The 144,179-nt window shown below is 38.3% G+C and overlaps 1 protein-coding gene across 1 annotated transcript; it reads left to right on the top strand.

Annotated features, from left to right (window-relative positions):
- The first annotated feature begins 45,816 nt into the window (after positions 1 to 45,816).
- NTF3 (neurotrophin 3) lies at positions 45,817 to 106,966 on the top strand. Its single transcript, XM_082751976.1, has 2 exons — positions 45,817 to 46,267; positions 103,194 to 106,966. The coding sequence occupies exons 1-2, from the start codon at positions 46,250 to 46,252 to the stop codon at positions 103,986 to 103,988; spliced, it is 813 nt and encodes a 270-aa protein (XP_082608102.1). The 5' UTR covers positions 45,817 to 46,249; the 3' UTR covers positions 103,989 to 106,966.
- The last annotated feature ends 37,213 nt before the right edge of the window (positions 106,967 to 144,179 follow it).

A 144,179-nucleotide genomic window follows, 5' to 3' on the forward strand; every position in this document is an offset into this window, starting at 1 on the left:
CAAGGGAAGCCTCAATATCTTGATTGATTAGATGGCAAGACACCATCATGAAATAATGGCAAATCTATACCACCAAATTTTGGTATTACATAAAGGAACAGAAACATTTAGGGTATCTATCTCGATTTGAAATGAAATGGGTGTGCTTATTTATTGGAAAGAAATCTGTCAGGTTGCCAGAAGAGGGTTTGATGACATTTTTTGTCCAGTTCTGGTTATAGCCATGTGTGCTGGCTTTACAAAGGTCTCTGGTCTTTTCTTTCTTAGCATTTTTACAGTGTACAGTCCCAAAACGCCCGAAAGGCCTGTTGTTTGGCAGGGTTTTCAGGAGGGCTCTGGTCTGATACTTAATGATAAATAATTTACAATGTGTGGATTTCCAAATTTTCCATGAAAAAAAGTGGTTTGCAACATACAGAAGCTGCCATGCAATGTAGAAGCCATCTTCTATGTTCTGTAAGGATTCTACTTTTTTTTTTTTTTTTTTTTTTTTTTTTTTTACTACTAAAATCACACATACTGGACTTCTTAAGCACTTAGTGTTCCACAGTGGGATGCAAAATTTACTTTTTTAAGTTTCTAATAAATTTAAGAAAGTTCCTTCAGTTTGTCAGGATAAAATTCTATAGCTTTAAAATACTACTGAATTTTTATATGTTTGCATCTTCAAACAGTTTTCAGATGCTGTAATGAGCCAGGAAGGCAGATCCCTAGAAATTTCAGGGAAAAAAATAAAAGAAAAAAGTTTACATTGTGCAGACTTTTCTGACTTAATGACTTATTAGACTGGAGATTATGTTTAATGAGTTCTCCTTCTCTTGGTGATGCAAGCTGTAATACTGTTTTAAACAACTATTTCATAAAATTACCTAGCACTAATGTGCTATGAATTATTAACAATCATTAACAATGTTGTTTGTAAGAAAACTTTTGACTTTCCCATGTTTTTCTCTAGTATATTTCCACCTTAATACAAGCCATAACTGTATCCTTAAGTAGAAATTCATTACCTTTAAGTTGAGTGGTCTTCAAACAGAGCATAACTTTCACATATGTTGTTAACTATTAATTTTCAAGAGGTCCTGACAACAAGGGCAAGACAGAAATAACCCTTTGACTCCTAGTGATTCAAAAAATGTGATATTAGTAGCATGTCCGTTCACACAGCTGGGGACAGAACCCAGATCTACAAGTATCTGTGTACATTATTCGGATATTGATTCTGCAGGTGACGTGATCCTGCCAGAAGCAAAGTCAGTAAAAAACATGGATCACTAACTTTTTAGACACTTCTCTATTGAAATGTGATCTCTGAAATGTGACCAACAGTGTAAGTAAATCTCTTTGACTGCACAGATGAGAAAAGTTTGAACAGAAGCATAACAAGAAAAGACAGGTGCGTGGCCTAGTGATTCACTGAATTACTGGTTCTGAGACGGCCACATTCATATTTTATTGATGCTTCTGAGGTGGCTACATTCATGTTTTATAGATGCTTGTGTTGCCAGCCATGAATAATGGCTATTCATCTATTGCACAAAAAAAAAAAATAAGCTATGTCTGTGAGCTTTTCATCGTAAACTGTGTCTGAGATCACCTGCTGAAGTCACAGCATCACATCTAGCTGCCTATGCATTTTGTCCTATACTGCCTGCCCAGTCTTCTGTTTGAATCATACTGTCCTTTCATTTTAACCTACCAACTGGATTGTAACAGAACACTGCTCTTCTATAAGCCTGGTAAAGGCTGAGTGCTCTCATTCTCAACCCTGGAGAATGTTCCTGAACAGTGAAGAAAAGAGATGGTGAGAGGAGAAATTAAATATGCAAATAATGAAATCTGTGGTGAGGCCACAATAATTCTATATTTCTGAAATGCTAGCATGTCTTAACAGAGAGCAAAGTATAACATAATAATTAGCTTAAAGCAAATTTTTGCTTTAAGGGGGAGATTTGCCACAATTTTCTAAGCATTTCTGAGATTTCAAAAATAAAGTGTGAAATAGAAGCAATTTTGTAGTTGGTTAGAAACAGATTATTTATTTTTCTAAACATAAAAAATCTCAAGGGAATAAAAGTTGAGAGAATGGCCAATGATGACTGTCAGTCAAATCTGATTGGTGACCGGTGGAAACTGGCATAAAGAAAAGGAAAAGAAAAAGAAGAACGAGTTATGGAGTTGTTTCCTACAAAACATTCCAAAGAAAATCAAACACTTTATTGCTATAAGATATAAGATAAATAAGTGCCTCAACAGGGTGTGTGCACTCAGAGGTTAGTTTAATACAAAGGCCTGATTTGCCTTAATCAAATGCATTTACAGAGAGGGAACATTTGTCACTTCTGAGAGAAAATGTTCTGGAATTGGTGTCTGATAGCAAACATTTCTTTAAGTTTTATAGCATCTTCCAGGTGTTCCTAGAAGAATCAGGCACATGATCCCAAACACAGTCTCTCCAAATACAGGTTGTGAGATTTTTTTTCATAACGTAAACAGGGAAAAAGGAGCACCAGGAACACCTGGTCTCAGTCTGCTAAGTGGGTCAACAGAGGAATAGGCTGTGTCAAGAAAAGCTTTACATACTAATACACAAATGCACACACAGTTAGAGTTAACTGAGACCTTTTCCAGTTGTTGATTCTGTTGAACTCTTGGATGGTGACTTGATCCCAGTGTGTGGTTCTACCTTCACCCTGGGTGCTCTGCTTTTATGCAGTATCACTTATCTAGTGGACAATGTTTTCCCCCAGTTGCTGCTACCTGGGGGGTGTTTCAGAAGGGTGTCAGCACAGATTGCTGATCTGATCAGTCCATGATGACACCTCTCCAGCAATTTCAGGTATTGTTCTTCTGTTACTTGCTGATCCAAGTCTCATCACTTTCAGTTTTTGTTCAGATTCTTCTGTCAGCTATGTTTGTTAGACACAGTTGCAAATCTTTTGATCAAAGCAAGGTCAAGATGCTCTCTTGACATGCAAAATTCTACATTACATTTTTGTTATGATGTGAAGAAAATATTTTATAGGCAAGCTAGAACACCATCTGTCAAGACCAGCAAGAGTACATGTAAACCTGATCCTGCTCCAGGACACAGGGAAAAATCTTAAAGATTTTTTGGAGCCTTATCCTTCCATTGTACATCAAGGCAATGTTGTCTAGGAAGATACAGAACAGGAATACATGAGGGTCCAGACAACTTGACTAAAATTAAATAAGTAAATGTACATGTATGGATGTCGCATAAGAAAGAGAACTTACCTTGGGAAAAAATCTAATACAGAGATATTTAATGGCTTTGTAAAAGTAAGTCTGAGGCTTCACCACTATGATTTATAAAATGATTTCAAAGTGGCTTCTCAAGGGTTTGTCTCTTCCCGCAGATTATATTGTTTACCCTCTGTTAGCAGGGTAAAGTTAAGTCAGATGAATACCAGTCAGCACAGTTGAAAGAATCAGTGTTGGCAAAAACAGAATAAGTAAAAGTTCAAGGATAGAACCAACCATAAAAACAAATAAACAAACAAGCAAAAATAAATTAATAGGGTGATTAAGTAGTGGAGATACTCACTCAAGGTAGTTTCATCACTAAAGGAGTGAAATTTATTGAAGCAGATAGACTAGATATAACAGAGATAACTTCTGCAGATTCTATTATAGTTTGTGTGAATTTATTGGAAGTAAAATTGGGTGAGAAAGGCCTTCATTACATCATTTTTTAATGTTTATTTTTTAATTTTTGATTCCCGTTAACATTTTTCTTCTAAGTTTTACTACAGAACAGGTACCACCTGTAATCCTAAAATGTTACTGCAGCTTCTCAGAGAAAATCTGATCAGTTGTTGAGAACGCAAGTGATACTGAAGTGCTTGTGGGGAAAAGAAAGCTGCTAAATCTTTCTTCTAGTATACAGCAGTATGAGGCAGATTCTGTATTACAGTCAGGGAGATGTCAACATTGTCCCCACTAAGTCTACGTCAAGGATGGTGCAGTGGTGCATAAATACATAAATACAAATGATCTGGTTGTAGATGGTGCTATAAATGAGAGTCTGAGATTTGGAAGGTGCTCACCCCTGTGGATTGGGAACACACCCTCTGCTAGCCACATAGGAGAGACAGAGGGACAGAGGGCTGAGCCTAGCCATGTACCAGAGCTACATCTGCTGTGAATTATGAAGGAGATCCAGCTAGATGAGCTACTGACTCATTCTGCTAAGCAGTTCTGAAATAAAAATGCTTGATTTTAGAAATATGGGCTTCAGACAGAGTAAGTCTCTGAACAAGAAAAAGAATACTGCAGATCCAGGGGTGAAGTGACTCCAAAAGTATTCCAGCTATTTTTGAGAATCTGTCAACATAAGTCTTGTAATCTTGGAAGAGAATATGACAGAAGGAATAATGCAGAAAACTCTTGGAGAAGCTATTTTACTGACCCTCCTAATTTTTTGCACAGTCCTGTTTAACAGGGAGCATGCCAGTCAGTTTAGTGGGTCTTTGGGGAATACCACACCAAGGCTCCATTTCATGTTACATATTTTTTGGATTGGAAAAGAATTTAGTATTGGTTCGTAAGTGTTCCATATCCTGCAGAAGAATGATGATAAGCTTTAGTGTAGACTGTGCAGTCAATCTCAAGCTTCGTAATAGCTAAACCCCTGTCTATCATAGCCATGTAATTGGGAACTATGTGTAAATGAAAACTAGATCATTTTTGCAGATTTTAAATCTTTGGAACCAGAACTCTCGGAATACCTATTTTAATCAACAAACATTGACTTCTGTGGTGCTTTAACACTGATAGGTAGCTCAACAGCGCCACACTGCTCTCCCAATCCCCCTCCTCAAAAGTGCAGAGAGAGAAAATACAATGGAAAAAAATCCTTGTGGGTTGAGATAAGAAGAGGGAAATTGCTCACTAATTGCCATTGTGGGCAAAATACTCAGCATAAGGGAGATTAATGTAATTCATTGCCTATAGATAACAGACTAGAGCAGTCAAAAGCCAATGCAAACTAAAAACACCTTCTTCCCATCGGCCCTCTTCCACCTCCTCTCGTCAAGCAGAACAGAGAAATGGGGGATGTGGTCAGTGGTTGTGTTCAGTCCTTAATGCTTCATCTCTGCTGCTTCTTCATGGTCACTCTCTTTCCTTGCTCTAGCATGGCATCCCTCCCATGGGATGCCATCCTTCTCAAACTGATCCTACATGGGCTTCCCGAAAACTTCAGTTCTTCAAGAACTGCTCCAAATATGGGTCTGTATCATGGGGCCCATCCTTCAGGAATTAATTGCTCTAGCATGGATTCCCTGCGGGCAGCTGCTCTCACTGGGTTACCTATTCAACTGTGGACTCCTCTCCACGGGCTGCAGTTCCGTCCCAGAGTTTACTCCAGTGGGGGCTCTCCATGAGCTGCAGCCTCCTCCAGGCCACAACCACCTGCTCCACTCTGAGTCCTGCACAGGCCAAAGGGGAACTTCTGCTCCAGTGCCTGGAGTACTTCCTACCCTCCTTCTTCACTAAACTAGGTGTCTATAGTGTTGTTTATCTCTACATTTTTTCACTCCTCTCTCTCAGCTGTTGCACTGCAGTTTTTTTCCTTTTATTCAGTGTTCCTTCTTGGCTACCTGGGCACACTGCTAGCTCATGTTCAGGTGAGCATCAACCAATACCCCCAGATCCTTTTCCTTTGCACAGCTTCCCAGCCTCTTTGCCCCAAGCCTGTAGCGTTACATGGGATTGTTGTGGCAAAAGTGCAGGAGCTGGAACTTAGCCACATTGAACCTCATCCCATTGGCGTCTGCCCACCTGTCCAGGTCCTTCTGCAGGGCCTTCCTACCCTCCGGCAGATTGACTCTTCCCCTCCAACTTGGTGTTGTCTGCAAAATTTGATAATGTAAGTAACATAAATTCTTTAAATACTTCATGAAAGGCCCCAAAGAAAATCAAGTTCTTTTTTTTTCTTTTTTTTTCTACCAAAAGAAATAAAAAAGAAAATTCATTTTTTATCTAAAATGGTTGGTTTTCTACAACCAAACACTGCTTTTTTACTCTATACTATTATTTAATGAAAGGAATATTTCAAATCTTTCTCCCTAAAAATCTTTTAAAACCTGTTTCCACATTTCAGATTTTTTTATGAAGACCTCAGTAATAAGATAATAATAATACCTCTCAAAAAAAAAAAAAAAAAGGATAAAAAGTATAAAGAAAATATTTCATTTGAAATATCTCTAAAATTTTCTTAAAATTTCAACAAAGAATGATCTACAACTCTCAAAATTTTTATTTGATGAGCACTATTCAACAAGATACATTTGTATTTTGTAACCTAGAGGACTGGTTGTCAGATTTATCTTTAACATTCAAACAGACTCTATACAATAAACTTCTTTCATATTGTTTTCTTGACTATGGTTTTGATTTTGAATTTTACAGATCATTCCCTTTTTGTCTTGTAAATATAATTAAGAAAAAATAATAATTGTATTTTGAAAGTAATTGAAAATATTCAGACAAATCTGTAGGATGGAATTAATTTTTTCCAAACTTAAATTTTCTCACTGATTGCTTTCTGTAGGCTAGGATAGACCTTGACACTTCAGTGTCATTACTCTTAATTTAAAACAGTGGGAAGAAAAAATCAGGTCTCTGTGTGTGACAACTCACCACAGGTATTGTAACGTGTTATCCCACAGACTACCTCTTAGATCAACAGGGTGGCTATTGCCTGAAGTTGAACAATAGACAAAGAGGTCCTTACTGAGTTACTAGTCATTGAATGGTTTTAAGAAAAAATATTATTCAATATTAAGGGAAGTTATATCAATATTCAATATTAATACATTGAATATTAATATTCAGTATATTGAATAACTTAAATATATTAATATTCAATATTAATATATTGAATATCTTGATAGCAGGAGAAATTAAAAAAAACCACATCAAAAGTCTCATTCATTTATTCTTTTATTTTTTATTATTATTAATAATAATAATATCTCCCTTGTTTAACTTATTATATAATTTTTTAATTTAAAGGCAACAAAAACCAAAGTAATGTGCTGCTGAAGGCTGCTGTGTTTATTAGCTAGGTTTAATCTGGAACTTTATATGAAAATTGTCATGAAACATAAATGTGTATTATTTAATGCTCTTCACAGATCACCATCTGCTCTCTTGGTGTTTCTGTAGTCAATGAGATTACTGTCTTGTCATATTAACTTGTGGTTTGAATATAATCTATTTCTACTATGAATATCCTGTGGCTTTGCCCTAAAGCAAATTTTGTTCACTGCCACAGACTGTAAGCCAGATTCTCCTTGATTCTTTTTCTCTAAAGAAAATTAGAGAAAAGTATAACCCTTTTATTCTGTGTAGTTTCTTATAAGAAACTCATTTGTTGTGGGGGAAAATTTTAGTTTAAAGCCTAGTGATGCAACTTTTGTAAATGTGAGTAGAGTAATACTCATGCAGAAATAGCCCTGTTCCATCTGAATGTTTGGCTGAACACAGTTAAATGGAGAAATAAAATTATACAGACTGTAAAAATATATAAATATCTTTGGTAAGCTTTGTTTACCCAGGGAAGGGCAGGAGTATTTGGAAAAATAAAGGCTGCAGTATACAACATATATTTACGAAACAGTAAATAAAATGAGAGGAACCTGATAGAAAACCGGATAATTGCTTGTCATTGTTTATGGTTTATTTTGTTTTAATCTACGCAGAGAACCAACATGGGGTTTGGTTTCTTCTAATTTCTTCTAATATTAAGAAGAATCATTTCTTCTAATTATTCAGAAACCAGTCTTTTTTTCTATCATAGTGTGTCTGTGCAACTTGTCCCCTCTGCCTTGGTGCATCACTCACTGATCATGTCCCATAGTGACACACCCCCTCTATTGGAGTGTTAAGGCAAGTCCAATGTGACATGTCCCTCCATGCTGTTGTGTCATGAGCTAACACAGTCCCTCTGTATACTTGTGTTACAGCATGCCTGTGTGACTTTACTGTGATGCACCTCTGCCATTGTGATGGCAGTCTGACCATGTTGTCTTTGTCCTACTGTCACTGGATGTCCATAATAGTGACACATCCCCACCATCAGGGTGTCATGTGACATCCCTTTAACATGTCCCCTCCCTGCTTCCCCCCATCCTAAAAGTGGGGGTGTCCATTGCGCTGTCTCATACGAGATATGGTATTAATACATTAAATATACTTGAAGACTGTAGTGATCCAGAAATCAGTCAAGGGATCAGAGAAGGAAAACTGTTCATTGAGGGTAGATTTAGATTACATATAAAGAATAAATTCTTTATTCAGAGGTTCTTGAGGCACTGGAACAGGTTGCCCAGAGAAATTGTGGGTGCCCCATCCCTGGAAGTGTTCAAGGCCAGGCTGGATGGGACTTTGTGCAACCTGCTCTAGTGGAAGGTGTTCTTGCCCATGGCAGGGGGGTTGGAACTAGATGATCTTTCTTTAAAGTTCTTTCAAACTCAAACAATTTTATGATTCTGTGATCTAGAAGCAAAACTGGACATTTAACAAGGGACCAGGCCTAAACTGTTAGAGCTTTGAGCTATAGCTCAAATGGGCTTAAATTGCACCAGGGGAGGTTTAGGTTGGACATTAGGAAGAACTTCTTTACTGAAAGGGTTGTTAGGCATTGGAATGGGCTGCCCAGGGAAGTGGTTGAGTCACCATGCCCGGAGGTCTTTAAAAGACATTTAGATGTAGAACTTAGTGATATGTTTTAGTGGAGGACTTGTGTTAGGTCAGAGGTTGGACTAGGTGATCTTGGAGGTCTCTTCCAACTTAGATGATTCTGTGATTCTGTGATTCTGTAAAGGAAGTACTTCTCCAAAACGTCCCAATGTACACGTAGCTATAAGCTGTCATACCCTGTAAGAAGTTGACTGGTCCACCCTTTCTTTGCTGGAAGGGCTAGAAGTTCCCCGTGTTTCCTCCAGCTGCTTCAGTTCATGTTCAGAATGACCCTGAAGACACTCCAAGGTGAGGTAATCTGCTGGAGAGGGTGTTTCTGTGAACTGGTACACTTGTCTTTGTCTACAAGTAGCAACAACTTTTGCTCATTCTTCAGATTCAGCTACCAGTGTATAAGCAAGGGCTAACCATCCAGTTGTACATCATAAATGTACATAGTGCAACAACATTAGATTGCTTCTGAATTTGATCCTTCTTATAGCTGCCATAGCCCCTTTTCAGGTTCCCTAGCCATGGTATTGTTGGATTTGCGTTGTAAAGTTTAAAGTAAATGGTTTCTTTTTTTTGTTGGTCAAAATAAAAGCAGGCAGATAACCACAATCCCTTTGTGAGATCAGTTTACTTGCTTTTGGGAATTGAGAGGAACTGCAAACCTTAACTAGAAAGCTTGCCTAGGAAGAAAGTTTCTAAGAAAAGCATTCCCCTATAGATTCTTCAGACAAAGCTGGTTAAGTTTTCCCTGTGGGATGTAAAATAAGTTTAGACAATGCCAAACAAATAGGACTAGAAATACTACATGTTGCATTGTAAAGTTAATAAGATTTCTCGATTTCTCTTATGTTCAGAGGTTGGTTTCTGATTCAAAAGTCAATGGAAAAACGCTACTGTTGTCCACTAATTTTGCTTTTTTTCTCTTTTTTTTTTTTTTTTTTTTCTGAAAGCTATCCCTATGGAGTGATGTTTGTGTCCTTGTGTGCAAAAAAAATCTATCTGCAGCTAAGGTCAGCCAAAAGGTTGGCAACTCATCTGAAATTATTCATTTGGGTGAGAGATTTTAGTTACCTGACTTCCGATATGATTGGATGCCTTATTATTCTTCTTTTTGTTCTATATTAATACATTTATTATGATTCACTGTATATAAATAATCTTAGATATAACCTTTTTCCCTTCCCTTCCCTTCCCTTCCCTTCCCTTCCCTTCCCTTCCCTTCCCTTCCCTTCCCTTCCCATGAAGAAACCCATGTGTCAATCACAATAAATACAAGACACCTGAGGGAAAAATGTCTTTTGTCAGCTATGAAAGGGCAATTATTTTGGATGATAGCAATTTTGCTAGTTAGAGGTGACAGTGATGCACATGAAGTTTGATGTAATAAAAATGTGCTTTAAGCACTTCTCTGATTCTTTGTCATTTCTGTTTTTACTGGATGGGTAATTTAAGTTTCTAATATTGATAGCTCTATAAATCACTTGACGTAAATCAGTAGAGCCTTACTGATATCAAAGCACCAGTGTTGATTTACATGAACCAAGGTACTCGCCTAGTCTTTTCTAATGTGTTAACATATCTTTATTCCTGCAGATCTCTAGTTTTTTACTTCTTGTCTGTGATACACACACAATAGCTCTCAGTACCCACAAAAGGTTTATTAAGAGTAACATGAACAGGATAATTAACTTAGAGCTGGATTCTGAAAATGTTATCCACAGCCTACTCAATTAGTATCAGTCAAACTACATCAATTTAGAAAAGTTAAAAATCTTTCCAGCAGTTGCCTCTTTCTTGAAATTATTTTGATTTTTTTCCTTTTTTTTTTTTTTTTTTTTTTTTCCCATTGAGTGTTCTCTTTGGTTTCTGTTTCTATTCCTTCCTTTCAATATAAGTTCCCATGGGACAGCACAGTAGATATCTCTGTTGTATTACAGAGATTGTACTTTTTTTTTTTTTTTTTTGATTCATAGTGCAAAGGCTGAAGTGCTAAACTTTATGAGGACTATAGTAATTCTTGCAAAATTGTAAGAAATAATAATAATAATTAATAATCATGCAATATGAAGTGCTTATGTCATGCCTTTCATCTGAGGAAGTCAAACCACTTCATAAACAGCAGTGAATTAATAGAGGAATGTCTTGCCACAGGCAAAAAAAGCAAAACAAGAAACCATGCCTCTGCTTCATGCTGCCTACTTAACCTCACAAAGGCAACAATTCTGTGATTTAAAATTATACTATTTTTTAATGCCTATTTCTTAGCACTCCTGGAAACTTGAGCTATGCTTTTCTTTTACACAATCTCTCATTGTGCAAGGTGCTATGTGTCAAGACTGGTTCAAGCCAAAAAGCTGGACCTCTGTACTTTTCTTTTTATAAATTTTCTGTTGTTACCAGGAAGGAGATACACGTCATTGAATGCATTGATCTGTTACTGTTTTGCTTCCATTTTGTTGTTGGTGCATATACGTGGATATAATGAGTTCGTTTATGTGAATATAACCATTCAGGTTCAGGAAAGAATGAAGGGCAATTAGAGAAACTCTGGAGTACAGCAATAAGAACAACTGGATACCTAAAACACATACCCTGTAAGCAGTGACAGAAAGAGATGGGATTGTTCATACTAGTGAGGAGCGAGGGCAATAATGTCAGCAGCTTTCAACTGTGAAAAGGTCACTGTGAAGAAGAAAGAAATAACCTGTTTTCCCCAGGACTTGTAACTAGGATGAAAAATAATGGACTCACACAGCAAAGGTGGAAGACTATAAAAATAATGAAGATCTGTATGATAGCTAAATTCTGGAATAGACTGTGTTTACCGTGAAATATCCATAATGGGAACTTTTTAAGATTAGACAATATCTCTTATGTGGTGTTGCTGGCACTGTTGATCTTGCCTTTTAGCAGGCAAATGGCACAGGTGACAAAAGGCATGAGTGACACAGTCGTCCAGGCTCTGCTTTCTATGAACGGGTATTTTGAACAATAATGATTTTTGTTTCCAGAGACAGATTCAACACAAGGACTCTGGAGTTTGTAATCCTCAAATTTCACAGTGTTAAACTACAAAATCTTATGAACAGTATGGATGTGGATTAGATGCTAAGTCATTAGACAGAGATTTGGTGAGATTTCTACATTTTTGTAATGTAAGTGTTTAAAAACAAAAGTGCTGTGTAAAATATTGAAGAGGGTTTTACTAGATTAGAAAGCAGAACAGTGCTTAAGTCTTTTGAAATAGAATAACTTCTTAGTTAATAGTGCAACAACAATGCTCACATAATATTGTGTCCATTCTCCCAGCAAGGAAAAGTTTGTCAATGGGGTATTTTATCTGGTATCTTGGCAAAGGCATGTCCAATGAGTCAAACCTAGGGAGAAGTACCAGGCTTATGTCATGATACTTACCTCTTGCACAGTCAGAACAATAAATGAATCTGTTTCATAGAAATGTGACCCCTTTTGTTCTTACTTTGGTGAAAGTTAAATGAGTTTTGCTTGCTCAAGCTTTTCATATCTAGTGAGGTTCTGTTGGGGGTAGACAGTAGCCACCATGGTAATGCAAGTTAGTGAAGCTTTAGGCTTGCAGATAGTTTTTGCTTGAGACAATATATACCTAAAGCATTGCAAGCAGCTAATCATACTTCTAGTTTTCTCAGGTGGTTCTCTTGAAAAGAAAAAAAAAATCTAAATTATGTCTAATAAACCCTTCAGAGTCTGCTGAGTCTATCTGAATAGATATGGCACACAATTTAGAAAGAAAGAACAAAGGGAATTATAGAGGGAGGAAAAATAGGGCAAAAGATGCTGGACATAGCAAATGAAGCAGTTATTGTTTAATTAGATGGGAAAAGAAGTAGAATATGATGTTAGAATATGATGTTACAGTGCTTGGGTAAACATGCATCATTCAAACTACTGACTCACAGGTGTCCTTTCTCTCCACTCTGCTTGGAGAAGGGCAATGTGACACATTAACTGAAATTCGTGTTTGCGGTGCTTGTGTGTCCTTAACCTATTGGAGACCAAGAGAGTCAAATGCACTGTGCAGCACACATAATGCAAGGTCTTTACTCAGGTACCAGTTTTCCAAAGAACAGTTTGGAGAATATAAGCTAGACTGTTGGTCTGAATTATCTGTTAGAGGAGTCTTTTCTTTTTACTCACTATGGAAAAAATCTGTGGTGGCTATCTTCTTGTTTTAAATACCTGAATGATGGAGATGATGAATGCATAAAAAACTCATCTTTGTGGCTGTAAACATAAAGCATATATATATATAAATTCTATCATGCAATTAAAACAATTAGCTAGAGACGAGCACATGTTTTTTTTGTTCCCAGAATTGATGAGAAGCTTTTTAGCTCAGAAATTTGGGGGCACCAAGGTGATCGCAATGTATAGAACTGGGACTATGATAATGTACTTGTGTTTTAGAGGGATTTCAGTCCTGAAGTCAACCCTGATCCACTGAGTCTTATAACAGCTGAAAAAAAAAAAAAAAAAAAAAAAAAAAACAAGAGGAATTTAAAGCTGCATTTCCAAAATCTTTTTCCCCATTAAGTTAAATGGGGTTTCTTATCCACCACTTTGTGCTATGCTGTATGCCATATACAGATTTTCAGGAAACTCAAGGTAGAAACCTCAGAGACATAAATTTGCTGCTCACACATGATGAGTGAGCCCCTGGTAAACTAAAGAAGAACCCATTTAGATACAGGTAATCCACAGAGTGTGCAGTGCTAATGAAATCTTCCCATTCAACAATATGCTGCATACATTCTACTGAAATCACTTCAATCTAACATAATTTTTCACTACATAAAGATATTTTTTGAGCAATTCTAGAACTACTTGATTGTGATTTCTGATATCTTTAATTTCCAATGTTGCATGCTTTACCCTGGACATGTTTGAGGCCCACTGTCAAGGTTAATGCATTCAAGACTGCCATTAATTTCCAAAATAATAAAGGGTAGGGTTAATAGGGAGTTGTTCATGTAAATTAACAAAAAGTTCTTTTTTCAACTTTTTGGAGATTTTCATTTTGTGTAAAGTCTGCATTATATAAATATGTCCTGGCAGACGTGGCAGGAATCCCACATAAACTGAGCCTGAACATGTGTATATTAGTAACTTTTCTTTTGAGTGTTAACACTGAAACCAGTAAAAAGAATTTTCAGATCTAAACTTCACTGTTATCAGGACACATAAATAGTACAAAGGGTACAAAGGGACTTTTTTTTTTTTTTTTTCTTTTTAATAGAACAGAAAAATATCTAGATAAGACAAAATTAAAGTTAAGGAGTGAATAAATAAAACTCCCCTGGCCAACCAGACAGTTCTTTGTGAGGCAGACTCTTTCCTTTCGGCTTGTTCTCAGATGAGCAAATATTATCATTTTCCTGAGTTTCTGTAAACTCTTGATTCCTCAGAAAATCTTTGCCTTTTGACCATCTCTGAGGTTAAACTGTTTGTAGGTCACTGTCTTCCTCAGGTGTTTCCCGGCTTTTCTTCCTACATGTTGTTGCTTCAATTCACTGCTTTGAATTTGCATTTTTCACCCCTGCTTCTCAGTTGGCAGTTTAAAGCTCTAATTTGTCCTGTTTTCAGAAGTATTCTTGTCTTTTACTAAATGTTTGTTCAGTGTGGACAGAAGCAATCCATTAGTCAGATGCATGTACAACCAGGAGACTTAAAAGTCATGCTCCCTCCTGTAATTCCACATCTTGACCCCTATAAATCTTGATGTTCTTTTCTGTACAATTTTAATTGTAAAAAGCTTTTTTGTGTAAAGCTTTAACAGGGAAACATATTCCTGAATGCCCTTTTCTGAACTTGTGTGAGTTTGAGTCTCTCTCTTACGCTAAGGCCAATCTTGGAGACAAGTCTTTGGCTTCCTGGGTAAATGTGTTGCTAACATTTCAATAATAATAATAATAATAATAATAATAATAATAATAATAATAATACCATTAACCGCCACCCACCCTTTGGCTGATGTAAGATTTTGAAAAGGAAAGAGACTGTCAGACTTCCATGAGGGAAGATATTTATAAGGTTAACACAGTTTAGAATCTGGACATGCACCCTAGGCTTAGTATAGCTGAACTTTATCACAGATAAATGAGGTTAGAGAAACACACAGAAGTATCCTTGCTGATGTCAACTTTGTAAGCATGGAATATTTCAATATCATCTTCTAGCAGTTTTATTGTTCTTTCTGGCTCTATGTCCCAAAGCCACTCATTATAGCATAGAAGGATAATTTCATTCAAACACATTTTTCTTCAAGTATTTTCTCTTTTATTTATTTATTTATTTAAGATCACCAAAACCTACTATTCAGTAAGGTTTTTTGTTTGTTTGTTTGTTTGTTTGTTGTCTATCTCTCAAGCAGTGAACAGAGGTCAGATCTGAAGTAAAATATGTTGAGTGCAACAAATCTGTCATTGAAAGGCAGCCTAAACATCCAAATAGAAAGAATGTTGAATTAGCTAAAGATAAAAAGACAATGTTTTAATACCCCTTAAAGTCTTCTTTAAAGCTCTTTACTCAGCAAAGGAGTGAAGCACACAAGTGTAACTTTAGGGTTGTGCTCGATCTCATTGAGTTTACCGGGATTATTCAGGTGCTTGATGTTATGCCCACGTTTGAGTACTTTGCTGGATTGACACTTACTTCCTCTTAAGCATTTCAAGAGTTCACAGAATGACATTACAAACTGGTGGGGAATAAAATGTACTAATGTCTTCTTTTCCATGATAGCAAAACCAAAAAGATCAGAGAAGAGCAAAGACACTGGTGAAGCCACTAGAAAGCAGGGTATATGAGGAATAACTGAGGGAGGGAGTTGTTGCTGTGCAACAACAATAACAACAACAAAAAAAAAAAAAAAAAAAAAAAAAAAAAAAAAAAAAAAAAAAAAGGAGACTGAGAGGGCTGAGAGGAGATCTCATTGCTCTCTACCGCTTCCTGAAAGGAGATTGTAGAGAGGTAGGTGTCAGTCTCTTTTCTTAGGTGACAAGTGATGGGACATGAGGAAACTGCCTCAAGATGTACCAAAGAGGCTTAGATTGAATATCAGGAAGAATTTCTTCACAGAAGGGATAGCTAGGCATTGGAACAGGCTGGATAGGGAAAAGGTGTGGTTGCCATCCCTGGAGGTATTTCAGAGTTGTGTAGATGTTATGCTTAGGGACATGGTTTTGTGGTGGACAAATAGTATTAGATTGATGTTTGGACTCGACAATTTTAAGGGTCTTTTCCAATCTAAATGATTCTATGATTCTAAATAAATCATGGTATTCCTGAATAATTTCTTTAAGATAGTTTATTTATTTATATATTTTCTCTTCCCGCTTTAAAAGCCATGACACTTGTTTACTTTAGGTAGCATAAGCTTCTTTGTTAATCCTGAAGTAAATGACTTGGTTTCCAGTTTGGATATTTTTAACCTTGTCTTAAAGGCTCAGTCAAATTCAATTTTAAATGAAAGAGACTCTCAAAAAGCTAAAATATTTTCTATTTCAAAAAATTCTGTAACATTTTTGTAAAGTATTTATTATCCTCACTGAAAACTAGTTATTTTGTTATTTATTATTTACGTGTTATTATGTAGTATATTTCAGGGACAAAATACCTTTGTCTTATTTTTTGAGCCTAGTCCTCATTCTAGAAACGAATAATTTCTTTTTTGTTGCCTAAATTCAGTGTAACAATTATTTTTCCACATAAAGTAAGTTTTTATAAAAACAGAGATTGTTCTTTTTATGATTTTCCTTTTGTCACTGTTTGGATGTCTTTTTAGGAATTCATCTGCCACTTAAGTCACTGCAATACAACTAAAAGCTTTTTTTTTTTTTTTTTTCTTCAGAATCATGTTGAGATTCTTACCTGTCATTCATAAACAGTCCAATTAAAATGGTTTCTTCATGAACTTATAATTGCATCTTTCAAATTATAGAATTACTCAGCAAAATGACATTAGCACTAAAGATACAGGACATGTTCTGTTATTTTTTGTTCATTTGAGTGGGATCATTAAAATTAGAAGGAACTGGTCATACAAATAAATTTCACAGGACTTGGCTTTTATGTGCAATGTTTATAAAACAGCATATTATTAAAAAGTGCTAGGGTAGATATTTGAGAAGAGAGGGAAGGACTAGTAATAAAACTGATTTGTTAGGGTTTTTAGGCAACTGCTAATCATGCAATAGTGAGCACAACTTTCATATTTATTTATTTATTTTTGTATTGGAAACAAATTAGGTCTCTTTGATCTAATTTAACAGATACAGAATTTTTTATGCAATTACCTTGACAGAAGAAGGAGTAAAAAATACGTAAGAACTAAAGGTTTGTGTTTTTTCCACGTTCTTCAGACTGTATTAAACCACCATCTTTCACTTTAAAATGAAGAAATATTAGCACATACCTTAGGAAGCCTAGTATGGTTGCTGTTTAAGTACATTTTTATCTCTAAAGTTAAAATGTAGATTTCTATAGCAGATATGAAAAAAAAATAATTTGAAAATTTTGACTTGCTCTGCTTTTCTAGTTCTGTCACATTTCACTGAATATGAAGTTGTGAAAAACTATGTATGCATTAATCTCCCCTGATTGTTCTCTATAGTGAAATAGTGCTGGTAAGCCTTACTGTGTTGCATAAACTTTCTATTTCTTACTCTGTCTTGTGTGTGTACATAAGGGAATATGTATATAAATATATATATATATATAAACTCACTGTATTTATCAGATTTATTTTTTTTTAGTTTTTGTATCATGTCATGTTTATATGTTGCATACTTCATCTGCACATAATGTCTTATAGAACTTTCATAAGTTCATGAAAGCTTCAGGAGTCATGTGGATAAGATAATTAAACTGCAGTCATTAGCAGCTATGCTGTGTGGTATGTTCATAAATGATCTAGAAGTGAGGAGGATAACTGGGAGAAATGAACTGTTCCAGGTGCTGGCAGGAAGGGTCCCCTGGGAGTCAGTCCTTAAGGGCAGAGGGGTCCAGGAAGGCTGGATGCTCCTCAAAAAAGAAATCTTAAAGGCACAGGAGCAGGCTGTCACTGTGTGCCATAAGATGAGCCAGTGAGGAAGAAGACCGGTATGTCAGAACAGGGAACTTTTGCTGAATGTCTGAGAGAAAGAGTTTATGTCTGATGGAAGAAGGGGAAGGAAACTTGGGGAGAGTACAAGGAAATTGACTACATATGCAGAGAAAAAGTCATGAAGGCTAAAGCCCAGCATGAGTTCAACCTGGCCACTATGGTTAAGGATAACAAAAAATGTTACAAATGTATTAATGGTAAGAGGAGGGCCAAGGAGAATCTCCATACTTTACTGAATGCTGTGGGGAACATGACTGCTGAAGATAACGAAAAAGGCTGAGGTTCTTAATGCCTTTTTTACATCTGTCTTTACTAGTCATACCACTTATCCTTGTGGTACTCAGCCTCCCAACCTGGAAGTCTGGGACAAGGAGAAGAACCCTTCTCCCTCACCCCCAGTTCAGGTGGAAACAGAGACCTGTTGCTTCACCTGGACTGTCACAAATCCATGGGGCCAGATGGGATCCACGCGAGGGTGCTGAAGGAGTTGGTGGATGTGATTGCTGGGCAACATTTCACCATCTATCAGTGCTCTTGTACAGAGATCCCACGTGACTGGAGACTTGCTAATGTGACATCCATCTATAAGAAGGGTCGTAAGGAGGACCTGAGGAATTACAGATCTGTCAGCCTGACCTCAGTACCAGGAGAGGTGATGGAACAGGTCATCTTGAATGCAATCACACAGCGTGTGCAGGACATCCAGAGGATCAGGCCCAGCCATCATGAATTCATGAAAAGCAAGTCCTGCCTCACCAACCTCATCTCTTTCTATGACAAGGTGACCTACCTAGTGGGTGGTGGAAAGGCTGTTGATGTAGTCTACCTAGACTTCAGCAAGGCCTTTGACACAGTCTCCCACAGTATTCTCCTGGATAAGCTGCCAGCCCATGGCATGGACACGTACACTCTTTGCTGGATTAAAAACTGTCTGGACAGCCAGTCTAGAAAGTGATGGTGAATGGAGATAAATCAAGCAGGAGACTGATCACCAGTGATGTTCTGAAGGGGTTGGTGTTGGGGCCCATCCTCTTTAATATCTTTATTGATGACTTGGATGAGGGAATTGAGTGCACTCTCAATAAGTTTGTAGATGACACCAAGTTGGGGGACAAGTCAATCTGCCGGAGGGTAGGAAGGCCCTGTAGAAGAACCTGGACAGGGAGGATCAGTGGGCAATGGCCAATGGGATGATATTCAACATGGCTGTGCTGGATGCTGCACTTTGGCCACACAATCCCATGCAATACTACAGGCTTGGGGGAGAGTGGCTGGAAAGCTGGGCAGAAGAAAAGGATCTGAGCATGTTGGTTGATGCTCACTTGAACATGAGCCAGCAGTGTGCCCAGGTGGCCAAGAAGGCTGATGGCACCCTGGCTTGTATCAGTACCAGTGTAGCCAGCAGGACCAGGGAGGTGATCGTCTCCCTGGACTCTGCTCTGGTAAGGCAGCACCTCAAGTACTGTGTTCAGCTTCAGGCCCTTCAGTGCAAGAAAGACATCACAGCCCTGGATTATGTCCAGAGAAGGGTTACGAAGCTAATGGATTGTCAGGAACACAAGTCCTATGAGGAGTGGTTAAGGGAACTGAGGTTGTACAGTCTGGAGAAGAGGATGCTCAGGGAAGACCTTACATGTATTGTTCTCTACAACTACCTGAAAGGAAGGTGTTGGAAGTTGGGGGTCCGCCTCTTTCCACAGGTAACTAGTGATAAGACTAGAGGTAATGGCCTCAAGTTGTGCCAGGAGAGGTTCAGGTTGGAAATTAGTAGAAATTTCTTCTCAGAAAGAGTAGCTAGGCACTGGGATAGGGTGCCTAGGGAGGTGGTAGAATCTCTGGGGATGTTTAAGAAAAGGTTGGATGCGGTGCTTAGGGACAAGGTTTAGTGGGTATTGGTGGTAGGTGGATGGTTGGACCAGATGATCTTGAAGGTCTTTTCCAACCTTAATGATTCTAGGATTCTTTGAAATAATAAAATTATATTTTGATAAACGCAAAATAACAACATACATGGGGAAAATATATTCAGAATACATAAATCAAGTTGTGATCTAATTTAGCCCCTCACACACAAATAGGACACCTGGTTGACTTGATGGAATTTTCTTAAAAGCACTGAGGGAAAAAAAAAAAAAGAGAGAGAGAGAAAACTTTGTTATGCCAATGAGTATGGGTCAGATACACCAGATGCAGCTCAGGTCCCTTCATGTCAGGAGGAACTCTGCAGAACTAGGACAGATAAGAGAAGGCTGACACGACTGATAAGAGAAACTCTTCCATGTGCAGAAAGTCTAAATAGTCTACAACTCTTCAGCTTGGGGCCCAGGGAAGTGGTGGAGTCACCACCCCTGGAAGTCTTCAAAAGATGTTTAGATGTATAGTTTAGGGATATGGTTTAGTGGGGACTGTTAGCGCTAGGTCAGAGGTTGGACTCGATGATCTTGAGGTCTCTTCCAACCTAGAAATTCTGTGATTCTGTGATTCTTTGATTCTGTGGTGTCAGAGCAGAGCTATCATGTAGATCTATAAAGTAATGTCTTACAAGAATTAGGTGACTGGGGAATGATCATTACTTTTTTCTTGTAGAAAAAGAACTCAGGAGTAGAGGCAAAAGTCAACAGGGAAATAATGAAATGTTTTTGCACAGAACACACAATCAAATTACAGAATTTGTTATCACAGAAGATTACATACATGAAATATAGAGACTCACTTAAAAAGATATGAGACAAGTTCATGGAGACTATTAGACTATTAAACACCTACAGATCCAGATCTTGAAAAGATACGTCCTCCAGATCTTGAAACATTTATTTTTTATTTTTATTTTTACAGCTATATAACAGTACAGTATCTCAGGTAGATATTACTATATACATACCTGTAATTTTCCCCTGTATATTGGGCCAGATGGATCTTTGGTCTCACTCAGCACATCATATCTCATATTTCATTAGTATCTACCATCTAAGGTCCACTGGCAAAAATACATCTTCTGGGCTTAACTAATGCTTGAAGACTGATTGCCTAGCTATATAGAGATCATATTGTATTTGTTCAAGATTAACCTATACCCCTTTATAAAGTTAACTTTTTTTTCAAAAATTCCATGAAATATTGTAGAAAAATATCTTATCAGATAAATCCTCCATTCCTATCTTGTATCTGTCATCAGAGAATTTTTAGAGCAGGTTAAATCATCATGCAGTAGATGGACCATTAATATATTTTTATTGCAAGATACAGTTATGATTCAGGAAATTGCTTCCTCAACAGATAAAGTTACCATTAACAGTGATAAACCAAAAATTAAGTCTATCATTTTATGGGTTATACCCCAGGCAGTTAACAAAATAAATGTTGCTGCCATAGCAACCTATTAAAAAAAAAATAGCCAGGAATATCCTAAACAATTAGGATGTAAACTGAAGGACATGAAGTCAGTTCAGAAGAAATTGCCTACTATTATCATTTGGGAAAAAAAAAATAATAATAAAAAAAAATCATGTTTCAGACTGGGCAGGAATCAATTTTATGCATGATTGATAAGTGATGGTGATGTTTGGATAAGTGGCTGATTATCTTTTCTTTTCTTTTCTTTTCTTTTCTTTTCTTTTCTTTTCTTTTCTTTTCTTTTCTTTTCTTTTCTTTTCTTTTCTTTTCTTTTCTTTTCTTTTCTTTCTTTTAAAGGACTCTATTAAGGTGTAAATGTAAGGAGTTTAGGAAAAGAATCACAGCTTTTTGATCTAGAGATATATGATTTGGTATTTTTAGTATTATTGTACACAAATGAGGTCACCATACTATAAAAGACAGTAAATCTGTCAGGCAAATTAAACAGCCTGGGCTTGCCTAAACAAAACTAGAGCTAGGTCTCTTGACAAATTGAGATCTAAGAAAAGCCTTCAGAAGGTTCATTATGTGCCTGCAAAAATGCTGCTCCAAAAAGCTGTAGACAGAGAAATTAAATGCAAAAATTGAAGGAAATTTAAGACAGTAAAAATAATAAACAAACAAGCAAACAAATAAATATGCTGAGACTGGCTCAGACCATTTTGCACTACTAGCATTGTACAGATAATTTTGAACAAGACCAACATCACTGTTTGGAAACTTATGCTGATGTGAACATATTGCAAGAAGAGGGAGAGGACAGGCATAGGAAGAATTCGGTTGCATGTCATATTCTAGATTATGTGACATAGTTTGGCAGCATTCTCCCTAGATGACCTCCAAAGTCAGTGCAAGTTTTTGCTGGTGAAATGAGATATGAATAAGTAGTAAGGAAACAGAATAAGATTATGTAAAAACTGATTCAGAGTTCAAGCCAAAACAAGACCCTTTATAAAGCCTTTAAAATGTAACTGTAAGTCACAAGAAAACAAAAATATGTCCAGCAGCAATATATACATTAAAAAAAAAAAAAAAAAAAATTAACCAACCAAACAAAAAAAGTTAAAGCAAGCAAACAAACAAAAGTAAATAAATATTTTTTGAATTATTTGGATGTGTTTAAGTGTTATAAGCTTTTTGCCAGGCTCTGGTAATTATTCCAGGAATGTCACTTCAATTAACATTTAATACTTGAGTTTGTTAAAGACACATCAAAAGAAAATGTATAGAAACTAGCAGATATGTTCATTTCACACATGTAAAATGTCCAAAGTCTTGTGAACACTTGTAATAAAGATTTATCTTAACTCATACAAGTAGGCTCTTGGAGTTTGAGGGAATAACTCTAGGGAGTAAAATTAAGCCTTATGTGTTTGGATGTGAGAAAAAAGTTTTAAATATCTTGCATATAAGGTTTATTTATAGTAATACTTATTAAAATTAGTAATTAGTAATTTATATATTTTTTCTTAACATATTCCAGCTGCACATAAATTAGGCACATTTAAATAGCTGCAGTTGGGATCCTTTGATGGTTGCTCAAGTCTCTGTATAGAAATGTACTGGAGACAAATTGAATGGAGTGCAGAGGGGAAAAAACAACACTGATTGAGGGGCTGAAGGAACTGGCACATGATGAAGAGATTAATAGCTTAAGTAATATTTTAAGGCAGAGGGAATGGCTGTCTGAAAACACAGGATTTATCAAACAGACCAGCGAGCATAATTCAGGATGCTGTAATAGGAAGGAATGTTCTACATAATGAGAAATAAGTCAGGTTTCCTACTGACTGTATAACAGAAAGCTGTCCAGAAATATTTCAGGTTTTTAAGAGACACATTTTAGACAAAATATTCATTTCAAAATTTCTGGTGTAATTTCCTTATGAACAAACTTGCAATGATTTACCTGTTGATTAAGAACTGAAGCAGAGTATTTCCTTTGTGACTGTTGAAAAATTTATTTTAACAACTGACTTCCAGATTTTTTTGTCTGTTTCATATTTTACCACTTGTAGTCTGCAACAATAACAGAAAAAAAGTGGTATAGGAGAAACAAACAAACAAAACAACTAAAACGAGTAGAAAATTTAAACTGCTGGTTTTTTGTTTGTTTGTTTTTGTTTTTTCTTAAGGTTGACAGAAATTGTTGAAAATGTCAATTTAAATATATATTGATACACACACAAAGAAAAATATGAAGAAACCTGTAGAAAAGCACCAGCAATTATGCTACAAAGTCAATTTTGTACTCCTTTCAGTATACTACTTTTTATTTAATAAGATTTTCTCTTTCCAGGTGTTGAGGATTCAGTTCTTGCTCTGCCAATGTCCTGATGCAAGTTGGGATGTTATTGTAGCAGACCAAGAACAGGTTCTGGCTTCTTAGTGATAATCTGCTCCAATGTCTCCATCAGCAGTGGTGGGAAAAGGACTCAGCACATCACTGACTACTCTCCATACTGAGCTATATATACTTCCTTAAAAGCATACTAGGGAAAGAGAAGCAATTATTTTTTTGCTATACTATGTTCTACATGATGTCCATGGGGAAGTGATATAGTAGCTCAGCTGGATCCATTTTCTTTCCCACACTACACAGACCAGCAAGCAGTAAGGAATGATTAAATTACAAGGAGACTCTAGTCATCACATTCCGTTAGTGTCTGATATCAACATCTGATTTGGTTTATTCAGAGCAGTCCTGTATTTGCTCCTGACCTTCAACAGAAGCTGAAACAACAGCAAGCAGAGTGACTTGAACTGCCACAGAAAACCAAGATTTGATTTTGTTGTGAGGTTTAGATCTATAAAATTAGTTCACTGGTTAATATTTTTGAAAACATGTTGCTCCCTGGGATGACAAAAAAAAAAAAAAAAAAAAAAAAAAAAAAAAAAAAAGAGAGATCTAGAGAACAGCATACATAGCAAAAAATGCAAACTAGGTTTTCTAGAACTGTTTTTATTGTGTTTTGAAGGACATACACACTCTTCATTAAAATGCATTTTATAGGGAGTAACCAAGTGTATCTCCAATACACTATTCTGTCTCTCCATCCTTCCACCCTGTCCCTCAATTAAATGGATTTTTACATCTCCAGAAGAACTTTGACTGTTATATGGCAAGTAGGAAGGTTAATGGAAAAATCAAAGCCCAATACATGCCCAGAGGGTAGAACAATGTTGCCAGCCAAAAGCTTCCCTCAGCTGGAGATAAGTGATACTCATACAAGCCAAGAGGAATTCCACCCTGTGGCTCAATATCAGGACGGCACCATTGTTTGGTCAGTATGTTCAACAAGCCACTAGCTCAATGGTATGTCATTTTCATTACAGCTTTGCAGTGTTTACAGAGTATTTCATTAGTACCTTACACCCCATCCCCATTTTAAAATCAATTTTATAATTTGTGTCAGCAATTCTAACAGGGATTTAGATTTCAAAATTGGCTAGAAGCCAGAGATGTAAGTGGAGGGCACAATATATTGCTTCCTGAAGGATAGTATGGAGTGAAGGGGAAGAGAAGAGGAGGAAGCAGAAAGAGAAAGGAAGAGAGGTATTATGTGGGAAAAAAAAAAATGTGTTCCCAAGATTCAGACTAATTGAACACCAACAGAATAAGATGGATGGTCCTCTGAGGCAATTAGCAGACTAAGCAATATTAATAAAAGAGTGTCTTAGAGGAGACCTTTAACAGAGATAAAATGGCTCAGATGAAGGAGCTGAAAAGAACAGCTCTGGAGAGCTATGTAGGAAGGAAGTGAAAGACACAGAGCAGCTATTAAATCAAAATACTTGTGCAATCCAAATAAGCCAAGTAAAGAGAAAGACAATGTTTGACAGGCAAGGTGGTCCTCTTGAGCTTTACCAGGACTCAATTCAGGAGGCTCAGCCTTTCTAGAGGTGAACATTTTCTTACATGCTGGACCAACATTCAACAACAATTGTCAAGGCATTTGGTTCTCTTAACTGAGCAGTTCTTCCAGTAGCAATTATGCCTGCCTTTAGCCCGCTGCTGGCACAAATGATCCATTCTATAAGAAAAAAAAAACAAAACAAAAAAAAAAAAACAGACCTTAACAGTTAACTTTTGGACTTTTTTTCTTTTTCTTTTTCTTTTTCTTTTTCTTTTTCTTTTTCTTTTTCTTTTTCCTTTTTCTTTCTCTTTTTCCTTTTTTCCTTTAACTTTCTTCTTCAAGTCCTAACAACTGCATTCTCAGGGAACATATTATAAGCTTTGTAATAAAACCATGGTCTTTAAAAACAGCTTGTATTATTGCCTCACACCCCTGTCGCTCCTGCTGAAAGACCTTTGCAATAATGAAAATTGAAAATTTATGAATGCTTATCAAATTTCCAGCTTAGATGTATTCCTTCCTAGGTTTTACCTATTTGTTCTTGTGCCAATGTTTCCCTTTAGTTTTATCACTCTTCTCCCTCCCTGATGTTTAAATAATTACTTCTATCTGCTTGATTTAAAAGCTTGTTACCAAGTGTTTTAACTGTCTTTTAGTTTGTATTTAACTAGACTCTACAGTGCCCCAAGGGGTTTGGCAGTGGCTTTTTTCTGTTATTCATAGATCATAGAATATCTTGAGTTGGAAGGGACCCATAAGGATCATCAAGTCTAACTCCTGGCACTGCACAGGTCTGCCCAAAAGTTTAGACCATGTGACTAAGTGCACAATCCAATCGGTAGGTATATACCTGCAGGTTTTTCCTACTTCTGGGTGGAGGAGGGGTGGGGATCAGGATGTGCCAGCAATAAAAGAGACTCATTTGGCAGTGGCTTACAAGCCGGTATCTCCTTGAGTCCAAGCTGTTATAATAAGTCAAATATGGAGACTTGCATAATAAGTCCAGCATATTCTGACAGCAGCCTGTTCAAGTATTTGAATATAACATGAAAAACTGAGTCACAAAGGACAGAAGCTATACTGTGCAAATTTGTGCCCATTTTTGGCTACATCTTGAATTACAAAATTACAATGACTTCTTAGAAAGGAAAGGCTTTCCTTTCTCTAATATGCTGTAATATTCCTGGAAGGGAGCCAATGTGTCAATTTAAGTAACCTCTCAAAGTGCAAGGGACTGTGGTATTTTCAAGTCACAATGTCAGTCTGAGTCCTTCTGGAATGTATGCTAAAGTCTTTCCACCGAGAAGAATGCTTTGCATTAAGCGTGTCATCCCTAGGCTGGCCCTCTGCTCCCTCTCTAGCTGTGGAATTTTAGCTTCAACCTTCATTCTTGTATACCATTTCTCAGCCCTATAGAAAAAATGCCAGGGAAACCCACATCTTCTACATGTTAATGCACAATGAAAAATTCTCATGGCTGATTCCTGAACGGCAACAAGGCAATCATGCATGGTGAATTTTGATGCCAAATTTTTTCAAAAACTGGATAGTGTTAAGTGTATGAAGACTGAAAGCATAATCACATAACTAGTTGACAGTGCAACATCTGATTTGTAGGTGTCTAAGGAACTAACCCTGCAAAGGCTTTCGTGAATATGGAAGAATCCACATTCAAGAGTCCCAATGGAGAGCATCAGAAGATTTGTCTGGGTACAACTTGTTTTGAAAGACTTTCTGAAACAGGTTATCACTGTACATAAAAGCATCTCCAGACTTTTATTACTTAGAAAAAGGTTCTTCACTGAGACGGTGGTCAGGCACTGGAGCAGGCTCCTCAGGGCAGTGGTCACAGTATCAGGCTTGACGGAGTTCAAGAAATATTTAGACAGTGCTCCCAGATTTAGGGTCTGATTTTTGGATGGTCCTGTGTGGAGCCAAGAATTGGACTCAATGATCCTTGTGGGTCTCTTCCAACTTGGGAGATTCTCTGATTGTGTGATCATATATTTAGACATACAGCTAACTGATCATGTAGTTTAATGGACATAAAAGGACAGGCCATTTTAAGGCCTGCCTGATAGCAATTTAAACCCTCAGAAGAATAAAGGTAGTTAAAGATATTTTTTCAGATTATACTGTGAATTTTATGAGGTTAAACTCCCAAAAATTGGTTGTTCCTGAAATGTGAAATGTAATCTAGTTTGTATGACAAAACAAAACAAAACAAAACAAACAAACAAAAACAAACAAACAAACAAAAAACAGCAAGATGTTGGTCTGTGTCTTGACTTCTTTGTTCCTTAAATATTTTCCATTTATTTTAAACTTTGAAAACAAGTTGGGAGGAGAGGAGGAAGGAAATGGAAAGAAAGCACAAAAGAAACATCTCCTTGCAAGTATGCAAAAAGATTTTACACCTTTTCCAGACAAAAAGCGAGGAATAGACATCGTCCTTCACAGAGATGTTAAGATGGAAGGGTACAAAGAAAAGAAATAAAATAAAATAGTAAAATTAAAAAAAATAAAAAATAAAAAAAATTAAAAAAGCTTTCTTTTTAACCCTTTAAAACATTTTAAAAACATTTTTAAATCTTTTTAAACTCATTTCCCAATTTGGTTGAGGTGTGATTTGGATGAGGTGTGAGGAGACGTTTTAAATGTTTTTCTTTGACTGTGCTGCAAGATCAGTAATTACAGAAGAGAGAAAAGCCTTAACCATATTTCATTTAGATCTTTCTTTTTAAACTAATTTAGGCAGGAAATGATTTTTCCATCCCTAGACATTAGTGTAAAAAGTAAACAAATAAGCAGACAAACTTGGTAGAAATTCAGATTTTGTGCAATTAAGATGAACCTTGTTACTCTAACTTCGGTTTAGGATGAACACCTGAAAAATAGGAGACCTTGATCTGAAATCTATCCATTTCCCACACTCCGGGAGCCTGCTCTAACCAACAGGTTGTGGACTATATTGCATATTTTGCATTGTTTTGATTGCATTCTTTTTTTGTACAAGTACAAAAAAGAATGGTACAAGTAAACTGTTGTTTTTACTATAGAAACTGAAACTGTTTGTTGCATCTTGACATTTGGCCATGGCATTCTAAAGAACTCCTGTTTGAAAGTAGGTTTCTGGCATACATACAGAAACAACACCTGTTTCATTAGGCAGTTTCAGCAGTCTTTCTGCCAGAACATCACAGATTTGAGAAAATACAAGATATCACAACTCAATAGCAATGGGAAATTCACAGGAACTTCACACATTGTTGTGAAATTATTGGATAGGTAGAAGTCTTCTAAGAAACCAGGACTAATAATCCTAATCTTATAAAAAAATATGTAACAGTTTAAAGACTCCCAGAGGCCCACATATACATTGTGACATATAGTGCTTATTTTCAGTTTGCAGAGAGGAAGCATTAAGTACCCTGAAGCTTTGAAATCATATAAGATGTACATTTTAAAGGCAGGGGTTATCTATACTAGGTGAAGAAAGACAAAGTTCTTGTTTAGTTCTCAGTTTCCAATCCTTGAATCCTGGTCTGCTAAGTCCATTGTAGAGATGCTGTGCTAGAGAACAGGGTCTTTAGAGTTCTAATTGGTTTTCTCTCAGATCTTCCTATTATTATTATTATTTTATTTTATTTTTACAATGTGAAAGCAAAACCTGATTCTCCACTGGGTGAAGATACAGTTTAGCCCAGAAGAATTATTTTCAAGTGATATATAAAAAAGCAACATTTCTAAATCTCATTGAAACACACACATGCCATATACACACATTCACATACCTGATATATTCACAGAACTCACAACATTTTTACTACCTCTCGTAAAACAGCAGTGAAATCCAGGCAAATTGCATTTTATTTTTTTTTTTTTTCCAGGTGGATTATGTTTGTTTGTTTGTTTCTTGTCTTTTAATCCATCTCTCTTTAGAGTTTACATGGCAACATCTAATTTTCCCCCTTTGGAGGGAAAAGATATTTGGAGGGTTTTTTGTTATTTTATTTTATTTTATTTTATTTTATTTTATTTTATTTTATTTTATTTTATTTTATTTTATTTTATTATTTGGAGATACAGTAAAGGAGATCAGCCAGTAACGTGAATCCGGATATTAAATGGATAGTCATTTGAGACTGACTTAGGATCTGTTGTGAACTGTTTATGGTATGCTTTCTCTCTTTCAGTTGGATATTGAAGTTAATTAACATGGCTAGATTTCTCCAATCACATATCTTCATAGAAGGAGAAATAATACATATATATAATATGTAAGTGTGTATAAACATGTATATATATGCAATAAATAAATAGTAATGAATGAATTTGTTTAAAATAAATATAATAAAAAATATATAAATACCATAAACACAATATAAAATATCATTGATACATTTTAATATGTACAATTTCTTATTGATTATATTTGTCTATTAATATTAATATTTTATATATTTTAGTCAAAGGGAATCCAATCTTACCTTACACACAGACAAAGGTAGGCAAAAAAACACATATCAAAACTTGGGAACATATATATTCCCAACAGGGAACACACAACAGGGACAACCTTCAAGTGTCTTTTGTCAGACATTCCTTGGGCATAATTTGTGATAAAGTAATAATAATAATAAATTAACAAAATTATGTCAATTAGCAGTCATTGGAAAGAAAGGGATATTCTCTAATGGTTAACTTGGCTTATCCTTCTTCCTAAGGATAACAGCTCTGAAAAAATGTTGGAGACTTACCCCTCTATCAAAAAGCATTCTCAAGATAAAGAACCTTACAGATGAGCGTCTGGGTCATTTGCTTCTTCTGTTTACAAGTGAGTGGAGCAAGTTAGCTAGAATATCCTGGCTATGCACAGCATCCATGGAGAACTCTGAGTCCATCTCCCATAAATTGTCTTTGTTTCTACACTGTCTTTAACCTTACGCCATTCTAGGAATCTCAAAGTCTCTTCAGAGAGGCCTGAGGTCTCTCCAGAAGACTGTTTTGGAGCTATCCTGGCTTTTAATTTTAGTTTGGTTTTGGCTACCATGGGAGATGACTCTGTAAAACTCTGAATACCGCTTTTAAAGGTGGCAAGTGTGACATTATGCATGCTACTTTTTCACTACCACAAACAGACTGGTTTAAATGGATTTGATCACAATTTGCACCTCAACCCCAATGAGAAACCTTTCCATGGCCAGAGCATCAACTGAATGAAATGACCTCCCAGGAGGACTGGGCCTGCAGCTTGTATACGAGAAACTGACAAGCTGGAGTGGTGATACACAAACCATTTGCCCACTTCAGTTGCATCCTTGTGTCAAAAACAGTGCAATTTTCTTTCAGAATCAAACCTGTGAAAGAAAGCTATGAATGAGTTGAAGCAGTAATAAATGAGCAGGACTCCTGCCAGCTTCCAGCCTGTGCAGGCATTTTATTTCTTTTAGTTCACTGAGTAGCCAGATTACACTTATCTCTGGTATTGAGTGCAATTCTGAGGTGCCACAGGAAACCTATGGAAAGATTTCCAGAGCTTTGGCACTGTCCTCACTGATAGCACCTGTCCACTCAGTATTACTTCCTTTCTTTGTTCTTCCCAGCTCCTCACAGCTCTAGTTTTAAGCTGACCACAGAATAATGTACTACAGTTTATTCCACTCACGTCTTCACTTTTAAAATTGGAATGCTTGCGTTCCATACCTATATTGATTAAAGAAGTAAAATTGTTACTGGGTGAGAGGAAGAGTGAGGAATAAAAATACTAGTTAGAATTAAATATGGTTAGCTTTAATAACTAAATATGTATTTATTTTAGTAGCAAAAGACAGACAGACAGACAGAAATGTATGTATACAGTCCTGTGTAAAAAGATGAATGTTTTGAAATACATAAATGCATGTCAAGGACCACACAAGACTTAGTTCTTCATAATGGAGAGATGTAATAGAAATGGAAATGAACCTTTGAAAACCACTAGGTGATTTATATGCTGTACTTCTCACCACTAAAAACAAAGACAGAAACTGTTACAATAACAGTGCAAAGAAGCTCAGAGGTGAGCATGTTGGAAAGACAAAGATGATAGAGACTCTGTCTTCACCTGCAATAAATTAATATGCGTTTTCTTAAATCAACAGAGCCTCCTTAATCCTGTGCTCTTCCCATGAAGCAATTTGGTGTTTATCTGTAAGAAAAAATCCCAATGCATTTAAAGATGAGAAAAGGCTGGGTAGTTTTTTTTTTGATAAAGAACGCACAAAATAAGAAAGCTGCAAATTTTAACATTATAAATTCCTGTATTTTGACCAAATTAAAGGAACAGCTGCTTAACCGTGTTATTGAACTAATAGAGTTTAAGACCTTTCTAAAACGTCTTCTAATGTCCCCAAGCACTCGCTTGAGGTTTTGTTGTTTTAAAGGCTTAAAGCAATGGTATGGAATGGAATGCAATGCAATGCAATGCAATGCAAAGATCTGTAAGCTAAGAGGAGGGGGAAAAAAAAGACATTAAGATTTAGGCAAAGGCAAACAAACAAACAAAAATCACCAAAAAGCAGCAAAATGCTAAATTTAGCTTGCAAGTACAATGAAGCTAATCAGAAATTGCAAAATACTTTGTGTAAAACATTTCCTCAATTTTGGAAGTGATCCTAAATGGGGATAAAAATAAATATATATGGAGAAATGCATCATAAGTACTACTAGTAATATTTTAACGGCGTATAATATTTTATAATGGTGTTATTGACAAGATTTGTCTTACACGTTTACAAAATGACAAGAACACCTCTCATAATTAGAAACTAAGCACATAATTAGAAACTAAAAGCTCATAAACAATATTTTTAATGTTTTAAGGACTGTTAAAAGGAAAAAATGTGTTAATATAACAAAAAATATGTTTGTCCTATATAGATGGATAAAGCCAATATGTCACTTTTTCATTTATATATTTGTTATTTAACTTTCTGACCAAACAAAAACTTTTCTGAGCAAATGATTTCAGTTTCTGAAAATGAGCATATTTCTTTTCATCTTTGTTAAACACAATCTCTCTTTACTCATGATTTCCTGTGACCACTCTTTTGAAATCTTGATTGAATGTTGTCTCCTGAGATACACTTTTCTCCTCTGATGTGTGTGAGCCTGATAGAGTGAAACTGCCCTCAAAACAATTGACTTGAAAAAAATATTTTAGTGTTTATATTAGATTCCAAGAAAAGCTTTTTATTTCCTCCTCTTCCCCCCCAACCCCCTCACTCCTCCCCACCTCCCCCACCCCCCCAAGTGAATAAGCAAATTAGTTTGAGGAAAATTATATCTTTCTTACTAAGAAAAAACACAATGCTTTCCATAGAAACTTAGACAAGTAGTCAAGTGCAGGAGTCCATTTTGCATTGTGGCCACTTCTATATAAATTTGCTAAAATGTGCTAATGAAGAAAAAAAAAAAAATATGAGCAAAAAAAGTGCCCTATATTCACCAGTTTCATCCATTTTGCACTCAGTTGAATATAAAGTAAGTTTGTTCTCAGTGTGCATTACACAATTTGGCACTAATTTTGGAGCATAAAGAGAGCTTCTGAACTGCCTGAAACCTGATAAAGGGGGACTGCTTTACCTCTCTGCTGGTGACAAGGTAGTTAAAGGTCAGTTCATTTACTCAATAGGCATAAAGCTGAAAGAGTTTTGTATTCATATCTAGTGGAATGAAAAGACATTTTTGCTTCACATCTTTAGTCTGACAACCCAGACCACAAGTAAGGACATTTCTTAGAAAAACAACTATCCACCAGCATGAGATTGTAATGTTTATCCACTTCCCTGGGGCCTGAAGTGTGCTTTTCCACTTCTACTTCTGTTATGTTAAATCCTAATACCAAATGTTAGTCTTGCCTGTCTTGTGCTTGCAGACACAGGGGAGTTACAGAAAAATTGATCTTTGGGGCTCTTTGCAGTAAAACAAAGATGGTCAATTTGTGCCTACTTTCAGATGCTGGCCTGTGATTGCTGAATACTTTCTGTGTTGTCTCAGTCATATCCATCCATAATACAAGATATCCACTGTTTAATGTGTGCCACTATGTGCTTGGGAAGTCCTGGATGTTTTGTTTAAATCTTAGATCTGAGTGTCTATACCATTTTTCTCAGTTACAAGGAGACAAGTTCAAAAACATCAATATATGTCAGTAGTCCCCAACTCTGCTTTGGTAGAAGTTATTAATAAAATATTCAGGGTCAGATTTTCCACATCATTTATACTGCACTACACCAGAACAGAGTGATCATTCTAGCAGTTAACATTCTTGTGCAGGCTGGATGGAAATCTAATAATCAATTAATCAATTCTTGCAATTTATAAATGAATTAATAGGTAAGTGTTGAAGTTACATGTCATCCTCATTTAAGTTTTCCAATTCTTTACTTTAAAATACTTATATGATCATATATTATATATGATTCAGACTAATTTCACTGCTAACTTGTTTTCTAAGTGTTTTTTGGGAACTGAATCCCAAAATGTTTCCAGTACAAATGTTTCAAGTATAAAATAATCTTTTTACCAAGGATTTCAGAAGAAAAAAATATTATTAAAATGGGAATATTATTTTTTTCCACAGAAAGAAAAGTATTTTCTCAAATTTCTCAATTTTCTAAAACTACAATGACAAAATTAACATCTCATTCAAGATTTTTGAAACATTCCACTCCAGAAGCAACTGTTCCATGACAATCTTGGACTACTGTCCAAGGAATATATTTTATGCCAGAGCTGGAATCTAGGTACATTTTTTAGTATAGAGGATGACTACTCTATTGTAGCTCTTAACAACTGGCCTAAGTAGGTGGTAGTATGAAATAATTTTAAAAAGAATTGTGCCTCAGACCACTGTAGAAGAGGCAAAGTCATGTCACATCACCTTCCTCTGCATGTTGACAAGATTTTGAACATTCAGCAGTTTGCACAAAGCATTATCTATTTCTCTGAATTCTTCTAGCTGCAGTTATTCTTGTGCTTTTGAGCAATATTTATTTCTTCAGCTATCTATCCCCTTCATTCCTCTTCTTGGTTGCCTCATCCACAATGCGCTCTGTCACTGCACTTTACTTTTTTACATACACAGACAAAAAAAAAAAACAGTATTTATCTTATGAAAGTGATGTGTTAAGCAGTTAGTTGGGACCGCTGAACATGTACTATGCACACAGTCCCACACACGCAGAGCATGAGAAGGTGAAACTGTCTATAAATAAGAGTCAGCAATAGCAGCCTGTGCACCGAGCAACAATGGGAGACCAGAAAAACAAACAAACAACAATAACAACAACAACAACAAATAGCACCACCATGGGAGATTTTAGCCCAAGGCTCAAGTGATGTTCAACTTCAAATTTGTAAGCATAGAATGTCTGATACAGACACCCTGATTACACACAGATCATACAACTCCATCAGATATCTGGGCTGCAACATCTGTTCATGTGCAGTGTTACGACATCTTAGTAAGTGCAGACACCTTAATGCAAAACTCAATCTTTGAGTCATCGCCCTTTTAGGAGGAGAACATCACAGAATCACAGAATCACAGAATTTTCTAGGTTGGAAGAGACCTCAAGGTCATCGAGTCCAACCTCTGACCTAACGCTAACAGTCCCCACTAAACCATATCCCTAAGCTCTACATCTAAACGTCTTTTGAAGACTTCCAGGGATGGTGACTCCACCACTTCCCTGGGCAGCCTGTTCCAGTGCCTCACAACCCTTTCAGTGAAGAAGTTCTTCCTAACATCTAACCTAAAACTCCCCTGGCTCAACTTAAGCCCATTCCCCCTCGTCCTGTCACCAGGCACGTGGGAGAACAGGCCAACCCCCACCTCACTACAGCCTCCCTTGAGGTACCTATAAAGAGCGATAAGGTCGCCCCTGAGCCTCCTCTTCTCCAGGCTGAACAAGCCCAGCTCCCTCAGCCGCTCCTCGTAGGACTTGTTCTCCAGGCCCCTCACCAGCTTCGTCGCCCTTCTCTGAACCCGCTCAAGCACCTCCATGTCCTTCTTGTAGCGAGGGGCCCAAAACTGAACACAGTACTCGAGGTGCGGCCTCACCAGAGCTGAGTACAGGGGGACGATCACCTCCCTAGCCCTGCTGGCCACACCGTTCCTGATACAAGCCAGGATGCCGTTGGCCTTCTTGGCCACCTGAGCACACTGCTGGCTCATATTCAGCCGACTATCCACCATCACTCCCAGGTCCTTCTCTGCCTGGCAGCTCTCCAACCATTCCTCTCCCAGTCTGTAGCTCTGCTTGGGGTTATTGCGCCCCAGGTGGAGGACCCGGCACTTGGCCTTGTTAAACTTCATGCAGTTGACCTCAGCCCATCGGTGCAGCCTATCCAGATCCTCCTGCAGAGCTTTCCTACCCTCAAGCAGATCGACACACGCACCTAACTTGGTGTCATCTGCGAACTTACTGAGGGTGCACTCAATGCCCTCGTCCAGATCATCGATGAAGATATTAAAGAGGACCGGCCCCAGCAGCGAGCCCTGGGGGACGCCACTAGTGACTGGCCTCCAACTGGACTTGGCTCCATTCACCACGACTCTTTGGGCCCGGCTATCCAGCCAGTTTCTAACCCAACGAAGCGTGCGCCAGTCCAAGCCAAGAGCAGCCAGTTTCTTGAGGAGAATGCTGTGGAAGACGGTGTCAAAAGCCTTGCTGAAGTCAAGGTAGACCACATCCACAGCCTTTCCCTCGTCCACCCAGCGCGTCTCTTTGTCATAGAAGGAGATCAGGTTCGTCAGGCATGACCTGCCTTTCATAAAGCCATGCTGACTGGGCCTGATCGCCTGCTTCCCCTGCAAGTGCTGCATGATGACTCTCAGGAGGATCTGCTCCATGAGCTTCCCTGGCACTGAGGTCAAACTGACAGGCCTGTAGTTTCCCGGGTCTGCCCTCCAGCCCTTCTTGTAGATGGGCATCACGTTTGCTAGCCGCCAGTCGATTGGGACCTCCCCCGATAGCCAGGACTGCTGATAAATGATGGATAGTGGCTTGGCCAGCTCCTCTGCCAGTTCCCTCAGTACCCTTGGGTGGATCCCATCCGGCCCCATCGACTTGTGCACATCTAAGTGCCGTAGCAGGTCACCAACCAGTTCTTCATGGATAATGAGGGCCACATCCTGCTCCCCATCCCCTTCTGCCAGCTCAGGGTACTGGGTATCCAGAGAACAACCGGTATTGCCGCTAAAGACTGAGGCAAAGAAGGCATTGAGCACCTCCGCCTTTTCCTCATCTCTTGTAACTAAGTTTCCCCCCGCATCCAGTAAAGGATGGAGATTCTCCTTAGTCCTCCTTTTTGTGTTGATGTATTTATAGAAACGATTTTTGTTATCTTTAACGGCAGTAGCCAGATTGAGCTCCAGATGAGCTTTGGCCTTCCTAATTTTGTCCCTGCACAGCCTCGCTACTTCTTTAAAGTCCTCCTTAGTGGCCTGCCCACTTTTCCAAAGCTTATAAACCCTCTTTTTCCTCCTAAGATCAAGCCACAATTCTCTGTTGAGCCAGGCCGGTCTTCTTCCCCGCCAGCTCGTCTTTGGGCACGTGGGGACAGACCGTTCCTGCGCCATTAAGACTTCCCTCTTGAAGAGCGCCCAGCCTTCCTGGACTCCTCTGCCCTTCAGAACCGCCTCCCAAGGGACTCCACCAACCAGTGTCCTGAGCAGCTCAAAGTCAGCCCTCCGAAAGTCCAATACAGCGGTTTTACTGGTCCCCTTCCTGGCCTCGCCAAGAATAGTGAACTCCACCATTGCGTGGTCACTCTGCCTAAGACAGCTCCCGACAATCATGTCCTCCACCAGTCCTTCTCTGTTTGTGAAGAGAAGGTCTAGTGGGGCACCACCCCTGGTAGGTTCACTAACCAGCTGCGTCAGGAAGCTATCTTCCACGCTCTCCAGAAACCTCCTAGACTGCTTTCTCAGGGCTGTGTTGTGCTTCCAGGATATGTCAGGGAAGTTGAAGTCCCCCACGAGTACAAGAGCTGACGATTTTGCAGCCTCTGTCAGCTGCCTGTAGAATTCCTCATCCGTCTCCTCATCCTGGTTCGGCGGTCTATAGCAGACCCCGACCAGGACACTAGCCTTGTTGTCCCTGCCGATCCTAACCCAAAGGGACTCGACCTTGTCATTCCCAACCTCGAGTTCTACAACCTCGAAAGACTCTCTAATATAGAGAGCCACACCACCACCCCTTCTATGCTGCCTGTCCCTTCTATAGAGCTTATAGCCAGGCATTGCAGCACTCCAGTCATGAGACTGGTCCCACCACGTCTCCGTGATGGCAACCAAGTCGTAGCCTGCCTGCCGCACGATGGCTTCCAGCTCCTCCTGTTTGTTACCCATGCTGCGTGCATTGGTGTAGATGCACTTCAGCTGGGCCATTGCCTTATCCTCCGGCCTTGCCATTGTTCCCCCTGGCACAGCCCCAACAACCCTAGCTTCAGCCCCATCCCCCTTCCTACCTAGTTTAAAGCCCTCTCAATGAGCCCTGCCAGCTCCTGGCCCAGGATCCTTTTTCCCCTAAAAGATAGGGACCCGTCTGCGGCCATCAGGCCAGGTGCTGAGTAAAGTGCCCCATGATCAAAAAACCCAAAATTTCTGCGTTGGCACCAGTCCCGGAGCCACATGTTTAACAGGTGGGCTTTCCGTGTCCTCTCTGAACCCCTCCCTGCCACCATAGGGATGGACAAAAACACCACCTGCACTCCCGCTCCATCTACTAACCGACCCAGTCCCCTAAAGTCCCTTTTGATAGCCTTGAGGCTTCTCTCTTCGATGTTATCACTGCCCGCCTGGACTATCAAAAGGGGGTAATAGTCAGAGGGGCGTACCAGGTTAGGAAGCTTCCTGGCAACGTCCCTGACCCTGGCCCCAGGGAGACAGCAGACTTCCCTACGGGTAGGGTCAGGCCGACAAATAGGGCCCTCTGTTCCCCTAAGAATCGAGTCTCCAACAACAATAACCCTCCTGTCTTTCTTGGTGGAGGCAGTCCTGAGGCGCGGAGTTGACCTCCTCGCCCCAGGCATCCTCCTGGGAACATCTGCTACCTCTTCCTCACACACCGGCCTCTCAATCTCTAGGGCCTCAAACCTGTTGCGTAAGACACAAAAAAAAAAAAAAAAAAAAAGAAAAAAGACACATGACTTGTGTCTTTTCTGCACCACCACCTTCTTCCCCTCCACCACCACCATATATCTGTGTGGATCCCGTAAAGTTATTCAGGACTTTTGACACAAGCATTAGTTGCTAAACAAGCTCCACAGAAGGGACATGTCTTCTGCCTTTTAATAAGTAACCTAACAATAATTCCACAGAAGTTTTGCATGCTCTTCATTTTATTAAGCAGATTCAGAATATTATCCCTGGGAAAAACACACTGAAACATGGAAAGTGCCCTTAAAGAACTTGAGAAACAAAAATGACTTGTGACATTTCTCTCAGTGCAGAGTAAGGCATGTTGCATGGTTATTTTTTTCCAAGTGAAACAATTGCAGCTTGCTTCAGGTATCACATCACAGGACAAAAGCCAGTCTGTGGTCTGTGGGGGGAGGACTCAGAACTGCATTACAAGCTAGGAAACATTCATGATTTTTTTTTTTTAGTTTTTTGTTTTGTTTTGTTTTATCCACTTGCTCTGTTAGAACTGCAATTTGTTCTTCTTTTAGATACAGTACAACACCAATTTATTTCCTGAGACATTGAGGAAAATAGAGGGCTTGTACAAAAGAAGGGGAAGACAGAAAAGTTGAGGGAAGATGCAGGGAAGTTATCAAGATTTGATGAAGAAAGTGCTCTAATTCCCACAAAGTGCATGAGAGCTTAATCATTAGTAACACTTTGTACATGGAGTTTGGTATGGAGAAATTTAAACTTATTATTATTTGTTTAATATTCTGAACCTTTCCCCCTTGCAATCATGTTTCCATAAGTAAATCAGTGATTCCTAGATTTTTGCTTTGTTTAGGGTTGATGAGAGATGAAAAATTAGTTTTTATCAGCTACAAGACTAACTACTGCCTTGTTGAAATAACAATCTCTAATTTCAGAAAAGCTAGCCATCCAAAAAGAAAAAAAGAAAAAAAAAAAAAAAAGAAGAAGAAGAAAAAAAAAAAAGGTTGTATTTGCTCTCAGGACAAAAGACTGATCTTATTCACTTCATACCGTTTAGGCAAAGAGAATGATAATTAAAGCCAAGATGCTTGCATATAATATATATATTGTGATGAAACCCACCCATAACACTTTTAGGTGTTTACGTATTGGAACTACACATGTATTTAATTATACAATACAATGAGGTCTTGTTTTATATCAAAATGAAAGCCTACAGGGATAAAGCTTGTCTTTAGCAAATGTTGACTGTTGAAAAAAAGTTATACATACTGAGCAATTGCCTTCAGAAGGAACTTCTCAGCAAGGAGAAAATCCATTAATTTACACAGTAAAGCACAGAAGAAAATGAAACTGTGTATTAGAGAGAACATACATGTAATGACCCTGTAACAGTTGTAAAGCCCTATTATGATTCCTATTGTTGCTTCTGTGACCAAGCTTGTATGACTCATGCGTTGGACTTTGCCAGTCTTGGACAACAGAGTGACCACACCCATCTTGCTGGGGCAACAGCACTCTGTTGTCCTCTGCTCAACACATGGATGCTTCTTTTTCCTTCCTTGCAGTGCATTAACCTCAGTTGCTATTCTGGTCCTTGTGATACTCGATAAAGAAATGGCTCAACTATACACACAATAGGAATGAGACATGACAGACAACAAAACAAGTGTTTAGGAATCTTCCATACTATCACAGGCATGGGTCTACATGTACATCATCAATAGTTGGGAAGAGAGATTTACCATAACCTTGTAACAGAACAGTATTTGATATTAGCTGCATTGGAGAGAGAGAGAGACTAGCACAATTCAGACTTAGAGTCAGTTTATGAACTAAGAAATTAATTTAAACTTAACTTTGGGCATGAACAGCCTGAAGCACAATCAGCCTTAACTGTCAATAGTACTATTCCAAGAAAAGAACATACTGAATTTTTCAGTTCTACCTCTTTTTCCCTTCTTCCTCTAATGAAAGCTGGGGTAAAACCTGGCAATGCCACTCCACCAAGTCTTCAAATTGAGAAGAAATTATCATTTTAAAATCCTCCTGGATTTTGCTGCTTGTTTTCTTTGCCTTTTTTCCTTTTCCTTGCCTGGAGAAAGTTGGAGTGCTGGGAAAAAAAAAAAAAAAAAAAAAAGTCTGTCCATTGTTCCATAATCTTGGTTAAAAGAAATTAATATATCAGAGGGAAAAAAAAAAAAAACCAACAACTACAAAACACACACACACACAACAAACAAGCAAACTACAACAAAACAAAGGAGTGTTCTTTTGGAAATTAAAAACAAACAAACAAACAAACAAACAAAAGTTTGTCTTCTGCTTTTCCTGTATTCTCTTTGAATCTTCAGATATTACAGTTTCACTGATCCTCACAAACACAGAAGGATCAGTACAGAAACAAAAAACTGTACTGAAGTTTACTGCCCTGCTAGGGGAATTTTAGTATATATCAGAGTTTTATTAAGCAGCTCTGCTGTCTGCAATGGACCACTTCCTCAGTGATAAAGTCCTTTTTTGTTTCAAATCAAACCATATGGATGTCTAAAAGAAACTTCCCAAAGGATTTCACTGGGGAGTTTTCTTCAAAAGCTAGGTCAGAGCACTAGGGACATGATGTTCCAGAATGAGTTTGTTTCCAAAGGTGATATAAAGTCACAAAGTCATGGGAAAAATGGTCAGAGAAAGACCACCTAGACCTTCCCTTGTCCCTCTGCGGGATCATTTCAAGCCATGTAAGACCTGATGGATTTATTTACTCTGTTGATAAGGACCTTCGATTATATAGACATCACAGCAGCTCCAGGCAATATATTCTGGAGATTGTGCTCTCTGTTTTTTCCTCATGTCTAACTTGATTGTGTCTTTTTACAATATAAACTCATCAGTTCTTGTGCCACTCATTCAGGATATGAGTTGGTGGTCTCCATTTGAAGCTTTCTATATGAGGTTGAAGTATTCAGTTATAACACTTCCCAAGTTCTCTTTTATTTGGCAAACGACTCCAATTTCCTGTTTTCCTCACGTTATGTTTTAAACTATGTTGCACATTTGATCATTGCTTCTGTCATCTAGCTCTTCTTAGACTTGCACTTGGTCAGGAAAGGATTCCATATCATAATTTACCAGAGTTCTTCATGTACCTTGCAGGCTAGGCACCTCTGTGCCTAAGTGCAGAACAGATCTTCTTTGCAACAGAATGATGCCATGATTCTAAATACCTTATCTGTGATCATTAAAATTGTAGGGATTTCTTTCCAGTTCCAGCATAAACATGTACTGCCACCTAACTTCTTCATGTAGCTTTAATTTGACTTTTTTTTTTCTTCTCCCTGTTCTTAGCACTTATGTAAGCAAGAAATTACTTTTTTTTTTTTTTTTTTTTTTTTTTTTTTTCCAGATTGGCATGTGAGTTCTGTTCAACTAATTTGGTAATCATAACCAATGAGTAGAGTCTAAAAGTATGCCTGTTGTTAAGAAGATTTTTTTGTTTGTTTGCTTCCAGAAATGGTGCTTATCACCAACTAAACTTGTTCTGCTGCAATGTTTCTTAATTATTTCTCTAATAAAGATTGTATCTGGAAAAATTAGATAACATCAGAAAAAGACAAATATTACACAAGTCCAAAATATGAGCCAAACTGAGAAGAGATATAACACACCATTTTTAGAGAAGATTTGTAAAGATTCATAAGCCTATTGCCAAAACAAAGCTATATGTTTTATATTTTTTATATTTTTATATTTATGTATATATATTATGTATATATAAGTGTACATCTCTTATATATTGCCTGGTATATACCTCTATTTAAATATAGGATTCCAATTCATTAAACAGGGAAATCCAGAAATGAAAATTATTTGTAAAACACTAAATCTTTGCCTGAATACTCTTATGTGTTGTTTTTTTTTTTTTTTTTTGTGCAAAATATTTCACACGAGGATGTGTTAGTTATACTTAGTAGGCACAAAATAGTCATTTATGATGTTAATCAGTAGTTAATTTAGAAACAAATTTAATCTTCCTTTGGTAATACTCACTCAAGAAAATAGGTTTACAAATGAACTACATATAAGAGCTAACAACGTGAAGAATATTGCTTTCAAGAACATCTCTGAACAATGACTTTCAGGGTGTGATCCTAACTCATGGTTCTTGCCCTGCATTTTTTCTGTCTTACCTCTTGGCACGCCTGCAGCTCTGGGTACATGTTGTTCAGTATATCTTTGGTCTGCCCCATTAATTGTTATAAACTGATCAGGTTATTTTAGGAACTTGTAAGATAATTTTTTAATGAAAGAAGAAAAACTGCAGAAGACAGATTTCCAAGAAACATGTATCAGAATCAAATTTGACCTAGTTTGTGAATCTCGTTTGGAGTTTCTCTTTAATATCTATCATTTGTCTAGATTGTATGTTAGAGTATATGGGAGATGCAGGAAACTACAACTTAAGCATATTGGATGGCTTAAGTTCAGAACTGATGCAAGTGTATGGAAGGCCAAATTCATTGAGGTTTCAATAATTCTGTCAGGTATGAAATGGTACCTCTGGCATTCATAGAGTAATATTTAAATATATTTGTTTTGTTTTGTTTTGTTTTGTTTTTTTGCTTTGTTTTGTTTTCAGTAACCTTTTTCACCAATTTCACCACCATTTTCACCAATTACAGAAAACTATGCTTGGATTCATTTTCATTTTAAGTGAAACATTTACAGCCCTTGCCTCTGAAAATCTTTTCTACAGCTGTCATCAGACTCTATATTAAATACTGGAAATTTGGATTAAAGTGATGTTCATATTTAGACAAAATGTTCAGATCTAATCTTCTGCTTCTACTTTTTTTTTTTTTTTTGGTCTTTATTTCAAAAATATTTTCTCATAAATGGAGAAACATATGGCTAGAAGATATTTCCATTGCAGTCTAGTGTCTTTGTTGGTGTGTTTCAAAACCACCATGAGGACAACACAAACCTGCTGAATGTAATATCCCTGATGTCGTTGCCCTTTCAGTATCTGTTAGGGAATTCAACCGCAAAGTGGTGCTGTTGCAAAAGCTAACGTTTAACGGGGAAAACCAACTCCTTGCTTTTAGTGACGACCCAAGGCATACATAAAACCCAATGAAAATGTTCATCCTTTTACAAACTAACATGCATATCTTATCTATAAATATTCTATTTTATTAATGTAAAATGGAATTAGAGTGGTATCTTAATATTTGGGGAAAAATATATGTCTTCAAAGTATGTAAAAGATTAAATATTCTAATCAAATTAATCAGATCAATGTATAATAATTATTCCAATTAAAATCCTCAGAAATTGAAGACGACTTTCTACAACATGCTCAGAGCAATATTTCAAATTCTTCAAGACTGAACACAGACTTGTTCAAAATAACATGATTTTGTTTTGATGGAAGTCAGAACCTCACATCCAAGGACTACAGTTAAAATAAGATGATCATTTGGGACCTTCATTGTGTGTCAAAAAAAAAAAAAAAAAAAAAAAAAAAAAAAAAAAAGTAATTAAAATCCATTTGTATCAAGGCTTATCCTTAAAAACAAACAAACAAAACAAACAAACAAATATATAAAACCACCTAGAAGAACAGATGAAGATGTAAAAATATCTAGGTAAAAACAGCTTCAGATCAACAGAAACATCTTTAGAGAAAAGTGTGGAAAACTGCAAGTACCAAACAAGTCTCCGTTTTCTAAAGCTGTGAAAACACAGTCTACAATGCTTTTTACAGCGCACACATATTTGGCAAGATTAAGGTGTCACATATCATATTACAAGGCTTCTGATTGCCCACAGACCCAGACACGAGTACAGGGCAAAACCCCTCAACTTTTGTAAACTGCCTGACTCCAGCAGATGTGCCTCCCATCAGAGGTAGGCAGCCTCTATGCCTAGGACATTTACTTGTAACCTATTTATTTGCCTTCTTTTTGCAGGGCTATCTGCAAGTGGGAAGTTCCCCAGGCTAGGGCTGCTTTCAGATGCTTAACCCTTTGCATACCTCTGAGGGAACATTCTCAAGCAATAGGAAAATCTTCTATTCCTAGCATTATTTGTCTACTTCAGGAGATTAAAAGCTGAGTCATATTTTAGGCATTTCTCAAATCCAACTATAATGTTGGGGGGGGGGGGGGGGGAGAACAGGCATAATTTTTTTTCCTCTCCTTTTAGCTGAGAAAGATCTAAAAAAGATGGAAACTACATTCAACCAAAGAGAGAAGACAAAAATACCCTTGAGCTGATCAAGACCTCTGTGTTTTGTTTTGTTTTGTTTTGTTTTTGTGGATTGGCAGAGCAGCAATTTACAGTAGAATATTCTTAGGAATCAGTGATGGAAGATCTCTCCTTCTGCATCTGGACAGTTAGAGGGAATAAGCAACTCAGGCAGGATTTATGTGACTGATACAATATGTAGAATTCAGAGTTCCCTAAATAGGATTATTTAATGGTTGAGAAAAATCAGATAAAGTGCAACCACAACAAATGCAATACCTGCCATGTTTCAATCGACAGTGGAAAATATTTCAATAAAACTATGACAACTATCTAGGTAGCTTTAAATGTCTTAAAGAAGATGGTACAATGCTTTGACAGCATGAGAGGGCTAATCATTCTTACAAAGGGAGGAGAAAGAGAAAAACATTCTTTGCTAAATAACAAAAGAGGAAGTATTCACTAAGGAAACAATCAGGTAATATAAGTTTTTAAGTATTGTATAATATAAGCAGGTTCTTATGACTGTGACTTGTTCAATTATGCTTGAATCAAGTAGAAAAGAAAGATGACTTAAGCAAGTAAATTTAGAGGGAGACTTAGAGGCATGCAGCTAAATTTATCAGCCATCTCTGTGAGCAATCACTCTAAAAAAAAGTTTGGAAACCAGTCACTGCTGGTTGCTGATGAACTTTCCATGTTTTTGGCACTCACCATCCTTTCTTAATGGACTAATCTGCAAATCAAAACAGGAGCAGTATCTGGATACAAATCCACCCTGAGCTCTATTCTTAAGAGGGGATATTTCTCCTAACATGTATCTTTTTGTTATTGAGAGTAACTTGGGTTGACAAAAATGATGACCAAAAAAAAATAATGTGTCCAAGATCTAGAAGTAATAAAATAAATAAATAAAAGCGCTAGAGGGAAGGAGTGAGTGGAGACTTATGGCTTTACAGTTCTGCAGTTCTGTTTCTCTATTTCACCTGTTTTACATGTCCTATAATGACTTCTGAGTATGGGTAAGAATAGAAACACATGCTTGCAGTTTGACCAAAGAGTTTGCATGTATATGTGTGTGAGTGTGCGTGTGGGAGACAGACAGAGGATGGGGGAAAAGAGAAAGAGAGAGAGGAGTGGATGGACTTAGAGTGCAAACACAGAGACATTCCTGCAATAAAATACTTGTCTTCTGAGAATCACAGTCCGGAAGAGATGGTTATGATTTAACAAAAGAATTCTCTAAAATGTTCCCTGGTGCTAATACCATTCTTAATAACAAGAAAAGATTTTACCAGGAAGAGGAATGAAACCATCTATTGAATTAAAAAAAAAAAAAGAAAAAGAAAAAGAAAAAAAAAATAGGGACATGATGGGATTTTTAGAGCACACAAGGGAAAAAAAAATATCTTTATGACAATTTTGTCATTTTCAAAAAAATACCTCATTCTCTGAAACTGCCCAGCTAGGCAAGGTTATTATAAATGGTACGTAGTGAAAGAAGAGTGTGGCAATAAAGGGGTTAATCTGCAGAGCACAGAGCCATCTGGCTGAGCTGGTTTGTTATAATCGAGCAGATTATGTTCACGGGACTCAGAGTTTAAGGCTCCTCTCCCATAGAGCAACTCTGCACAACCCAAGCAGACCAACTTTGTGACTTTGAATGAACATATTTACATCCACCTTTCTCTTCATGTCGACTTTTCTGGAAACATTCACACGGATGCCATGGTTACTCCTACCACGGTAAGGGAAATTTGACGTTTTCTAATAGGGTCCTAAGAGGGCGGGGAGGGGAGGGGGGGGAGAGGATTTCTTTAAAGAAGTATAATGGGGGGGGAGGGGGGGGGTCTTGTAAACAGTAGATCTGTCCTAAACGTTGTTGCTTTTACCGTTGTGCTTGCTCCTTCCCCCACCCCTACTTGCCCTATAGCTTGCTCTAGTCCTGAGGTTCCTCTCTCCTCCTGCTTCGCACTCGTTGTTCAAGTCCCTGGCAAGAAAACAGAAGAAGAAAAATATGAGGTGCTAAAGGAATCTGATATAAGAGGAAAAAGCAAAGGAGACTCTAGGTTTTATTCTAAAAGGGAAACCAGAAACTTCAGATATAACAAAAGGGACTGAAAATCTTGAGCAGGGATTGCAAGAACCAGCTTCAGCATAAATAGCATGCTTGCCCTCAGGGAAAGTTACAGCCTATGACAGGCAAAGTGAAAATTTCCAATTTCTAGACCTTGCCTGTCTCAGGTAACTAACTTCACTGGAGCTTTTTTTTTTTTTTTTTTTTTTTTGTGTGTGTGTGTGTGTATGTGTGTATGTGCCAGACGGTAGAAAGTCCATGACTTTTTAATCAATCTCCATTCTCCTCAAACCCAAGCATTAAATTCTCTGGTAGGAGCTGGAGATCAAGGGATTCCCTGCACATCTGTATCTAGGTGAAAAAGATACACTCACTTTGTGCTAGGACAGCAGAGAAACTATTCTTACGCTGCAATTTCAAGTGTTTGGTAAGTGCCTTCTAGGAATGCAGCACACGACTAATAAACACAGACGCACATATAGAGAGCAAAATAGAAAGCTGTTTCTCATCTAAACAGCTGAAATGCAGCTTAAAGCATCAGTTACTGTTGAGTCCTTATGGAGACACCATACTGCTATTAGCCAAGAGGGGAAAAAGTCCTTGAATGGTTTAGATAGTTTTCTGATCAGTTCTTAATCCTTCATTAAAATAAACGGGAAAGCTCTGTGTTGGTCCTATCTCTTGAACTATAAATATGCAGCATCTGGAGAGATGGATATTTTGGATTGAATAGGGCTGCTATGCACACATTCTCTCATTCCTATATTGCAAAACCAGTTATTTAGAGATGAGAGTGTGTGTGCGTGGTTTTTTTTTCCCCCTTTTTAAATAGACAGAGATGTGCGCTATATTGTCCAGTCAATTGTTATGAGCTACAAGCTTTCAAAAAGCACTCTTTTCTCTTAGGCTTTTGTGATTTGTTGCATGAGGAGTGCAAATGGTATGTAAAGTTTGCCTTTACATTGTGCCTTCAGGAAAATACTCAGACAAATAGGAAATATATTCTCAGGCACTGAAATACCTCATCTGTGTAAGTGTGTCTTTAGAGGAAAAGTACAAGAAACACCTATAAATAAAATGTCAGAAAAACAAAACTCTAGTTAAAAAAATAAATCTTACTCTGTGGCAAGACAGACAAAAGCAGTAGAGAATGAAAGAGAGTTCGGCACAATTCCAACTGCTTGTAGTAAAAAGACTGCTTTCAGATACACGTGTCAGCATCAGGAGCTGTGTGTGTGAACATGGTAGGGGGAGGAAAACTAATTACAGGTGGAGGGCCCTCAATATGGGGAGAAGAGGATGTACCAGAAAGGCTAGGATGGAAGTGCTTTGTGTAGGAGGGTGCTATATTTTGATGTATGCAATATATTTAGGGTTTGGATTTTTTTTTTCTTCCCAGGAAAAAAAAAGGGGGGGATTGATTTGTAGGTGGACACAAGTTCAGACTGAAAGTGTTACATGTTGAAAATAAACTGGAATATATATTGTATTGTGTACTGGAGTAATAAGAGCAGGTGAGCCATGCAAAGGTGGTAATCATAAAAGGAAAACTACTTCAGGTCAGCTGGAAAACAAGTATCTTCGTGGGTGGAGGAGCTCAGAAGGGGAAGTAACACTTCAGAGGGATGGGAAAAGGTGCAGGCTGGAGGCTGGGTGAGGATATGAAAGGGACATACAAGGATGGTGGGGTCTGCAAGGGGGAGGTAGGGTAGGCAGTGGGAATGGAGAGAGAAAGGTGAAGGTATGGGGCACAGAGGACGTTTGGAGGGGGTAGAAAAATGTGAACTATTGTATATTTGGAGAGAGTCATGGAAAATGCATCGAAAATGATCAGCTACATGAAGCTTGTGGGAGGGTCTAAAGGAGACACCTTTGACTGTCAAGAAATACATATGAGGGTGTATTTGGAAGGCATGTATTTGGAGCATGAAAGGGAAGACTTGTGTGGAGATGGAAACACATGCCAAGAAGAGAAATAGAGAGGACAAAAAGAGCAGGATGGAATGAGGGTGTGGTGATAGAAAAAGGATATAGAGAGCCATAAAAGTGTGTGAGGAGGGAAGAGCTGAAAAAAATTTCAGAGGAGGCTGGAAACCTGCTGGAGTGTTGTAAATAGTTGGTGCCTGGCTATGAGGAAGAAGCAGAACACAGAGAAAAGCTGTGTGAAGGTGCTGTGAGGAGATGCAAGATAATGGAAATTATGGGGCAGGATGAATAGTGGCAGGAATATAAAGATGTGGCAGGTCTCAAGTAGCATGAGAACAGGGAAAGAAGGATGGATATAGGAGGCATGAAAATGAAATTAAAAGCAGACGTTTGTGCAAAGGTATCTGGACAAAAGGTGGTTTAAAGCAGGTATAGAATGAGAGCACAGGGTGAGAGGAAATTTAGTTTTGTATTGCTTTGAAGACAAAGAAAGTCCTTGTCCAAAGATACAGGAGTGACTTAGACATCATCAATATAGGATGCCTCTTATTTGCAGTTGGGATATTATAGTGGAAGAACGATCAAAACATATCAGCAGAAACACCTGAGGAAAGTAAGGAATAATGTGGGGAGAACACATACACAGATAAAAAGGGGTGATTTCCTATTAAGAGAAATGTAACAAATGTGCTCATAACTCTGGTAGGTACTGGCTAAGTGAAGCAGTAAGAGGAAATAACACAAATGTGTGAGCAGAGACATGACTAAAGATATAAAGGGGTGGGAGGGGAAGGAATGGGAAGGATAACTACCTGCAGGGTTTTATAGGCCACATGTACTAAGGTTAAAAGATAAGTGTGAAGTGTGTGGGGAGGTGAGTGGAGCTGGGAGCTGTAGGGCATGAAGTGGGAGTAAATGAAAATGGCAGTTCATGTTACAAGGAGTGAGAAACATCATAGGTTGACAAACGAATGTGTGTAAGCAAGGAAGGTACGTGCTGGTTTGCATCTGCTTGTAAGGGCTGTGAAAGGGAAGGTGAAAGAAGTGAAAATCTGTTTCTGACAAGAGAGAGTTGTGCACACAGCATGCTCAAAGTAAATGAAGGAAGAACAGGTAATGATTGCAGAGCTAAACATGGAACCTGGGAAACTGAAAACAGGTTATGGGGGAGGGAACAGTGATGAAGAGTGGGAAAAAGTTAATGATGGTATAGGCCATTTGTGTTTATCTGCATCTTAGTTTGAATGGGACTGTGTAAGAGCGCAGGAGGCTATACATGCACGCATGGCAGCACAAGAGCAGGTTGGAAGTTAAGCACAAGGGGAGAGCAAGTAGAAGGCACAGATAAATACATTTAGTGAACGATGATAGGTGCATGGATAAATGAGATGCTGGTTTTGTGTGTAAACAGGGCAATAGACAGATGTGTTCAGTGACTGTTGTGCTTGCATGACTGGCAGAGTTCCAGAGGAAGACGTGATGAGAACGATCCATCCAGTCTGCATAAGGAAGCTGTGCATGAGGTTCATGTAAGAGTACTGGTTTCTTGTAAGGGATATTCATCTGAGTGGAAGGAACAAACATTCACCCTGGAAGCTGCAGTGATGTGTACAAGAGTTATTGGAGACAAACAGGAGAATTACGTGTCCATTGCAAATGTGGCACAACTCTCTGTGTTGAAATAGGTTGTATAAGGTGCACAACAGAGGTGAGTTTTGTGAGTTTAGAGAAGCAATGTTTGCGTTGTGAGGGAGGGAAGGCAAAGATGACTAACTAGGAGAATGGTTTAGTGCGTGGGTAGCAATAGGACTGAACGTGTACTATATATGCTTGCCTTCTGTATGAAGTGTGCAAAAGGCAGACTCTCCTTTAGAGATTTTGCAGGCTTTTTCTAAAGAATTACTGAATAGTCCTGAGCAAATCCCAGGATGTCTGAAATATTCCATCATCTTCATTTGGAGACATAATGATGTACGTTATTTTTGTGCCTCAGAGCATTAATGTACCGCTGCTGGCACAAAATGGCAGAGACATTCCTTTAGGACCAGTTAACAGGGCTACTAGGTAGTTAAACAGGCCAGTGGATGAACGTCGGCTGGGTTGAAGAATGCATGGGGAGCACAGATGTCAGACAAAAGAAACATGAAAGTACTAGCTTTCTCCATGGCTTGAAGCAGTACTGGAGTAATGTGTAGCTGGCTGAAAGTTGTAAACAGGATACATTTTGGGTGTGAGAGAGAAATACTAAAGATGTCTTTCCTTTCAAAACAATCATATAGATTGACAACATCTGTTCTCAAATTGTCCATTTTGCCTAGAGCTTTTTGGGCACTGTCATGGACAGGCTAGGAACATACTAATTTCCATCTATAGCTGAACAGGAGGTTGGAACTAATCCTGCCAGTTTTGCACTGGGCCAAGATAGTCCAAGCACACAGCACCACTGGGCTGGAAGGTTGAAACCTCTGGGACCAGACCTTATATAGCGTCAGTCACATGAAAAAATAAAAATAAAAATAAAAATAAAAATAAAAATAAAAATAAATAGGCATGTGAATACTTACCTAACAGCCATGGGCCCTGTTGGGAACCAGTTGTCTGACTTTACATGTAGATTTTCCACTGCAGAGTCCTGCTGTAGCTCAACAGCTGAATAATTTGTCGAGGCAGTGGCTGGACCTGGTCCTTTCCTCCCTGCCTGGTGGTGGTGAGCTTCTCACCAGGTCAGGTCATGTGCAGCTGGCACAATGAAGCCATTTTCTATGAGGGAGAGATGTGTGACTGCAGCCAGTGGCCATGGCTACCAAGGTTCAGCAGTGCTGAAATCATAGACTACAGCCCACTCAGCCACTGCCACCAATGAAGCCCAGGGTAAAGCCCCGGCCTTCCACCACATGTTTCCTCCTCACTTAACCACTGAGAAAATGAAAAGCAAATGATGGCATCAACCTGCCAGATGGATGGGAAAAAGGAAAGGGATTGATGGGTAAAATGAGTGCCGGCTTGTCACAGGAAGGGGTTCAAAGCATGAGTGGCTGAGCTGTGTTCAAATGTGAGGAACGTGGAGTATTTGTGTCCTCCTGAACTCTTTTGTACTCATGCAAGAGCCAGTGAAATCTGCCTGCAACGGTTGGAACATCTGGGTGTCCCCGCAGATGTCTGCTAGTTCTGGGCTATGTGTGTGTCTCCCCATGGGGAGAGTGACTAGGAGCAGACAGTGGAAAAAAATGTGTGGGTAGGGATGACAGAGGTAGATGGCAGCTGTTTCTGTGTGGGAGACAGCCATCTCTGTACATCTGTTGGTGGGGGATGTAGGGATCAGTCTCTTTCAGAGGGGACAGATGGGAAGTGCATGTGAAGAGAGAAGTGGTAAGGGTGGATATGAAGTAGTTTCAAGGTTGTGAAACAAGTGTTGGAGGGAATATGCAGAACTATTTTCCTGATTGTATCACAATTCCTAAGTTTGTAAGGTAGAGGACTTCTACAGAAAGCCTCAAGGAAGACTGTGCTTCCTTGGGAATAAAATAAAGAAAGAAAGAAAGAAAATCCAATTCAGCTAAGAGTCTTCTTCACATGGTACAAACCTCTTACTGTGTGAGCAAGATCAGCATGGTGGCCCTAAAGCCCCTGTCTTCTTAAGACAGAAAGCATCTGGAAAGATCAGAACAAGACCATATGGTTCTCCATCTCATCTTTCTCAATCTCTCTGTTCCCCACCTCTTCACACACAGACAGAGGTGTTTCTGAGTCTGACTTCTAAGTTTGTGTTTGAAATTTCCCTCTGTGGAAATATGCGATGATGAAGATGTGTGCAGATGAAGACAGTGCTGTGTTAGATCAGGTCAGAGAAGCAATCTATTGGTTGCATTTCAATGCACTTGACAAGGGTGGCATTTAGTTCCACATTCACATCAAGCAGTATCAGAAAACCAGAGTGTATGACTCATTAACACTCTGTCTATACTTTTGAGGGAGTAACCACCCGCCTAACCATGTAAATATAAAGATTGCATAGAACAGGCTCCATTTGTGTTATCTGTTACAAGCCTGTACTAGAGATGGTGAAAATGTTCTTGGATGATTGCATCCTACTGGGTGTGATTTACAGCACTCCTCCAACATTTTCTGTGCTTCAGCTGCATGTGTTCCCCATTGTGGAACACTAACAATAAATGTGCTGTTTCCCAGTTCCTTTCTCATACCTTCCAGCACTAAACTCTTTTGTTTTGGGTTTGTCTCTACTATAGATATTGAATGTTATATCTTACTATGGCTGTGTTAACATGTAAGACGCTGTTAATCTCACTAACCGAGAAACATATTTCTTCACCTGCATTTGCCAGAAGTCAGTATCGTTAGAGCTGACTGACATTGAACCAAAGGGTTACAGAAGGGAGATTACATTGTACTATACATGAATGTTTAAAGGCTTGTCTATACTCAGAAGTGAATTCAGGTTGTGAGTGTGAAATTTAAACCCAACAGCTGCTTCTGAATAACTCTGTGGTTAGACAAGTTCTAAGATAGCATCCTCTCCTGTGGCCTCTGCCACAGCCAGGAGGTGAACAAGCACACTTGCAAGACGAAAACAACTTTTGTTCTCTTAAGAGATGGGATTTGGGCAGTATTTGGTTTCTGTTCAAAACCAAGACCAGATGTTATGACTTTCAGCTATAAAAGACAGATCTCATAAATCCACTGTAAACATTTAACCAGTTTTCCCAGTATGCTCTCTTTGAGGTAAACTTGTAGTACCACTAGATGCTGAGATGTGTGATGGGCTTGGTTTCGGAAATACTGTGATAATGATAAAAACCATACCTTAGGGGAATCAAAGAGCCACTGTATAGTCATCTGAGCCAAAAAACAAAACAAAACAAAACAAAAACTTAGATGCAAAGGCTACAGTGAAAATATTTAAGAACATGGAAACGTGTCTGTGTATGTCCTCTCTCTACCATTCCCCACAGTTCCCTACCTATTCATATCATGTAAGTAGTGTACACAAAACCAACTGCATTGTAGCAGCATAAAAAAAAAGTTCAGTGACACCATCTTAGCAAAAGGGAAACTTTGCACTGGATTAGGTAACAAAAATATGGACATTAAGAGGGAAATGAGAATTCATATGCTGGGATTTTTCCTGGGTTTGTACATTCAAAAGTTAGAAAAGATCTATTTGGTTCATTGTTTTGAGCTCCTATGATAAGTTTACTAATTTCTCAAACAATACATACAATTACAGTCTACATGACTGACTTTCCAAATAGATGATGCAGATAACTCCACAACCTTATAAATCTTCATGTAAGGATAGTTTTTCTTTGTTATTTATTGATTCTTGCGTGTTTTCCCACTTAGATCCCCCAATGTCTTCAGCAAGTTTTCTCTTTTATTTTTTTTTTAATACTGTTTAACAAATAAACTCCTCAAATACTTGACACAGGTGGTCCTTCTTTGTTTAATCCCATTCTTTGGTTTACAGAGTGCATATGATTCATTTCTTCCCTTCCGTCCTTCCTTCCTTCCTTCCTTCCTTCCTTCCTTCCTTCCTTCCTTCCTTCCTTCCTTCCTTCCTTCCTTCCTTCCTCTCTTCCTCTCTTCCTCTCTTCCTCTCTCTTCCTCTCTCTTCCTCTCTCTTCCTCTCTTCCTTTTCTTAAATACACCTGTTTCAGATTTCTGGTTTTCTTTAATTTTATCCACTACCACATTGGCTCTGGTGAGGCCGAACCTCAAGTACTGTGTTCGGTTTTGGGCCCCTCACTACAAGAAGGACATCAAGGTGCTCAAGAGAGTCCAGGGAAGAGCAACAAAGCTGGTGAGGGGTCTGGAGAACAAGTCTTACGAGGAGCGGCTGAGGGAGCTGGGATTGTTCAGCCTGGAGAAAAGGAGGCTCAGGGGCGACCTTATCGTTCTCTATAGGTACATTAAAGGAGGCTGTAGCGTGTTGGGGGTTGGTCTATTTTCCCATGTGCCTGGTGACAGGACGAGGGGGAATGGGCTAAAGTTACACCAGGGGAGTTTTAGGTTGGATACTAGGAAAAACTTCTTTACTGAAAGGGTTGTTAGGCATTGGAATGGGCTGTGGTTGAGTCACCATCCCTGGAGGTCTTTAAAAGACGTTTAGATGTTGAGCTTAGTGATATGGTTTAGTGGAGGACTTGTTAGTGTTAGGTCAGAGGTTGGACAAGGTGATCTTGGGGGTCTCTTCCAACCTAGATGATTTTGTGTGATTCTGTGATTCTGTGGTAACACTAGAATGTCCAGGACTAAAGGTGATATTCAAAAATCAGATCTCTTTCATGTCTGTCTGCACACACCACTATGCATGTGTATGCTTTCTGTAATTATATTTTGCACTCTTCAGTTCTTTCTTCTCTGTTCTACTACAAAATAACCCCTCTGTAATTAGTCCAGCACTAATTTATTGTTTAAATCAAACTAATTTTTGATATTACAAATTTCCAACTTCTTCCCTAAAATCTAATATAGGTGCTTTGAACTGATTTTCCCTAGACGACTTATCCTGGGCTTTTCACTTCTAAGTCTCTTATTTTCTGCCCATTTTTCTAGCCGCTTTCTATCCCTCTATGTAACTTTTTTTTTTTTTAATTTTCCTTATCTTCTCCATCCTTTCTACTAATTTGCAGTACATTCCTTCTCCACTGTACTACTTCTTGTCAGCTTTACCCCTTAATATGTTCAGAATGCTCAATGAAACAACTGAAGAGAGTGATACCTCAGCCTTGATAATTTTCATTTTCCAATATCCTGCTTTATGGCTTACATCCAATTTTCAGGTCAGGTGTGTTTTGCAGAGTTGATATAAGACACTTATAAACTGAATATATGTATGTGCAGGGTATGCAAATGGAAGAGGAAGGCTCAATATGTGACTTCACTGTGAAAACACTGCATCCTATTCCTTCATACTCCTCTTACTGGCCTTCCTAGCACTCTGCCCTCCTTTTATGTCACGTAGGACTGCTGCTACAATAGTTCGTTGTTGCATTGGCCAACTCATTGCCTCACGTGGAATTTCAAGCACAAATACAGGCTGGGCAGAGAATGGATTGAAAGCAGCCCTGATGAGAAGGACTTGAGGGTTGTGGTTGATGAAAAGCTTGACATGAGCCTGCAATCTGCACCTGCGGCCCAGAAAGCCAGCTGTATCCTGGGCTGTATTAGAAGTGTGGCCAGGAGGTTAAGGGAAGTGATTGCTCCCCTCTACTCTGTTCTCATGGAATACTGTGTTCAGCTCTGGGGTACTCAGCTCAAGAAAGGCACGGAAGTATTAGAATGAGTCCAGAGGAGGGCCACAAAGATGATCAAGGGGCTGAAGCACCCATCCTATAAACATGAGAGAGTTGAGTTTGTTCTACCTGGAGGAAGGCTCCAGGGAGACCTTATAATGGCCCTCCAATACCTAAAGAAGGCCTACATGAAAGCTAAGGAGGGGCTCTTTATCGTGGAGTGTAGTGCTAGGACAAGGAGTAATGGCTTTAAACTGAAAGAGGGCAGATTTAGATTAGATATTACAAAGAATTTTTTACTCAAAGGGTGGTGAGGCACAGGAACAGGTGGCCCAGAGAATCTGTGGATGTCCTATTCCTTGAAATGTTCAAGGCCAGGTTGGATGGGGCAACCTGGTCTAGTGGAAGGTATCCCTGCCTATGTCAGGGAGGTGGTATTAGATGATGTTTAAGTTCCTCTCCAACCCAAACCATTCTATAATTCTATGATTCTGTGAAATTTATTATAAAGTTCTGCCCACTTTTCTGACAGGAAGTCAGGCATCTTGTCATCATGTTAGTGCGCAGAGTAACTTTTTCTCCACCTCAGCTCTGCCATTCACAAAAGCAGTATCTGTTCACAGACCAGGCTTCGTCATGTTACTTCCACCACTAACCACCCCCATGTATCCCATGTACTTGCCCTCTACTTTCAATTTACTCTTAAGCACCAAAACCTTCTTTTGTAACAGAGCGGTAACAGCTGACTTGTGCTAACAGAAGTGAGAGCCCTCAAGACTGTGTACAAAATAAACTATTTTTTCAAAAACTTATGGAAAAGAAATTTTTATCTTACAAACAATGGGTGTTATTAAAGCATATCCTTTTCACATGGACTACCCAGCAGCTTCTTCATGCATAAACAAAGACCAAAGCATCTGTAGTTAAAAGGTCTTGGTATTTGTACAAACAAGAACTATCAGATTTTTGAACCTAATGGTCCTAAGGTCCAGAAGGCTGGATTTTCAAAAACAGAGTTGATATTTCTTTCTTTGAAGTGAGCAGAATTTTTAATGTTGATAGTAATAGAAGCATAATTAATACAAACTATGAGGATCTCGAAGTCCCACAAGTTATAACTCTCTTAAATATTCATGGTCATGTAAATAAGAATGTGAGTACTTAAACTTTACAAGTCTGTGTCTTAAAAAAAAGAGACCCATTCTGCTCAGGCACAGCAATATGTGGTACTGGTGGTACCACATTTCCCACTTCTTTTGCATGATATCTTCATGTAAAGAAACATACATACATGAAGAAGGCTTTGTGTGCCAGTGCTCAACCACATGCTTTGGCCCTGCTTTATTTATCAGTATAGGTCCCACCTGAAAGTAAACCCTGGAAAGACTGTGTACTGGTAGATTTTGTCTGATTCTGTGTAATAAGTGTGATTTGCAACAGTCAATCTAACTCTGTGATACTCTTTGAGAGAGACAGCAAATATCTTACCATATCAAAACATATTTAAGAATCATTCTCTTATAAAGTCTGTCTTCTGGGATATACATTTTCTGTATTCGAACTGTCTTTTTAAGTTTGAGACAAATGATAATGTTTAAGCTTTATGTTGAAAGAGCAACAATTACAGGCTTCTTCAGAAGTAAAACTATCTAAATATTACTAGAATATGTTTGTTTATTTTTGTTTGTTTATTTTCTGTTTTTAAACAAACAAACAAACAAAATCTTCATAAATTCAAATCTTGCCCTCAGAAGCTAAAGCTGTTTTTCACATCTGTTAGGACAGGGAGCAGTCTCCTTCAGAAGATTTTGCATTTTGGATAAACATATGTGTTTTTAAAGTCCAGTGTAATATTCTAATTTTTCTCATTTATTTTCTGTCTTTCTTCTATGAGGATTATCATTTCCTGTTCAATTTTTTGTTCCATTTGAAATGGTAGCAGATAAATTTCAGAGTTTGATGTCATTTGAACCATCCTTAAGCAAATCTGTTTGGTTTAGTTTCTCTTTGGTTAGTTCATTTCTTTACCTTAATCTTTCTCATTGTCTCAGGCTCAGATTGTGCCTTTACTGACTCAGTTTTGATGACACAGTTTTGACAACAGCATCTCAAATGAATGCATTTATTTCTGTTTACAATAGCATTGTAGAAGCAGGACTCCACAAATGAGCAAATGCTGAAATGCCACTGATTGCAGGTCAAATTCTGACCTCAGGTGCTGACAATCCCATTAAAATTAGCGAGTTTCTAACAAAACCTTAAATTTGATTTTTGATGTTTATTTTTTAAAACTACCAATGAACATGCAAAGCATTTTAGTATGCTGAATCATAGAAATCAGAGAGGGAAGGAGAATATGTCCGTATTAGACAACTGGTATAGTTGACTGAAAAAAATGTAGCAAAACTATTTCTTTGCTGGAATTTGCCAGTTTCTCAGAAACAAATAATTCCCCAGATACTGTTCAGTTTCATTTCAGTCCCCTTGAACACCGAAGTTTAAAAACCTGTCAGGTTTCCCCCTTGGACAAAAAAAATATCTTTTTGTTGGTTTGTTGACCCATCTATGGTCTGCTAGATACACCGGCCATCCACAGCCCAGGAAACTGGTACTTACAGACACAGGGAAAAAGTAAGTGAAACCAATTGATCTTGAGCATCCCAGGGCATGATATAAACTGTCCCCTTACAGAGAACACTGAAAGCTGCTGGAGTTGGAAGGTCACATGTGAATCCCTCAGAACTGGAGAATTAGAAACAACAAAATCTATCTCCTAATGCAGTCTAATATATCCTACTATGTTTTGTGGTCCAAAAATCCAAACCAGCCAGGTGACATACTCTTTAAAGCTCTGTTATGTTTGATTTTCCATTCAAGTAACTGGGCTTCCATCATTCCACTAAAAAACTACTACCATCACCTATCCAACTTTAGCGTCATTCATTCCAACAGTACTGAGTCTTTTTCTACATAAAAGTTATTAGCAACAGTACAGTTCTGGGTAGTTGTAGAATGGCCTATCACAGGATAATTTTAGAGTCAAGCTTTGTTTTCAATTTTATTTTGCCATTAGTTAACTTCCTGTGACCATTTTTTTTTTTTTAACGATGGTGTTATTCAAGAAAGAAGAAAAAATAGAGTATCACTGCTGAAAATAATAAGTATTTTAAGAAATAAAGTGTTATTGGAAGACAGCTCTTTTTCAAGAGAAAGGCTTAGTGGCATCTCTGATGCATGCCTGATGCATGCATCAACTAATGTATATATCAACTGCAGCCTGGACAGAGATCCCCAAAGTAACATTATACAAACTTGCATGCCTGCACAATGAAGCACCATGCTACGGAATACCTTCCTGATCCTCCAATCGATTAGCAAAACTGCACTTATATAACTAGACTTATTTCTGCTTGAATGGCATTGCAAATCTTTCCAGAAACATGTTCCCCAAAGGCACTCTGTAGATTCCTCAAAAACTTGATTTATAAGGCTTGTGTTAAGGCACTCGCATGTGTAAAGAAGCTCAGAAGCTCAGGTGGAACAGAAGAGAAAGCACTTTCTGAGCCAGCATCTTCTGACATCTAAATTGTAGGCACAGTGCTTTGCCATCTAGAAGACAGCTATCTGCTCTGTCATGTCCACACAAACACTCTGAGGTTCCTCTCAGGTATTCAAACTGTTTGATGGGGCACTAGAAAAGACTAACTAAGCCACAGCCTTATTCTGGTGTCCTCTGGACAATGTGCTCTTTCAGAATGGATGGAGGCAGGAATCTAAAAATACAGTGCCAAAAGAAAGGTACAAACAGCTTCTTGCTATTTAAGATGTTCAAGTCCATAAAATTTATTATTGTAATTTTAATTCATAAATGGATTCCTAGAGACTTATTTATTCTAATTGCTTTTTAAATTTTCTCCAGATTACCTGACATTTTATGGTAACAGGAGAAAATTTACAGATTGCAAAGTAGCATCCAATATATTTTTTTAGTTACCTGGCAGATTTCCATTGACGGATTTCAAGCTTTTTGTTACTGTTGTTGTTGGTTTGTTTGTTTGTTACCTTTTCCCATCTATCAGCTTCTATCATCCCTCTGTTAATTTTTATTTATTTAATTATTTGAATAGTCGGTGGCTGTCTCTGGAGATAACTAGTTTAACAGATGTCTAATTCTGACCCCACTTAGATGGGAGAAGACCAATGAAGCCCCAGGGAGTTAGTTCATTCTGTGTCAATGAAAAATTAGAGTCAAGCCCTGAGAACTCAACACAGAAACTATTGCAAATAGCCAGGGCGATGAGGGTTGTTGACTCTGCACAAGATCTTATTTCAATGTAGAAACAGTTTTCCGAATCTGGACTAGCAAATTTTCATCTGAAGTTCTGCTCTGACTTGTCTACTACTATGTGGCATTAAATGTTATCTGCCATTAGCCTGATGCCACTTCTGTTTGTTGGTTTTGTTTACTCTTTCTGAAAGTATATATTGACATAATGACTCCATCTCTTTCCATGTTTTCATCCATTAATTTCATTCAGATGGATATCTCAGGCAAAACTTGGAAAACAAAACCCAGAGTATACCTTTTGACTATGGCAAAAAATCATAGGTGCCACCACTATATTTCACAGGTAAAGAATAAATGACATGAAAAGAAGCTCAAAGATCCTTCTAAAAGTCATGAAATGTTTTAGCAATTTCCTTTTTTCCTTTCTTGTTCATACTGAAAAGGAGCAGATGGGAAGAGAAGTAAACTCTGCCATCTGGAAAGATCAAAAGATTAGTATTAAAAGGGGCAAGTGTCAAGTTTGTTCAGCACCAGCCCATCTTTGCCAGTTCTCAGAACTGGCATTCATCCATTCTCAGAAACTGAAAAGAAATCAGTTTGAAGTTTTACCTCTGGTACCAAAGGAAATTCTCTGCCTTGGTCTTTCCTACACTATATTTAACATGGCATTCTGGCTTCCTGTTAAATTCTATTAGCTCTGTCATAACCTTTTTATATAATACTAGTTAGAATTTATTTATGGATAATTCAGGCCTTGTTCTTACAGCAATTTGAAATGGAGATATAGCACCTGTAAATCTTCTTTTGAGCGTAAAATCAGCAGACAAAAATCCCTTCATAGTTCTCATTTGGCTCTGGATGGTGTGTGATCTACTCTGCTTTCAATATTAGAAATTACTTACACATTATATATATTGTAAGTATTACACACATATTTGTACATGTGTATTTATGTGTGTATTGACTGCACATGTATATGTGTATTTATGTGTGTATTGACTGCACATATAACAACACTGCAGATCTCACTACCTTTACCTACGCAGATTTTCTCTTTGATTTTTGCATGATAATTTTAAGAATTTTTAATGCTTTTGGTTTTAATCTTATAGTTACTTAAACAGGTATTCTTGTTTTAAACTCTCCATTGAATGACATTTTAGCAAGTAATATTCCCTTCACATACTAATAAGACCGGTAATACAGACCCCCCAAAATATAACTTCTCCTCTAAATAAACAGCCTTTGGTAACCTTGGATCATGGATCTGAGCTTGTGAATTCCATGTGAAGGAAGGAAGGAAAGAAGGGAGGGAGGGAGGGAGGGAGGGAGGGAGGGAACAATCTAGTCATTCTTACCTTAAATTTAGGGACAAACTTGCAATAAAACACCATCTGTCATATAGCACTCCTAGATGTCTCTTTAAATGCTTTCCCATCATTGCAAGCTTCATTTTAACTTTCACACAGAAGCACAATTTCTATCAGAAATTTTTTAATGTGGATTCAATGTGATGTTCCAGCTAATATATATAAAAAGCTTTTCAACAGCTCCAACCAATAATTCTTTTAATTTTCAGCCATGCAGAATGCATACACACTGAGTTTCTTGATAAATATCATCAGGCCTGTTTTGCCATATTTTTTTTGCAGAACCATTCTTTACAAAATTTCTTAGTTGCAAAACATTTCTTTACATTTTTTTTTTCTGATTTTTCTGATACTTTTTCCATATATAATGCAATCTTCTATACTGATTTTACAAGTTGGCTCTGATTGCCTTTTGTCTATTTTTGCTTGTAGTCCTCAATTTTCTCCTGTGTCTTTATGTTTTGATGGGTTTTTGGTTTGGTAAACCAGGCAGTCAGCTGTGGCCTTCTTTTGCTTTTCCTAAAAAACATTCAATTTTTTTTTGTTTGTTTGTTTCTAGTCTGCAGCCTAGCAATTTTTCATTTGTTGTTGTTTGTTGTTGTTTGCTTGTTTTGTTTTGTTTCATAAATATATATGAGGAGTTTATAACATTTTTTTTTTTCACTGAACAGATAGGGTCCAAAAGATCCCTTGAAATTGCTTGTTTGATTGAAGAAGTTTTAAACACGTTGTATTAAAAAAAAAAAAAAAAAAGAGTTTTTTCTCCTTTTTTATTCTTTCTATGACGTTGACACTTTCAAAACTCTCCTTCATTCTTTATCAGTCTGGTAACTGCTTTGCTGTTCCTCTTAAGGCCATTAAGGGCCTCTAACCAAGTCCCCAAGACATAAAAGGTATAATTATTGCTGCTCATATTCTTCTTCAGTAGCATTCCTTAGCTTGTGAAAAAATAAATAAATAAAAAAAAATAAATCTTGCTTGAATCTCTGCTGCTTGACATCAGGAAAGGTTACGCTATTTGGGGACTTCTACTTCTGTTTCCTTACTCACCTTCTTTCTGTTCTTGGGACTCTTTTTTTCTTGCTACAGTACTTTGTGTGTTGATGGTGGTTAGGCAGAACTCGGAGTGAGGAAGGAATTCAGTGAAAAGGGACCTCTACTTTCTTCTCAGAACTCAGAATGAGGAAGGAATTCAGTGAAAAGGGACCTCTACTTTCTTCTTTCAGAAAGACAGAAATTGTACCTAGCTTTTATTGGTTAAAACCAGTACTTTCTAAACTGTTTTAGAGGCACAGAAAAAGAATGGCTGCCTTGGAGTTCAGAACTACATCTCCAATAGTGCACCACAGCCTAGAGTCATGATTCACCATCAGTGATTAACATCACTGAGGGATGTTAATACAGCAGCTGTTGGAGATGTTATCCTTTGGGGGCTCAGTCCACAAGGAAGAACTGTGTCTGGGTATAAAATTGGTGAAATAGAATGCTGTACACAGAAAATAGCTATGTGATTTGTTACTGAGGTTAGGAAAATAAAGTAACTTCATTTTGTTAGGAAAATCAAAACTAAATATTTCATATGATACAAATCACATGGACTGAAATATCTATTGTTACTATTTAAGGTTTGATGGTGAAAATGAGAAAAAGTATCGCCAAATCATAAATATCTGATGGAGTATGTAATTTAATTGTACAGAACCATTGTTTTACATAAGCACAATAAGGAAATTTCATCCATTTCTATTTCTTGAATTACTGAAAACACCTGTCTACCAAAACTTAACCTTTAGTGCGTAGTTCTGAGACTGTTTTCTGAGACAATTAGATTTTAGAGAAGGAAGCTAAACCACACCACCTCACTGCAACACTGAGTGGCTGTATTGCTGCAGGTAGAATCTCTGCTGTATTTGCCTCTACTTGTGGAGAAGAGTCACTGAGCTTTTCAAAACCAGAATCATAAACTCGTATCTTATGAATGTCACCTATGCTGTTTTATTTGGTGATGGGATGAAGTGGAAAGAGAAGATGGAAAATTCCTCCCTCTGACTGCTCTTGTACTGAAGAGTGCTGTAGGTGATACAAGCATCAGTAGTATCGCTACTGTGTCATTTTACCATATTAAGAAGAAGTGAAGCTAATCCGGTGATAAAAAAACTAATTGCTGATTTGCATTAGTATTTCACTCCTTGTTGGCACTGCTAGAATTATTTTTCCCCTCCAACACATTAAGGTTCTTTTGTGCTTTTTCAAGAAATTCAGCTTGTTTCTGATAGATTTAACTATGTCTGGAATCAGTGATGCCATTTCAGTATAAAGTGAAAGAACAAAACCAAAGCAACCGTCTGTCAATTTCAGCCCTTTCAGAGTTGCTTTCAATTAAACTGGACTTTAACTGTTTAACCTCACCCCCTTTTTATTTTATTTATTTATTTATAGCGAAAGGCTATGAACATTATAGTGAGATGAATTGTTCATACTAACAGCACACTGGTGCAATGACACAATTTGTAGCAGAAATCTTAAAAGTACAGTTCTAAGAATGAATATAAAAAAAATACCTCTTTCACAATTACTTCTTTAGGGAATGGGTGTTTCTAATCATTATTTTTTTCTTTAGCTCACTTATAACTTCCTTTATTTCCTGGCAGAAACAAATTTTAAAGAGAGAAACTCCATAATTATAATCATGTTTTTTAGCAGATGGAATTCCTTCACATGCTCCCATCTTTATTAGATGCTTAGCCATTTTCATATTTCATTTATGCGCCTAATTTTATAGTTCTTATAAGAATGCAAGCAGGTAGAATGCATGCAGACACCTCCTTGTCTAGAAGGGGAAGAGGCTTGCTAGGTTTCAAATTCAGAGTCCCACTGTATTAGAGAAGTAGAAAATTTAATTATGTCTCACTACTAAATCCAATGCTGACAATGAAACAACCTTTGCAAAGTAATCCTAAACAATTGTAGGGAAAGACACCCCACAGGACACGTGTTATACTTCAGCTTTCCTCAATTAAATTATATTTAAATCTGTACTCTGAATATGTGAAACTGGTGTTATTCAATAGCTTGAAAGCCGGTAGAACTTCATGGCTCCTAACCAATTTTGATACTAGACTGAGCAAATGAGTATGTTATTTATCATACAAAACATGAATATTTCATCAAGCACTGTCTATATGTTGATTAAAGTGTTCTGTTTACTTGCCTTCCCACTTCATGAAAGTCTTTTAGTAACTCTGAGCCTTGCTGTCTTGCCTCCTCCTTTAGACAAATTTAGTATAATGGTTATGTCTTTGCTACAGAATTAACATAAGTTATCCACAGTCAAGGCTGTAATAGTTTTCCTTTAAACTTGTTCTTGGCAATATTTTGTTCTCATAGAGTAAACATTATTTTACATGCAAAAAGATAGCTGTATTGTAAAGCCTACAATGTGAATTTAAAGTGAGCTGTGGATTTACCAGCAAGTCCAACTGCATATAATCCAGTCCTGACATGAGTGTTTTATTTTGAGTTTAAAAACTATTTTCCAAGTAACAAAGACTAAACCAAAACAAGCGCCTTGATGTCAGCTCCATCAATGAAACCCAGTCTCTTATGAACTTGTGTCCTGTGCTTGTAGTCCTTCTGTGAGCATTCCCTCCATTCTGCAATACCTCTGCTTCCTCTAGCTCTCCTGCTCTCACCTCCCTGTCCTTTAAACACCTACACAGCTTCTTATCTCTTTTCCTTTTCTCTGTCTACTAGCTTAGAAAGACACAGCATGTATTTTTGTTATTTGAGCTCTGTGTATGATAATAGAGGATAAGAAGCTACTGAACTTAAAACATTTTGTTCTTTATGAGAGAGATAATAACATGAGTGTCTTCTTCTGCCACTTATGAAACTTATAGGAACTTAATATTTTTAAAAATTATGTACCTCTTGCAGATTTGGTTAAAATAGACTTGCAGATTTAGAAATTACTGGTAGGGATTAGCAGACAATGTGATCATGCTTTTATTTTTATTTTTTTATTTTTTTTACTTAATGAAACAGTGTAAAAAGGCACAGGAGGAGTTACAAGGAAGAGCAATTCATATATTACTAAAGAGTATTTCTGTTCCACTGAATATTTTTATGTTTATTCTGTGATTACAGATATATATTTTAACAATGGTGATCAGTCCAGACTGCCTCTGAGGTGTGCACTTCTGGAAAAGCAACGATCGTTTCATTGTTATGCTTTCTGCTCCAAAATTGGCTCCAAATTATTTGCTCCAAAATAATTCAAAGATTGCTTTTCCTCTAGTTCAGAAACAGGGTCAATCTTTTCTCTTCTTTTTTTTTTTTTTTTTTTTTTGTGTGTGTGTGTGTGTGTGTGTTTGTTCATCTCTGTTTGTTGTTTTCTTTCTTTTAAATATATCACATACTGGAAGCACTTCATCATATTTAGACCAAGATTTTCAGTGCAGACAGCTTCGTTCATACTCCGTTCAGCTCCGTCTTATATACTGCATTTGTAAAACCACTGAAATCAAAGGTTTATAACAGTGCTGGGCATTTTTCTAAGTCCTGGTACTGAAAAATAACTCTATTTGTGCTAATATATCTGACTTTTTGATTACTACAATTATTTTAGAGATATTAGGAGACCCTGAGAGTTCATAAACATGCTGTTGGAGAAAACTGGATCAAAGCTCTCAGGCTCTTTCCCTGGTAAAAAAGCAGGAACTTGCACTAGTCCACAGCCACAAGGTTGTAAATTCCTCTTCTCACACAGTTGTACAAGGGAGTGCATCTGAAAAATGCGATCCTTTCCTCTGGGTATGGGTATGTATTTTCTCCCAGTTGTATACATCCCAAATAAAAATGAAATACCTGAAAGAAAGCACATTGTATCATATATTATAGCGTGAGATCTTGCCATAAGACTTTATCTACCAAAGACCAGCTAAGTATCCCATAAAAGTGGATGAAAAGTTTGAACAAATGCTTTAAGGCATTGCATAATACAAATGCATAATCAATACATTGCTGAAGTTCTCTTCCATTGCTTAATTTTTATTGCTAAACACATTTCTAAAAATATGTTTGTTTGTTTTTGTTTTTGTTTTTACCTAATAGGCCCTTCTGTCATTCATTCATTTATTTTTTTTTTCATTTTTGTTTCTTGTAACCTTTGGGGTAAGTTACTTTCTTTTCATTATTTTATTTTTTTAAAATTTGCTATATACTCAGATCTTGGGATATAAAATGACTCATCCACATGAACAGAAAACTTTCAAATAATTTCAGTTGGAATGAATCTTGTCTGTTATGTGTCAATTAGAAAGATCTCTCTGTCCTCCATCTCTTAAAATCCATGCATCAATAGGCAAAAGGCAATTGGCAATCAACTGAGACATAAGAGATTTCCTGTGAAAATCAAGAAACACTTTTTACTGTAATGGTGACCAAGCACTGGAACAGGTTACCCAGAGACATTGTGGAGTCTCCCACCTTGGAAAAATTCAAAACCTGTCTGGACATGGTCCTAGGTGGCTCTGCTTGAGCAGAGGGCCTGGAGTGGGTGACCTCGAGAGGTATTATCCAACCTCAAACATTCTGTAATTCTGTGACTACAATTTTTGCTGACTCATTGACAGAATTGTCATTTTGACTTTAGCCAGCAGTACATGCTTGCAGCCCAGAAGACCAACTGCATCCTGGGCTGCATCAATAGAGAAGTGGCCAGTAGGTCGAGGGAGGTGATTGTCCACCCTGTCCTGCACTTGTGAGGCCCCACTCAGAGTACTGTGTCCAGGTGTGGGGCCCCCAACACAAGAAGGATGTGGGTCTTTTAGAATGGGTTCAGAGAAGGGCCATTAAGTTGACCATAGCGCTGGAACACCTCTCCTACGAAGAAAGGCTGAGGGAGCTGGGGCTGTTTAGCCTAAATAAGAGAAGACCCTGGGGTGGCCTCGTTGCAGCTTTTCAATACTTATAGAAGGTTTACAAAAAAGATGGAGAGCAAATTTTTTGATCAGTCAGATAACAACAGGACAAGGGGGAATGGTTTTAAACTAAAAAAAAGGGAGTTTTAGATTAAAGGTTAGGAGGAAATTCTTTACTCAGAGGGTGGTGAAGCACTGGAACGGGTTACCCAGAGAGGCTGTGGATGCCCTGTCCCTGGAGGTGTTCAAGACCAGGTTGGATGAGGCCTTGGGCAACCTGATCTAGTGGGTGGCATCCCTGCCAATGGCAGTGGGGTTTGGAACTAGATAATTTTTAAAGTCCCTTCCCACACAAGACATTCTATGATTTTGGTTCTTAGATATAAAAATGTCATTTATATTGCCCTGTGTAATTTCAGGTGATAGGTGGTAATTTTAGAGGAATTTTTTACTTTGATTCCAGAGAGCTACTGTTGCACATTTGTAAAAATGAGTATCTGCATGGGTACTTCTTGAAAGTGGGGTGTCTGTAGGGTGGAATTGGGCAAACCCATTCCTTGAGTGAATGATGCATCTATTGGTGTAGTCTGACATTTGAACATTAGTTATGATGCCAACACAAGGAATAGGGTGAGTAGAGATGTCAATTCAGAGACACACCAAACAGGACACATGCCAGATCTGTTGCCCTTCTCCAAGAGGAGGGCCTGCCAATATCTGCGGATGCAGCAAGCAGGAGTCTTTGCTGGCAGTAGCTGGAAAGAGCAAAAGAAGAGGGAATTGAGGGCATAGGGTTGCCAAAACAGGCTCCAAAGAGTTTTGCTGTGACTCTGACCAAATGCTAACAAAAAAACTGTCCCGGAATGAGTTCCAACTCAAGAAGGCAATTATTAGTCAGTTATTTGGCATGCCTGTTTGAATAACAAATATACTTGGGTGGGTGCAGGGATATCATAATCCATTTGAAACCAGTTCTAAAAGGTCGATGCTCACATTTTACATAGAGCCAGTGATGGGCACATCCAGCACACTGATCCTACTTATGCTCTATTGTTCTAACAATTTAGCTAGACTCTAGTCTCCTTACTAGTCTTCTAACAGAGTGAGTTTCAAATGAAAAGATAAATAAATATGGGAAATATACTGAATCTATTCCTTTTTAGGACTTGATCATTCATTTCTCCACATTTTAATTCTCCATTGATCCATTGAGATTTGGGCTATGTATGGGGGGTGTCAGGATTATCTGAATTTGTGCAAACACCCATGAAAAGTGTTGTTATGCATAGTTTGGCAGTTTGATGTAGGTAGTCTGCCAAAATGAGACAGGAGCCTTATCAGAAGGAGACAGGAAATTCTCAAGAAAATTTGGGAGTTGACTTTTGAGTTAGGAGTGTTGACAGGAACAGATCTGTCTGTCTGGCAATTATCAATTATTTCACTAACAGTCACAGAGAAAACCAAGGCGTCTTCAGATTTCAGCTGGGCAGGAAGTGTGCAAGATTTGTTTCTCCAGAGCCATTCTAGTTCTGCAGTTCTGTTCTGACTTAGATCCAAAAATGCAAGGGCTATATTTCCGTGCTTCAGAAATCTCATAGCAACATCTGTTGTTCAAGAAAGATTTCTACCCAACTTGGTAAAAATTTCAAAAAATATCTGACATGATTGACACATTGTCAAACCAGAAAAAAAAATCAACTCTAGTCTACATTTAATCCAGATCCAAAACACTACGTGGGAAGTTATAAAGGTACTGCTGCAAGTTAGTGGACTATTTTCCCTCTCAGGAATCTGTGATTTCTTGTTCTTGTTCTTGTTCTTGTTCTTGTTCTTGTTCTTGTTCTTGTTCTTGTTCTTGTTTTTGTTCTTTCTCTTTCTCTTTCTCTTTCTCTTTCTCTTTCTCTTTCTCTTTCTCTTTCTCTTTCTCTTTCTCTTTCTCTTTTTCTCTTTCTCTTTCTCTTTCTTTCTCTTTCTCTTTCTCTTTCTCTTTCTCTTTCTCTTTCTCTTTTTCTCTTTTTCTCTTTCTCTTTCTCTTTCTCTTTCTCTTTCTCTTTCTCTTTCTCTTTCTCTTTCTCTTTCTCTTTCTCTTTCTCTTTCTCTTTCTCTTTCTTTCTTCTTCTTCTTCTTCCTCTTCTTCTTCTTTTTTTTTTTTCTTCTTCTTTTTCTCTTTCTCTTTCTCCCCCTCTCTCTCTCTCTCTCTCTTTCTTGTCCATTCATCACTTATCTCTGTCAGACAACTAATTAAGTAAATAACTGTAAATAACTATATTTGTGAGGATTCTTACATTTTTGTGTTAGTATCTTATATGATTGCTTCAGCAGCTGACAATACGTTTTGGCTGTGGTAGGAATACGTTAAGATAAAAGGTGAATGACGGTTTTTCCTGAAGTGGAAAAGTTACTTGATTTTCTGCTAAATTATTCTGTCCCTATCAGCAGATTCAGTTATTTCCACAGACTTGGCTCATAAATATTGGATGTCTGCCTAGCTGGGAAATTACATTTCCATTTTCAACACCTGCTATGTGCTAGACTTCTAGTTGAGGGCTAGCTAGTTTTCTTCAAGGATTGGATACTTACAGATAGAATTGTTACCCATGACTACTGTTAAAACATGGTTAAGGCTCATTTTACCTTTGCAAGATGACCTCAGTTTGTTATTAAGTTTGAAGTGTGTTTGGAATTCTTACTTGACTTTTGTTGTTCTTAAGATGTAACCATGTAACCATATCTCATGGAGACATAAAAGATTCTTCACTCTTCCTTATAAACCCAGCCTACAATATTCTTGGCTGGTATCTACCTCCACACCCACTATCACAGTGTGCTCCTTGTTGGTTATTTTCCAAGACAAAAGCATTTGCATTTTATGGCACTGTATGTATAGAGGCTGCAGAGAATTCAGCAGATCTACTGAGGTGATATGAAAACAAAGAATATTTTTGATTATTACAATTACACACAGTTGCACACAATTATTCACGGAGATTCTGAAACCATTGTTATACATTTTGGTTACCAGATCTCAATAACTATTTTAGCAAGACAGACAGATTCAGGGCCAAATCTATTCTCTCACAGGCTGACAAACCTGGAGTTCTGCCCCTACACAGCACGGGCACAGAATTAGTACAATATTTTATGGTTTTCTCACACCATGGCACATAAATATGTAAATGCTGAACTGTTTTTCCCCAGTGTGTCTTGGCAAAGCATACTTAGTACAATATCCAGTTAGTGCTACACACTGTGAACAAATCTTTCCCAGCATTCTGCTTACCTTTGTCTTAAGGCTGAGGCCTGCAAGGGTATCACAAGAGCCATTGGTAGCATTCCTTCACAGTCTCGGTAGCCTAGTTCAATAAACACGCACAAGGACACATTATATCATTAAGTTTGTAGATCAGTGTATAACTTACAGCCTAAAGCAGCCTAATATTTTTGTCCATTGTTTTACTAAAAATGCAGTTTGAAACCACAAAATTAAACTTTATATTCCATCTCTCTCTTCAGTGCATGGCAGGGTGCATTCTGTTATTTTTTGTTTGTTTGTTTTTCTCCTATTATATTTTGCTTCCCTGTGAGTTTACAAAAGCAATAGATATTTTGCATAACTTGAAATAACATCTCACAACATCTCTGTGCAAATTGTGTTGTCCATCAACCACAAATTTGCAAACATTCTTATACATGAGACACACTTCTCTCTCCTTCTGCGGTAGTCCTAGAGTTTTCAAAAGTAGAAAGATTCAGACAAGAAAATCATATAGCCTCATAAATGGGCATGAGGAGATGACCAAACTCTTGCTCCCAGACTCTTGCTCTCTGTATATAAATATCTACTCATCTATCTTGTTCTCGATGGCTTTTGGTAATGAAAACTTTAGACATTTTCTAAGCAATCTGTTGCTATGCTGTAGCATCCCTAGTTGTTGAAAGGACATCCTGTGCCTACCTCATCCTTTAACCAAGCAGGGCTGATCTTGCTACATTGTAATGTAAGAGGGTCAAATATCTTTTTTTTTTTTTTTTTTTTTCTGGCAAATTGAGCACCTTCTCAATGTAGGAAGCTTACATGACACACAAGATCTGGTCTAAATGAACTATGACTTCTCTCATGCATAGTAGCTGGTCAATGCTATATAACAAATATCACTGGACCATAAAGCAAGAATACTGGATATATGCTGCTAGATACAATCTCATTAGGATTCATTTTAATATACTGTCAGGGAGAAGTTAACTTGTGTTAGTATCTAAGAGATATTTGAAATGCCTGAAACATCCATACAAATCTAGTTCCAGTTTATCAAAGACCCATGCTTTTCCAGAGCAATGTGCCTTATTGGAAGCTACGCTGAATCCCCTTGGGCATGTCAAATCACAAGACACTAGTATATGGGCACCTAAGTCTGTCCCTTAGCTCGCTGTGACAATTAAAAGGCAAATGGTCTTTACTAGAATGTCTGCTGTATTGAGAGCTTTCTGGAAACATTTATCCTGGTGATGCTGTCTTGGCTAATATTTTATTATTTCCTTATGAAATAGCCACTTAGAAACACAAACATAAGTCTGGTTTGTAGTCGTTAACCTGTATATGTTAGTAACAGAATTTCACTGAAACAGTAACATGAGGTTGCTAGACAGTTTGTTAATATCTTTCCTCTATACTATGATCTGCATAAAAAATAAAATAAAATAAATTTTAAAAAGTGATCACCAGGTCAAGAGAAATGATTCTCACCCTCTACACTGCTCTCTTAAGACCCTCACCTGGAGTACTGTGTTCAGCTTCAGGACCCCCAGCACAGGAAGGAAATGGACATGGTGGAGCAAATCCAGAGGGCCACAAGGTTAATCAGAAGGCTGGAGCACCTCTCCTATGAAGATAGGCTGAGAGACTTGTGCTTGTTCAGCCTGGAAAAGAGAACGGTCTGGGGACACCTTATAGCAGCCTTCCAGTATCTAAAGAGGGCCTACAGAAAAGCTTGAGAGAGACTCTTTATCAGGGGGCATAGTGATAGGACAAGGGGTAATGGCTTTAAACTAAAAAAGGGTAGATTTAGATTAGATATAAGGAAGAAATTCTTTACTCTGAGGTTGGTGAGGCACTGGAACATGTTGTCCAGAGAAATTGTAGCTGCACCTCCCTGGAAGTGTTTAAGGCCAAGTTGGATGGCACTTTGAGCAACCTGCTCTAGTGGAAGTTGTCCCTGCCCATGTCAGGGGGGGTTGGAATTAGATGATCCTTAACGGTTCCTTCCAACCCAAACCATTCTATGATTGTGTTCTTACTCTGAATTGCAGTGTTCAAGCTTTTACCCTCAGGTATGCAATTATGGTCCTTCTCCATTTCTTCTTGCTTTAGTAGTGCTAGTGTCCACAGCACTGTGCAAATCCTCAGCTGTTAATTCTCACAGTTGCATCATGTAGGAAAGGCTCTTTGTCCACAGAGCACAACTGTAGAAAATAGAGTCACGGACTTACAATGACAGACGAACACAGTGACCCTAGATTCCAATATTTAATGAATTCATTGCTACAGCCTTCAAGAAGCATGGTTTAGCTTACAGCTGGCAGTAAAATGAAGACAAAAAATGTAATTTCCCGCCTACCAGACTGAACTAAATACACCTTGGAATGAACAAACAAGGCTAGGGGAGAACACAAGTGTCTGTATTCCTCAAAATGGAGGCTGGGTGGCATATCAGTTCTGCTGTTGCACTTTCCATAGGAGAGTTTTTATCTGCTGTGTTCATTCCTCTAGACTATGCTAGAGGTTATCTCTGTTCTAGCTTTTATGCTAGTTTCAAACATTAATCAGCAGAGATATGGCACTGAAATTTTCCTTGGAACTTCTGCATATTTACTGTCTTACATGACATATGTATATATCATTACTAGAGGTTGATAAGAACAAACGAGAAGGAAATATTTCACAGATACAAACAAGCACTATACTTAGCACTTGATTTATAAGTTTAAAATTGAATCCAAATGCTAGTGGTGGAGCCTTGTAAACTGCATATGCAGTATTACGTTCTGCATCACCACTAAAAAATGAACAATTAAACATTACTTCCATTTACTTAGTCTACAATGAATGTTTTAAGTGGTTTATAAATTACTGAGGCATGGTCTTATGACAAACTAAAAGTAAAAATAAAATAAAATAATAAAATAAAATAAAATAATAATAATAATAATAATAATAATAATAATAATAATAAACATCCATAACAAAACTCAAGTAACTCCACTTTACAGAACTTTTTCAGAGACCAGCATGTATTTATGCCATCACAACACAGTCTGGCCTAAGAGAAGACAAAACATAACATTTCAAAGTATATGTAAGCGAATTAGTTCACTGGGAAAGTCTTTCACATGTTACTCCTGAAAGGCCAAGAGTGATCTCCATTTTCAACTCCTCCTCTCCAAAAGGATCGCTTATCAACACTTTGCAAGGTCTAGTCAAGTGGTCTCAGTAGGAGATAGAAACAAAGGGGACACTTTCCAGTTTCAGACTCCTGTCTAAGACAGATAAAAATGGGGTATTTAAAGTAGAATGGCAGTGAAGAAGAGCAAAGCAAGTTTTCATATAAAAGGAAAGCATAAAACAGAGAGAACATTCCTTTAGAAAAAGCAAAGTAGTGTTTTATTTTCTGTCCAGTCTTAAAGTTAAATTATTAGTACCTCATAGATCAATCCAAATAAAGTTAATGGAGAGATTCCTAAGGACTTTGGAGTTGCACTGAACTGATATTTCATGGCTGCTGGCAAGCGGGTGGGAAGATTCAGTCCTGTTCCCTTATTCCAGAAAAAACACAGGATGTTGGTCCTTGACTTATAGGGTCATGCCCTGTTTGTCCAATGAAAAAAAACAGGTAGGCTTCTGTGGTGGTGAGATGTCCTCTTGCTCTCTCCCCTTCACAATGACTGCCAACTGAAAAGCAGGGATACAAAGCAAGACAATGCTGTTGCACATAGAAATTAAGAGCTAGAACTATCTATGCTAGCTGGTGAAGTTATGGTGCTTGGGGAGACATGAAGCATTTCTGAGATGGAGTGTTTACAGAAAAAATCCCACAGCTCATATTTGTATTATATATTTATAAATTCCTGGAACTCAATTTTATAGGGTTTTTGATTAATGGCTGTACTGCAGTTCAGCTCCAAGCCTATTGAACTTACTGTACTGGAACTGAGCAAGACATACACTAGCCAAATATGAACACTACTACTGGACAGTGATTTAATGGTGGTTCATGGCTCAAAGGCATTGCTGTGCAGGCTCTGCTTACTGTATACATGGAGTTCAAATCTAAAGGAGACCCTCCCAGGAGTCTTCTTAAAATCAAAGTCAGATATGTGTTTGTCTCAGATACCTCTATGTCAGAAGAAGTGAAGAACAATGAAAAATGTTGTGCTTTCCCCATCACTTTAACATTAAAGTGGGTGCAGTTCCTGTTGATGTATGGATTCTCCTAATTATATATTTATGTCACTTCAACCACAGTATCTTCCAGGAGCATAGCCAAATTCTTGATTTTCTTAAGCTGGTGGTGTATGCCAAGTGTTCCCACACTGTGGTATTTGACATTAGTGCTGTTTTTCTCACACTTCAAAGATGACATCTGTGGTTATGGCTGGCAAATGCCAACTTAACTGTTGATTATCATAATAATATAGTAAAAGCAGTCTCATTCTTTTGAGGTGGGAGTCACTTCATTAAATACAGTCCTTATGGCTATTACAATTTGTGAGGTGAAACTTGATGCCTGTAATCTCTTGGCATGCCAACTGGAGTCAAATGAAAGCATTGTAAAAATAAAAATAAATAAATAAAATAAAATAAAATAAAATAAAATAAAATAAAATAAAATAAAATAAAATAAAATAAAATAAAATAAAATAAAATAGAGAACATGGAAGACATGTCAACACAGAGAAAATTCTACAGTTCTTTGGGTTGTGGTCTTCTGAGATAGTGCAGCCTTCAGATGTAACATGGAAACAATGGCAAATCACTGTAGAAGATGTAAACTATGTTCAATATCAGAGCTGGTACATGAGAACAAGATCACTGGCAGACTTCACCTGCCCTCTTGCAATCACTTCTTGTAAAAAAATAAAACAGAAAATTGATAATTGTTGTTTATATCTTTTTTTTTTTTTTTGAAAGCATAAGGAACATTTTTATTCCCTTTAAAAGTATAACAGTTAAGACAACTAAATCTGTTTTATTTCAGTTCTTTTTAAACTTCTAACTTATGTATAGTAGAAAATGAAGATGCATGTTGAACTGGAAATGCCCAGGCTCTCTCTCTTGATAGTCTCTTCCACAGAGCGTACAGCAATACAGCAATAAGAAACATCCCACTCCACTATATATATATATATTAGAAAGATGAAAGATTTTCTCTTTTAGCAGTTTGGCACTATGTTTTTAAAAACACCAAGCTGTTGCAATGATGCTAGCTTATTAAATATCTCCATCCCTCCCCTTCTCTCCCCCAGATGAAGAGGTATAGGGTTGCTGAAATTCATTTAATTACTCTTCTGCAGCTTATTGGTTTTGACATGAAGACAAGGCTTAGTCTGTTTTTAATGAAAATGTTACTAGTTGTTATGACTGCTTGCATTTGGAGGAATGTCCTTTATTGTTAAGTCTAAAATATTATACACAGGTAATTAACATGATCTATTTATGGCAGAATTACATCTTTTTTGTCTTGTTTGTACTGGTTTCCTTCAGTACTCATCTTCAATTAACTTCACTTTTTAGTTAGCTCTTATTTTCTTTGAGCTTTGCAAGGCATAGTGATTGTGTTTTCTGATTCAAGGCACTACTTTAAAAGATAACTTCTTGGAGTGACTAGTGTATTTCTTTTCAAATAAAACTTTTTTTGTGTGTCTGTTAAAATCCTTAGTCTCCAGATGGTTCAAATTTAAGGCAGCACTACCCTTGCTTTGCCACACTGTCTTTTGTGCTGCTATGATGGTTTAGTCACAACTAATGGCTGTCAAGCAAATGAGATTGTGATTTGTTATTTCAGAAGTCCCTGCTGCACAATTTAAGGGTGCGAAGTGGGTCAGCCACCAGTCAGACATTACAGCAGTCAAGCTCTAATAGGAGTGATAGACAGTCAAAAAGTGTCCATTTTACTAGGAGAAGACTGGAAGAAAAAAAAAAAAAAAAAAAAAAAAAAAAAAAAAAAAAAAACAGCCTGAGAATGTTAACTTTGGGGAAGAAAAAAAAGTGTTGATTTAAAGAGGAAGGGTAAAAGAGTCACGAGTGTATTCATGTATCTAGAGGCAGTTAAGGTTTTAGATCCAAATATATTTCAAGGCTTCCCAGGCTTTCAAAGGAATGATAGGAAATGGTGTATTTAAAAGTATCAGCAGCTAGAGTTGAGCCTAAGAATTTGGATGAATGTGGTATGCAGAAATCCATTCATACTGGATAGTTAACCTATTAACAAATTGGTGATTCTAGATAATTTGAATGCAGTCACGTCTGGGAATATCAGGGACCAAAAGGGCAGAGGAGTCATGAGGAACCCCTCTGTTCAACTCCCAGAACTAACATCTCTTTGACATAGTACTTATATGAATTATATGACAGTCCTCACTGTTTGGTATAGCTGTGGGTATCGAGGATTTAGAGGATAAACTCCAGTCTCCAGAATCTTGACATACTATATTACTGAATGTAAGAAGGATTAGGAAATAGCAGAGGGATCATGTATTTTCATCCTGACTCATTAAGTAATTTTGAGTAAGTGTCCCAAAAGCTTTCCCCAATATTTCTTCCAACTTTATCAGTCCAATTCCACCTCACCACAAGGAGACAGGAAGACTCCCACTGATTTCTTTTGAAGCTGGATTGGTCCTGAAATATGTTACATACTCTGTGCGCAACTATGTTTAGAAGCCCCCAAATTGCTAAAAGTATATTAAAAAAATAAAAAAGGAAAAAAAAAAAAAGAAAAAAAAAGCATGAATGCTCATGAATTGGAATTATTTTTGCATAAATTGTATGCATTTTATGGTTTATGTTTCTGGCTGTCTTATTATAAATCAACCACAAATGTAAAGGAAATAAAAAATGAGGAAAACATAGGAGCAAAATCTCCGGGTAAGACATGTATCCTGAATTACAGAACAGTGACAGATTTCTTTCAGGACCAGTAAAACTACAACCATTTGACACCATTCATACTTGTAATACATTGCTGTATGCCCATTTTTATAGTGATATCGTTTTTCTTCACAAGCATACCTTTAATAACTAGAAGCCACTTTTGTGCTTTCTCTAGTGGAATTAGAGTGAAAATCGGAGAAAAGATCTTACTGAAACATATTCTAGTGTTTCTACACACTAAACAAGAAACATATTTGCTTTTGGTAGCACAAAATGATCAGTAGAAGAATGTTATACACAAACTTAACATGTCAAATCTTGTAGTGTTAGGGGTAGAGAATATCATATGAGATTCTCCTTTTTATCAATTGCATGCTTCTGGAAAACTGCATCTTTTTCAGACAATGTAGTGGTAGGAGTTCTCCAGATGTTAGATCCTGAACATAGAGGCAGAGCACTCATCTCATCAAGGCTTCTCAAATATCTGTACTGTTTAAAAATGTTGAGTCATTTTTCTAGGGCCATCAAAGGACAGGTTGAACTCTGATGTTACTGTCACATGCCAGAATATTGCAGAGCTCTTTCGTAATTTATTGAGATGTGTGAAGTCCAGAACACTTTTGGCAATCGAAGGAATGAATACATTTAGACAACTCTGAAAATCCTGTCCTTGATACTAGTTCTTCCTTTTTGTTTCTAGAGGAGATGACGCACTGAAAGGAATACAACACATTTACGTTTATTCTTGGATTCACATTTCAGCTAGTGCATCTCTGTGATCTTTTGCTACGTACAGCAAAAAAAACATATATTTTTTGCATGGTGCAACTTCCCAAGAAAACTCTGATATTACTGAGGTCACCAAAAATATTTTCTAATCCATAATGAGGAGTTAATACATGTTGTTTCTGCATGTGGTCATGTGAACAGTTCTTGTGATGTAAGAAAGTCACGTTTTGTTTTAATTGAAACTGATTTTGCATGGTCTTATGTAAAATCAAATAAGGAACCGTTTTCAAAAAGTACTGTCTAGATAAACTTAAAATCAGTATCACAGTTTACATAAACAAGGTGAACTATAATATCTACTACACCAGGAGCAAAAAACAGTTAGTATCCCTTTGGGAACAGGGAGTGAGAGGTCTCACAACCACTGTTAGTCTGCGCACAGACCACTTGATTACTATCCACATCAATCATGAGTCCATCATGTCTGCATCCAGCAATGTCATTCACATCTATTTTCGTGTAAGCCTTCATTATAGATATGTTGTATATAGGAAAATAGTGGCAAACATTCCCTAGGTTTTGATTAATTTTTGTGAAGTAGATGAGTAAAATACACAGTAGATATAAAAACCTAAAAATATTTTTGCCCATGCACAAAGAAGTCTAGGGAATCTTGGGTACAGGATCTGTCTTTACTTCCCACAACTGCTTCCACAGCAAGTATAGTCTTGCAGTTTTTACACTGTATTTAACCGTACACTTGAGACAAAGCTAAGTAGTATGTCATTCTCATTTCACAGGTAGAAAAGTAGCTTTAGAAAACTGCATTTTTATTTTACTTCAGAATCAGTAAATGCACCGTAGCTACCCACAGTCAAGAAAACAATGAAGTTGATACAAACACCTCAGCTGTACAAGGAGTCAACTTCAGCAAAAAACATCTCAGACTAAAACTAACATGCTTTGCCTTCATCGGTACAACATTTTAGCAGCTACATGTTCGTTAGTAATGCTACAGAAAAACATAAGGCTAATTTTAGCAGCATAAACAAGTCCTTAATGAGTTTCCCAAACTTATAAATGCAATTCCCGAGGGAGTTAGGAACTGAACATAGATTAGTGACCTTAACCACCAGACAATTTTTCTGACTAGTTGAACACAAGAAAGAAATTCTGCAAAATTTCTGGGAACTGTCAGCTTTCAGTTGGACTCAACAGTACTTAAGTCAGGAGCTCTTGGAAGGTGACAATTTCAGTCTGCATGATTCTGAAGGACAGTTCTGATAAGACTGTAAATGTTTATTTGCAACATTTTTTGTTTGTTTGTTTGTTTTTTAATTGTATGAAAAGCTACATTTTAAATTTACTGTACATTATTCATTTAATTATGGAATATTTTTAATCATTATTGCTATTGCAATAACATCTGGAGGCCTTCTCCAGGTTCTGGCTTTACATCGCTAAGACTGTAAGACACAATATTTCTAAGTCATAGTGAATGAGACCCCACAGACTTCATCATGTAAGAGAAGAGGAAGTGGGGACATGCTTTTGGCATGTGGGGTTGGCAAGCAACCAAGATGCTATGGGATTGTCCGATGGGCACACATCCAGTCAGGAGAAGGGCCATAGCATTCAGCTGCAGCTGAAAATAAAATCTAGTAAGGCTGCTTTCACACACAACCCTATGAAGTGAAATACGCAGCTGCAATGCAGGCACATGACGTTTCTCCTGCTCCATGACCTCAGTTAATCCAGCATGTAGGTTCAGAGAACAGGGGAAAGGCCAAAGCTGTGTTTGGTAAGGACAGGAGATTCAGATTTCTCTGCCCAGGAATGATAGGACCCGGAAGTTTAGTGCTCTAGATCTGACAGAGCTCACATACAGGCATGAAGTAAGATGTCAGTCTTTATCCCACAGATCTCACAATCCAAAAGAAAAGTTTTAATGTATGGCTTATGAAAAGGCAGAGCAGGGAAAAAGCTGACAAGAGAAGAGGGTATTTTTTAGCATGCCTGTATGTAGTTGGATGCTCAATTCACAGACATGCCCTTAGGCAGTACATACCAGCAAACACAACAGTAAGTTGTACTGGTAAATATATATTTTGCTTACTCAAACCATAAACAATGATCACAGCTGGGAGTAGAGCAAAGAAGGGTAGGAGGGAGGAGAGGAGAGAATTTTAATAAATTAAAAGAAAATTCTAATGAAGAAATAAAGTAGTGAGTCTCAGAATTTGTGAAAAAGTGTACAGGTATGAAACCATAAAACATTTCCTGCTGGGCGCATGATGGTTTTACAGTCAAGGTTTTTCTTTCTTCCCTGGGTGATACTGTTTCATAAAGCATTGGAGTGCTTACAGATAAGGGCCAGATCTTCACAGTGAGGCAATCATGAGTGATCCTATGCTATTATCTGGCCATCTAGGCAAAATCTAGATGCCTGTATTTTCAGACCAAAAGAACTTCCAAGACATTTAAATACTTATCCCTCATGTCTTTTGAACAATATTAATTCTTATGATTCCACTATAATGATACTATTCTTCAGGCTATTGATTTGATACTTACTATATAACAATCAGATGAGATTCTCACTTTTTAACAGCAGCCACACCATGCATTCCACTTCCACTTTTCCAAATTCCAGAAAGCATTATGAATCAGAGAAGTCCAGTCAAACTCAAACCATGTGGATAGAAAGCCTGTTCACTTCAAATAAATAGACAACTTGTGTTTCTAAACATTTTAATATTGTTGTTGTTTATTTCTTTTAAAGTTCAAGTCAAGCAAGCAGTTTTGATTTGGTGAATCCAAAATATTTTCAGATGGTCAACTTGTAAACTTTCCGACATTGACTCATGCTTTTTCTTGCTGTAACTTTTAGTTCTTTGAGACTCCTTCAGCTTTTGAGATTCCTCTCCTCTAAATTTTAAATAGTGTTTCAAAAAGGTGTTCATTTTATCTTTGTAACTGAAATATGCTCTGGTGATTTAAAGCATTTTTGATCTTTTGCAGTCCTAAGACTTGGATCTAAGAGGAAACTAACAGTTGCTTTGTTTATTTGTTCTGTTTTATGTGTTTAATTTAATTTTCTTCTCTATGTACAATTCTATTCTATATAGGTTCCTATACTGTCCTCATCAGCAGAGTACATGGCTTTACGCTGGTTTGGTAGATTTTTCTTTCTGTCTTTACTTTTTTTCTTTTTAATACATATTCTACTTTTGTAAAATACATTTGTAAAATGTTACATTAAAGAAGTCAGTGAAGCAAGCTTTCTTCAAGGTTTAAGCAGGTTACCAAGGTCCTATACACTACACAGAGAAGTTAGGTTTGCTGTAGACATTTTTACTGAGTGTCAAGACAGAATTCCTCAGCCTTCATGAAGTGTTTTGTGTCAAATGTTGGTGACCTGGTACGGCACTTGGATGTGCACAAGTCGATGGGGCCGGAAGGGATCCACCCAAGGGTACTGAGAGAACTGGCAGAGGAGCTGGCCAAGCCGCTTACCATCATTTATCAGCAGTCCTGGCTATCGGGGGAGGTCCCAGTTGACTGGCGGCTAGCAAACGTGACGCCCATCTACAAGAAGGGCCAGAGGACTGACCCGGGAAACTACAGGCCTGTCAGTTTGACCTCAGTGCCAGGGAAGCTCATGGAGCAGATTATCTTGAGAGTCATCATGCAGCACTTGCAGGGCAAGCAGGCGATCAGGCCCAGTCAGCATGGGTTTATGAAAGGCAGGTCCTGCTTGACGAACCTGATCTCCTTCTATGACAAAGAGACGCGCTGGGTGGACGAGGGAAAGGCTGTGGATGTGGTCTACCTTGACTTCAGCAAGGTTTTTGACACTGTTTCCCACAGCATTCTCCTCAAGAAACTGACTGCTCTTGGCTTGGACTGGCACACACTTCGTTGGGTTAGAAACTGGCTGGATAGCCGGGCCCAAATAGTCGTGGTAAATGGAGTCAAATCCAGTTGGAGGCCAGTCACTAGTGGCGTTCCCCAGGGCTCGCTGCTGGGGCCGGTCCTCTTTAATATCTTCATCAATGATCTGGATGAGGGCATTGAGTGCACCCTCAGTAAGTTTACAGATGACACCAAGCTAGGTGCGTGTGTCGATCTGCTTGAGGGTAGGAAGGCTCTGCAGGAGGATCTGGATAGGCTGCACCGATGGGCTGAGGTCAACTGCATGAAGTTTAACAAGGCCAAGTGCCGGGTCCTCCACCTGGGGCGCAATAACCCCAAGCAGAGCTACAGGCTGGGAGATGAGAGGTTTGGTTGGAGAGCTGCCAGGCAGAGAAGGACCTGGGAGTGATAGTTGATAGTCAGCTGAATATGAGCCAGCAGTGTGCTCAGGTGGCCAAGAAGGCCAACAGCATCCTGGCTTGCATAAGAAACAGTGTGGCCAGCAGGGCTAGGGAGGTGATCATCCCCCTGTACTCGGCTCTGGTGAGGCCGCACCTCAAGTACTGTGTTCAGTTTTGGGCCCCTCGCTACAAGAAGGACATCGAGGTGCTTGAGCGGGTGCAGAGAAGGGCGACAAAGCTGGTGAGGGGCCTGGAGAACAAGTCCTACGAGGAGCGGCTGAGGGAGCTGGGCTTATTCAGCCTGGTGAAAAGGAGGCTCAGCGGTGACCTTATTGCTCTTTACAGATACCTTAAAGGAGGCTGTAGTGAGGTGGGGGTTGGTCTGTTCTCCCACGTGCCTGGTGACAGGACGAGGAAGAATGGGCTTAAGTTGCGCCAGGGGAGTTTTAGGTTGGATCTTAGGAAGAACTTCTTTACTGAAAGGGTTGTTAGACATTGGAACAGGCTGCCCAGGGAAGTGGTGGAGTCACCATCCCTGGAGGTCTTTAAAAAATGTTTAGATGTAGAGCTTAGGGATATGGTTTAGTGGGGACTGTTAGTGTTAGGTCAGAGGTTGAACTCGATGATCTTGAGGTCTCTTCCAACCTAGAAATTCTGTGATTCTGTGATTCTGTGAAATGTCCTGTAGAAATAAAGCAAGTACAGAACAGAAATATCTAAAAAGTCTTTTGTGCTGATCATTACACAATTAAAGTTAAAAATAAAGTGTTAAATAAAAGCCCAGGGTCTCTGTACATTCAAAAGCATTGCTTGCACAATTCCTGAGCACTACAGAAATGGTGCCTCTGAAATCATGTTTGAGGGAATGTCAGACTACCCCTCTCTCTAACAGAAAAATTCCTGTGCAGGTTACTAAGATTCTAACACCAGTTTTCTTTTATACACCTTAAAAAACACCATCTCAACTTTGCAGAACTGTGACTGTACACCTGTTCAGGAGCCGGAGTAGAACTACGTATCTCAATTTCTCCCTGTTAATTTTCTTAAATTTCTGCATTTAGAGCCTGTCCTCCTTTGCCTATCTGGGGCTAATTTATTCAGGAACTTCTCTGGAGTCAGAGAATTACTGTTTACCAGCATGGGAAGAGAGGCCCGTGTTTTGGAGATCCTACACTTTCCTCTAGAAAGCATTCTGCAGAGATAGCAAAAAGGGACTTTCTCTGCCCTTGCTCAGGACTATTGATGGAGTAGACATTCGGAGGAGCCAGGGATGTGGCAGAAAGAACAAAATAGCAATTGTGTTCTACAGAGACCCTGAGGCAAAAACATGGATAATGGGGCAAAAACAGAAGTGTTTTTCTTCATGTCTTAGTAACACATAGCTCATCTTAATTTCTGGCCATCTCTGTAATACATGAGGCTTATGCTGTGATACAGTCTGTGTTCATCTGTACCTCTCAGTAAGATTTTCAAAGACCTATATAGGAAAAACTCTAATATACATCTGGTCTGGACCTACAGCTGAGTTTTTGCCAAGTTGACTTCATCAGCCTAGTACTCTTTGTAGGCAACCACTGCCAGAGGCATTTTCATGCTTTTTATGGTTATAGCTACATTCCACAGGCAAAGCAGACTAAAAGAGTAAAATTCATTTTTGCCATGACAGATTCAGAGAGAGTCAAAGACTTGTGCCCATATGGTTATGTTGATGGTGAGAGTAAGTAGTGCAGTCCCTGAATGGTTCTGCTATAAACCAATACATTTTTTGAGATAGATTCAGTCAAAATGTTTTAGATGAACTGGTATAGCTTTTCTAGTCAGACCATTCTAAAACCATTTATTTGATTTCTTTGCCACCTGTAGAACATGTGCAGTTGATAGCAAGCAATTTAAACCAGTGAAAAGGCAGAAAAGTTTTGGGGCAGGAATATAAATCTGAGTATTTAAGAATGTGAATATTTAAAGAATAGAATTAGAAGGGGGATGGCACTCATGTCATTCATGCTTAGTTTGCACTAATCATTACACAATTAGTGCTTAATTTGCACTAATTAGTCTAAATAGTCTAAACTAATGTTAGAGGTGAGGCACAAGGACCACCAAGTTGAATTAGCTGGTAAATACATTGAACAGCCTGGACAATTTTAAGTACATACATTTCTTACACAGAAGACTCATGGGAAGGCATAAAGAAAATTATGTTTGTGAAGATGTTAAATGTAATTTATTCCACAAAACAAACAAACAAACAAGCAAACAAAAAAAGACACTATCAAAGGGAGTATCTGCCCAGGAAAAGTTATGCAAAGAATAAAACCAAACCAAACCAAACCAACAACAACAACAAAACTTGGAAAGCCACTGTTAAACAAACAAAAAAAAGTCCTCTTTGGCATCAACTGTACAGAAAAGCAACTGAGAAAAAAAAAGATAATAAGCTCCTGTGTTGAATTACTTTAAAAATGCACTTGAATGAAATCAATTAGTATAATAATGAACTAAGTCAGAGAGCACTGTTCAATTAGCTCTAGAATTTAAGGGAGTTTATAAAAGCTACACTTACAAAGAAAGATTTGGTTGGGCTTATTGTTACAGAAAAGGGGGAAAAATTGTGAGTTAAATGACATTTATTAAATAGAAGGGTCTGGTCAAACTGATCCAGATTAGTCCTTCACAGCAGTAAGACCTTAAAATTAGGTCACGGGGATGAAAGGAGAATTTGCTCTAAACTATTTCATACAAAGGCTATGTGACATATGGAACAAGTTACCCTAAAGAGTAACTAAAGCAAGGAGCTTGGGTTTTTTCAAAAAAGAAAACGAAAGGAAACTACATAAAGAAATTTCCAACCAGAGAAGCATCAAAAGGAATACAATTCCTCTTTATTTATTAATTCGTTTATTAAGAGTAGCCAACCATTTTCTGGAGTCTGAAGGGAAATAACAATGAGCATTATTTGTTCTTTCCCTCTTCCTAGCTGTGTAGTTTGTAGGATTTTGTTTGTTTTGTTTTCATTAGAAAGGCTGCTATGTTGCCTTCCCAGAGCACAGAGGAAAAGAACTAATAAAATGTTAATGAATACCTATGCAATTTTTTTCAATATGCAATGTTTTAGAATTTTTATTCTTTTTATTCACTATTGCTTTCGCTGGATGTTTTATGAGTATGATTTTTTTTTAGTACAAAATGGGCACTTTGCTTCTTTTTATATTTCTGTAAAAAAATGTCCCATTTTGAAACTGTTCACATGGCTTGGTCTTTGTAGAATACAACACTGGCAAGAATGTCATGAGACCCTTTGTGATAGCATGACTGTTCGTATCTTGTTGTACTTGAGTTCCTTGAACAAATTCTTAAACAAAGTGGATGTTTGCCTGCTCTCAGATTCTGGCTCCTGCATTACATACTGGGCTAGAGAAGTGCAGTACTTCTTTGATTATTATATATCACGTGCTAACCTATAAAGTACTGCTCTAAGACAGATGCAAGAACTAAACTACGTGAAAAAAAAAAAAAAAAAAGGCAGAAAAGATTTTCAAAATTGCAACTTCTCATTTTCAACCTGTAAGAGAAAACAGATTTCAATTTTCAATCACAGTCTCAGAAAGGATGAATTTGCAGAAGTGAAGACTTACCTCACCTAACACAAAGACACCTTAGCACAGATAAGAAAGATGAATATTTGCCTTATTTGCGAAGAATTGCCTGGTAGGAAGAAGGCAGTGCAATTACAACATATTTTTGAGGGATTATACTTGCATTTTGAGGTATTTATTTCATTAGAGTGTAGACAAACTAGCCACCTTTCTTGCAATAATGTTATTTTCTTCTTTCCACATAGCTGTCGACCATCAGAACACACACACACAAGTCTTCCACGAGTTTAAGGGAAGTGAATGAATTTGGAGAAATACAGATCTAGGTTTCAGCTTATTCACATAGAACACAGAAAAGAGGGCAAGAAGGCCTTACTTTCTCATCATTCAGAACTTTCCATGTGCTTCCTTGCTTCACTTTTCTAGAGCTCTGACATGGAAAGGTCTTCTAAGCACATAGTATATTCTCTCCTAACTTACACAACAACAAATCTTAAGCAGCACCACTCAGGTCAGTAGAGTTATGTTAAATCTGAACAAGCAACTTAAAACAGAAGACATAGCATTTGTTTATTTTTAATTCCCCCAATTTGTTTGGAATCATGTTGATTATAAGCATTAACACCTGACCCATTCCCCGTGGATTTCCTCATAACAGCTTACTTGTACTGACATTAGATTAATAGAAGACTGAGCCAGCTCAGACACTATGCCAGATTATGACCTCAGTTATATGCAACAGAGTCTACAATCACTTGCTTTCTGCATGACTGAAAGCAGAATTTGGCTTCTGAGTTTTAATTTTTAAGAGTTGCATATACCAAATTGTCTTCAAATATAATGCTATTTAATAACTTAAAATAGATATTCTTTTCAATTTTACTTAATTTCTAGCAGTCTCAAAATATTTTCTGTCTTTCCTAAATAACTCTAACACAGTATTTTCCTTGTAAATCCAACCTCTGCACATGCATTTGAGTCCCATACTCCAGATGATTTGAATCCATCAGTCTTGACCTGCCATGTTCTCCTCTGCTTTCCACTCAACTCTATCTAGATTGAAGCTAAACCGAAAGCTTGAAATCACAGACCGTGCCCCCAGTATTTACAATAACAAGAGAGAGGCATTCATGACATGGTCAAGGAAGAAATTTATGAGTCTTGATGTACTTTCAACGCAGAGAGGTAGGTTTACAGTGAGAAATGGGAGCATGGGATAGAAAAGAGATTATGTGTATGCTTTTGCCTTTTTCTGGGAGGGTAAGATATTTCCAGAGCATGTGTGGCCTTCCCATCAGTGTCAACCACAGGTAAAGTTGCCTTCCTTTGGAAAAAACATATACTTCTTGTAGCCCAGCAAACCTCTTTGTGTTCCCACTGTCAAGAAGGCCTAAGAACTTACTATCCCCTTCACATCCAGTTATCTCAAAAGATTGACTGACCTCTTACCTTTAGTAAAGAGTTTCTACATATGTTTGCCTCGCCAAAGTTCCTAAGGATGTGATTGTTTTGTTTTGTTTTTGCAATGGGCTTCTTTCCATATTTTCTAGTAATGTAGAAATTAGGAAGATGCTGGTCTTTCACAGGTTTCAGTGAACATGGGTCCCCCAGTTTCTAGCACTGATAATATCCAGTATCATTTTAACATGGACCTTTAACTCTGAATATGTACAGCATATGTTTGCTGGGTTAAATTCACCATACATTGCCAGGGCCAGTAACTAGTCAGATAGGAGTAAAAGAGAGAGGAAGAACTATCCCTCCCTCTCCCGTGCAACTCAGCTCCCATGGCTATTCAAGTTCAGCATGCTTATTGCAACTCTGCCTGCATTGAGGAGAGCAGGGGCTGCTCACCAAATACTCCCTGCTGGAAGGAAGTGGGTGGAGAAGGGGTGTTAAAATGACAGAAGTGCAAAGAGACCAAACTTCACCCCACTCCCCTTCCTTGCTAGCCAAAGTAGCTGGCTGAGAGCATGGGAGAGTAAACTGCTCTGTGAAACAAGAAAAAAAAAAAAAAAAAGGATAAAAAAAGAATGAAGTAATTGACTTTTGTAGCAGAGCAAAGGGAGTGTGTGGTGGTGGAAGGAAGATAGGCAGGAACTGTGACTCTGACTCACAATATATTCTGTACTCTGCTCCTGGGGAGATGCAGCTGTGCATCTCTCCTTGTATAGGCTACGCTGTAAGGTTATACTGTCGTCCAAAGTAAGCATCCCTAATTCTCCTACTTCCTGAAGCACAAAAACATTTGGCTCCTTTTTAATCAGGGATATCTACTGTGCAAATTGAAGTCTAGGACCAGGCTTTTTGTATATGCAGAATTAAAAATCTCTCCCTTGATTGATTTGTTGGTGCCTGGGGAAAACTACTGAACTGCTATGGCCGATTTGCATTGGCCTGCTTCTTTTTTAAGGCTGATTCCAGGGTATTTTTATTTCCTGAAGGCACTTGAGATCTTTGACATGATCCAGACTTAGACACCTTTGGCAATGTTTTCCAGATCGTTTACCCTCTATCCTCTTGCTTCCCAATTACCTCTGATTTCACTAGAGTAAGGACTGTTTCCCTTTGCTATCATTTCAATGGGAAGAAATATGACATAGAAGCACTTCTCCTTTGGCCAGCTGATTCAACAGACTTTGTGTGGGGCAGAAAGGAGGTGACGTGTATTGGGAAGAACCAAAAGGAAGAAGCTGGTTCGGCAAGTAGAACCAACCATAGCCTAAGCCTCATGAGAAAAAGCTCTGAAACCCCACTCTTCTCACATAGCTTAGGACAAGTCACATAACCTGTCTGGGCTTCAGTTTCCGAACTGTAAAACTATGGTAAAAGCACTTTACTCACCAAAGGCATTCTTAATTATGAAAAAAGCTTGATACTGCAGAATTGCCATGCCTGCAATAAGACAACCAAAACCCTTTCCTTACCCTCGGTTAGAACTCATGCATACATCATTCATTCTTGCAGTGGTGTTTATGCATCCAAGAATGATTTCTTGCCTCTGACAGCAATGAACACCTTATTCTTCAGAAAAGGATTATGCTACTCCTCCATAGCTCCTATCTAACCTGTGAGTCAATTTTCCAGTGATGTGACTAAACCTTGTGGTGATCATACATCAAAAGTATTCTTTTATGAAATTTATAAGGTGTGCATTAGATTAGAGGTGAACAAAATTCTACTAAAAACATTACTTTTTCTGCCTTTTAGTTCCCATAACCTTAATGTTACTTTATTCCTGCCCTTCTACAGACAAAATGTTTCATAACTTGAATTTCTTCAGTAAGAAGTTGTTTTCTAAAAAACAAAACAAAACAAAATAAAAAAACACCACCATCACCACCACCACCACCACCAAAACAACAGCCTAGCTATTGCCTGTATAAAGATATAAGGAGAGGCAAGACCAATATTTAAGCCAGTTGCTGTACATCTCATTTGTCTCCTTTCCATGCCCAGTTTAAAACCTTGCTTTTTTATCAAATATCTGGAGATAAGATGCCTGGCCGTAGACAACATGTGCCAAAGTATTCCCAGTTCTAAAATTCTTCTTTCAAAGATTTTTGGCAAGAAGGAGGGGGGAGGGGAAGACATTTTGCATCAACGGCAAAATGGCATCTGTACTGAAAGATAAAACAAGGTGCTTTCCAAAAAGGAAAGCAGGTTTTAGAGGAGTTTTGGACCTGGCAGAGGTGCTTGTGTTAGCAAAATAGGACACAGATATCACACTTTGACTCCAGAAGGGAGGCCTCAATTCTGCAAATTAGCAGACAGTTTGGTTGCAGTTTAGCAAAGCATTCAGCTATGGGATTAACATGGAAGCAATTACTGCATTTTAATAGGGCAACGCACAAGCTTAAAAGACATACACTCAGCTAGACTGGGACCAGAATACTCACACTGTTCTTGAACACTAACCCCTAAATATAGTCAAACTCATTGCAGGGTGTTAACTGAGAGTTAAAATTAGAAAACTTCCATGTCTCGAGGAGAACTGCATACTGGAAATTTTATCCTTATGAACATTGATGAACTAGGGGATACATAAGTGAAGTTCCACTTCAGGCAAATTTTTACAAGGAAAAAAATGCAGAGCAGCTAGATTTACCGGAACAGTCTCTACCCTCAGGAAAGACCTACTTGTAAACAATTTGCTATAGAGTAATGCCAATTAGTAGAATGACTTTTTCTCTAAATGGGCAATAGCTTTTTTAAAGATTCTGATGCAACAGGGAAAAACACTCATGGGCAAACATTATATTTGTAAACTTCCTTGTACAAGTAAGATTCAGTGGTCTCTATCTGGAAGCTGTTCAAGGAGAGCCATTGAGATTTCACAGGGTAAAATTATGCAAGGTTGTTGCAAGAGGTGATCTCACATATTAGACCAGTTAATGTAGCTTGACAGAGTAGACAAGCTTTTAGGCACACAAGCTATTTTTAATTTAGAGGCTTTTGTTGAAAAAAAAATAAAAATCTTACAGTTCCCTGTATTTTATCAGAAATTAACACTGTTTTTCTCTGAGAATGACTTTAAAAATATTACTATAGTCTGGTTACAAACAAGCTATGACCATGAAAGAGATATTAATTATATAGTGCAGTACTCACTTCTCAATATGATATGGAAACAAACACTTCAGCTGCATGCTACATGCCCATCTTTAAAAATGGTCATAAGGAGGACCTGGAGAACTAAAGGCCTGTCAGCCTGACCTCAGTGCCAGGAAAGGTCATCTTGAATGCAATCACACAGCATGTGCAGGACATTCAGGGGATCAGGCCCAGCCTGCATGGTTTCATGAAAGGCAAGTCCTGCCTCACCAACCTTCTCTCTTTCTATGACTGGGTGACCTGCCTGGTAGATGAGGGAAAGGCTGTTGATGTAGTCTACCTAGACTTCACCAAAGCATTTGACACTGTCTCCCACAGTATTTTCCTGGAGAAGCTGCCAGCCCATAGTTTGGACAGGTACACTCTTTGCTGGATTAAAAACTGTCTGGATGGCCAGTCTAGAAAGTGGTGGTGAATGGTGTTAAATCCAGTGGGAGACTGGTCACCAGTGGTGTTCTGAAGGGGTTGGTGTTGGGGCCCATCCTCTTTAATATCTTTATTGATGACTTGAATGAGGGAATTGAGTGCACCCTCAGTAAATTTGCAGATGACACCAAGTTGCAGGGGAGTGTTGGAAGATCTGCCGGAGGGTAGGAAGGCCCTGCACAGGGACCTGCACAGGTTGGATCAATGGGCAATGGGATGAGGTTCAATGGCTAAGTGTCGGGTCCTGCACTTTAGTCACACCACCCCATGCAATGCTATAGACTTGGGGGAGAGTGGCTGGAAAGCTGTGCAAAGGAAAAGGATCTGAGCGTGTTGATTGATGCTCACCTGAACATGAGCCAGCAGTGTGCCCAGGTGGCCAAGAAGGCTGATGGCATCCTGGCTTGTATCAGTACCAGTGTAGCCAGCAGGACCAGGGAGGTGATCGTCTCCCTGTACTCTGCTCAGGTGAGGCCACACCTTGAGTACTGTGTTCAGCTTAGGCCCCTATTTACAAGAAAGACATTGAGGCCCTGGAGCATGTCTAGAGAAAGACTACGAAGCTGGTGAAGGGCCTGGAACACTAACCCTATGAGAAACAACCGAGGGAACTGGGGTTGTGTAGTGTGGAGAAGAGGAGGCTCGGGGGAGACCTTATTGTTCTCTACAACTACCTGAAAGGAAGGTGTTGAGAGCTGGGGGTTTCTTCTCGCAGGTAACTAGTGATAAGACTAGTTGCGCCAGGGGAGGTTCAGGTTGGAAATTAGTAGAAATTTCTTCTCAGAAAGAGTAGCTAGGCATTGGAATGGGTTGCCCAGGGAGGTGGTGGAGTCACCATCCCTCAGTTTAAGGAAGTGTTGGATGTGGTACTTAGGGACATGGTTTAGTGGGTGATAGTGGTGGTAGGTGGATGGTTGGATCAGATGATCTTGGAGGTATTTTCCAAACTTTACAATTCTATGATTCTGATTCTACATGTATCATGTATGAACAAGGATCAGACAGCAACTGTCTGTAGCCATATTGTCATTCCCAGCACTCCTTACTGTGTAAAAGCTTAGTCCAATTCATGCTGAATTCTATAAGTTCTTAATGGTGGTTTTAAAGTATCTGGATTAGGCCTGGACTCCTGTCCTTAAGAACTCCTGCCTTCACAACATCTGCAACAAAACTTTTGCACCTGCATATCTAGCAAGACTTTCTGTTTGGAGGTTTGTGAACCTTTGAGGAACAGAGAGAGGTGATTCAGTAAGTGAGCTTTGATTCATGAAGTGGCCAAGGATGTATTTCTGTACAGCTTCAAAGCAATCAGGAGTCATGGGATTTTGCAAAGCAAGCACAGGTGCAGTTTTGGATAAAATGAAATGGGGCTTCCCCACCAAGCCTATTGTGCAATGACTTGCCCCAGTCTCAGTCCCATGAAGAGCACCCATGGTGGCAGTGCATTACATGCAGCAGTGCAGCAAGGCTCATATTCAGTGCTTGGGAGAAGCTATTGAGAAGCAGTGCTGTTCCTTCTAAGTAAAAGGTATCTAGCAGATTTGAATAGACCTTGAATGGTGCAGTTGCCCCAGTAGTTTTCCTGCTCTCAAGGCAAATGTGCACTCGAGGGTCACAGCAGAGCTGTCATAAAACAAGTGAGATGCTCTCTCTCTGTCTGTCTCTGTCTCTCTCTGTCTCTCTCTCTCAACCTAAAGAAGCATCTCAGGTTCTATTCATGAATTTTTATTCAAACTAAATAAAAGGTCATTTTACTTCTATCATTTCCTATATCTCTTTTGCCTTTTGGATGTGAGCTCTGCCTGTAACCATAAAAAAGGTTTAGGGATCTGGAACTTCTCATATTGAGGGTCTAACATTTTTGGAGCTGCTCCTTTGTTTTCTTCTGTTTGCTTTATTGATTTAACCATTTTCCTTATGTCATTAAAAAATAAATAAATAAATCAGAAAATATTTTAAAAGATGGAAGAGGAAGGTTGCAGCTTAAGAAAAACAAAACAAAACAAACAAACAACAAAGAAAATACCTTTTTAGTGTAAAAAGGAACAAAATGTTGATTTTGAATTTCACAGTTTGAAAAAATGTTGCTCCCGAGTTTCTCAACATCAGAAAATCCAATCTAAACATATATATAACTTTGAAAATCTCTCAATATTCTTGAAAAAATAATTTTAAATTTAAATGATTTTCCTAGTCGGAATGTAAATGTAAAAACACCTAAGATATTTTTCTACCTCACATCCTACTTTGTGGGGTCTCTAGAAAGACACTTTTTTATAGTTAGCGGAAGAAGGGCAAAATTCTGTGATAATCTGTGATTTGTTTCCCTTTCTTCTTCAGCCCCCAAATCAGACAAACCCCATCTCTGGCATTTAAAAATAGAACAATGAGAGAAATCTATTGTAAATGTGGACCACCTCACATTAACCTTTCCCATGGTTTCCTTTTCCCTTTCCAGGAGCATACACCAAAATATAATCATGCAGTGTTATGAGGCCAGATTTGAACCTCTCAGAACTGTGGGGAGGTGAAAGGCATGATCCTCATCTGGAAGACTGCTCTCAGTTTTAGTTACAGAGAGTGTAATTCCTCAAAGCATCTCTGTGACAAAAGTAGGAAGAACAGGAACTGTTGCCTGACTTTAATACAAAACAATTAATCAACCCTGGTTGAGCCAAAGTAGGTCCAGGTTGACTTGAAAAGTTAATGAATCTTCAAACTTTTTTTTTTTTTTTTAAAAAAAAAGAGACTTAGATGGAGTTTCAGGGCTGTAGTGAAACATGAAACCAAGCCTCTTTGGTGTGGCTTTGGGCTTGTTACAAACATCTTGCAGAGTTTGAGAACTGCTTTTGATGATCAGCCTAACTTCCCTTTCCTCAGTATAATCCCATTTTTCCTGATTGCACTCCTTTGCCCCACCCTAGAGTGAATGCTCACTTTCACCAATGCTTAAACTTTCCAGATCTTTGCACTGGCTTTGCTATCATGCCCTTTTTGTCAGCTCATAGCAAAGACTTGCAAATTCAAGGCAATTTCCTCAAAGATCAAGTTATACGATCTTTCTAGTCACTTTTCCTGCTCTTCCTTTCTTCCTTCCTTCCTTCTTTCCTTCCTTCCTTCTTTCCTTCCTTCCTTCCTTCCTTCCTTCCTTCCTTCCTTCCTTCCTTCCTTCCTTCCTTCCTTCCTTCCTTCCTTCCTTCCTTCCTTCCTTCCTTCCTTCCTTCCTTTCTTCCTTCCTTCCTTCCTTCCTTCCTTCCTTCCTTCCTTCCTTCCTTCCTTCCTTCCTTCCTTCCTTTCTTCCTTTCTTTCAATTTCCTGGGCCTGATCAGATATTGCTCCTTCCTAAATTTATTTTCCCCTGATTACTTCGCCAGTGTACAAATTTTTAATTTCTAATTTCATTCTCATGTTATAATTCTCTGCAAATGTTTTCTATGTCCATCTCCCAGGCAAAGACTATATTTCTCTTTGCTCACTGCTGTTCGTATGCCCTCCCAATTGAGCTGCAAATTTAACTGATATTAACAATCGGTAATGAAAAGACTTTGTCAGCCTATGTTATGCACCACCATGATTCAGTTCTGGTGCTTTCTATTTTTTTCTTCAAATGACTTCTAAAAAAAAAAATAATAATCTTTTGTGTTTGCAAAATTAGTACCAGCCTAGTCAAGTCATTGGAATTTACTGATTTAACTAAGGATTTGACCTTTAGATTTCTTGTTACTTTGGACAGTTTTCAGAGCTACACAGTGAATAATATGTAGAAATACTTTTGCAGAAATTGTTTACCCCAACTACAGCTTTAATTCTTTGTCATGACTAAGATGTGGCTGATTGCTCTTCTCAGATGACATTGCTTTTGTTTCCTTGCATTTCATGCTTGTCATCTATTGACCAAACTCCCATACAACATTCCAGATGGGCTTTCCTAATCCAGGCAGCACAACATGAAAACACATGGTCTGTTTCCCAACTTGCAGCAGGATACCTGTATGACCTTGAAAACGACTTTTGACTTCTTTGTTTCCAGTCCCTTAAAAATGGGAACGAGCACCCTTTTTACTTTGTCTGTATGAACCAAGATAAATGCTTTCAGAGTGCTCAAATATCAGTGACATGTGAATGGTAAAAGAAAACAGGATGATTTACACTTAGAACATTTATGGAAATACATTTGTTAAGATGCCTCATTACTCTCAAAACAGACAGGCATCTCCCACATAGTGTGCAGGGATTAAACTACAATGTTGTCATGCTTTGTGTGGAGAGAGGAAATCTTTAGTTGTGCTGTCTTATCAGGGCAAAAACAGCCAGCTCTTTGAGGGAGAAAGCAAAGGATGTCAAAGTATATACATAGGGTAACAAAACGCAGGTATCATTCCATGGGGTTCCTTATTTTGCAGATGTAGAAACTCATGAACAGAGATTTTGACTTGACTAAGCTTTCCAATACATCAAAGGAATCAGGATGCCACCTTCCTAAAATGTTGCCCTAACTTATTCAATATACAGAAGAATTACTCAGCTGGTTAATGAAAAAGTATACTGTGACAATCTGGGCAGAGGCAGACAGGTATAAGCAGCATGTCACAAAAATATCAGTGAGGAAAGAAATTAAAATAGAAGAAGACCAAACTTAGCCTGAGGAAAAGTCTTCCTACTTCTGTAGTCAATCACAGACTCGGAGGTGTAGCTAGTGTAGTTGATATTGTACCAGACATTAGTAATAGTCAAATCTCTTGATGGGATTGCTAGAGGATGCTGGAGCGTGTCAAAAGCCCCTGGGAAGTCTTGAATGCACTGAACTCCAGACTATGTCAGTGGCAGGGAAAGAAGGTACAGGGCAAACATGTAATAACATTGTACAAGGTGTGAGAAGCAGCTGTTGTTCCAAATAAAATGAGGTAAGCACTGAAGAACTGCTCCTGACCTTTCTCTTGGAAGTGAGCAGGTACATGTAAAGTGATCACATTTTGATTTCCTAAAAGATATGTTTGTGGAAAGTTCACATGTGGACACACATGCCATTGCAATCAGCTGTATCTGAAATGAGCCAAGATTGCTGCAGTTCTACACAGTGCCTTTCACTATTCAGAAACCAGTTTACCCCTCGCAGCAAGACTTATCACAAAACTGTCCCTCAGAAAGCTGTCACCAGTTGGTTAAACTTTCTGTAATGACTGTTGGGTCATGGTCGCAACTTTAATCATAAATAGCAATGCATATTTATTCAAAGTGCAGATGAATTTTCATACTTGGTTGTACAACTGTCCTGCTATTTAAAGAGGAAATGTCAGTGACCCAGTAGGCAGCACTCCATTTCCATAAGAGATTAGGTCTATACATGTACCTTTCACTGGAGCTTACTGGGGCTCAGTGCTTGGATGTGTGCTCTCTTGAAAATGGCCCTGAGTAATGAATGATTAAAAGCAACTGACCTGCTGTGGGGCTGTAAGAAACTATGGTCCTTCCTCAGATATGTTGTGCTTCCCCATTTCCCAGCCCATCTGCAAAAGGAATGTATTGTCTTCAACTTCCTTCACTGTAGCTTATAGTTTGGTTGGCCCTGAGAATGGGGGGGTTAACAGTAAAAGCTGCCATAACACAGTCCCACTTGATTTTGTCTCTGAATTCTTAGGCATCTTAATGTGTCTGGCTCTTGTGAAAGCTTTAGCTTGAAACTGTATGTGTTGAAATTTCTCTGTCTTGAGAAGTGGAAATGTTCAGGAGGGTCATAATATCTCTTGGGGCACTCACCACTCCACAGCAATCTACCTTAATAAATCCTTCTACAGGCACATATTGTACAATAGTCAATTACTATTCTGAAATATGGGACAAAATTTAATGTACAATTGTTTCACATTCCACCTCCTGTCATCTGAATATTCATGACATATTGATGTTTTTCATTCTGTACATTTTCACTGTTTCCTGAAGAACGGAAGGAAAGGATTGCATTTCTTCTCAACAAATATATTAGGATTAGGGAATCAACAGGGCACTCTGCTACTAGTTGCTTTCTATGAGTTTGTGAGAACAGTGCTTAGCAAGCAATGAGAATAATTACACTGTCATCTTTGGCAAAAGCCTGAATAAGCTGTCAGCTACCACAAATGATCATTAGTTGCTTGGTCTGAAGAACAAAAACTGCTTTTAAAATTTTCAGAAAGTGCCAAGTGCTTCAAGCTGACTTACATAAATCATATTACATTCAATGCTAAATGCAAAATTCACCAGTCACTTTTGCTTCTATTCCAGATCCTCTCAGCAATGACTTAAAAGTAAATACTTAGGCAGTGTCTCACAGTACTAGGATTTCATTGTTTTCACAGCACATATTAAATGACATTTTGCTTTTCAGCTGTGTAGACTGTTCAGAGACTGATCAAAATAAATCATTACAGATTTATTTTTTTTTTGTAATTACCACAAACAAAACAAAACAAAACAAAGCCTCCCAACAGTATGCAAAGCATTGGGTCTGAAAAGAGTGGAAAGTGATTTGCCAGAGTCTATTGGGGATTTCATTTCTTAATGGAAGCAATAGGTAAGTTTATTTACTTCTCCTAAATTTAGACCTTCTCTGAGACACCTAGATTAGATAACAATAATACCCTGCCAACAATACAGGAATATAAACCATTAAAATCGAGTAAGCTACACTAAGCAACGTTTGCAATGCATAAGGATTTCTTTTCCATAATATTTGTTTTTAACTGCTGTGCCATGAATGCCAGCAATCTCTAAGTCAAACCTCTCTAAGTCAAACCTGTTTAGTGCTTTAATAGCTTGCTCTATACTACAAGGATCTGTTAGCTTTCCCACCATACCATAGTATATGCTCCCATAAATCCTCTACACCATTCATAACATGTAATCGTCACTTAGTTCTATTACTAGTTTCTTTAAGACGCTCTTGATGACACGTTTACAATCACTTTTGAAACCTGGGCTAGTATGTCTGAGTAAGGGGGCACTGACACTGTGCAAAGTGACCAACTTGAAGAGATTAATATCTTCCTACCTTGATGTACAATATTTTTCAAAATTTCACATAACAGAGTGTTTTCTGACCACATTTAATAGCTGCTTTGAGAATCATGTACCCTCCACCCCCATCTTTTTTAATCATCTCTAGCAAGAGTTCAGCAGTAGCTTGAAGCATCAAAGGTATACCCCAAATATCCAGAAAGCTACACAGAATAACAGCATGAAAGCAAACATGATCTAAAGCTTCTCAGCAACTCAGGAAAAATAGCTTCCTGGAGTGTGACAGCAACTCTTCCCAAACTCCCAATACATGGAATAGAAAAGGAATTGGAAGACACAGGAGGCAATAAGCACAGAGTGAGGCAAGTTATATACCATTATGATCAGCCACGATTGAGTTCCCAGACAAATGATGAGTTTTTCATAAACTGGTAGGTCAACAAGGGATACATTTTGATGTAAATCCAGAAAAGGTAATAGATCAATTCTTCTGGATCCACACTGAGATGTCTAAACTCTTCTACAATCACACAATATCTAGGCCAGGTGTGTAGTAGATAATGCACAGTAAGATAATTATACTGGTATAAGTGGGTATGTGGTTATATCAGATATATACTTATGATCCACTTAAATCATGCATTATGATACACCTTACTGTTAAGTAGGCCATATGTCACAGCTGACCTGACAGCTTATGAACACAGAAACTGAGGTCAGGTACTCTAGCACAATCAAGTATCAGGCAGAAAGCAATGGGAAACACTCACTAATTAGGATCTTATCTATTTGTATCCAATAACACTACTTAATCTGTTACTTAACTATGGATTGTGCTGTTGCACTGAGCTCTTATTCAGATGTCACCATGGAAATGCTTGCCTATGCCTATTTGGGGCCCAGACTCTAAGATTAGGAATCTGCTCTGCACTTTCTGTAGCACTTTAAATAGTATTGTGTCCATCTCTAGGACTATTCATCACACTTACTTGACTGTAAACACTCTATGAAAACACCTGAAATGAACCTTTTCAGGGATTTACATACAGAACATTAAAGAACATCAAAAAACAATAAAAATATCTCAAAATGTTCATCAATAGAAAATATTTGATAGAAATTATTTGGCAGTTTAATTTCAATAATAATAATAATGAGAAAACTAGGAAAAAAAATGATGTGAAGGTCTATATTCTTGAGGGATTTTTATACCATTCACCAAATGATTAAAAAAATAACTATATTTCATGTGCTGTAGTAGCCTCTGCCAATGTTCATACGAGTCTATGCCCCAGGAGCTGGGCAGTTAAGTCAGTCTTCTTTTAGGTAGGATGCCTCAGTTGAAATCTTGCCTCTGAATGCAATTCTCGTCTGTAGATAACTTACTTCCTGAATGATAATGAGTAAGCATTGTTTCTGTTTTGTGAATTGTATTATATATTTTTTGATACATGTCCAGAAACATCATAATGATTTTCTTTGCAAATAAGAAATCATAAATACTTTATGTTTTACATTTTTCTCTCCTTGTTACCAATTATTTATTTATTTATTTTAACAACAAAAAGGTGACAATTTGCAAATTATTATCAATTTGGGCACAAATTTCTGTTTAGGCCAAAGAGTCATTTATCAAAAACAATATTGCCCATCCCTACAAACCGTTCCACTTTTAAGGCGTGAAACTCAAACAAACCCAAAATCATAAACCAGCTGCAGTTTCCTAGTACTGTACATTTTTTGTAGCCAGAGTAGTGCCTACAGTATATTCTGAAGTGCTAGATTTCAAGGGCAATCTAATTTCAATTCATGGACTGGAATTTCTGAACACACCTCTTATTTTCATAGCTAAGTACACGTCCTAGGTGAACTGTATCAGAGTAACCCCCTGAAAACTGTAATCTCTTTTACCCAATGTTTGCATTTTCTTTCCAAATTTTGCACACCAAAACATTTCAAAAAACTGCAAAGATTGGTTCTGAAACATTTTAACTTTTGCAGTAAATAATCTGCCAAGACTAAGTTAAACTATAAGTTAAATTTCAGAGTACTTCAACACCCCTCCCACCAAATCACCATTTTACTTTAGGTTAAGCAAAATATTTTTAAACATTTTTTTCCATTAACATGGTTTTGCCACAGACAGGAAAAAACAAAAACACAAAACAGTTTATTTGAACTGCTTTAATTATGAACTCCCTGACCCTTTCTTTTCGTGTTTAGCATGACATTAAGGAGAGTCTGCAGGAATTCCAGTCTTACTTTTCCCACCTCATCACCTGCTCCAACTTGTGTATTTTGCTAGTGCCACTTAGTTTTGAAACTAAGCAGATCAGTGATTACATGCAGCTGCAAGCTGGCATGAATAATGCTTTCAGCTTTTCAGCTGAGTATTGTCCAAGCTTTGCTCACCATCCTAAGGCCTTGTGTCATACGTTGTGTAGGTTAGCTTCTGAGTACTATAAGACATGTGCTTTAAAATATTTTTACTATTTTATAAAGAGAATGATTTAATGAGGGAAGACCAAATTGCACAGGAAAAGGTCTTTTTTTTTTTTTTTTTTTTTTTTTCTATCTCTTTCTTGGCTCTGAGAACCATCTACACTAAGTTACTAAATTAGTATTCATTTAGGTATGACAGTAACTGTATAGTAACTGAAATCTTAGATTTTTTTTCAAAGCATAACTTTTCTGCAAGCAACAGTCTAGATTTAGGTGAACTCATACTGTGACAAACTGAGAATGGAGAAAACACATTTCTTATCCATAAAAGGACAGATCACACATCCAGAGGGTAGCTCTGATTTTGCTGCAGTTCTAAACTATGAAGTGGGGACTCACTGTTGCTCTGTTGCTGAAAGAAGTTTTGCTGATAGAGGATTTCCCAGTAAAACCTTTTTTTTTTTTTTTTTTTCCCTTCTTAAACAGAAAATGGTGATTTGTTGAAGTGCAATATTTTCTGTTTAAGAAGTCTGATTTCTCTGCAATTTCATCTGGGAAAACACAAAGTACCCAAAATGTTGCCAGCAGGCCAACAGAGGTGAACCTTCACCTCAACTCAGTACCAGTACTGAGGCCACATCTGGAGTGGTGTCCAGTTCTGGGCTCCCCAGTACAAGAGACATGGATATACTGGAACAAGTCCACAAAGATGATTAAGGGAGGAGAGGCTGGCTGAGAGATCTGGGACTGTTCAGCCAGTAGGAGAAAAGCTCAGAGGAATCTTACCAAAGAGCAGAAATACCAGATAGGTTGGAGTAGAGAAGATGGAGCCAGACTCCATTACGGGCATTCCATGAAGGGACAAGAAGCAATGGGCACAAACTGAAGTATATGAAATATTACTGAAACATAAGACGCTTTTTGTTTTGTTTTGTTTTACTGTGAGGATGATCAAACACTGGAACAAGTTGCCTAGAGGGGTTTTGGAATGTCCATCCATAGAGATATTCAAAAAATGACTGGACATAGCCCCATGCAAGCTACTTTAGCTGACCCTGCTTTGAGCAAGAGGATAGAACTAGATGATCTCCTGCAGATCCTTACAACTCCAGCTGTTCCACAATTTTATAACTCTGTGCCTTTATTCCAGACTACTAGCAGCTTGACTCATGATGGACTTGTTTGCAGAGTAGGAGAACCAAGTTCAAGACTGTTTTAAGTCACATGATACCATCCAGGGCTTTCCACATGGTATGAGAGTGCTGTAACATAAGTTTGATATTTTCTTCTTCAATCCACTGCCTGTGCAGCAATTCCAATAAAACTGGTGTGCTTCAAAGTAAATGTTTTGCTTCCATGATTTGGTATTTTACAATAAATATTATTTTCATTTAAATGCAAGTGCAAATACACAAGGGAAAAAAAAAATAAAAAAAACTCCTTAGACAAATGTTCACAGTTCTTAACTACACAAACAGTATGCAAACAGTATCACAGAAGGATTTAACCAGAAATGCCCAAAGAGCTTGTAGAAGATACTCAGAGGCTAGAATTAGAAGGACACTACAGGAATCCATATAGAGCAGAGCATAACAAAGTACATTACAGAGAAGAAGTAGGCTTTTAGATCTACAGTTTTCAAAATCTTGGTCTTGAGTTCATTTGATCTATATGAACAAGACTCTTCAATTTCATGTTTATTTATTTATTTATTTATTTACAGGGGGGTTGGGGGGAGGGGACAACTGTACTCCTTCTGTCCATTAATATTTCTACAGCCAGTTTCACTCCAGTTCATAAAGATGTAATGAAGAAACTTCATTAAAAACAGAATAAGAAACAGGTCCCAGCCCTGCAAACAGCCACAACAAAATGTTCTGTGGATCTATCTGAACTTCTCACTTGTATTGCAAATCCTAACCATTTCTTTCTGAAGTTCAAAGTGTAAGAAACACCATTTTGCTGCTAGACTGTGTCCTCTTTCCTCAAAAATACTTTTCCTTATGAGAGAAAAAGAGCACTGTTGAAACACTGTGTTATTTCTCAGTGTATGATGATGCTCTTAAGGTAAACACATTTGATGAACAGAAATTTGATCGATCTGTGACATTTCAACACGTATAAATTGTGGCCACTTAACGAAGTCAGAACTTCGTCTATACCACTAGAAACTGTCTTACTCTGCTTAATTTCCTTACAATTTTGAAACTAAACCACTCAGCAGAATAGACTCTGGAAAAGTGACTTGGCCTCTATCCACTGATAAGAATAGCTACCTAACACTGTAGAGAAGGGAGCTAACTGAAATATCTGCCAGTGTACAAACAATGAATAAAAGTGAGATCATCCTAAACGGTGCAAGAGAGATTGATTAAATCCTGAAAAAAGAAATCAAATTGTTGTATTTATTATAAAATAAAATGAAATAATATCTTGAAAGAAACACATAGTTTATCTGTATCTGTAAATTGTATAAGATGTAAAATATGTTAAAACAAATTAGAATTTTCATGTTTACAAAGCCTAGTAAAAATTATTTAATTGCACTTATATTGACTTTCTTTTTCTTTGCAGATCTTACAGGTGAACAAGGTGATGTCCATCTTGTTTTATGTGATATTTCTTTCTTATCTTCGTGGCATCCAGTCTACCAACATGGATCAAAGGAGTTTGCCAGAAGATTCAATAAATTCTCTCATTATAAAACTCATTCAGGCAGACATTTTGAAAAACAAGCTTTCTAAGCAGATAGTAGATATAAAGGAAAACTATCAAAACACAGTGAAGAAAGTAGAGGCTCAGCAGGACGCGGATGGAGATGAAAATGTGAAATCTGACTTCCAGCCAGTTATCTCAATGGATACAGATCTCCTAAGGCAGCAGAGACGCTACAACTCTCCTCGAGTCCTCTTGAGTGACAACACACCGCTGGAACCACCACCGCTGTACCTCATGGAGGATTATATTGGAAATTCAGTGGTGGTGAACAGAACCTCTCGGAGGAAAAGATATGCGGAGCACAAGAGCCACCGAGGGGAATATTCCGTTTGTGACAGTGAAAGCTTATGGGTCACGGACAAATCATCTGCTATCGACATTAGAGGACACCAGGTAACTGTGCTGGGAGAAATTAAAACAGGCAACTCTCCAGTTAAACAATACTTTTATGAAACAAGGTGTAAAGAAGCCAAGCCTGTTAAAAATGGCTGCCGAGGCATTGATGACAAGCACTGGAACTCTCAATGCAAGACATCCCAAACATATGTTAGGGCACTGACTTCAGAAAACAATAAACTTGTAGGCTGGAGGTGGATAAGAATAGACACCTCCTGTGTGTGCGCCTTGTCAAGAAAAATAGGAAGAACATAAATCCGCATCTCTTTGATATATAAATTATTACTTTAAATTATATGATATGCATGTAGCATATAAATGTTTATATTGTTTTATATATTATAAGTTGACTTTATTTATTAAACTTCAGCAAATTTACAGTATATAAGCTTTCTCTCCCAATAAACAAGAGTAAAGGGTGTGTGCCTCTGCTGTGGGCAACTCTGGATTTTTTTAGACTATGTTTGTGACACTGCTTGTTGGCAGCATACCGTAACCTGACTGTAAATTCTGTGTAAAATCAGTATTCTTCATTCAGTATTGTCAAGCCAGTGACTGTCATTTAGTAAACTTGTTAAAAATCAGATCAATGTCAAGAGTTGTGTACATATTTATATCCCTTGCTCTATACATTCACATTTAATTGGATGCAGTGTTGACTCCTCACTGCCAAAATGAAAACCAAAATATGTGTTGTAGCCTGCAGCTGATGTCAATGTCAAAGGCATCAAGTAGCTGTAAAATACAATTTCTGTGTGTCATGCCAGTTTTGCCAATGAAATGACCATTTTCCCTCCATTAGCATTTCAGAATAAATGCTAACAATCCAGCAACTGTTGTCTACATTTTTGAAGCACATTTGTTTTGCAACTGTTTCTAATGCTGCCAGTTAATACTAGAAACAACATTAAAAAAAAATCTAAAAAATATTTGTAACTACGTTACTGAAGCCAAGAACCGATCTAAATTGATCATTAATGTAATACATAAAATATGATTTCTTCAGAATATAGTTTTTATTGTGATTGACCTCTTTCTCCTCACATTAATCTATTAGTTTCAGCTTGAATTGCTACATCATTTCTGTTTGAATTTTTTAATTAGAAAAAAAGCTGCTGCTGTCTTAACATTAAAAGAGCCCTTGGCTAAAGAATTTTAGCAAAGATATGATATCCTGGAATGGATATCAAAGCCACACACCCATACAAAGCTGTTTGTCTACTTGACAACTCATTGCCCATTTTTAATGGAGGGAAAATATGTGTAGAACTGCTCAGCAAACCTGGTACCTTTCATAGGGATTTTTTGTGTGTGTGTGTGTGCTACCTTTCATAGGGACTTGTGCATGTGTGTGTGTGTGTGTGTGTCCGTGTGTGTGATTCAAATTCAGGTAGTCCATAGTTACAATGAAGTTCTTCTGTCCCACTGGTGTGAGCTGTTACTTAGCACAGACAGATATACTTGCATATACCTCAAACTATTTTTTTGCATTGTTATGTAGCTCCACTGGAGACACCAACAATTACACTGCTGAAAGAGATGGCCTATTATACATTATCTGTATTATGTCCTGGATGGTATCTTATTCCCACAAAGGTAAATTAGAGTCTTGTCATGGATATCAACAGAATTAAGATTGAACCACATATGTTATCTGTGCCTAAATAGATCTTAATCCATAATCAGGGCTGAAAAATGCCAGCCCTTCAAAAAAACATCTGTAATGGTCTTTAGTTCTTGCGTTACATCTTTCATTGCTGTAACATGTTCAGCATCACAAATGAAAATGAGATCAGGGTACCCAAGAACATGTCAGTAGAGTGCCTTTAATCATATCATTTCCACTACTGGAGAACCAACTTCAAATCTGCAGCAGGTCATTAAAGGCAACAATTTATGTGATCTTCCCTAATCCCTAACAGAGAGCCTTACACATCATAGAACCACTGGGAAAGTGGGTAAGTTACTCATGAAGCAAAGCATGGGAAAAGATGTGACTCTGAAAACCAGGTTGGAATGTGTAGGTACAATTTTGTAGTGGAGGCCATAAAAAAGTTTTTATGAGAACCCTCTCAATTTTCAACATGCAGTTAGGGTTTTTACCTCACATGAAATCATCTTGCTGGACTAAAATCTAGCTTTGGTTTTAGCAATAATAGCTTCAGAGGTTTGCTACCAAGGCAATCATTAAAAGGCAGGAGGTGATGCAATGTAACAAGCAGCTCACTATCTAATAAATCTGACTAGATTTTTTTTTCCTAAATTCTCCTTCCTTGGAAAACAAATAAACAAACAAAAAATCCTCAACAGAACTTTTCTTATTTTTTACCAGTAGACATGTTTAAGTTTCAACAGGAGAAAAAACAAACAAACAAACAAACAACAACAATAAAAAAACCTTACCCATTCATTTTGCTTCTTCTGGGGAAAAACATATTTTTAAGAGGACTGTTCTACTGATTTTTTTTCCAAGTTATAAACCTAACATCCTGAATTCCCAAGTAAATATTTTCAGGTGTTACAAGAAGTAATTGAGAGCAGATATTGTCATGGATCATTAACTTAAGATTCTTCTGTGTGGCAAGTAGGTCTGTGTCCATATGAGAAGAGGAGGTAAGAACACTAAGTGAGCTTGGTTAGACAGTGTTGCTTCCAAACCATGAATTAGCGACTTCATTGACTTCATTGTTCCTACATGGTGGGTGATGCACTTGCTTACATCACTGTAAATCCAGAGAAAGTATATTGAATATAGGTGAGAAAATGTATTATTATAGCAACATAAGTAACATCAGAATCAATCCTAATGTTGTTCTTTCTGCTCACTGAAAATCAAGGGATATTCATTCTGTTAGGTTCAAAGAAAATTTATTGATCCAGTAGCAGGAACTGGTCTTTGATTCTTAACTTTACCAATGCATCAAGTGTTTTACAATTGGCCAACAAAAACTTTTCAGATTAAATTTATCACTGATCATCTGAAACATATTAAATGAGAAAGAAACACGGTGCATAAGGTTATTAGATTGGCTGTCTCTTTCCCACCTCAGTATAACAATGAACAGAAGTATTACGCTTTGGATCTGATCCAACTTCTACTAAAGTCAATGAAAAAAATCTCACTGACTACAAGGGAAGCAGTATCAGGCCATGAGTGAAGAAAAACCTGCAGATCTCAACCAGAGAGCAGAGCAATCACACGCATCAGTTAAATGTTCTTGTAAATCCTCTGTACGCATAAGATGCTGTATAATTTTGTAACAAGTTTGTAAACAAAGCCTGTAATAAATTTGTTAAGGCCTAATTCTGTTTTCACTGTAGCTGGAGATGGTTTTATTGTCAACTTTGGTGAGAGCACAATGAATGAAGTTCCCCATCCAAAGTTTTTGTATGCATATTATAGTAGTTAATTGAAATATTCAGCTCACAATACTAGTTTGAGTATTTTAAAATTTACTCCTATTAGGTCGTTCAGATGCTCTGTCAATATTGTTTTGACAATACATTATTATAAACACACATTTTATTTAGCTTTTCTCCTAAATGACTGGATGCTATTCTGAAATTGCCTGTCTGTATCAAACTGCATTTTCTGCTTTTTTTTTTTTTTTTCTTTTTCCTTATTTTTTTTTACAGTCCATTTAGTTACAGTAAAAAACGTTCCACTGAGGTTTTGGGAGACCATCTGCATTTATTTTATCACCTTTGAACATGTGTTCAGGAATGAAGTCTGTGTAGTGAGTTTACTGCTACCAAGAGATTTATACTGCTGCACCAGGAAGAAACTTTGACTGGACTATACAGAGAGTGTGCTTGAAACCACTCTGCTCATACTCTGTTATTTTAATACTGTAGCAACCAGACTTTTTTTCTCAGCTATACATTATGTATCAGCAGACAATACCAAACAGGAAACAAGTCTGATTGGGAGTTTCAAAATTTAAAAATCGTTGATAATGACCTGATATTTCTGATCTTTCAGCAGACGTATTTGCATACTGAAGTAAAGTGCATAGCCATTCATTTCATTTAATAGAAACACTGAGACAAAATCAATGGGATTCTGTGTTCTACATGATTGGTATGCTTATGTACATCTAGTGTGTGATAGTGGGGCCAAGGGAGAAAAAGATAAAGTGGGGGAGGTGTAGGAGGAGGAGGAGAAAATGAAGGAGGAGGAGGAGGGAAAGGAGAAAGAGGATAATAAGCTCCACAGCCTGTGAGAAGTAAAGGGCTGTGCTCAGGATTGGAGCATTTTTTATGTGTGGAGAGCTTATTTTCCAAAATGCTTAGCCTGTATTTTGTTACAGCAGATGGCAGAATGACGAAGCAAGCACAGATGTGTAAAAAAAAGTCAACCAATATAAGGATAATGAAACATTTTCTTGGGAAAGTCCTCCATTCGCTGCCACTGTAGGTCTGTGTGGTTTTGTGCAGGTTATTACAGAGTTCAGCAATGACATTTCCCATCAAATTACATAACAAAACTCTGTGTCAGAAAAATATATATATATATATACTACTACTTTTTTTTTTTCTTTTTTTTTCTTTTTTTCTTTTTTTTTTCCTAAAATGTCTTAAGTTCATGAGCTGGATAATTTTATTAAATATACATATATTGGTAATCACAACCTGCCTTAGTACCTCTGATGAACAGCAAATGATGATGTTTTCCATGAAGAGCCCAAATATACATTTCTCCTTTGTTTTATTGGTGTGCTTTGAAGCCAGAAGCACATGAAAGTTGTATTCTCACTATGGAATTAGACTTTTGATATCTTGACCTTATATTTTCCATCATTTTAATCACAGGGTCCCATTTTGCAGACTTTAGCCACATGATTAGGTGAGATCATGATCAGCCTACTCTAAATCATGCTTGAAAAACTGCTTTATGCACAGTGGCCCCATATGGAGCAAAAAGAGAGAGACTGACACAGCCCTATACCATCTACACCCACCTTCTCAAATCTCCTGCTCTGCTTTCAGTCTTGAGCTACAAGTTTCTTAATGAAGGGCTGGATAATCAAGGATTGCTTCCTGTGTGTCCAAGGGTTGAGATGGCAGGCAAACCTTTGACAGAAGCATAGTGGGTACTCCTCAGTTTATGTTTCTTGTTTGCCTAGAAGTAGGCCTTATATGAATTTAGATGCAGCATATCATTTATCTCCTCTCTAAAACAGAGGATGTTTCTACTATTTGCCTTTGCCACAGAGAGGAGAGGGAACTGTTCATCATTTGTAAATCATGTTGAGACCACTTGACAGAAAATGCTAATGTGCTCAGGTTGGCTTCTAAGGAGGAAGGTGTGATGTTTCTTCTCCCTAAGCAAATATATTTCCATTGAAAGTAGGAGAAAAGCCATAACTGCTGAAAGGGGAGGGAATTGGAGCTGCGGGGTGGCAAAAAACTTACAGAGATTTAGGAACGTGCAGTTGAGGAAACTGTTCAGCTACAACCTCAGGTGAAAAACTCATTCACAATGCTATAAGGTTAAAGGAAATACCACAAGAGCATCTGAAATGCAAACTCAAAAGGAAAATGAACCTCTATTAATTGAGATCAATCTTTCTGCATTAATTAGAAATTAACTCTGCTAGCTGAACATAGATGAAGTCTTGCTCTTGGTTAGACTTATGCAGCCCCTGTTTTCAGCACTTTGAATGCATAAGGGGTACCCTACGGTTAAAGTATTATCCACCATGCAAAACAAGACAAGGTGTCATAAAAGTTGTTCATTATTCCATCTAATTCCACAGATCTAAGTTTTAAAATATATTTTAGCTGCCTGATATGCCCACTGCACATATATGTAGCAGCAATTTACAGAAGAAAAAGAAACTAAATAGAAATATGTAGTAAAATACCGTGTCTAGCATTGTAAATAACTCCTGTTGATTCCTTTTTATGTTCTCAGTGTCTGAGAAAGGAATTTTAATACAAATTTTGGCTGTGTTTTACACATATTATTTTGTGTAATAAGAACCTCAACTAACTGCTTATAGATGTTTGCAGTGTGTACACTTGGTGGCTAATGGAGCAGAGATATAGCTTTAAACTTGTTGGACAAAGTAGAATTTACAAAGTCCCATATTTGCATAGTAGGTAGTTAAACTAAACATGAGATTGAAAGAATATGCTTCTCTGACTCAGATATTAAATATGTTTTAAAATATCGAACGACAGCTTTGTGAAGTTATTACAAATACCTTCAGTTATACTCATATTCGACACAGCCCACTGCTCATATGAAGCATACTTTTTATCTTAATTATTTTGCACACATCCAGTAAATGTGATTCCCATTAAGCTCAGAAGATAGAATTTTGTTCATTTCTATGTTGCTGAGAGAGCACACACAATAACCCCAATATATGAGCGAAATCACAGGTCAGAGCATGATTCCTGAATTTATGCCCCGAGGAAAAACTTCTAGGAAGGAATTTTTTTCTGCTCTGCAAAAAACAATAGCTCTGCTACCACAGTTGCAGTGTCTATGCTGAGATATCACAAAGGCCTATGTTTGAAGTCTCAAGAAGGTAGAAACTGGCAGACTAAAAGCTGAAGGGCAGAAGGAATATGTGGGTGGGTTAATAATTATCACACTGGTTCCTTTAACATTAGACCCCTCAGACATGTAAAATAGACTGATTAGCCCTCCTGATCCTCCTGATCTCAGGATCTAACTCAGAGGCACATATTCCCTAGGTCAATAATCTTGGCAGCCTTGGATTCTTGCGACTTGGCATCGGGATATGGTAGTTGTCCTACGCAGGGGTAAAGCTGAAGAAAACCCTTCTCCCACCATAATCAGATAACAGAAAATATGCAAAAGAAAGTTCTCATGGGAACAGCCTTGTCTCAAACTCCCATGTTTTCTATGTTGTTTTTTTTTTGTTTGTTTGTTTGTTTTCCACAGAAATGGAAGATATGGGTTCCTGAGAAAGGTTTGCTACATGCAGTTTTCTCAGAGGGATATGAGGACACTGGAAAGCAAAAGTTAGACAGAAGCAGGAAAAATCTCATTCAGTAGCTTTATTCAATGATCTATTTTCCTTTCAGGTTTCTTCTTACCCTGTTGGTGGTCCACTACAAAAACGTGTTGTAAAATTTTCTGATGTATATCATGCTGTAGGGAACCATGATATGGGAGTGGGAAAGAGCTGCAGTACCATAACTGGATTCAGAAGAGTTGCTCAGCAGTATCTGTGGCTCCTTCGTCTCTTTTTCTAAATGCCATGGAGACTGATGTGGGTCAGTGGAACAAAAACAAAGGGCAGTTATGGTATGGATGCATAATATCCTCCCTATTCACAACTAAGCAAAGAGAGCATGAGGTCAACTCTGTCATCTCACAGGTTTCACCAGGGACAGGTCCTTTGACTCTCACAGTAGAATATTGGTGGAGAAGGATTCTCACTGCCATTTTGCTTTAAGAAATGCTAAGCTTTAAGAAATACACAGGCATTCCTGCAATAATTTGGATCTGGGTCACAAAAAGTGAAAGACTAAAAAGGAAGTGGATGTGTTTTTTGTTTTTGTTTTTAAACAATATTTACTCCTTAGCAGTTTCTGTTGAATCCATAATGTACAGAAAAAGCCAGAATACTGGAAAATGAATAAGTCATCCATATAATTTTAGGGGGAATCACCACACACACAACTAATAAATATGTAACTCTATTCTGACCTCATGCAGGTTTAATGCTTGACTTCAGTAGGATTAGTCCCAGTTCTTACTGACACAATAAAAACTGAAATGATGTCTGTGACATTTTAAAGCAGGTGGAAAGCTCTGAACTTGATCAGAATTTCATTTCCTGTATATCATGTATCTGCTCCCTGTGTAGCTACAAGAAAAATATCCTTCAAATTATTTAACATAATAGATTACAGGGGTCTACACTATGCTGCTTTAAACTACATGTGCTCTGCATGGAGTGATATCATTGTCAGAATTCATGTTGATTCAATGCAGCTCACCAGGTAAACTCAGGGGCTTTCTATGGCACCAGATAAATAGTCTCCACTGAGAATTGCCATACAAGTTAAGGACTTGTCTCATTCAAAATTAACATTATTTCTTGCTTCAAATGTAAATTCACTGGTCCTCGTTTTGTTTGAAGAAATGATGGCTAAGAAATAAAAACTATATTTGCAATTACTGGAACTCAGAATTAAATTTTGAAATCTATAACTACTTCCAACACAAGAAACACTGAAAAATTAAGACTACAGTATGCACCTTACAAACTCTGTGAAAATGCTCTTACTCAGAAACAAAACTGCTTTAGACAATAGAAATCCAGTCTCAGCTAAGAAAACCCATTCCTGTCAAACAGAGGTACTCATCTATGCATCTGTTTTTCACTGAAGCTTCACAAAAACTTTCCCAAGCATTTTTCAGTAACCAAATATTGAGTGTAGTTAACATACATTTTAGTACATTACAAACACTCCAGACTTCCAATCTGAATTAAACTGAAATGATTCATTCTGTGTAAGCATCCTAGAATTAGTACTCTTATCAGTCTTCAGTAATTACCTGATTTTACCTTACCTGATTACCTGATTGTACCTGATTTTACCAGTAATTACCTTCAGTAATTTACCTGATTTAGAAACTAGGGCATCCAGCTTGACTCCGTAGACTGGGAAAACTTATTTGAGATTTTTTTCTTTGACTGTTCTTCCATAAAATCTTCACAAATTAAAAGCTTTTACAAACCCTAAACATAATCTGCTTCTGTCAGCTCCAAGGTCATGACTTTCTGAAGTGTTTATTAAATATTCCATTGCCCCAATCAATGACCTACTCTGCACAATAGTGCATACTCCAGAAGTGAAGAACTACAGCTCAGGAGTCATGAATACAACAAATAGCACAGAAGCTGGTACCAAGAAACTTGCTGGAAAGCCAAAACTAAAGTATGATAATATCAACAATAAGAGAGAGAAGCAGGAAATAAAATAATAATAAATTATTTTTTTTTAAGAAAAAAAAAGGAATCCAAAAGTTTGTAACCTTCAACACCACCACCAACAATAAAACAGCTAGCCTTTGATAAAGCAAGGTTCTTTTTTTTTTTTTTTTTCTCATACAGTGTATCCCTCACTTATTATTGCCTTGTGAAACAAATTCTTTCCATGAAAGTAAAATATAATAGCTTGAGCTGAAATTCTGCTGTCAGGGAGATTTTCTTGCTTAAAACATGTAGTGGGTCTCTGCTTAGAATCAGGGTAACCACTCCTAACAAATTCTTTGCTTAAATCTGCAATCCTACTCTGTCCATCTGGCTGTGGGAGTGGCTTATAGACTCATTCTTCCAAAAAAAAATAATACACAGTTAGAATTTACTGAAGAGCTAGTTCCATCACTCATCTGCATTTAAGTGGATTTAGTTCATTCAGTCTGCTTACCTAGGTCTTGGTCCAAGATAGCACTTAAGCATATGTTCAATTTTAAAGAGAAGAATAGCTATCTTGAAGTTGGTAAGATTAACTCCATGATTAAAGCTAAACACACACTTAGATGTTTCTATAAACCAGGGCAATGATAAGGTTCCTTAGTGCTTTTATTATTGGAAATAATAGTGATCCACCCACCCTTCCCTTGCAACCCCCCCAAAAACAAACAAACAAACAAACAAAACAAAGTAAAACAAAACAACAACATCAACAACTTTTTTTTTTTTTTTTTTTTTTTTGTAAGACCTAGTCCAAGATTCATGGAAGCTTGTAAAAAGCTCCATAAAATTTCAGTAGATTTGCAGGATAAAAAATATCAACCAAACAACCCAACAACAAACAAACAAAACACACCGAATAACACCTTTTTTTAATCAAAGGATAAAATTAGCAGATAAAGCAGTATCTAGAGTGCAGTAAAACATTTGGCAGTACTTCACAAATTCTTACTTGAATAAGACATGCAAATAGACTTGGATATGAAAACAGTCACCTGGACAGGGAGCTGGTGAAAGGAATATGAATAACATGGAAAGATAACTTGAAATGTGCTTGAACCAAAGGGAAGAAGCTGTTCCGTGGGTAACTGCAGAAACAACTATAGATCTGAGGTAATTATCAAGACCACCTCAGTGACTTAGATGCTTACATCCCACGTTTGAAGGCAAAACGGCTACTTCCCATCCAATGAGGTGTTTGGCAGCAGCACTCTCTCAAAGATGCTGAGGAGAGATAAGAGAAAGTGTTGGGGGTAATTATTTGAGACCACTTCTTCTTTGCTTAGTGACTCTTATTCATTAAGCTGCTTAGAAAGCTGCTACTTCAAGTGACATGCCCAGTGAAAGCTACCTGCTTTCTCAGGATTTACCCTTCCTACCATTCATATCCCCTATCCAAGACTTAAGCTAATTGCTACAATGAGGTCCTAAGCCCTTCCACCTCCATGGTAGACAAATCCAGAACTTCATGGAAGATTTAAAGCAGACTTTTGGAAAGCTGAGAGATTCCTCCAGCATAAGACCATAAAAGGGCCCATGACATAAAAGTCACACTTTTGTCCTCTCATACTATTTTGCTGAATGCCAACTGCATACAAAAAGGAAGGACCTAAACATCATCCATTAACAAAGTGCATAATTCAGATGTAAAATTTCATATGGTAATAATGAATTTACTAGGGCTTTGTTCCTTTCTGCATCTTCCTGTGTGGTTCTTGCCTGCACTTTTGACTTTAGATACTGTTTAATGTCATCTCCACTGTCAGAATAGACGATCATCCATCACTGTGGAGATCCAGAGGTGTTAAAAGAAAAGGAATAGTAGCTGTCACTGAAGCTGACATATTGCTGTTAAGATAGCACTAAGACTTGCTTTCACATCTCTCCCCCATGAACAGCTAATTTCTGGTTATGAATGGAAGTATCTCTGTTTTGGTTACCTTGGATGGGCTGGGCAATGGTCACAACTAATACAGGGAAGTTTATCCAATGTAGTTAAAGAACAAGTTATCAGCTTGGACACAAGAATCTACTGATATTTCTGAAAAAGCCAAACAATTTTAAATGAGAGTAGAACTACACGGTGCTGCTTAGGGTAAACCAGATTGTTGTTGCTGTCTTTCCTAGTTAGTTAACTCTGTCAACACTGACCAAAAATGAAAGAGGTCATGGAACAGCACATGGAGGAAATGGAAACCTCAGGAAAACAGCTTCAAAGAGTGAAAAAAGAGAGGGTGAGAGAAATGGAGGAAGACTCAGTTTCTTCAGACATTTGGCAGTGGTGACAAAATGCCTGCTCTCAAATAAAAATTGGCGGTTAAGAACAAAGCTGACAAATTGGATAAAATAATTACTGAGGTCATTATTCAAATGACTCTTGAACACTGACAGTTGTGGGGCATAAACCACCTCCCTAGGAAGCCTGTTTCAGGGTTCGACCACCCTCACAGCAAATAAATTTTTCATTATATCTAGTCTGAACCTCCCCTGGTGCAGCTTTGTGCCATTTCTGCTTGTCCTGTCATTGGTTAATAAAGAGAAAAGGCCAGCACCTCCCTATCCACTTCCTCTTAGGAAGTGGTAGAGAGCAATGAGGTTGCCCCTCAGCCTGCTTTTCTCCATACTAGACAACCAAAGTGTCCTCAGCCTCACCTCATAGGGCATGCCTTCTAGCCCATTTACCAGGTTTTTTGCCTTCCTCTGGATGATTTCAAGGGCCTTAATTTCCTTTTTATATTGTGGAGCCTAGAACTGCATGCAGTATTTGAGGTGAGGCCACATTGACACTAAATATAGCGGGAGAATCACCTCTTTTGACCAGCTGGCTATGCTGTGTTTAATGCACCCCAAAATGCACTTTGCCCTCTTGTCTGCCAGGGCACACTGCTGGCTCGTGTTGAGCCTGCTGCCAGCCAGCACCCCCAGATCCCTTTCTGCTGAGCTGCTCTCCAGCCACTCGTCTCCTAGCCAGTGCCTGTGTTCAACATTACTCTGTCCCAGGTGCAGAAGAACATTTACTTATGTTGAACATCATGTCTTTGATGATTACACAATGCTCCAATGTACATAGATCCCTCTAGAATACCTCTTGTCCCTCCAGAAAGTCAACAGCACTTCTCAGTTCAGTATCATCAACAAAGACAATCAACCTTTTCTGTTCTGGGCAGGGGACAAGACAAACTAGCAAGAAGATTGACTAAATTAAAGGAATAGTTGAGGACAGAAAGCTGAAGACCACCCACACAGATCAAATGGAAAAGCACTAATGGGAAAGACATTTTGGAAGTTAAAAATATAAGCTAGGAACACAGAGCTGTAAAATAACAGCTGTACAGCAAGGCAGAACAAAGTTTTGTTCGGTGGTGAATGAAAGGTGGCTGAATGGAAAGACACCGTCTGCTTTATCAGAAATAGGCTCTGCCAGGCCATAAGCCAGGACTGCTTCATGTGGAGAAAGGACAGATCGCATTCCACTGAGATGGCAACACAGCTCTGTTCCACAGGCGAGCGTAGCAATCTTCAAAGTAACAGTGAAATACTAGATGTTTTAAAAGGATTTCCCACTATACTGATGTTGTTCCCATAACACAAGCCAAGGAGTAGGAAGGCAGCACATCAAAATACATTTGCATGGGCTTGGAAACAGACATCTTCTGTACTAGATGAAGTTTTCTGCTGCCTGTAAAGGCAACCTTTGGACTGCTAGTCCATGGAAAATAAACTTCCTACAGCACCTGGACCAAAGGCAGGATGCTGGAAGCAGTCATTGCCAGCAGTGAATGAAAAACAAAACCCACATACATTTCAATCCTGTAGGAATGAACACACTGGTTCTGTTCCAGGGTTCAGCCAGACCACTTCCATTTCTTCCATTTCTATGAGCACATTTGACCCTACAGTTTAGTATTACTATGACTGTAGTGGTACACCAAGTGTAGAGCATAGACGTTAAATATACTATGATTCAGACTAATTAAATTGTACTTGTATGCACTTTTGTTCAGAAGTACACCTGATGCAATGCAGGAAAAGTGTTGCTATGGCTATTGCAAGGAGTTAGTTATTCATCTGTTAGTGGCCCTTCAACTTGGGAGTGAGAGCTGTTGACATTCAAAGGACCGCAGAAGAACCACGAGTCACAAGATGCAGTAGCTCCACAAGCTTGCTCCACAAGCTCGGGAGCTGACAACACTCTATGCACTTCCTGACCCTTCCTTCTCACCCATCACATTTTGTAACAGCAGGGACCATAGTCTTTGCTACTGTCTGCCTTTCTGCACTCTTCTTTCTGACAGCTCAGTGTTCCTCACTATCACAACTCCAGGCACTCCTAGATTTTTCTTTCAAGCTGCAGTACATAACAAATGCAAAGTATTGACAAATTTCAGGTTTTCATTTTACAGTCTTAGAAGCTCTTCAAAACCCTGTGCATAGCTTGGAACAATCCTGAAGCAGAATAAGACCATCATCTTGCAGTGAAGCGGCTGACTGCTCTATGATTCACTAGCTACTACTCACATGCTCCTTGGGGACAAGGTGCATGCTGGAATAGAAGGCTATCTGGCTGAGCTTACTGATAAGTTTCCTACTGTCTAACAGCATTCATATAAGAAGGTTGTGTAGATCTCTTCCTGCTACGTTAAACATTAATTTGTAGACAAGCCTGATAGTTCTTTCTATTTAAACTCCTGATTTATGATGGAAGTCAGGCTTCCTGATCTTTGCAAATGTTATGCTTTATTTATCTAGCATTATTATTCCAATATGCTTATTATTCTTGTGTTATTCCATATTACTATTCAGAAACTATTTCAAACCATTCAGTGGAATCCAGATTGTTTTCTCACACAATATATTTATCAAAGGTGGAAGCATTCACTGCTTGTGTAGTGAATCAGTGCGTGATACAGATTTGTGAACGGCATCCATTGACATCTGCTTGAGATGCAGCATATCTTGCCTCTTGTCACCTTTAGCTGTTACCTCTGCTTTTTATTTTTATATCCAAAAGTACTGTGAAGCAGTTAGATGTGAATGAAATTTACTTATGCCATAAATAGGGAACCTGTCTCGCACCTGTTTTAAGCAGTTACCAATGACAGCAAAGCACTGAGCCTTTGAGAGGAAAACAAAAATCTTAAAATTGAAAGGGAAAGAGTCTACAGAAGACAGTTTAATCAATATAATCTGGCAATGTGCTGCAAACTGGAACAGATCCTTCTCCTCACTACTGGCTAAAGAATAGAGACAAATTTTAAAGGCTATGGACATTCTTTTAATACTAGTAAATGATGTGTTACAGCATTTTCACCATGATCAGACACAAAAGAAAAGTCAGACTTACCGCTGGAGGAACCTTTTTCAATCACATGCGTGAGACGCAGGAGTAAGAAAGAGAGAGCTGTGGAAAAGCATAACAGGAACTAACCAGTTAGGAGACAGAACAGGCACCAAGCAGCCAGCAGTTGCAAAATGGCTACGGTAAGACTGGAGCAGTTTGGCTCTGTAAAACTTAAAGGGACAGATTTATGCAAGCACACAGGGGGAAAGCCTGTGTAAGAGCATAATTCTCCACTGGGAAAAGGCAGGCCCCAGTCCCGGAAATTTTTAAGCATGTTCTTAACTCTAAGCATATGAATACTCCTATAGACTACAGTCTGCATATTCCTGTACAAACAATTAAGCATGTATATAAAAGTCTGCAGGTCTGTATTTACTGAAATAGAAAAAGTTACCATGGAAGACAGATGCTCCAACATAGTGCTTGTTACAACTTTATTGCAACAGGAGTGTGCTATGGTCACAGTTACTTCCCCCTCTGGTGAGATAATCTAAGCACAGTATAGTGTTAGAAGACATATTAGCAGTCTAGGAAAAAAAAAAAAAAAAAAAAAAAAAGTAATTGAGATGTGTCCCCCACCCCTCCCCAATCTCAATTTGTTGCAATAAACATTGCTCATTAAGGCATTCTAGTATTTCTAATTTATTCAGCATAATATCCATAATAGGCCCCTAATCACACTGAAGTAATCCTAGAGCACTTTGGGCTGATCAAAGTAAGTGAAAGTAACCTCATTTACTGAATTATACTTCCCATCTGTTTATCCCCTATTAATGAATCACAGACATCATGCACTCAAATGGTGTCAATATTTTTGAAGGGAGACCAGAAACACCTCAACGATAGGGTGCCTTCAAATCCTATAAAAATGACACAACTTTGTAGGCTTGCCATTGGCAAAGTGATCTTATGAATACACATTCTCTGCTTCAACTTTCTGCTCTTTATGAAAGGAATTATAAAGTTTTCCTCACCTGCAGCATTCAGTGACTTTCATGGATAAAATGCATTTCTCTTAAAATGACTTAGACAGGAAGAAGACTTTAAAATCAGAAGTCACCAAAGATGAAGTTTAATTTGAGTGAGAAAGATATCTTCCCAAGCCCTGCCCCTACTCCTCCCCTCCCCTCTCCTTTCCATTTATATATGCACCAGGAAGTATCATCACAGCATGGGTGCATAGGAAAACTGGAGCTGTATAGTGTCCAGCCCTTTGTGCACTGCAAAGACTAGACAACGTACGTGAGGTTTTCTTTTGGAAATACCAGGAGGTGTCATGACTGGGAGTCAGTAGGGTATTTCTGCAGCTATTCTTTATGAATAGGCAACAAGTTTGAACTCAGACTTGCTCTGAAGTGGCTGTTCTATACAACTACATGGATACAGCCATTGGGTTCCTGATGGGATTTATTTGCCTCTATTAAATAATGTATGTAATTAAGCACTGACAGAATTGAAGCCTGGATTTCTACATATTTTCCCCTATGATTAGAATCCAATTTCTGCAGTTTCCCCAATGCCATCCTTTCCTTCTATCACTGAATTTACTCTGTATTCTGCTCAGGTTCCCACAAATAGGACATCAACATTAGGGTCTATTTGAGATATTTTATTTTGTAAAAAATCTTTAAATATATTTCATCAAATAAAACCCTGAATATGCAATAACTCTGACTTGCACAGAACCCATGAACCACTCATTTGTGATTGCCTCCAGATATGAGAGACTATGACCTTTTCAAACATCCTAGCACCAATGGAATTGTTTTGCAAGTTTCATTTGTTGCAGTATGTTTCAGGAAACATGTTGATTTTATTTTATTTTTTCCCCCACTAATTGAAATGTCTTGAAGTGTTGTGAGTAGTTTTTCTCTTAATTTGTATTTTTTCAGTCATCACAATGAGGTTGATATGAGACTCCAGTTCCCTATGCTTGGTCCCAGAAGTTTATACTTCACATTTTGTGTAGCTGTGTGGCTTGTAGCCTTTTTACAGTGTGCCATTAGCATGACTGATTACATATTGTTAACATGTCATGAAGTGTTGCCAGATGTTGGAGAATTGTTATTTGACCTGGTGCTCACCAACACGGAAATGCTCATTAAAGAGGTCAAGACTGAAGGCAGTCTGGGCTGCAGTGACCACATCCTGGTTAAGTTTGTGATCTCAAGGAATACAGGACTGGCAAAGAGCAAAGTCAGGACCCTGAACTTATGACGAATGAGCTTCAAGACCTGTTTAAAGATCTAGTGGATGAGATCCCCTGGAACACTATCCTTAGAGACAAAGGGGCTGAACAGAGCTAGCAACTCTTTAAGGATATTTTCCTTAGAGCGCAAGAACTATTCACCCCCTATGTAAAAATGTGGGCAGGGAGGACAGAAAACCAGGATGGCTGAGCAAAGACCTGCTGGGCAAACTGAGGCACAAGAAGGAAATGCACAGGCAGTGGAAGCAGGGACACATGGCCTGGGAAGAGTGCAAGGATGCAGTCTGGATGTGCAGGGATGGGATAAAGAAAGCCAAGGTACATATGGAACTGAGCTTGGCAAGGGATGCAGAGAATAACAGGAAGGTACATTGCTTAGAAAAGAAAGGCCAAGGAGTGTGTAGCCCCTCTGATAGATGAGAAGTGTGAACTGGTAACAACAGGTATGGAGAAGGCTGAGGTACTCTGCAATTTCTTTGCCTCAGTCTTCACTGCCAGTCAGGTTTCCCAAGTCTTTTGTTTCCCTGAGCCCATATATGAAGGCTGGGTGAGCAAAGTCCCTCCAACGGTAAGCAAAGAGTAAGTTCGAGACCACCTGATGAAAATAAACATGTACAAGTCTATAGGTCCTGATGGCATGCATCTCAGGGTCTGGAAGGAATTGGCTAATGAAGTTGCTAAGCCTCTGTCCATCACATTTGAAAAGTCCTGGCAGTCAGGTGAAGTCCCTAGTGACTGGAAAAAGGGAAACATCACTCCAATTTTTAAAAAGAGAAGAAAGGAGGACCTAGGGAACTATGGACCAGTGAACCTCACCTCTGTACCTGGCAAGATCACGGGGCAGATCCTCCTGGAAGCAATGTCGAGGCACATGCAAGACAAAGAGGTACAAGGCACATCTGAGACAGACAACATGGCTTCACCAAGGGTAAAACATGCCTGACCAAACTGGTGACCTTCTATGATGGAGTGACTGCATCAGTTGACAAGGGAAGACCAACCAATGTCATCTACCTGGATTTCTGTAAGTCCTTTAACATGTTCCCACATGACATCCTGATCTCCAAATTGGAGAGAGATGGATTTGATTGGTGGTCCACTCAGTAGAAAAGAAGTTGACTTGAAGGTCACACCCAGAGTGTGGTGGTCGATGGCTCTATGTCTAAGTGGAGGCTAGTGACGAGTGATGTCCCTCATGGGTCTTTCCTGGGACCAGTACTTTTGAATACCTTTATCAACATCATAGACAGTGGGACTGAGTGCACCCTCAGCAAATTTGCAGATGACACCAAGCTGAGTGGTGCAGTTGATACAATAGAAGGAAGGGATAACATCCAAAGGGATTTGTACAAGCTTGAGAAGTCACCCAGGTTGGGGCAATTCCAGACATGAGGACAGTCTGGGAGAATAACTCACTGAGAGCAGCCCTGCAAAGAAGGACCGCGGGGTTCTGGTGGATAAAAATTTTGACATAAACTAGCAGTGCATGTGTGCAGCCCAGAAAGCCAATTGCATCCTGGGATGCATCAACAGAGGAGTGGCCAGCAGGTCGAGGGAGGTGATTGTCATCCTCTACACTGCCCTTCTGAGGCCTCACTTGGATTTCTGCATCCAGGTCTGGGGCCCCCAGCATAAGAAGGATGTTAGAATGGGTCCAGAGCAGGGCCACAAAGATAATCAGAAGGCTGGAACACCTTTCTTGTGAAGAAAGGCTGACAGAGCTGGGGCTGTTCAGCCTGAAAAAGAGAAGGCTGTGGCATGACCTCATTGTGGCTTTTCAGTAGTTAAAGGGACCTTATAAAAAAGATGGAGAGCAACTCTTTGCTCAATCAGATAGTGACATGACAAGGGGGAATGGCTTTAACCTAAAAGAGGGGAGATTTAGATTAGGAGGTTAGGAGGAAATTCTTCACTCAGAGGGTGCTGAGGCACTGGAATAGGTTGCCCAGAGATTTTGTGGATGCCCCGTCCCTGGAGGTGTTCAAGACCAGGTTGGATGAGGCCCTGAGCAACCTGATCTAGTGGGTGGCATCCCAGCCTATGGCAGTGGTGTTGGAAGTAGGTGATCTTTAAGGTCCCTTCCAACCTGAGCTGTTCTATGATTCTGTGTAAATTAAAATTGAATTCTTAATGAATATCTATGTCTGAATTTGCTTTGTCTTATACTCGAGTCACTTCGGAGCAGCAGCTTTGAAGGCAGTGTGCTTTGGAGTGAGATTGGAAAGAACCCATGTGCCAAACTCTACACCCAGGAACAACTTTGAAGATAGGGTGGGGTGGTGGGTATTGAACACATGGCAATTAGAACCTGAATTTTGCATTTAATATTACACAATGCAAACATTATTAATGGGGTAAGAATTTGTGTAGTCTGTAATCAATTAATGGGAACAGGTTTATCGCTTCAAGACTTTTTAATAATAGAAATTCAAAGGCAATCTCTTAAGAGGACTTTATCTCCTGCCACTAAAACAAAGGTTCCTTATGAGGCATTCATATAGGTGGGAAGAATTTACCATACAGGGATAAGAAAATGTGACAGGAAATGTTTCAATGCTTATTTTAAACATCTCTGGGTGAGGTTGCAGATAAACAGAACTTAGGAACTTCAGAGAGCTTGAAACTTCTTCCTTTCTGAGACTGCTCTTTCCTGCTAAAAAAATAACTATCAAAAGATTTATTAGCTGGAGAAGGAAAAAGTTTTAAAATATTTTTCTTCATTGCTTTAACATGAAGCAATTTGGAGTGTGTGTGTCCCTAGACATGAAGACAGAATAACATTCTTCCATGACACAACTATGCTTAGATAACACAAATCACTTTAAACTATAGCTTATTATAGAGTTTGGTTAAATTGTTTAAAAACTGGATTTGTGCTCTCTTGAGTACATGTAGATGCAAGAATTTGGTTATTTAAACATACACAGTTTTTGCATTACTAGAGCTTAAAAAATGATCTTTCATTTTATCAAATGTTATCACATCCCATATTTTATGTTTACTTCACATATATATGTTGATGTCTGGTGTGCAACTTCCAGCAGCCAGGATGTCAGGCAGTGCTTTGTACAAAACCGTAGGTGCTATTTAGTATACAGATGATGATTATGTGAAAATGCCTCCTCTTCAACTGTCATCATTTTCAAAGGCAAAAAAGGTTTCTGTGAAGACTTTTGGCTGAAATGCAAAACAATAAAGAAGGAGATAAAGTTGATAGCAACAGAATTCTATTATGTGCGAAAGGAAAAGTGGGGAAGTAGAAGAAGCAGCCTTATGGGGAAAAAAAATAAAATTAAAAAAAAAATAAAAAAGGAGAGAGAGAGACTATAGAAAAGATTTCCTGTTTAGTGAAGACAATAGGCACTTGCTTGAGAAAGCAGAGCAGAGCAGGCAACAGCAGGAGAAATGTTTCCAGTGGTTCTCACAGAATTGGAACACAGAGTTTTCTTTGGCAAATAAATTAGCTGCAAGAGCCAAATGTCTTCAGAAACAGCTTATCCTCTGGTAGCTGTCTTTTGCTTAAAATCTTTATAAAAGCATTTGTAAAGCACTGTGAAGCATGGAACCATTCCAAATGCAATCAGTTAGATAAGGCAGTGTCTATTCTGATTTAGCCACTTGTTCTAACAAACTTAGTAATTGAAAGCTCTGTTGAGAAGAAACCTCAGGCTGCCTGCTGTACGGCAGGAGGTCATGGATTAGGTTGTTACATGCAGGCCAAGTGGTTTAGCCACTCAGCCAAGACGCAAAGACCAAAGGGAAAATCCTGCTCTTAGATCTGCAGGGCTGATCTCATATCCCCAAATCTATGAAATCAGAAGGCAGGTCTTCCACTGCATGTTTTTCTTCTGCCTTCATTCCTGGGAGAAAGCACTGAGTGGAGAAATAGAGTTTGTTTGCAGGGAGTTTCCCTGCCTTTTTTCTTTATTTAATACTTGATGGGAGAAAGAAAGAGAATGAGGGACAAGAAACATGAGTTTCTAGCATTCCACAAGAAAGAGCTTTTCTTGAAGGACATACGTCAAAGTTCCCAAATAGTTGTATTTTAAATCTATTCCTTACAGGGCAATGATCTAATAGAAGAGGAAAGTCTAAGGGGACACACTGGTTTATGAGAGGAAATTAATGACTGGCATGGAGCTTATATGCTGCTGTTTATGTCCTTGTTTGTCAGCTACCAGGAACACAGACAAATAAGTAAAATTTGAGGCCAGTCAAAACCTGAATACAGGTTGCCAGCTTAGCACTTGTCTTCCTGCTGTCAGTTGTGCCTCAATTAGCAAGAAGTCAGCAGAGTCATGTAAACATTTTTCTTTTATTTTTTTTTTTCTTTTATGCTTTATATAAATTATGAGAGGCACCTGAAACAACAAAAAAATTGCTAAAGTACCTTTACATCTAGTTTTTGGAAATAGAGGATCCGTGACGTTCCTTCCAACCCAGGCCATTCTATGATTCTTTCCAATAATGGAAATGGGCTGATGCTTGGGATAACATATTCTGTTTAAATGTGCTGAAACTGTGCTGAAAAACAATTTAAAGAACACACGTGGAAAAAAAAAAAAAAAAAAAAAAAAAGAGTTATCTGAACCAAGATCCTCAAGCGCAACTTATATGAAGATATATACACATACTTAATTTCACATAATGCAAAAACTATAAATGATGACATAGTTTGCAGGTGTAAAATGATGTCTGGAGATTTTATAGGATTAGAATCTTAATTTTCTACTTGAAAGAGAGCTTCTGTGAAAGTATTTGATATTCGGATGTATAAAGATTCTAAAAATTGTAATGAATCCAACACTACCCTAAGGAGTGGAAGATATTTTTTCAAAATGGATGGGTAACAAATAAACTTTTTGTTATTTTCATATGCATCGTAACTTTCTCTGAAATGGAGAACTATGGTATTATTTCTTCTTTTTAAGATAAGAATTTTCATCTAGTTTATTTCTGTTTTTGTTTGTTTGTTTGTTTGTTTGCTTTTTTGTTTGTTGTTATTGTTTTCAGATGCGAGATGGAATGAGTTATTCTCTCTTTAAAGATGGAAATCCATAGAAGCTTTGTTATATATTGGGAGGGGCGTAGGAATTCACCTGGATCTTATTTATTTATTTATTTATGGTTTATTTTCATTTAGATATGTCTACCGTTTCATGGAAAAAAGAGATTGGTATCCTTGTCAGACAGAGCTCAGAACACAAGGACTGCACCCTCACCACATCTCAGAAGACCACGTTTCTGTCTTTACAACATGTAACTGTGTAGTTAACTGTGTAGTTAGAAATACAGAATATGCATTCCCACTTTGCATATTCTAATTTCCACCACTTCAGTTTGATCAAATCCATAGGCCTGAAAAGAAACAATTGAGTATATACAACTTCAATCACTTTGCCAGCTCCAGGTAGCATGGAAGTCAATGGAAAGACTCCCCTTGGAGTCAGCCCTCAAGCCAGGCAAGAGTACGTGTTTTTGGCATAACAATTCCTCTCTTTGGATGGCCAAGATACAGGGATGATAAGGAAAGTTCTGCAGGTCTTTCTGTTTTCCTACTCAATTAAACAGTCCATATTTGGAAATGGAAAATAGCCCTATTTAGAGCATTTTGTAAACAATGTTAGTTATAGGCATTTTTTCCCCACTATCTATATACAATTATCTGCAACACAGTTATGTTCAGGTCAAGAGACAACTTTTTTAATTCTGGGTTTAATGCCAGATCGAACTGCTTTAACTCACCATTGCAAAGCAGTAGTACTTTACAAGCAGTTTTAATGTGCATGTCTCTACAATGTTGTGAAGAACTCATCTAATTTACCAACATCAGATCAGTAGTCTGAAAACCTAAGCATAGCCCCAGGCAGTCAGAGACCACCCCTGAAGCCCATGTCATTCCATGTCCCAAATAAGCCCAATACAATTTCATGGGTTGTTGATTTTCAGTTAGGTAAGGCAGTACATCACAGGAATACCCAGACAAGTTGTAAACAGACAGGACATCTGTGTGGACACAGGGCTTACCTTAGAGCACACCATAGTCCTGACTGCTCTTCAAACCATGCTTGTGTATACACATCCAGAGAGAATGCAGATACTTCTCGCAAGATGAGATATACCTTGATCTGCTTAAGGATGACAGATTTAGTGTTTTTAATGAAGAATCTTACTCTTGAAGCAGGTTTCAAAATAAACTGCTGAAATTTTGTGTATTCCATTAGCGTGACTACTAGGTGATTACTCAAAGGTATTTGAGTAGTTGCTCTACTCTCTTTAATCACACCAAACAGGAGCTTACACTTCAGTTGTCTAAACTATCAATTAATTACTGTTTATTAGTAGTAACCTAGTCCTTGTAATCCAAACTAATATCCAGGGTACAAGGCATTCTACAGACATAAAAGCCTGGTGTATCAAATGACAAAGATTCAATGTAGCAGAAAAGGAACATTTTTTTAAATTATTTTTTTTCACGTTATTATACTGAATTATAATGCATAGCTGTAGGGTGTCACAGAGGCAAAAATCATAGATGTATTCATGTAAGAAAAATATTTATGGAGACTGACCCTACTGAGAGATATTTAGCACAATGGCTTAAATGTCTATTCTGGCTTATGGTGTCCCCAAAAGCAAGAAAAATGTTAGTGTTTCTTATTCCTCTTATTCCAAAGTATGTACTGAGCCACCACTCAGCACTGGGTACAGGTCTAGATGGCTCCTGTTTGTTTTGTTGTTGTTGCTGTTACTTTGTTTTGTGTTTGTTTTTAAGAACAGTCAGAGTTACCTTCAGTAGGTGGTGGTAAACAAAGTGACTTCATAGAATCATAGAATCATAGAATATCCCAAGTTGGAAGGGACCCATATGGATCATCAAGTCCAACTCCTGGCACCGCACAGGTCTGCCCAAAAGTTTAGACCATGTGACTAAGTGCACAGTCCAATCAATTTTTAAATTCAGACAGGCTTGGTGAAGTGACTACATCCCTGGGGAGCCTGTTCCAGTGTGCAACCACCCTCTCAGTGAAGAACCTCTTCCTGATGTCCAGCCTAAACTTTCCCTGCCTTGGCTTAACCCCATTCCTGTGGGTCCGATCACTGGGAGTAGGTCACCTGCCTCTCCACTCCCCCTCACGAGGAAGTTGTAGACCGCAATGAGGTCTCCCCTCAGACTCCTCCAGGCTGAACAGGCCCAGTGCCCTCAGCATCTCCTCATACATCTTCCGCTCTAGGCCCTTCACCATCTTCATCAGCGTCATCTGGACACTCTCCAACAGTTTAATGTCCTTCTTGTACTGTGGTGCCCAAAACTGCACACAGTACTCGAGGTGAGGCTGCACCAGCACAGAGTAAAGCGGGACAATCACCTCCCTTGACTGACTAGCAAAGACACCAGAAAGCTTAGAAGCAGATCCAGCTACAGAGCCACTGCTGCCAGAATACCACTGTTTTGCTTTTTTTTAAAAAAACAAAACAAAACAAAACAAAACAAACTGGTATTATCCAAGGGATTATGAATGCATCTAGGGTTTTGAGAATCTTTTATGGATGACTGTTCTCCATTTTGTTACCTTACTGAATCATCCTGGTATTTGGTGGTTTGGATACATAGGCGTGGAATTAACCTTGTCCTCTCTCTTTTGTAAAAGTACGTAGAACAGTTTGTTTCAGTCAATGTGACTTGTTCTATTTGACCCAAAAGGAGAAGTTTTATGTGTAGTAGTTAGAAAAAAAGAAAAGGAAGTGGGGGGGGGGGAGGTGGGGTGCGGAGAGGCAGGGGGAGGAGGAAGCAGGGAAGAACTAGAGCTACAAAACCACCATGAAAATATATGCAGCTGCTTTGGTTTTCACCCAGTAGTACTCCATGGCGTACAGCTTTCAATCAGGAAGTGAAAAATAAGGGTTCACTTCTCCTCCCACTTTACAATGATCTCATGGGAATGTTCACATCCATTAGGCTACAGAGTAAATAAGAGAGGAGGCACTGGGGTGAAAACGCTATTTCTCATTTCAATTCTCTATACATTTTCAGGGGAAGAGTTATTTATACAAAACAGATAGTTATGAGTCACAGCCTTTTTTTGTGAATGTAGTCCAAAGTATTATGGTGCCATCCTGAGAGATACAGGTAGAGAATATATTCTCAAGCAGAGGTTAATGTTTTTTTAAAATTTTCTATATTGTGGGCAAATGCCCCAGGTGATAAACACACCATAGCAGCTTTCTAGCAGCTTCCCAGTAGTACAATGCATCTGAACTCTTGTCCTCCTCCTACTTCTCTGCTTTTCAGGCTAAGTTTTCTAGAATTTCTGAAGCTGTGTCTCTTCTGTGAACTGCACCTGAATTTGCTGAATACTTCAGGGATCATGGAATTACATTTTTCATTACATTTACTATGCTCAAGAACAAAATCCCAGTCATTTGGAGACTTCTGTTGCATTAACAAAAGAATATTTGCTATGGAGAAAGCACCTTGAGTGGGCCAATAAAGTAATAATTTCATCTATGGTGGCCTGTGATGCTGGGAACCTCTCTTCTTCACATGCCAAAGTCTAGCTGTACAAACCCGTTCAAGGTGAACTGCAAGATGTTTTTGTTTCTTTCTGATTTGTCTATATGTTTGCTCTGGGCATTGTGTGTGTGTGTGAGATATCAGGATTTGTGATTTCCTCTGATTTCCTCACTTGCCTAACTCTGCAGTGGATTTAAGGTTTACTTAAGGACATGCTGACCAGTTAGAAAAGTTTGTTTGAGCTAAATTTTGTCAATGTGACTGGAGAGTGCCCAGAGTCTTTCAGAGCAAGTCTCTCAGGAGACAAAAGGGCATTGTTATTATTTATGCAAGCACTCACAGCTCATTTCTGCTGTGTCCCTCAGTCTTTCACATCTGATATGGTTACACACTCTTGATGTGTCTCTCCTGGAGTTAGCTCAGGTTCTTGGCATGTGAGGCTCATTGTCCATCAAAGGTGTCAATAATCTCACAATAAAGCCCTGCCAAAATAACTATTTTTCTCCTTTCTGCTGCATTCATCTATGCTTGTCGTCTTGTGTACAGCTGACTTACTCTGGTTCTTCACACTGAAGATGAACCACTTTCTGTACCCTCCTTAGGGAAAGTTGTAGTGACTTCTCTGTCATTCTAGGCACTTCAGATGAAGTTGAGGGAAGGCAGTGCAGGATTTAGTCTCCTTCTCAACTTACTTGCCTGTGTGAAAATAGCTGTTCACCTTTTGCTTTAAGGTAGTCCAATGAACTTGGACTAATAGCAACACTGAGAAGGATGAAAAGGATGTATGCACATGGAGGATCACAACATATGTTATAATAACCTGTAATTTATTCTACCTGTGAATGCATACCTACATCCTTCCAGTGCAGGTTGTTCTTGAGAGCTGTACATTTCTCTCATATTTGAATTGTCCAACGTTCCTGTACTCATCCACCTATTAGGGATCAGGGATGCTTTGTATCTGCTTCCATCTCTGTCACAGCATCAAGCAATCAGAGCAAACTGTTGTCTATTACTGCAGTCACATTAGTTTATAGTGAAAATCCAGATCAGCATATTTTATGCATAATAAATATCACATCAAAGGGAATGAAAAAATCATGGTACTGTTCCTTGTATGGGCTGATGTAGAAAAAGTGAAAGCTATCAAACTGCACTTGTGTGTGAAAAAGACTGAATACAGGCCTCCGGCCACCTGGAAGAAACAATAAAAAACTGTCTTGAAATTTCAGTCACACAATGCATTGAAGCTGGAGGGGGATGTCTGTCTCAGTCATCATGGACAGACTCCTGGAAAGGTGTTAGCCTGGTTCAGTGGGTGTTTCCTCAGTGGAGTGCCAGCTCAAGCAGACTGCTACTTCTTGTGTCACCAGCAGATGTCCAGGGGCTTGTCAGGTGAGATGGTAACAGGAGCCCAGTTAATTTTAAAGGAAATCTTTTAACAACCCTGCTGAGCATTGCAGTTCAGTTAGCCATGCAACTGCACAACAAGTCATCTGAAAGGAGCGGGATTGCTTAAGCCAGAACTGCTGCCAGAAGAAATCTCAGTGGAGTCATGACATCAGGAAGAAAAGTGCGCTGGAGGCCACATTTCTAATGAACTTACTCTCTGCTGGGAATGGAGAGTCAGTCTGCTTCAGTCTTTTATAAAGTATAGTATTCAGCCCTGCTTATATCAACTGATTCCCCAATCTGTCATTTGAATCTCTCATTCCCACTTGTGTTTTTATCCCAGGGAAGAAGTTTGAGTTGCATAGCCCTGCCTTTTCTCTCTGGAGAAACATCTGTGGTCATACAGCAGGCCTCCTTGTATATCCTATGTTCCATCCAGGTCTACAGAATCTTCACACGATATAGTACTTCACAGTCACTAAGGAAACAGATTAGTATGAGGAAGAAAATTTATTTCCCGCTTTCTATAAATCATTTTGGAATAAATAAGTTTACCATTTCCAGCTCATGACTCCAATGGGCAAAAAGCAGCAGAAATGAGAGCACCAAGCAGGGACTCGGGGGACTGAATTTCTAACACAGCAGTGACAGGATGTATGACCTTGACCCCGTCACATTTCATCTCCATATTTCAGTTTCCCCATCTTTGACAATGGAATAGGATAATGTACAAATGAGTAGCACCATGTTAAAATCTGGGCATTGGTATGTGATTGTTGAGAATGGAGTCTTATAGGCTCCATCAGTTGGTTCTTTGAAAGCCAGTTGCCCCCAGAGAGAAGACACCAATAGAAAGGGAAAAGTCCTGCTACCTTTTATCAGGCAATTCAATTACACTTAGAAATCCTTATACACTAAGAAGGGCCTCAGCTTTGGACAGGTTTTAAAAAAAGATAAAAGCAACAGAGCCACATGGAAACACAAATGACATCCGTTCAGAATTAGCTCTGCTCCTTTTATCTTTATAAGAAGTCAAGCTGAACTCCAACCTTTGGATTCTCTTGAGGCATTAGCCTTTCATTATGAATGAATGGTTGATCATATTATGACAGACAAATGATCAGCAGCAGAAGGGTTTACCAACATACCGTGCACTCCCACAGTCACTGAGGGGGAAGTCTAATGAGCAAATAACCTGCTGCAACTTTCTACATATTTCCTGTAATTGAGAACTCTTCTGTACTTTGTCTGGAATGCAGATGCCTGTCAGTCACAGGGTCATAAATAGGATTAGGGACTGTTTCTGGAAAGGCAGGCAACTAGCTTTAGATGCTCAGTTGGAAATACAGATGTTTTCTGGCTGTTTGGCTGTTAGGCAGTTGTGTCTCCAAGTCTGATGAAACATGTTTGGCTACTAGCTCTTCCCTGAGGCCCCCAGTCTTGCAACTGGTGCAGATCACTACAGAGAGTGCAGAATCCTAAGTTTTGCCTATGCAATGAGTTGCAAGATGCAAGCACTAAAACTTCTGTTTGGAGACATACAGCATGGATCTGACTCTCCAGCCTCTGTCAAAAAAGCCTCCAATGTTTAATGGACATTGATACCTTTCTATTATATTTGTTTCAGACCATTACATAAAAGGATTTCAGTTATAATCTCCACATAAGGAGATTATAACTTTATTATAGTTATAATCTATAACTTTCTGTGAGAATCCTAATAAAACAATATAGTCTTCTGAGAACTTTAACTTTCTCCATCCCAATTATTGCTGTTGGGTGTAACAGAAATGTCTGAATAATTAATATTCACTGATTTCTAATTAGTGGTGGTTTTTTTTGGTTTGTTTGTTTGTTTGTGTGTGTGTCATTGGCCAATACATTTGTTTCACCACTACAGTTAAAGAAAAAATACAGAAAATAAAGTTGCTTACAAAAAAAAAAAAAAAGTTTTTTTTTTTTTTTAAATTATTATTTTTATGCAATGTCTTATAATGAGCTGAACTGGTTGTGCAGAGACTGTGAAACTTTGGCAAAGTAACATGACCACTTATGGTAACCAACAGGCTCTGCTTCACAGCTTTGCTGTTCTTCTGTTTGTCCCTTCATTTCTATATCTATATTAGAATTTATTTCTATTGTCAGTAGAAGCTATTTCTCCTGTCAGTAAATTTTCTTATTTTAGGAATGTAACAAGAGAGCCTTAAGAACCTAACAAGGATCAGGGCTGGTGAACTATTTCATAATCACATAGAAGCAATTCTTGCCTTAAAAAGCACTTAAAATCTCAACAGCCAGGATACAAAAAGTATAGGACAAGAAGTACTACAGCACAGCAAGTTTGTCAAGGACACGCAAGAGATCAGTGTCCAGACCAGGAATAAAACCTTCACCTCCCACACCTCTGCTGTGCTCTATTTTTCTTTAATAGAAATGAGTCAGTATTGGAGCTTATTGGTTTAATCCTAGCCAAATTCCATAGGATTTCACTATAATGAAGGTAGGGAGAGGTAGGGTATATGTACTTTAATCAGCCTACCAAAGCTTACAAAGCCTTTGCATGGAATGCAGCTCAGTACGAAACCCTGCCACTTTAGCAGCTGATTCAGGATATGCAAAACAGATGGGAGTCTATTACATGATTAAATGTACTCTAGATCAGACAGGAGTAATCACCAAAATCACCAAGAACAATGATATAAGAGAGGTCATTGTCTTCCATTGTCTATGTTAAGGTCACAAAAGGCTCCACAGAGTTAAGGGGATGTGGTGAGTGCCCTGAGAGGCTGACACACTAATTACGGACAGAACAAAGGGGCCAGGGGATAAAGCACAGGCCAGGGTAAAGGAATGACGTGGAGTTAGGAGGCTAAGGCCATAAGGTTATTCAGCAGAGACATGCTCAACAAGGCTGCCCGTGTCTTCAGCTAACTTTGGGTTGATCCTAGTGCAGACAAGATTCTGTACCTCTTTCTCATTGTAAAGTGACCATACCCAATTGCACTCTTTTTGTCACAGGGCACAGATTTCAGACAAATCATTCACTCTGCTGAACAGCGTTCTAATATTCTGAGATCATTGCCTATTTCTAAGCTGCAGTCAATCTTTCTCTCTCTCATGCACACAGACATATACAGTAATTGCAATTAAAAAAAAAAAAAAAAAAAAAAAAAGGCGGGGGGGGGAGGGGGAAGGAAGAGGAGAGAAGGGGATGTTCTACCTAACTGCCAGCCCTGCTTGTGGATTTCATTTCCAGACAACATATCACTCTCAGCACAAATTTTTATTTTTCAAGTAAAACACCATTAACAATATTAAGTTGGCAACTGTGAGAGGAGGCAGATATTACTATAAAGACCTTGTATTTTCCCCTATTACATTTAGCATTGTGAAAGGTAAAACAATATAAATTTTGGAATCTGAAAAATTTGGATGAGTTTTATCATGAGACAAAAAAGAAACTGAAATGCTTGAATGTTTTTCCAATATTTTTATATAGTATCATTCAAACTCCCATGACAAATGACAATATTTTGTCCTTTGGCTAAGTTAAGATTCTGTCAAGAATGCACCAGTTAGTGTAAACCTAGGTCAGTTTAATATGAAGTTTCTCTCCCTTCCCCTGATATTACATTTCCCTCCACAATATCCTGCAGCAATGAGTTCCATTTGTCATACATATTTGTGCAGGGAAAATGAAGTCTTAAATTAGTATGGGACATACTGTACTTCATAAAAGGAGACTTTAGTAACTTTTAGGTTCCTGGATGTTTCCAGCATACAACTAGTACCAAAGAGCTCTAAGACATGTCCATAAATTATTTCTATTTAGCTGATAGGAGAGTGGGATTGACACTTAGATACCTCAGGTAGATAATCAGAGACTTTGAGATATACCACAAAATGGGCAACAGGCCAGGACCAGACTCAGATTCAGAAGACCCCAGTCCTCACTGCCACAGGTTCTCAGATTTCCCAAAATCTCAACATTTTCTTCCCTTCCCCCATCTGGACTCCCACTGCCATGAAAATGCTGGAAGTCTAGTACTTTGAGTCCTCTAAAACTCAACATTTGTCCCTTGGATTAGATCTGTGGAATAAATATATGTCTTTTTTGTCCAGTCACTTTGTGACCACAGTAGCTCCTTGTGATACTGGCTAGTAGGAGTGTAAAAATACTTGGATGCCTAAAGATACATGTGGATTAGCCCAAACTATCAAGTTATCCAAGATCCAGTGCCACAAAAGACGTATTCCTGTCTCTGGGGAGATAAATAACTTCAGAAATTTGACTTAGAAAAAAGGTAAAGAAAATAAAACTTGCCCCTTCCCCACTCCCCTTTTTTTTTTTTATTATTCTTGAGCAGTGTTTGAGTTCACAGCTCACACCAAGATTCTGTGAGCTCACAGAATCTTTAATCTCACGGTTTTATCTTGTTTATGGAGTATTTGACTGTAAGCTTCCTCCCCTTCTTTGGTCCCTTCTTCTGTAGCAAGTGTCATTTATGCCCACGTACCACCCGGCTCATGTCCGTGCTGAACTGCATTGATTGAAATCCCAAGGGTACACAGACATCCACAAGCTTCTCAAATACCTACTCTCCTGAGGGGGTGGCTGTTACCTGAGGCCATGCACTTGAACAACCCTTTCAACTCCTCCATCAACTTATCCATCAATCTCCACGGTAAGGCAGTATCTGTTGCAGGAAAATCAGCCCCACAAAGAAACAACACTCACTTACCCCCCAGCATTTCACATATCCTGTGGCATATGGTCTGGAAAATCCAGTTTTCCAGGGCTTTTCTCCTTTTTGTTCCCTTCCAGTTCCTTCACATACCTCCCTTCTTACACTTCCTATGGCAGAAGCAGCCATCCTGGAGCTTCTCAACTGTAAGGCAGCAAAAGTCAGTTTTGTGCAATGTTACTGAGGAGCCCTCAGCTGGCTGCAAAATGTGAGTGTTGTTTACAGCACTGTGCAGATAGGAAACTGGGCAAAAGGAGAACCCCAAGGTGAGTCAGTAGCCTTATCTATTTGTCTCTGTTCATTTGAGATCTCTGAGCTTAACCCATATAACTTCCAGCTGTCCTTACAGAATGGCACAGGTCTCCTGTAGGGCTTGTGTCAAATCTGACAGCCCTATTGGGATGTTTCCAATCCTAAGCATCTCCAGGTAGCAGAGTGTGACTATATGGGGGTAACAGAATTGATCCTCAAGTGACTCTTTTCAATTCTGAAGAGTAAGAGCAAACCTGTGCTTCCCATGCTAATGTCTCAGTCATAAACCACTTGGTAAAACAAGAGCCCTGGGAAAAGGACACTTCTGAAGAGGTGATTTATTTATGTTAGATAGACAATGGAAAAAATAATGACTCAAACATCAAGAGGGATGGGCCAAGGCAGAAAAAATTGGTGACAGTAACCAGTGCTGTATTATGAAAGGACATGAAGAAAAGTAAAAAGACAAAGGGAAAATTCATAATTTATGCTTTTGATGGAAACAAGACCCAGAGGCAATACAGCTTTTTCAATAGTCCCTGCACATGAACTACCTGTACCAACAGACTGGCAAATAGTAAATACACTAAATTTCCAAAGGACTGAAGGTAACAGACCTCACTCTCTTTTCTGGCCTCAAGTCAACATATTTTCAAAATCAAAAGTGTTGCTTGGTGCTCTTTCACAAGGCTTTCCTGAGCATGGGTGTACAGTCTGAAAGCGTATGACTGTTGTGTTTTCAGCTTTCATATCTTTGACCAGCAAAACAACATCTACTAGCACTTCAGGGGCAACTGGGATATCATTAGCAATGATAGCACTGATACTCAGGAGAAGCAGGAGGGCCTTCAGGAGGCAGAGTGAGATATTTAGGAAGGGTATTAGGTGAAGCATATCATGGACGTGTGGCTCTCATTAGTTACATCAATGGACAGCAACCAGTTTGGGGTTGTATAGTTATTATGGATACCCTACATAATTATTTTGGAGAATAATTGTCACCTATAGAAGAAGAGTCCATACAAAATCACAAAGAAGCCTAATCTCTATACACCAGTTTTGAAATTACCAAATATAAGGAAAAACAATGAAGAAAGATCACAGACGGATCCTGTTATGCTATGGTGACTTTCTAGTCTCTGTAGCTGGGAAAGCATTTATTTTATTTCATTAAATAAGCACACTGTTTTTGTTGCCAGTGTGCAATGTGCAAAAAGATATTTTGGGCGCCTGCCTCAGCCTCTTACCCTCTACTGAGCTCTCTGATTTGCAATGCTTTTCCTAACCAAAATATTAGAGCACCAAGCTGACATGGTCCACTGCTACCATTATCTATGTTTTCGTTCAGAGCTGGCTTAGTTATATCTGCCTGGCAATGCATCATATCACTGTAACTACAGTTTCCTGTGGGGGGAAAACGTAGTTCGCTTTTGTTGTTGTTGTTATCATTCTCCACTGTGTTCTTGGTTGTAAACTCATGGCAAGGACTTTGTAAGCATAACATACTCCTAGGCTAAAATTGCTACTGCCAGCGAACAAGTTAAAAGTTGTCCCAAAAATGATACGTGGACTATCACTCAGGAATCTCTGCTGCCCTGACAGTGAGATATAAACACTGAAGACTTTAAGAACAAGTAGTTCTGTAGGAGTTTGAGTGAGCTCATGAGAGGCAAAGTGAGCTGATAGAAAGCATAATATTTTCCAGAGATGAGCTTTATAGAAGACTGTAGAGGTGTTAGTTTCTGGAAAATCAAAAACTAAAGATCAAAACTTAAGATCAACTCAATTATCCATGAGGCAGGCAATTTATTTGGACTTTTTTTTTTTTTTTTTTTTTTAAATAAAATAATGTAGATAGACAGCAAAAGACACTAAATTTCCTTTCTTAAATCCCACTGCATGTACAGTTAAACACTAATAACAAAATTGGATGAAGTACCAGAACTGATGGGCAAAAAAATGTATCTGGCACTGTTTCAAGATGAGAAGTGTATAATTAGTTACCAGAAAGGAATCAGTGTTCAACTTGAGCTTATTAATTTTCTGATTAATTAAATATAACACACATTAATGCTATCTTAACTGCATGCATAGTACATGGTTAGATTTTGATCTTGGTTAAAGGATTTAGCACACTTTATTACAGCACAGAAACTTGCTATAAATGAGGCATATATACTCTGATCTCCAGGAGTTACCATTTGCTGTTTATTTTACAGTAAGACCTGAAGTATAACAGAGTAAACAGACCTGATGATGACTTTTTTCCATTGAAAGAGTGTTTCCATATTACAAGTTTGTCTACTGTAGTGAAATCATGTAATTTCTTCATTCAATAAAAGGTCAGTCACATACTTCCTACCAAGCAGTTTTGAGTAATGTGCTTAATTGACATACTTAGTTAAAGCAAGAGGACACCCTTGTTCAAATACCGGCTTTCCTGTTCTCTGTCCAGATGCTTTGCCACTAAGTTAAGGAACTCATTGCTCTTGTTAGGCTGTACAGATAACTAAAAACTCTTCCTGGGTGAAAGGGACTGACCCTTATGAAGAGCCACTGCAGAGTCATGGACCTGAGTCTCATTTCAGAGGAGGAAGCTGAGCTGTGGGCTGTTAGCTCCTCCAAGGCCAACAGCCTGCTCCAGCCCAACATCTCCTCATGTCCCTGCCAGATCTTGCTCGATTTAATTAAAAAACATTTCCCTGGGACACTTCAACGTCCAGATAACTTTTAAACAAAAACATTATTTTTGAGAATTCTTGACCAAGTTAATAGTGGTGAATAGAGGCAGCCTTTGTCCTCAAAATCCTCAGTCACCTAGGTAGAACAAGCTCAAAAGGAAAGTGGCTATTGCTCAGCTAAGCAGTATAACAACAGTTCTTCCCAGAACTATTGCACTGCCTATGCTTTTCTTTTTTTTTTTTTTTTTTTTTTTCCCTGCTTGCTGCCTACAGTTATTCCTGATAGCTGGTAAATTAAGAGGTGAAGAACACCTCAAAACTGTCAAGGCAATTCTATATCATCTTACCTTCATCCTTTCTCAAGCCACCTCAAAGGTGGATTTCCTTCCAACCACCTTACTGATCCAGGAGCCAAAGCCTTTATTCTTTAATACAAATGGACAAACAAATGCATGCTCCATTTTGATGTTTTGCCTGAACTCTGATGTGTCATTTCCCCATTTTTATATACTTCTTTATCACTATAGTTCTCTTCTGATTTTACCAGTATCTATCTCATATTCTAGCCACCTGGCACTTCCTGTTTTCCTCCTTGGTTTCAACTTGGGTCACTTTACATAGTTCATAATCTGCTTGTATCTGGGGGAGGGTAGTGCATGTAAGCAGCTGGGAGGACAAGACTGTAACTCAGGAGAAGAAAATCTTGCAGTTGTTTGAAGGATGGAAGGCAGGCCTTTATCCTGCATCAAAGAGGATGGCTTTGAATGGAAACCCAACTTCTCATTTTAAATATTCCTTTGAACTGGGGAATGGCATGCATAGTCCTTTCCTAATAATAACACCCTTTTATTTATTTTATTTTTTTTTATTTGTTTTTAGTTCCGAAGCAATCTATTTCTGCCTAAGTGTGATCTCCTTCACTTTCAACAATGAAAATTTATATCAGAAATAAAGATATAAAGATTCAGGAAAGAAAAGAGGGAACTGATCCCACTGAGATGGATTCATTGGCAAATACCTCTACTGGCTTAATTTATCTCTTTTATTTCGGCTCTGTGTTTTAGATTGGATCACTTTTGTACATGATGCCCTCATTGTCTACGTACTGTTCTTTGGTTTACGCCGTAGTATGGTCTCAGATCACACAAACAAAATTCCTTCTGGAGGGATGCAACCTGGAAGAGGAATTGAGAACTACACTTGAAACTTTCCAGCTATGACCAGACAATCAGTCCACAGAAGCTGTCTAGAACTAATATGAAGTAACCCACCTCTCAAACATGTCAGGTGGGCATTTGGGTTACAGGATTCACTGCTTCTATCTGCCAATCTGCCACTGATACAGCCATAGGCAGTGTGACAAACACACACACATAATCTTTCTTGCTTTTACAGGAGAGAACATTTTGACATTTCTTACATTACAAAACTTAATGTAATACCTAAGGCTTTTGCATGGCTTCATCAGCAGCATAAAGGGTCAGATTCAAATTTGCAATAAGTCACACATAGCCTTTAGCAAGACGTGAGAAATTTCAGACCACAGGAAAAGAAAAACCTGAGAATGGCCAAGACAGAAATGTTTCCAATGAAAATTAGTAGGTTAATACACTAGTACTGGTGAAATCTGTAGATTGATAATAGCATTCAAATGCTTACATTTTTATATTATTATAGTGATGGCTTTCATGACATCTGAGTGTACTGTATGACCACAAGGTCAAAATCTTGGAAAAACTGTTCTTAATAAATTATCACCCCCTTCATGAACATTTATGAGTAAGTGATGCCTATTTTTTTCTCAACACTCCAGAATATTTTAAGAAAATATGATGGTTAATTGAAAATAGATGTTTTTTCCATATGGTCTGGAACAAAATTTTGGATAAACAGAGACTGAACTACCTAGAAGCAACAGATGGCAGTGTTTTAAAGTCGAAGAGATGAAATCTTTGATAACCAGTGCTGAATGTCAGTAGTAACATCTAATGGAGGCAGTGCACTTTTATCTTGAAATTTCACTCTACCATAATTTTACAGGATGGACCTGTGAGAAGTTAGGGGTTGGGGGAAGGGAGAAAAATTAGCTACCTGTCATATTCCAACAGCCAGAAACACAGTCTCCTTGTAATCAATTTCAATAGTATCACTTATGGAGGTAAATAATGTTAATAGAATATTTGAAAGATGCATGAAAGAGTTTACACCATCATGCAAATGCTTAACCTATTTCTATTATTGTTTAGTTTAAAATCCTGGAAGAAGGACTCAAAGAATGTCAGGAACAGAAAACATAAAAGGAACATTAAAAAGTTCAAATGCATACGATAACTGGTGTACAATAAATAAATAAATAAATAAATTACCTACCCTATCCTTTAACCCATACCACAATCAGGGATTTGTTTATGGCTAATTGTGATGTAATATAATGCACTTACTGTGTCAAGGAAACAGGCCTTTTAATCACGGCTAAATGACACATGGAGATGGGTGTACATTCATTTCAACGGTATGACCAGTGGCAAAAAGAGGGGTGGTCTCAGTTTCTGCATAAAGTGTTGATATTGAAAAGTGATCCCAAGCCAGCTCAAGTGCTGTCTGGAATAGCATTTGCTTCCCTTCACAGAATCACAGAATCACAGAATTTCTAGGTTGGAAGAGACCTCGAGATCATCAAGTCCAACCTCTGACCTAACGCTAGCAGTCCCCACTAAACCATATCCCTAAGCTCTACATCTAAACGTCTTTTAAAGACTTCCAGGGATGGTGACTCCACCACTTCCCTGGGCAGCCTGTTCCAATGTCTAACAACCCTTTCAGTAAAGAAGTTCTTCCTAAGATCCAACCTAAAACTCCCCCGGCGCAACTTAAGCCCATTCCCCCTCGTCCTGTCACCAGGCACGTGGGAGAACAGACCAACCCCCACCTCGCTACAGCCTCCCTTGAGGTACCTGTAGAGAGCGATAAGGTCGCCCCTGAGCCTCCTTTTCTCCAGGCTGATCAAGCCCAGCTCCCTCAGCCGCTCTTCGTAGGACTTGTTCTCCAGGCCCCTCACCAGCTTTGTCGCCCTTCTCTGCACCCGCTCAAGCACCTCGATGTCCTTCTTGTAGCGAGGGGCCCAAAACTGAACACAGTACTTGAGGTGCGGCCTCACCAGAGCCGAGTACAGGGGGATGATCACCTCCCTAGCCCTGCTGGCCACACTGTTTCTAATGCAAGCCAGGATGCTGTTGGCCTTCTTGGCCACCTGAGCACACTGCTGGCTCATATTCAGCTGACTATCAACCATCACTCCCAGGTCCTTCTCTGCCTGGCAGCTCTCCAACCAAACCTTGATATAATGCTTAGCAATAAATATTTCAGAATCATTCTTGTGGAATATTTAATATTTTACAGACACATTTCTAAGACAGGGAGAGAGAGAATTCACCATTTATATTTCTCTGTGATAATTTGTATTTATTTTTAGAGATGTGAGAAACACAAAGGGAAAAAAAAATCAAACTATAGGCCTGAGATAAAGACAAGACACTCTTTTGGTTTAAATCTTCATGGAAACATTTATAACAGTAGAGCTTTCTCAGTAGCCCCCAACTAAAGGTTGGACCTATCAGCTGCTGAGCACTTTCTGTCAAGAGTATGAGAGCATTAATACATGTGTATTGTATACAATGTATACTTGTATAGAAACAGTAGCTTGAAAATTAGAGCTACGTAAGACTATGTTAGGAAGAAAATGGAATTGCCATTTGCTTTAAAAACTTCTATTTGTAGACCCTAAGATGGGACAATACTGTCAGGTTTACAGCAGAGGTAATGCTAAAAATTAGATATTAGTTTTCCTTGTATGTTTGTAGGCCTTAGGCTTCAGGCAAGAATCCATGCTAAATGCAGTGGTATTCCCAACGTGCCACTTGTAACACCACTGGCAGCACATCTGGAAATGTCCAGAAATACCATTCTATTCATGCTGGTGAAGCTGATATCATCCAACTTATTTGCTCAGATGCTATGACCTTAGGATGCTGGAGATAACACAAGGCAGATGTGTGATGAGCAAGAAAAAAAAATATCTCCGTACCCTTGTGTGCTTTCTTCATGCCAGTAATGATGGGTAGCTCTGTTTTCACTTCAGCAGAGAGGGACTGGACACAAAATACCCTTACGAGCCTAGTTCCTCTGGGCAGAGGCAGAAACAAAGTCATGATGCATTATCAGTATTTCTATTTTATGTTTCTAGGAGTTTTCATTATATTTTTTTAGTCTTCACCTTCAGCTTTGAGAACCAATTATTTCTTCTGCCTCTGTACATATGTTAAAGTACAGGCTGTCACTCTCATAGTTGGATGCTTGAACTAAGCCACAGCAGGAGATCTGTTCGCACTCTCATTTTAAATACAGAATGACTTTTTTGAGAATGTGCAAGTCCATGCAGTTAGAGTTTTATGCAATAGTCTTATGATTATCATTACCAGATTTCCATGTTCATATTAAGAGAAATTGTCTTAAAATGCAGTATGTCTTACACACACTTACACAGACAGAGTCTGCTCAGAGAGTAGAGCTCAGAGTCTGAAGATATTTTAACTGTTTTTTCATTAACATTCCTGGGTTTCTATTATATACTACAGTATTTTAAAAATTGCCTGGACTAGAAACAGTAGGCTTTTTTGATAGTGTTTTCTTAACACTTTTTATTCATATGTTATTGGTGTAGGCTCCCAAATCCTCCAGCTTCATGCAGCCTTGTATCTGTGAACTGCACAAACCAAGGCTACCCAAAAGCAAATCCTGAAAACAGCCTTCCTGGAGTAGCATTAGGAAATTCAGTAACAGTACAGGTTTGCTTTTAGTAGTAAACCATACTGCTGATAGAACACAATTTTATATTTTAATAGAAAATCATGTCCAATCACAATGTTTGTAGACTGTTCTGCATTTAAAATTCACTAAGTGCAGTGCAAGCATTTTGCACACATAGGTCTCACATTCACTTTAGGTTTAACTTTATCTCATTTACAGAACTGGAGTAGTTCTTCACAGTTAATTGAAGTTACCCTAAGTTTACACAAAAATGAAGCAGAAGCAGATAGGAAATGTGTCTCAGCAGTTACACAGAGAATAGGATCTGGATTTTTCTTATTGGACTTTTGAGTGAGAGCCTCCTCTCACCTTTACTTTGTTTATGCAGCTGATTTATACCAATGTATGGGAGAAGAAAACAAGTGGTCACTAAAAAGGGGTGTCTGGTATTCATGATGATGTACTAAAATGTGAACTGCCTTCAGCATATACATGTTTTAAGCCACTTACTAGCTATTGGAATGAAACCCAATAAGGGTTTAGGCAAAGGCTTTAGGCAAACCTTGTTAGCAAGATCATAAGGGCAAAGCATCAGCTGGGCTGCTTGGATGGTTTGAAGAGCAAGGCTGTGACTAATAGATTTCCTCAGGATCAGATTAGACATGATAATTGCATGTCTATTTAAAATGAAAAGAAAAATCCTTCAGCAAACATAGTCTTGCCAGGAGAGCTGAAACCTCTAAATTTTTTGCCTAGAATCAAAGAGCCTTTTCCTCTCTCAAAGAGGTGAAATCATGTGTGAGCTCTTTGGAGTCAATGGAGCTACACCAGCAACAAAGACAATTGTAAGATAAGGCAGACCCCAAATGTAAGGATTTACAAGCTATTACTGCTCAAATGACATTCAGACATTGCATTAGTATCAACTACATGTATATCTCCTTCTATCCATTAATTGTGTAATTCATTCAGAAGAACAACCAGATTGGTTTCATCTGTTATATGCTGTATGGGCCAAACCCCAGGAAAATATTTCCCTTGGCTCATCTCAGGAAAAGCATTCACACATAATGTTTATTTTGATATTCTCAAATACTACTTTTATCTTATGTTTAAACTATATATTCCTTTAAATTCAGTCTTCTGATTCTTTGTCCCATTGGTATCTCTTAATTAGACCTAGTGACTAATTCAGAAGGAATTATTTATTCAACAAATCCCACCCTTTCCTGTCATAAATTATCTAAAAGCAAATATATATATTTTTTTCAATTTGGTATTAATTAAAAATTTTTTACAGATTTATTCATAGCAGAATTATTTTTCTGTAGCTGTCCCCATGTGCTTCTTCAGGATGTGCTATGAGCACTCTTCCTGGAGGTGTCATAATTGCAAGACCATGAAGCCTAGATGACTGACATGGGTAACTAAGTAGCAGCTTGGAACTGAAATGTTTATGTCCAGACATAGAGACTTCTAATGGTGTAGACTGCTTAATGGACTCAGAAATCTCTCTGTTCTTCACACAACACCCGCATC

The sequence above is a fragment of the Aythya marila genome (assembly GCF_965140915.1).
Source record: "Aythya marila genome assembly, chromosome: 1".
In the NCBI taxonomy this organism is placed as follows: Eukaryota; Metazoa; Chordata; class Aves; order Anseriformes; family Anatidae; genus Aythya; species Aythya marila.